We start from the raw sequence: 135,691 nt of genomic DNA on the forward strand, positions 1-135,691 counted from the left end.
GGCCCGGCCTGTTGGACCCGGTGTCATTGCGTGTGCGCCAGTCACCCAGGGACCGGCTGAGGCCTTTCCGACGGCGGCGGTAGTGCAGGGCCTCTCGGGCGGATATGAGTGGTGGACAGCGAGTGACCTTTAGTGTCGGCGCGCGCGTCTGCCGACTGCCACCCTGGACCAGCTCTGATCCCGCCGTCACGACCGGCCCGGACCGGACCGGACCGGACCGGACCGAACCGGACCGGACCGGACCGGACCGGACCGAACCGGACCGGACCGGACCTCCCACGCTGCGTGTGGAAGTACACATACACCCCTGCCAGGAGTCTCTACAGAGACGGGCGCAGTGGGCCTGCCAGCCGACTCACGTATAGCTGTACCGATGTCTGTCAGACATCGGCACCTCAAAGGAATCGGCGAGGCATTTTGACATGCACTGAAAACCATTTAACCCGCGGCCGGCGAGTAAACCGGTGCATCGCGTATACCCCTTTCCACAACTATTTTTAACCACCCTCCCAGGAGTAACGTTAGGCGCCATCACAGGGTAGTCGTACCCGCCCTCAATGGACGTAGGTACCCGTTCTCAGCGGCCATGTCCGGTGAGAGCGGGTACGACTATCCATGGGCCTCACGCTATCCCTGGGAGGGTGGTTAAAAATGGTTGGGGATGGGGGTATACGCGAGCCACCGGTTTACTCGCCGGCCGCGGGTTAAATGGTTTTCAGCGTGGGCTTCGTGCAACGCCGCGAGATTGAGTGTGAGACGCTGCGCAGAATCTTCAGCACCCCCCCCCCCCCCCCATCATCACGATTGCGGGGACGCATCTGTTCCGCCGATGTTTGTAGTGTGCATCATCTGCTCAATCGATAGGACTAATCGCTCCCCCTTTTAGATTGGCCAGGGGCTCCTCTGAGCCCAGCCAGGGGCGCCTCTGAGCCTATAGCCACTAGCCAGGGGCGCCTCTGAGCCGGCGAGGTCAGCCAGCTCAAAGCCAGGTCAGCGCACGCCAGGCTCACGTTGGCGTATGCGGCGTATGTATGTATGTACAGCCCTCAGCAGACTGCGTGGTAGGTATTCTTTTTCCGACAAAACTGATAATAATTCAAAAGTCATGTTATCAGTCGGTCGAAACTCACTGCAAATAGATGCGCCATGCTCCACTCCTTCGATAGGGCCTATCAATAAACAAAGCATACGCCTTGTGTGGCAACAAAATGTAAAAGTTCGTTTTGGGGGCAAATATAAACTTTTGGGTTTTGTTGGCAAACTGGATGGAAAATGCATACGATGATAATGCCAAACTAAGCTGCGGAGTCTGGCGCATATTGCTGTTACGATTTCCGAGTGCCCGATAGCATAGTGTTCGCGTTATTCTCGGTTTTGTCGAAAAAAGAATACCTACCACGCAGTCTGCAGAGGGCTGTACATTCCGCGGTGTGTGTTTGGGGAGATGTGAGCAGCTCCGCGGCGATTCTGCCGTCGGCGTCACCAGCCCGTACCCGTCCCGGCAAAAACCAAAAGAACGCGGCGAATTCCGGACAGATAGCGGGGCTGTTTGGCACGGGGGGGGGGGGTATACCGGGCGGGCACGGGTCGACTGGTTTCTGAAAACCGGTGACGGGCGAGGGCGGCAGGCTCTCCCGTTCTCTGACCCATACCCTGCATCACAGAGCCGCCGCGAGTGTTCCGGAGGGCTGCTGGTGTTGTTATGAGTGAGCTGCAGGCTGCAGCCGGCGTCGGAGTCGCCGCACAGTGCGCAGTGTACCTATAGTTACTGCCCACCGGTCTCTGAGCCACTGCTCAACGGGCGTAACTCAACTACCGATCAGTGGGCGTAACTCAGCTACTGGTCACTGCGAGTAACTTAGCTAACACTCACTGGCCGCAACTCTACTACTGCTCACTGGGCGCAACTCTACTACTGGTCACCGGTCGTAACTCTACTACTGGTCACCGGTCGTAACTCTAGTTAGGTAGTGCGAGGGATGCGCTCACTGGTGGTAGACAGTCGGGTCAGCCGCCCCTCGCTGCGCCCCTGGTATGTACGCACGGCGAACGTTCGTGTTGAGGGGAATACGGACGCGCGAACGGTGAGGGGGCTGGGCGGGGAGGGGCGGGGCGAAGGGAGAACGGAGGCGGCGTGGGGCGTGGGCCGACGCGACGGTGACGTTACCCACGCCCGGGAGTCCCTGGGCCACCAGCAACTCCTCTGCCCGGGAGTCCTTGGGCCACCAGCAGCTCCCCTGCCCGGGAGTCCCTGGGCCACCTGCAGCTCCCCTGCCCGGGAGTCCCTGGGCCACCTGCAGCTCCCCTGCCCGGGAGGCCACCAGCAGCTCCTCTGCCCGGGCGGCCGCAGCGCTGATATCAGTATTCGGTCGGCGCTGGGCACACGGCCTGTTCGCGGCTATACCGACCGCGCATCGCCCGCATAGCGGCGGCTCGCCAAACGTCCGCGGTACGTCGGGGTGCCGGCTCCGGGTGGGCTGCGGGTACGTCGGGGTACCGACTGCGGTGCGGGAGGGCCGTGTATGGTACGACAGAGTACCGGCCGCGGGGTGGGACACAGCCCGAGGGTACGGCGGAGTACTGGCTCTGCACTGAACAGCAGCTGCACAAGGGCTTCGGCTGAACTCTTTGTTTGCAGCTTGTTTCACTGCAAGGTGAAATAGGAATTACGAGTAGATAGTTCTTCGAATAAATACTGAACAAGGTAAGATCCAGCACACTAAACATGAAAAATCATGAAATCATGCCTACCATTGTTAATTTCGTTGCGAGGCATAGTGCCCACTGCGCACCCACCAGTATATCATGAGAAATTTTAAGAACTGCAGTGGGTGCCCGTGAGTGCGACACAGTTCCTAAGGCACGATTTGTTGCCAAACTTGAACGGGTGGAGCAGCGGCGGAATTTCCGTGGCTGGCGACGGACAACTGCACTCGTGCAAGTGCACGCCTGACCGGCGCCGAACCGGCCGGCAGACAGGTGCAGCTGGTGTGCTGTGTCCCCGCGCGCACCAACCGCTCTCCGCCGCGAGCACCACTCCGCGCGCACCGACCGCTCCGCGAGCACGCAAAATGGCCTGTGCCGGCGAGGGTTAACCCACGCCCCACTGGGGGGAGGGGGCTATTCATAGGGGGCTATTCTCCCGTTTTTCTGCAAATAACTTCGAAACCGCTTCACGTATCAACGCCAAACTTTCAGTACCTACGGCTGCATTAATTTGACACCTTGTGTCAACATTTGAACTTCGTACCTACCATAGGTCGGCCAAAAATGACGTCAGAGTGACGTCATGTTCGGCCGATTTCGACGCAAAACATTGAACTGACGGCAATCGCTCCCAAGAGCTCAGTTTTTTTAAAAGCTAGATCCAATTTCTTTGCATGAGAGGACTCAAAATAGACTGCGCTATAATTTTACGTCTCGGTCACTTAAGTTCAGGTCAACAGGTCACAAAAACCGGTACGTGGTCAAAATGGCACTAGACTAGTCTAGCCCCTTTTTCCATGAAAGGTAGAGTTGCTCATGATTTGATTCAAACTGGCAAGATATGCTATATATAGCTCACCGAGTGCCATCACACGCATTCCGTTTTTTTATTTTAATTATTTGGGTGACCTGAGGTCATCTAAAGTAGAAGTCATAACAATGCCTAAGGAAATTCGCCCGGATGGCTCCAATTATAAAAATATGAGGGATGCATGCTCCATTTTCACGTTTTTGTGTTTAACTACCTTCGTTTACATCTAATTCGTGTTTGCATGCTGCAGGAGCACTAGGGTCGGGTCAACTGAGGTCATCTAAGGTCAAAATAGGTTTTTGCTAATAACACGACACACAATGAGTCTAGGGCTTCACAAATGTTGTCAGCGTGTTCCGTGATCAGCCGAGTCGAATGATATGATATGCATTTTGATTAAGTTATGCGCTTATGAACTTGATTAATTAATACAAGTTTACTTAATTCTTAATAAAATTTAACGTTCACTTAAACTGGTAAGAAACCAGTATAGCGCCTTTTGGGGCGACTAACGGAGCGAGCGAGGGGGTGAGTCTTGCACGTGCGAAATTTCGAGGGGTACCTCCAACTGACTTGTGCACGGCACCCTACTGACCGGTCTCTAGCGATGTGCCAAATTTGAGCACAATCGGCCCAGCCGTTCTCGAGATCTGGAAGCGGCACCCTGCACGTGCGCACGTGCAAAATGGGTCCCAGCTGACTTGTGCACGGCACCCTACTAACTGGTCCCTAACCGTGTACCAAATTTGAGCGGCATCGGTCCAGCCGTTCTCGAGATCTGGAAACGACCCCTGCACGTGCGCACGTGCAGCAGCACCCCAACTCTGGCACATGGATATGCAGTGCCTAGTAGGTGCCTACCTACATGCCAACTTTCAGCGCAATCGGCCAAGTAGTTACCGAGATATTGCAACAATTACTAAACTGGCACCTCTTCGTTTTGCACGTGGCACGTGCATAAGGGGTCACCCACATGCATCGAGGATAGTCTAATACTTGGTAGAAGGAATGAAGCTACCCTACAAAAATTACCGCATGTAAATCGGTCAAGTGGTTGCTGAGATATAAGCCTCGCAAAAGCGTCCGCACGGCCGGCCGGCCGGCCGGCCGCTCATACATACTCAGAAATTTCCGTTATTCTACGCAAGACTCCGCTCGCTTCGCTCGCTCCGTAACCATACCAGTATAGCGCCTTTTGGGGCGACTAACGGAGCGAGCGAGGGGGTGAGTCTTGCACGTGCGAAATTTCGAGGGGTACCTCCAACTGACTTGTGCACGGCACCCTACTGACCGGTCTCTAGCGATGTGCCAAATTTGAGCACAATCGGCCCAGCCGTTCTCGAGATCTGGAAGCGGCACCCTGCACGTGCGCACGTGCAAAATGGGTCCCAGCTGACTTGTGCACGGCACCCTACTAACTGGTCCCTAACCGTGTACCAAATTTGAGCGGCATCGGTCCAGCCGTTCTCGAGATCTGGAAACGACCCCTGCACGTGCGCACGTGCAGCAGCACCCCAACTCTGGCACATGGATATGCAGTGCCTAGTAGGTGCCTACCTACATGCCAACTTTCAGCGCAATCGGCCAAGTAGTTACCGAGATATTGCAACAATTACTAAACTGGCACCTCTTCGTTTTGCACGTGGCACGTGCATAAGGGGTCACCCACATGCATCGGGAATAGTCCAATACTTGGTAGAAGGAATGAAGCTACCCTACAAAAATTACCGCATGTAAATCGGTCAAGTGGTTGCTGAGATATAAGCCTCGCAAAAGCGTCCGCACGGCCGGCCGGCCGGCCGGCCGCTCATACTCAGAAATTTCCGTTAATCTAAGGAAAGACTCCGCCAGTGGCGGCGGAAGGTAATTTGGGATGGGGGGGGCACCGCTGGCGGATCCAGGGCTTGGGCGCGGGAGGGGGCTACGGAGACAAACATAGGGTACCCCCAAATCCTGTTTTCTCATCGGATTTAGGCCACTTACTTTTCGTCACAGCCCTGATACGATATTTTTTTAAATATATATTTTTTTTCAATAAATGGTAGGCCACCTGACACCACTGGCGGATCCAGGGGGGGGGGGCATTTGGGGCAACTACCCCCGCGTCGCCCGAAATCCAGGATATTTTGAGGCTTTTCGAGAATATAGCGAAAGCTAAACTTTTATTCGCCAGAGACCAGACAAACGTGTATCACATACACCCATGCACTGCATCACATACACTAAAGTGACGCGGAGCAGCCATCAACTACCATGCCCCGAACACTGGCACTCTTTTCTGGGGATGGTTGCGCACGAACTCTGATAGGATGAGCTCAGGGTCCAGACCTTTCGCTATATCCTCATGGAGGCTTAGAAGCATGAGGCTGCACAGTCGCTTCTGGCCGATTGTGGAGCGCAAGTCGGTTTTGATTCTGCGCAAAGTTGAGAACGATCTTTCAGCTGTCGCTGCGGACATCGGCACAGTCATGATGAGTTGCGCTAGTTTAAGTACCTCGCTGACCATCCCCTTCACCACCTCACCCTTTCCAAAGAAAGTCTCACATAGTTCGGCAACCGAACCAGTCTCATTGCGGAGAAGTCCACTAGCGTGAGCACACCTCAGCTGGGCCACTAGCAGGTCAGCGTCGATATCCGCGGTCTTGTCCACTCCGGTTTTCTCGCCAAATACACCGAGCGCTGACCTAGCGCTCTCCGGTGTGATGGCCACATCGCTCATGAGTTTTTCCAGGTCTTCAAGTTTCTTCAGATCTGGCTGATCAAAGCGCCGTTCAAGCTCGTTGGCGACGATATCCACAGTCTCAAAATACTGTCGACGCAGCGAAGACTTGGCATCTAACGCGGCTCCACGCGCGGCATCAGAGCACTGCTCCAATCGTTTCGGTGGACGGGTCACCCGAGGAGCTCTCGGCCGGTCGATGTCAGTTTTCATACTCGCCACGCGAGCCTCCGTAGCTTCGTATAGCTCAGCGAAGGACTCGTCCGTCCTCAGGTGCTGTATCTTCCTCAGAAGTAGTGTGTATCCCTGTAGCACTTCGCCGGCTGAAATGCCGGGCTTCTGCAGAGTTTTGGCAAAGAGCTCAGTGGGAGTGAAAACAGTTTCACAAACGCCCATGCCAAAGACAGTTTCAAAGCGCTTGAGGTGGCTTATTTGTCCCCTTGCCTTGCTTGCGGAGTCCGGAGGCACGCCTCTGTCCTCTGACACATCATACAGCGCGTCCACGACACAGTCATAGAGTTCCAGGAAGCGTGTAAAAGCCGCAGTTCGTACGGTCCAGCGCGTGGGGCACAGCGCCAGGAGTGTGCGCACAGGACCACGAGTGCCGGCCGCCGAGTCCGAGACAGACTGGGAGCTATGGGTGCCGGGATCGCCTGTAGTGCTTTCACGGCTTTCGAGCACGTACTGTTTCAAAACGTTTTTACGTTTAGCAGTGTTCAGGGCACTGGACACATCACGAACAAGATTCATGACATCTGCTACGAGAGGCACGTGTTTGGCTAGCTCGACTAGAACAAGGTCAAGCGAATGGTTCGCACAGTGCACGTACAGGGACTTAGGCTGCACTTCAGCGACACGCGCACGGACACCAGATACACGCCCGGACATATTACTTGCGCCATCGAAACAGTGGCCACGAAGCTTATCGACACTGCCGATGAGCCTCTGTATAACGTCCAGGGTCACTTTGAAAAGCACTTCAGCTCCAGAGCTTGGAGCGTCATAGAGACCTAGACACACTTCTCGGGGCCTCAGATCGTCATCGACATACCTCATACACATCGACACTTGTTCACAAGCCGCGACGTCCGTTGTACCGTCGACGATGATGGAGAAGAACGGCGCTTTCTTGATCTCTTCCACGAGCTGGTGCTGAATCATCCTTGCCATTATGTCCAGCAGCTCATCTTGGCAGTCATGATGCAGGAAGTTCGTCTTCTTTTTTATCCAACGGCGCATGTCCTCGTCCGTGGCAGCGCTCTCATCCAAAAGAATCGACAAGTTCCCATCGGAGCTGCTGTGGCCACGGAATGCCACGCCACATCGACCGAGACCACGCAGCAGGCATATGATCTTCTTATATAAGGCTCTGTTTTTCTCCTGCTCTCTTTTTTGTGCATCACAGGCAACGGCGTCAACAGGCACGCTACGAGACAAAACCAACTTTTCTGCTGCCTTCAGATGTGCCTCAGATTTTGCGTGAGCTGCAAACCTGTCTAGAGCCTTCTTCCAGTTCCTAAAACCGTTGAGGAATGCCACCTCTCGGAAGTCAGACTTGCGCATCAGGTCCTTCCCCACAGCAGAACAACAGCTCCGACAGGTTACACACCCCCGATCACCATGATACTCCAGAAAGGGGTATTTACTCATCCATTTTGAACGGAATTGTCTGCCACCGGACAACCTACTTGAGGGCATGACTGATGGGGTGTCACAAGCAACACTGGGTTCAGTGGGAGAGTCACTGGTATGACGTGCAGGGTCACTGCTGCCGGCCAGCCCGGCGGACACAGGAGTAGGAGCGGCAGCTGCCCGGCTGGTGCTTGGTTCGACGGCATGGCGTGCAGGGTCACTGCTGCCGGCCAGCCCGGCGGACACAGGAGTAGGAGCGGCAGCTGCCCGGCTGGTGCTTGGTTCGACGGCATGGCGTGCAGGGTCACTGCTGCCGGCCAGCCCGGCGGACACAGGAGTAGGAGCGGCAGCTGCCCGGCTGGTGCTTGGTTCGACGGCATGGCGTGCAGGGTCACTGCTGCCGGCCAGCCCGGCGGACACAGGAGTAGGAGCGGCAGCTGCCCGGCTGGTGCTTGGTTCGACGGCATGGCGTGCAGGGTCACTGCTGCCGGCCAGCCCGGCGGACACAGGAGTAGGAGCGGCAGCTGCCCGGCTGGTGCTTGGTTCGACGGCATGGCGTTCAGGGTCACTGCTGCCGGCCAGCTCGGCGGAGACAGGAGTATGGGTGGCACCTATAAAGGATTTAGCCGTATAAGTGTGGTACAAGAATAAAATGGCTGAGAAAAAACTCAACTGGACAGATTCTGTCATTGGACTCCAATGATACCGGCACAATACAGTGCAAATACAAGATGTGTGCCTAAAATAATCCACAAACGGGATGTTGGAAAGTGAGCTTGAATTAGTCAAATGAGCGGAAGGTACCCTACTTTGATAACTGATTAAACAACTCTGCTTTTGCCATTGGATAAAAATCAGCCAGCGCAAACAAGCACCCCAAGCTGTTGAAGAAAGATCGACTCATCAAGCACATCCCATTGGCATACACAGAATGCACACCACTGACCTATATTGAAATAGACCAACAAGGCTGGTCAGGGTCAACAAGCTCATCTGGGCAAAAACTGATTTGATGCACATCACAGAATACAAGATGAAGCAGCATCTGAAATACTACTTCAATATTTGATTGTGATATATTCTTAACGGGGACACATGCTGACACAGTGAGACCATGTTCAATCCAGTTGGAGAGGTACATATGAGTATATGAGGACAGTATTATATGATAACCTAAAACACTTAAACTTGTATGAAATGTATTAATCATTGACAGATTGCTATTGATCTTCACAAAACCACATTGATTTTTCACAGGCAGTCTGGGGTGTGTAATTTAATTAGGACTAGCATACCTGTCTGGTTAGGAGCAAGGTCAGGAAGCCCAGTGTTGCCATCTCTGCTGGAACCAGGCTCAGGATCTTGGTGGCTAAGGCAGTTGAAAATATTGTGTGTTAGCGAAGTAAAGCAAGCATCCCAGACATGAGACACTTCAATGAAGTGAAATTAATTCTAATTACAAGCTATTGGCTGAACCTTGTCTTGCAGGAAAATAAAGTTAATTTATTTATCATTTCTAAAAGCATATACATCAAGATGAGTCATTGAAACTTGACAGCAACTGCATGAACAGTGTTCTAATTGGATTAATAACTATGTGGAAGTACTGATCACTAGGGTTTCTGCAATAAGCCATCCACTCACCTCCGCTTCCTTTTGAAAAAGCCCAACAGTGAGCTCTGACGCTTCATAACTTATCAGTTCTCACAACTAAATATAATAAACTTAGTATCAAGCTGTGGAAACCAACAGTAATCAGGTCGGTTGGCAGCTGAACATAGTTTTACAAACTCCTGTAATTACAGAAAACCACAATCATTAGGGGAGAGTGGGGCAAGACGCCCCCTCGGGTAAGACGCCCACTACCCCTTAGCTGCAACAACAACAGTTGTAAAGTATTTTTTATAGTTTTTGTTTGAAGCAGAAGCCAGGATTGTTTACTCCCAAAAAAAATCGTGCCGCTCCGCTGGAATTCACGTCGTGGGTGAGCATTATTGCATTTTATGCTGTTTTTTTAGATTAAATGTGCCTTTGAAAAACGGCAATTATTTCCATAATTCCGCGAGTACGTGAAATTTGTTATTTTCCGGCGAAATTTAGTACATTTCGCTCATAAAAAAACACTGCAAAACAGTGCGTCATGATCGCCGGATTTTTTAGTCGGATCATTTGCGCCACCGGAAGCTGGTGTGTAAGATGCCCATAATGGGTGCGGGGAAAGAGGCTCCCGGGGCGTCTTACCCCAATGCAGGTGGGCATCTTACCCCTTCAAAGAAATTGTCGTTTCGTCATTGCTAATATCGTATTCTGACTTTAATTACAGGCTCCTTACTATGAGGACTAGGAAAAGGACAACTGCGCGAGCCTCGTATGGGCAGGTGTCACTCAGAAATGCGCTGAGAGCCGTTCAATCAGGAATGACGCTGTACATACAAGGCATCAAAGGAATGGGGCGTGCCCAGAAAGACTCTGCGACGCCACCGGGACGGCAAAGTTCAAATCCCTGGGCACCTTGGGAGGGGTACGGATATACCTCTGTCCCTCGAAAATGTCCTGGTAGGGAAGATAAAGGAAATGGAGAGGCTCCTGTTCGGCCTGACGGCAGAGAATGTCCGGATGATCGCGTATGAGTTCGCAAAGAAGATGGGCCTGAAGACACGCTTTTCCAAAGACTCACGTATGGCTGGCAAGGACTGGCTGCAGGGTTTTTTGAAGAGACACCCTGATCTTTCTATCAGGAGTCCGGAGGCCACAAGTATGGCCAGGGCCGTCGGTTTTAATCGGCCTCAAGTTGAGCGGTTCTTCACCATCTACAAGGAAGTTCTCGACGCGGATAACTACGGTCCGGCGAAGGTGTGGAACATGGATGAAACGGGAATATCCACAGTGCAGACACCTGGAAAGATCGTAGCCTCGAAGGGAGTGAAGCGGGTGGGCAAGATCACGAGTGCAGAGCGGGGGAAGTTGGTCACAGTGCTGTGCGCGGCAAACGCCGCGGGAGGCTACCTGCCCCCTCTCCTTGTCTTCGGCCGAACGAGGATGGTCGGAAGTCTCATGAACGGGGCACCACCGGGCTCCGTTGGAACCTGCACCAAATCAGGCTGGACAGATCGAGAAGTGTTCCTCCAGTGGTTCCAGCACTTCTTGAAGTCAGTGAAACCACGGGTTGAGGAAAAGCACATCCTCATTTTAGACGGCCACCATAGCCACAAATCTATCGAGGTGATCGACCTGGCGCGAGAGCACGGCGTGACGATCATAACGCTCCCACCACATTCATCGCACAGTATGCAGCCATTGGATGTGGGGGTGTTCAAAGCTATTAAGAGCAGCTATAACAGCGCCGCCGACAGCTGGATGAGGGCCCATCCCGGCAGACGCGTGACGGAGTACGAGGTCGCACAGATCTTTGGCACCGCCTACACCAGGGCAGCGACGATGGAGCGAGCTATCAATGGCTTCAGAGCGTCTGGTATCTGGCCGTGCGAAATGCTCTTCACAGAAGAGGATTTCGCACCAGCGGGTCTCACAGAGGAAGAGCCAGATGAAAATCCAATGGTGGATGGCTTCAGGCCCCGCGGGGAGCGCACGACAGTGCCGCCCGAGCGCGATGGAGGAGCCGGTCCCAGCGGCGTGGCGGTGCCGTCCGCTGACGGTAGAGGAGCCGGTCCCAGCGGCGTGGCAGCGCCGCGCACTGACGGTAGAGGAGCCGGTCCCAGCGGCGTGGCAGCGCCACGCACTGATGGTGGAGGAGCCGGTCCCAGCGGCGTGGCGGCGCCGCCTCCTGATGGTGGAGGAGCCGGGCCCAGCGGCGTGGCGGCGCCGCCCCCTGATGGTGGAGGAGCCGGGCCCAGCGGCGTGGCGGCGCCGTCCACTGATGGTGGAGGAGCCGGACCCAGCGGCGTGGCGGCGCCGCCCGCTGGTGGTGGAGGAGCCGGGCCCAGCGGCGTGGCGGCGCCGCCCCCTGATGGTGGAGGAGCCGGGCCCAGCGGCGTGGCGGCGCCGTCCACTGATGGTGGAGGAGCCGGGCCCAGCGGCGTGGCGGCGCCGCGCACTGATGGTGGAGGAGCCGGACCCAGCGGCGTGGCGGCGCCGCCCGCTGGTGGTGGAGGAGCCGGGCCCAGCGGCGTGGCGGCGCCGCGCACTGATGGTGGAGGAGCTGGTCCCAGCGGCGTGGCGGCGCCGCCCGCTGGTGGTGGAGGAGCCGGGCCCAGCGGCGTGGCGGCGCCGCGCACTGATGGTGGAGGAGCCGGACCCAGCGGCGTGGCGGCGCCGCCCGCTGATGGTGAAGGAGTCGGGCCCAGCGGCGTGGCGGCGCCGCCCGCTGATGGTGAGGCCGCTGCCGCTGCCGGTGTATGCGCCGGTAGCACGCTGAACTTGCTATGCCCAACTCCTCACGGGCCGAAAAGGAAGAGGTCGCGAAGGGCGGAGCGGGCAGCCGTTTTAACTTCTTCGCCACTGAAAAGGATGCTCGAGTGCACACAAAGAAAAACGGCCAGAAAGGGGAAGAACACAGGGCGACTAAAGGCTAAGAAAGAAGCAAACTCCGGAAGCATGGCTGCAGATAAAGACAGTGATGTCAACTGTATCATCTGTGGGATGCGTTTTGTAAGGTCGTGTGAGGAATGGATTCAGTGCGGGAGGTGCTCAGGATGGGCGTGTGTGCCCTGCACAGATGCAAATGACGTGAGGGAAAGTTACACGTGTGACTTCTGCCGCAACTGAGCGGCGCGACTACGGGTATCGGATCGTGACGCGAACCGGTCACAAAACCGGGGCTTGCCCCATTATAGTTGCAGCTTTGATGCCTCAGTCTGGCATGTCATATGGAGTTTCTTACGCTGAAGACATGGGCTTATGTTCAGCAGGGAGGTCCGGTACTTGACTCAAACGCAGTTTGTTTTTACATTTGTTCAATACAAGAACGATGTTTATAAAACTATCTATTGCGAGATCGTCCGATGTATCAGCGCCATATGCAGATATATTGCCTATAAGCTGATTTAATATGTCATTTCAGTCGTTGGTAAATGATCAAAGTCCTGCCAAATTGCGTACTTCACACAGTAGCAATACGTTTTCCTGCCCCAGCACATCAAAACATAAATTTCACCACTGTGGGTTAAGACGCCCTCATTATGTGCATCTTACCCCTATAGAGTGGGCATCTTACCCGCCCACGGGGTAAGATGCTCGAAATGACTTGTTCGAGAAAAACGTTAATTGCTTAACACATTTAGAATAGACTGGACTTATGTGCGATGCATTAAGTGGTAAATTGAATGTGCTTCCAGAAAATCTTTTACTTAGAGATCTGTGCCTTCATACTTATCCGTGAAAACAGTTTTTCCTTAACGGGGGCGACTTGCCCCACTCTCCCCTACAAACAAAAAACAAAGTTACTATGAAAGTTTGAGCAGGCATATTGGCCACGAATTTATCCCTGGAATAGCCTGACAGATAATGCAACTCTGGATTAACAAATTAATTCAAGAAATGATTGGACAGACATTAGAAACACAAAATGTTAACTATGAATTGAAACTCAGAATTTAACTGATGAATAAGTCAATTGAGTGGGAAACCCAAACACTTTCTGAACCTATCTTTTCCCCAATTCTAGCATATCCAGTACCAGAGAGGCATAAGCATGAGAGAACTTTAGACACATACGAAAAGATAAAAAAAACAAAGGAGTTGGACTAAAGACCACCTGTGGGCATGCCCACAAAATGAGAATTAAAATCGCACAATAGGTATTGCTCTTGATCCATGTAAAACCTAAAAGTAAAATTGGGGGAAAGCAAACCACGCACGAACAACATTATGAAACACCATAGACATGTGAATTCCACTTTTGGCCTCAGGTTTAAAAAGTTTTCCTTGAACCTTTGAAGAAAATAGTGTTGGACTTCATTCAAACCATTAAAGGAAGACCATGAAACAACGTTTGCACCCTACTACTTCAAACATCATGGGCGTAGGAACATCACGAGAAGTGGGGGGGGAGGGGCAGCGAAACTTTGATATCACTTTGTGGGAGCCCCAATACCCCTATGAAGAAATTCTGGTAGTCGTAAAGCAGGCGTCACACTTCTTTTTGCAACCAAGGAGAGGCGCTATACCCAGAGATGCTTTCTAATCGAACCAAACCAAATCAAACCGAAGTCCTAACCAAACCTGACCTAACCTTAACTACAACCTACAACCTAAAACTTACCACCTAAAACCTACAACCTAACCTACAGCGCCTCTTCTTGGTTGCAAAAAGAAGTGTGACGCCTGCTTTACTGCTACCGAAATTCTTTGCATTGTTGTGCTCATCTAACCTTGCTGAACCATTTCCTGCTCTTAGTTTTGGATTTAAATAAAAAATAAAGATTTTACTTAGAAAAAATGGCTGAAAAGTGTGGGGCCATGGCCCCCCGCCCCCCCTGTTCCTACGCCTATGTCAAACATTGTCCTTACGGCCTACACCCTAGCTCCTAACGGGCAACTGCACCCAAGATTCCTTTACTACTCACTGCACCTGCGGCGCAAACCTGCTGCTGCCATATCATACAGCCTTGATGTGTGGTCATAGCATATTATGGAATTGTAGAGCAATACAGGCATGACCTTACAATACCTACATTCCGATGCCCTAAATCACAATATTTCACAATGCACAGCCCACTGACCACTCCATCCCACTAGGCATACAGGTACATCGGGGGCGCTATCCCCGCGATTTTTCGATTGCCACAATTGCCGCATCCACATTCGAAGGCAGAACAACTTGTTTCCTTTGAACCAATGACGTCATTCGAGTTAGCCAATTACTGCAAACCTTCTTGGTTGGTAGCACTCCCGTTGCAAAATGCTAGCCAATCAAATCAAAATGTTTACTATGACATTGGGCCTGGCAACAATATAAATCTAAATTACTCGCACTATCAACTTATTAAAAACGTACTCAGCCAAACTGGCATACGTTCATGACGTAGTATCGAAGCATTGTGGTATTTTATCGAAAACAATTTTGCGGGGGCAAAAAGATATGTTTGCCCCCCCACCCTGGGAGATGGGGGGGCGCCGTGCCCCCGCTGCCCCCCCCGCTTCCGCCGCCACTGGACTCCGCTCGCTTCGCTCGCTCCGTAACCATTCGATGCGCGCGGAATTCGTGAGTTCACTGAATTTTTTCTCTATCGTTGAAATATATCAAAAAATATAAGCGATTTTTTACGTGTTTTCGCGAAATGTTTAGACCTGTACCCCCCCCTAAATATTGACCTAGTCACCAAATCTGCACAGGATCGAGATTTCCTATGGTCTATCTACCCTGTAAATTTGGTGTTTTTAAGTGTCATACGAGCCAATCGCCAGTACCAACCTTCCCCCTCGCCGTCCGTGTTATGAAATAGGCCCTCGCCTGGCGAGGGTCAAATATCATTCAACGGATTGAGACGTACCCACTGCAATGGACACATAGCCCGCGCCCCGTAGGGCTACCGGCGGACCCTACCACCCGTAGGGGGGGGGCCGTTTCGGCCCCCCCCCCTAAGATCTCGGAAAGTTACCGGCCGATTTTCAAAATTCAAACGGCGTTTGATAGCCCTACCCGGGAACTACCTTGTGACCAAATTTCATTGACCTAGGTCAAACCGATGACGTCACAGGTCAGGTCAAAGGTCAGATTTTCACCGTTCACAGGCAATTCAAGAAATGTGCTGTGAAATCGAGTAAATTGGTAATTTATTGAAAACCATCGATGGTATATTGTTCGTCAAACACATACTTTGCTATCTGAGGTCACTGATACCAGGTCAGGTCACAGCGAGGTCAGGTCACCGGGGGTCACAATATGAATGTGTCGTGTGATACATGTTTTATGGTCCATTTTACATGACAAATGCGATTATGTGGGTTAGGCAGCCTTTGGGGCCAGCCTAGGTCACGTTTTGGTGAAGGTCAGGTCAAGGTCAGGTCAAATTAGGTCAAATTTCAAAGTTGATATTTTTGCATAAAATGGGTATCCATTCGATGCAGCTCGTCACGGGGAGTCTAATGGTGGTCTTTGTTTTGCTCTACGAAATCTAGAATTGCCAAAAATTGAGTTTGAAAATTTGACGTCATCATTTTTGAACAGTTTTTTCGCTATAACTTGGCCAAAAAACGAGGTATCGATCTGAAATTTGGTATGTAGATAGAAGACGGTAGGTACTATCACATATATGCCGGTTTTTTCGAAACTCAAAAAACTTTTTTGGATTTTTTGGCTAATATATCCAAAAAAATGCTTTTTTGATTTTTGGGGATCAAAACTCAAAAATTTCAAAAATCCGAGATAGCAGTTTTGTAGCCCTGTCAATTCTACACCTTTTATGTCCAATCATTTTTCTGTATCTTCAAAGCTGTAGGCCTGACAGGTCTTCTCGCGAAGGTCTTTTTTCGGTCGAAAATGACAGAACATGACGTCACTCTGACGTCATTTGTGGCCAACCTATCACAGCCTCTTGAAAAAAATTTTGGTCACAATGTGTAAAATTGATGCCTGGAGGGGTCCTGAAAGTTTGGTGGCGATATCTCCAGCCGTTTAGGAGATATCGACCGAAAAGGACAGGGGGGGCCGTTTCGGACCCCCCTACGGGGCGCGGGTTTTAAAGCGGAAATGGAACGCCAGGTGTATAGTCGACTACAGAATGATGTTCCACTCCTCAGAAGCTATCAGTTGACCGCGGAGCGCTGAGTTATGCCGTTTATCACGCAATTAAGCGTGTCGATTGTGAGCATTGGGACAAAGCTATAATTTATAAACTCAGCCCGTGTGATGCGGCACAACCTACTCCAGGCAAATTATTGCCTGTGAGAAGTGGAACTATACATGCTTACCTGTAGTCGACTATACATGCTTACAGGCAATCTCAGAGAACACCTTTCCTCAGGCCTTTGACACGCTCCGTCCTTTGTCCATCTTTGACGCCTTCCTAGGCAAAATAGACTCTAAAATATGTTGTTTCTCCCACAAATGTTATATTCCTCTGTTGTTAAAAAATATAATTCTAAGCACATCACTGCAGCTTTGCTCAAAATAAGTGGGTGTGTGGGTATGGATTGCATTAACTATGAATCCATTTGCATACTTTTCGGAGAATATGATTGCGTATAGGTATATCTATCGAAATCCGGCATACAAAAAGATATGATAGTGTCCATGAATGTACCTATACTGTAATAATGTGTTTGCAGCCAAGGAAACTGGGCCACATTATCTAGTTTTTATGGTTTGGACCCAAGCCCATTCCATAAAAGGAGGAAGATGGGCCGAATTGCCGCCAATGCAAGCACCACCAGGAAATAATCCATAAAAGTGGATCTGCAAAAGTGCTGGGCCGCCGCCCCTGCGCCCAACCTCAAACCAGAAAATCGTCCATTCCGATTGTGTGATAGCGTATCGACGGTGATATTTTGGTCGCGTCGCACTGTTCTTTTTCTCTCGGTGCGATAGCGGTCGCGCTGTCGGCGCCATGCCGGAGGCCGGCTCGCGGTGCCGAGAACACTTCTGAGGGACGCTCGCTCTCTCGGGCGGACACTGATCGCCAGTGTCCGCCGCTCCAACACTGACAGAGCTGTCCCCACGGCGGGGCGCAGCACGACCCAGGAAACGACACTTCCGAGCCGGCAGCGCGGCTGGCGTGGGGCTGGCGTGTTTGTTTCCGCCCCGCCCTCTCACCGACTCTCACTTTTCGCAGAAACCGAGGAAAACCAGGCGAAAAAGTATCTGTCCGGCGAGCGATGCCAATCGGCGGGCGCGGGGCGTGCCCCTCAGTGTGAGATAGGTCACGCGTGTGTGGCGGGCCGGCGTCGGACGGACGCCCGGCGCCGGGTCTCCGGTGCTGCCGGCCCTCGTCGGTCAGGGGGCGGCGGGCCGACTAATTGCCGAGCGCGCGGCGCGCCCGCCACTTCCCGGAGCGCACTCCGACAGCGGCGGCACTTTACCGGCGCGGCGATCAGATGGCGCCGGTGGGAACTTTCCGGGGTGCACGGCGCGGTGCTGGCCGGCGCAGCGGCCGCCGTCTCGCCGCGCTGGGAACAGGTTTGGCCGCGCCGTGCCGAACGCGCCGCGCTCCCCGCCAGCGCCACTCGCGCTGCCGGTGCCCGATCGGTGAGCGGCCCAGCCTCGGCGCCGCGCACACCTCCAGCCGCCGCGGCCGACACGAGCGCGTCGTTGGCGACGTTGCGTGTGTGTTTGTGTGGTGTCTGTGTGTGCGGGCTGCCGGGTGTGGACGGGGCACTGCGGAGCGCGCCGGCCGCACGCAGCAGCCACGGTGGAGGGTGAGCCCGTGAGCCGGGTGCCGGCCGCCGCCGGCTGGCCGCCGTCGCACCACCACCAGCTGGCTGACCTGGAGCTGGACACCACCGACGGCCCCGAGGGCAAGGTCGCCACCCCGGAAAAACGGTAAGTGTGCCCGGCTGGCGGGGTGCGCCGCCCCGCCCCCCGCCCCCGCCGCCGCCCCGACCCCCGCCCCGCCCCGCTGCCGGTCTGGCCGTGTTTGCCGACCGCAGAGATTCACCTGTCCTGACCGGTCAGAAGACACACCTGTCCTGACCGGTCAGAGGACACACCTGCCCTGACCGGTCAGAGGACACACCTGCCCTGACCGGTCAGAGGACACACCTGTCCTGACCAGTCAGCCGGTCAGAGGACACACCTGTCGCTGTCCTGAACCACGGCAGAATGCAGGCGGTCCAGGACAGGTGGCGTCTAATATGTTGTATTTGTTTGTTGGCCTATTAGGACCATTTGAGGCCTGTGGGGTGGGATGGGGAAAAGGCGGAAACATTGAGCTAATGCGACCATCTGGAGCGCAGCAGCGGTTGGGCTGGTCTCTTCGGACCGAGTGGGTCCTGATGCGACAGGCCGCGAGAGCTGCTCAAACCAAAGGACAGGCTCCTATACTGGAACTACCACCCAACTGCTCAAACTGAAGGACAGGCTCCCATTGGAAATGCCCTCCGTAGTTGCTGGTTGGGCTGACTATACCAACTCCGCGATGATTGTATAATGTATGAAGTGCATCCGCCTTTATCATCAAAGGCTATCATCTTAGCCTTTGAAATAATAGTGTTAAATTATCTTCATTTTTACTGTGAGTGACAGATTGCTGCTGTTTTTTTTTTTTTTTTAGCTCTGTCGGTTCAAGCGTAGGCTTTAAAGTAGTACGATGCTGGTCTGGCCTGAAATGAAGCGAAACGCTCGCGTGTGTGCCACGCACCCATCTTCATTGTTTACACGGGTGACAATACTATAGGGCATCGCCAGAGACCAAAGCTTTGCTGCTTTCACTCATAAATGCGGAAAAAGAAAAGAGAGCAAGATGCCAAAAATGAGAAATTGAAATACGAAATAAAACTGAGAAATGAAGAAAGGAAATAAAGAGACGGAATATGCATACAAAAAAATATAAGCTGTTTGGGAATTAATACGCGACCTATCAATTACAATAGCAATACTTAGCACACAGTCAGCTTTTTTAGTTACTTAGTTGTGATGCAAGTAGCCCTGTCCTGGCTTGGACATGTGTCTTTGCAGTCCCCCCCCCTCCCCCTCTCCCCCCATACACACACGACCGTCATCTAATTTCATCAGAATGAAGCGACGATGATAAACATCGAACCGTGCAAGGTCAAAAATGGCCTAGGAAATAGCATACAATAGGTATTGCGTTTCCTCATATTCCGTCTATAAAAACTCTCGCCTGCGGAAAGGTCGTTGCGTATTTATTCTTCAACTAAAAACAATATGCGATTCGTTAAAGGACCTGGCGTATACTGTTAATATATGCTTTTCTCGCTGGGCGAGCATCATTCCCTGCTGGCCATAACCTGCATTAGGCCGACACCGACTCGGCGTATGTACCTGAGGAGTCCGCTATCGCAGACACATAACCAACTAATAGGGAAGTGCAGATCTAGGTAACCATAAATCGTCGACCACAACGAACTGTGGGCTGTCTTTATGGCTGCCTGAGACGCACAATTAGCAGCGGCATTCGACAATCGGTGACCACAAGACACAGACGTACGTTAGAGCTGGTATGCGATATTCAGTATGGTTGCATTACGGCAGCAATATGGGTCGTTAAGAATGCTTGCAGTAGAGTCGATTGTCTTACCATTACTTAGCCACAGTCATGTACTCGTATCCAAGGCAGGGGCACCAACTTGGGGCGGGGGGGGGGGGGTCGCGGAGGTCTGGACTAGAGATGTAAATCGGATACCAACTTTTTGCTATACCGATACCAAACCGATACCGACTTGGCAATCTATTGTGCTTGGTATTTTGTTGGTATTAGCCGTTTTCACGACGGGATATCCGGCAAGTGCACCTAATTTGACCAAATATGCACCTAATCTCTTTTACAGCAACTATCTTTATTTTATGAATTTATTTCAGTGTTTTAATCGATGATGCTCTCTGATAATAAAACAAAGCATGCATATAAGCAATTAGTACAACCCTAGCTGATAGCTACTAAGAGACACTGGACCTAATTTGACCAAATCTGCATCTAATCTGCACCAGATGTGCACCGAATGTGTATCAGATGGCCGTCGTGAAAACGGCTTTTATGAATCATCGCTAATGTATGTAGGCATATGGCTGCTAATGTATGGATTTGGTAAACAGTTGTGGATTTGGTAAAAAGTTGATATCTCCCTCACATTCACTAGTTGGCTCGATTTCGATATTTTGCGATGGTTTTGTTTGGCATTTGGTTTGGTATCGGTATTCCGTTTTTTTCTGTAACTGACATCACTGGTCTGGACACCCCATAATAATGTCATTTCCGTAACGCCACCCCTGGTGTAAGGTGATGCATTTTTGGGTCTGATATTTTGACGCGAATCAAACATTTGAGGTATATGATGATAGGTACCTATATGATGCTTATCAATCACTGCCTGGCTAAATATGAACATTGCGGTTTCTTACGTGCTGAAAGTCACTTTTACGTAATAAAATATCTATCATAGTAAACCGGTACAATTTGGCATTTTTTACCTTCCTGTGACGTCATAGGTCCAATAAAATGGCCAAGGAGGTTTCTGTGGCTGTACAATTACATGCATGACATGTCTTCACAAAGACTTAAGATTCACTCACAATTCAGCATGCCGTCCATACGATTCACGCAAGGGTCTTCTGATTGGTCGAGGCTGAACTCTCTTGTCGGGTCACAGGCAGGGATGCGGAGCCGGAGCCGGAGCCGGAGCCGGAGCCGCCGGAGCCGGCATATTTTGCCCGGAGCCGGAGCCGGAGCCGGAGCCGTGAAACAATATAGCCCGGAGCCGGAGCCGGAGCCGGAGCCGTCAAAAAAGGGGGCGACTCCGGCTCCTTTTCTTAAGAGGAAACAATTATTTACCTAGTTCGGTTTGACAGTACAAGGCGTAAAACAATGTGGTATTCAAAACAGCCTTGTTATACAAATACAGAAGCAACGTGTACCAATCGGCCATCGCCTTTTTTCTTCCACCCGTATTAGGGGATGTACTGAGTAGAAGCCGGAGTCGGAGCCGCCGGAGCCGGAGCCGCCGGAGCCGGATCATTTTACTCGGAGCCGGAGCCGGAGCCGGAGCCGCCATGACATTTCACCCGGAGCCGGAGCCGGAGCTGGAGCCGATTTTTTTTCTCCGGAGCCGGAGCCGGAGCCGGAGCCGTCTGAAATTTCCACGGCTCCGCATCCCTGGTCACAGGTCATCATCCGTTCAGATGACTATCCACATGTCAGGTCTATGACATACAATATACATCATATCCACACCCATTTTAGACACATATATTTCTTTTTTATGACCGGCTTGTCCTTTTAAATTGGACAGATTTGACCTTGTTTGACCATCCTGTGACGACAATGGTCAAATGTCGAGGGCACCGATATCGTATCTTATGCATCTTGATGAGTTCTTTCGAATGCTGTTTGATTGTTTCGGGTCCGACTGTTTGTTTCGGAGATACGATGGGGACCTTTGCCCCCACCCCCACCCCTCCTCCACCCCGCACCCCCAACAGGACCTGGAACCTGCCAGACCTCAACTGGGTGCGGGTCAAGATAAATTTTTCACTTTTTATTTTACCGACAAAAGCATTTGCGTGGATGGCTGCTTAATATCTTACATTTTTCACCTTCGTATAGAAATTGATGCTACTGAATATAGATTTTTTCGCCCTTTTTTATCTGATCGACGATTTTCCACTCTCATCACCCTTTTTTAGATATTTTCCTTCCGACACCCAAGCCAAAAATATATTATGGAGCACTGCAAGACCTTTGTAAGAAACAATTGCTACAAAAGCTGAAAACCTATTGTAAAACAACTATGCGCCTACTTCTTCTTCTAGGTTTAGGCCTAGTTGCGCCTAAGTTGACCAGGATTCGCCAAATTTGTCAAGCGTGCGCCAGTTAGGTAAACGTCGTGAAAACGGCTAATCAAACTTATTTCATTGATCAAAATTGTTCGAAGTTTAATTGAAAATAAAGACCTGTGATCATCTGTGATCATGGGCACCTGTAATCCGGATCAGTAAAATGGATTAGCCAACCCAAGGTATATAGGTAATTAGATCATGGATGAGATGCTATATGAAAATGCAAATAAGGGATTAAGTGATTGTGTAAAGCTAATGCTCATCAAGGTTTAGCTTGTAACGAACAGCTTGATATAAATGATAAGATTTGAATTGGGTAATCCTGGTCACGTACAAGTCACGAGTGCCCATGTTTTCGTGATCATATTTGATAATTTGATAAATCAGGTAAATAAGCAAAAATTGATACCAAAGACGAAAAACTGAGCCTACTTAAAAACAACTGCAGCCCTTCTCATGATGGAACATTGGAAACCCATTTGATCAGCCCTTTTCATGACGGAACATGGGTGTCCAATTTGACTGAACTGAAAAGGAAAGAAGCAAGCAAAGCGAACACTCAGAGAAATATTTACCCTAAAAATATGGGTATTTCACGAGTACCAAATCGGTACTATATTTACGGGTCCTTTAACGCCGAGAAAACGTTTATATCTACTCAGTCAGTGTTAGACTACCTAAACTGATTGTATCACATGACCTGCTTTATTGTATACATACCAGTTATTCTTAGCTATCTTTACCTAAAAAATCCGGGTTTTTCACGAGTACCAAATCGGTACTAGTTTTACGGGTTATCCTACCTCCAGAAAACGAGTATCAATACCCTTCATTGTTTCGCATGAACTATTATTACGTACAAATACCAGTGATTCTAGGGTATTACTAGCCACAAAATCCGGGTATTTTTGGAGTACCAAATCGGTACTACATTTACGGGTTATCCTACGCCGAGAAAACAGGTAGCTAACCTTTTTGCGTCAAAATACCGAATTTATTTGTGTCACATGATCTTCTCACACGTATACGTACCGAATTTGTTTGTGTCACATAACCTGCTCACACGTATACGTACCAGTGATTCTTTGGTATTGTTACCTTTAAAGCCTTAAACTTATCCGAAAGTTATAAGGTACTTTAACACCATGCTTTATTTGTGCTACACTTGTCGCAGTTTGCTATAAATAGAACAAAACAATGATATGTAAAACGGAGTTCGCTTGTTTATTGGGTTCCAACGAGATGGACAGAACCGGATGAAGTTCATCGATTTAATTAGGAAACATGTCATGACAAACAAATAATCAGATTTTTCGCACGATGTGGACGCAGTCCCTTCCCGCCTACGGCTGTCGTCAGCTGGCGGTCAACCGACCGGTGAGCATTGCCCCGTCCCGTAATGCAAGGTCTATACTCCCATTCGTACCTGTAACACCGCGTACGACACTCCACTTTTATGGCGCAATGCGCGATATCCGACGGCCCTGGCAGTTAGCTTGTTCGGTCGTCGATCCCCATGTTTGTCGGCCGGTTCAGGTTGTCCTGACGCTGGCCGACACTCAGCGTTGCAGTCAGCCAGGATCTGGCCTGGCCTCTGGATCCCAGTGCTGTTCCTTGACCGCGTTTCTTGACATCCCAGCCCAGTGCTGTTTCTTGTTGGCTTGAAGGCTTGGTGCCCTTGCACAACACGATCCACCACCACACTCGCCCGGGAAAGAAAGTCACGTAGCTCACTTCCACAATAAACCACGTGAAACGCGAATAGCACTCGCCGTGCGGCTCCCAGCCTCTACACACACCCACCACGCCGGCGACGGCGGTTCAAACTGGCTCATACTGAAAGCGTGCGCGCCAAATACAAAACGCGGAACGATGATTGGTGGAGAGGAACACCCTTCTGCGCATGCGCGACCTAGGCCACGCCCCCTGTTAAAATAACTCACAAAAGGTAAATCTACCTTTAAAAAATAAGGAGTCAGAAAACCACATTTAAGTACTTACATATACACCCTTACGAGTTGATGCATGTTACAGATACCTGTTTTTCAATAACAAGTAGTAGAAAAACATGCTGGTAGAGTAGCCCTACACCACCGATTCTGGTTTGTTAGGTAGAGGTACCCTCTCTTGCGGGTAATGGTACCCGAATCTGAATGGTACTATAAACCCATATCAGGTATAGGGGAGAGTGGGGCAATGGCGACACCATAAGCATTTTGCTCAATAGCTTAGCTATTTGAAGCTATTTTATGGTGATTTTGACTGTGGTTATAGCCAAAGGAATAGGCTTTCAGATAACACCCAGTTTTAGTATCTCAGATCACTGATGACAGATTCAGAGCCTACGCGAAAATGTGGTGAAAAATGGAGGTGCAAAAAAGCGAGGGGTAATGCCGGCCACTAAGTGCAATAGCACAAAAAGTCGAAATATCGTCACTGGTATTCATCCTTAAACCGTTCTTTCGATGGAAATTTAAGTGAGGATTAAGAAACGACAACTGTTACTGAAAAGTTAACAGTGCACTGCACTGCAACACAACATTGCACTCGCTGCAACACAACAGCGCGGCGCCAACAGAGCAGCAAACTAACACAACCGTAAACAGCAAGCAAACTAACACAGCCGTAAACACAGCAACCCGAAACGTTGAGCTTTAACGACAAAAGTCGCAAACAAAACCGTGTGGAGTCATTCCGGACACGTGTCCGGTATTACCCCCGAGGTCAGCTTTATTTTAAGAAAGCAGGCAGCAGTCAAAGGCATTGCGTCGCTGACGCCTCACATCCAGCAGTCGCCTAAGAAAGGCTTAATTGAAGGTCATTGCAAAGCAGCACTTCTGAAAATGCGTTAACACATTTCACAGTCAGCAAATAGATGCAACAAAAATTAAAAATCAGATACGAAAAACACATTTAACGCTATAAAAATGAAAATAATGGAGCTACCGTGACAAACTTGCACCACGTGCTAGAATGTCGCTCAACTGAAATGTAAACAACATCAGCTGATTAGTGATGGACAAAGTACCCACTAGAGATGGGTGGCCGGCATTACCCACCGTCCGCCATTGCCCCGCTCTCCCCTATACATTTGCTACAATGTGTGTAAAAAGAACCATAGGTGTACGGGGACCCAAAATAAATGGTGTATAATTATTTCTGTCCGAGTTTTAATATCCGGAGAAATCGGGATACCGGTACCCATAAGTGTAAAATTACCCGTAGAGGAGTAAATTTTTCTCTGTGTGAACGACATTTTATTCGAAACTTCAGAACCCTATCAGCAAGCAGCTAGTAAAATGTATCATGTCCCAAAGGAACCAAAGGGATCAAGAAATAGTTACAGTTGCGAAATGTAGTTCATAGTTGACCAATGACCCGTCGTGAAAATGGCTACGGTTTACCCACATTGTCTTTGTGTATCTATTCGGGGTGTTCGATAGGCGGTTAGTTATCCAGCACGTTTGTCTGTTTACAACTGGTCATCGAGCCGAGCCGATCGCCGACGATCAGTCGGTGCTGGGATTATCGGGCTGGTCTCCGGGCCGCCGCCGGCCGGATGTGGACACTGGACAGTCGTCTGGTCAAACGCGACTGACTCGCCAATAACGGGCCGCGCTGGGTCTCACGTTGTTTGCCGCCCGTCCGCCTCGCTGCACCCAGTCCTAATCTTTATGCCTGGCGTCCAAATCAATATCTGGCCGCCGGCAGTGTGTTGCCAGCATGCAAGATGCTAGTGACTGTCCGGCGCCAATCTGGGCGCAGCACGCCATCGCCGCAGCCTTGAATGATTTGCGTTCGCCTAATGTCTTTACGCCGATTCCTGGCGTGGTCCAGCGATGCCGGCCACTTTTACTGCAGCGCAGCTTCATTCGCATAAATGCATTCGTGCCGCTCGCATGCCTTCTCTGTTTGTTATCGGCTGTTATGTATGCCAATCGGAGGGTCGGGCCGCCATTCACCGCGTCCGGCCTTGGCGCTGGCCGCCGGACCGGACCACCCGACCACCGGACCGAGTCAGCGGACCGAGTCACCGGACCGGACCACCGGACCGGACCACCGGACCGAGTCACCGGTCCGAGTCACCGGACCGAGTCACCAGACTGGGTCGGGTCGGGTCGGGGTGGTCCTTGCCACGACTGATGAGCAGCCTGCTCTGGCGGGAGGCCGTTTCCCGTTATCCCACCAGCTATCCCTCCGACCTGACCAGCACCGCTGCGGAAGCACTGGTCCTCCTGTGGGGGTGCCGGCGCCCCCGGCAGCTGATGGGGCTCCCGGTCCTACGCGGCGCGTTCCCGGCTGATGCTGGGGCTCCTCGGTCCTCCTATAAAGGCGCCGCGCAGGGCGCGTCCGGCTGCTGACCCGCCCTCATACATATGTACGGCCACAAGTGCAGCTGAAACGGGGGAGGCCGCCGAGTCAGAGCACAAATGCAAAGTATCGCAACTATTCGTCGAGCATCAGAGCGCGCAGCGTGCTTGACATAGGTGGGCTGGCGCTGTTTTCGGCCGCGCGCAGCTGGACGGGGATGTCGGCGCGCGGTTGGCATTGTCTGCCCGGCAGAGACCGGCCGGCGCTCCGGCAGCGCCAGCGGGAATCGGCCGGCCGCCCCAGATGCCTTCTGTGATACCTACCCCACATGCCAGCTGAACATTATGTAAGTCCCATTTCTGTCATTACTTTGTGAAGCTACCTATGTACATATATGAGCTAGCTACTTATGCACTTATGTTTCCATTTGAACAATAAAGCACTTCATGTCTTTTGTCGATTCTTAAACTGCGACCCGCTGGGAGAGGGGGCGGGGGTAGAATCTGCATCCCTCCCCCAGTCCAGTGTTTCGCCAATATCTTCTAAACGTTTTAAGGACCTCAGCTCGGAACTAGGACTGTAATATCCCTGACTAGAGTGGTGGAGTGGTAGAGAGGTGCTGTACAGCCTTCTTGGTGTTATTATATAGTAGTTATATACGGCATGCACCATCGTCACATCATTTCTCCTTGTGTGTTGTGCATCCCATATTACCTGCACCATGCTGGTGTACCAGTAGTCAGTACCGATCACCAGTGAGTCCATAGTTGACCAGTCACAGCGGCGCCGCGCAGGCAGCTGGTGCAGGGAGACCAGCTGCAGCCCGTCGGCTCCCGGTACTCAGCCCGCCCCGGTACTCCGCCCGCCCCGGTACTAAGCCCGCCCCGGTACTCCGCCCGTCCGGTACTCCGCCCGCCCCGGTACCCAGCCCGCCAGGCGGTACCCAGCTCAGCCCGCCCCGGTACCCAGCCCGCCCCGGTACTCAGCCCGCCCCGGTAGGTACTCACTCAGCCCGCCCCGGTACTCAGTCCGCCCCGGTACCCAGCCCGCCCCGGTACTAAGCCCGTCCCGGTACTCAGCCCTCCCCGCCCCCCGGTACTCAGCCCGCCCCGGTACCCAGCTCGCCCCGGTACCCAGCCCGCCCCGGTACCCAGCCCGCCCCCAGCCCGCCCCGGTACTCAGCCCGCCCCCAGCCCGCCCCGGTACCCAGCCCGCCCCGGTACTCAGTCCGCCCCGGTACTCACTACTCAGCCCGCCCCGGTATACTCAGCCCGCCCCGGTATAATTACTCAGCCCGCCCCGGTATACTCAGCCCGCCCCGGTACTCAGCCCAACTCCCGGTACTCAGCTCAGCCCGCCCCGGTACTCAGCCCGCCCCGGTACTCAGCCCGGAGCGGGTACTCAGTCCGGAGGGGGTACTCAGTCCGCCCCGGTACTCACCCGCCCCGGTACTCCGCCCGCCCCGGTACTCAGCCCGCCCCGGTACTCAGCAGCCCGCCCCGGTACTCAGTCCAACTCCCGGTGGACGGTAAAATGTTTTGGACATTTGCATTGTGGCGGCTGCAGCGAATTATTGCGCTGGGCCTGATTCCGGGAAGGTGCAATTCCGCATTGCTTCACAACCGGCAGATAATAGGACAACACAGCTCAGCATCGCCGACCTTCATTCACACAACGGTTCCCCATATTATTTCGAAAAAAAATGTCTTCTGCATTGTACGTACGGTTGCATCCGTCATGTAGGCCATCGCCTTGACAATGGCGTATGGCTGCTTGCAAAAGCCGTAAATGACTGAGCCCTGCACTGCCCATGTCAGCGCCGTCTGTCTGTGTGATATTGCACTGGAGCATATGGCGCCACCGGCCACAGCCAAGGATAGGGTGGCGGGTCAGCCGTCGCGCTCTACGTAGAGCGCGGCGAGATCCTTGTGCCCCTGCCGCCCGCCGAGAACTCCGAGGGCCGATCAGTGACCTCTCCACCCTGCACTCGAACCATCTTTCCAATAACCGTAAATGCGTGAGACTTTGTAGACTCTCTGTGGCTGAGGCTAAACTTGGCTTCGAAAAACCGCCGCCTAGTGCAAAATGCTATGCACACGCAACTTTGTCTACATAATCTTTACGCTCTCAGCCAGCAGAGCTGCACTGCATGAGCGGCTGAGCGGCTCGGCCTGCCGTCCGCCTCTGTGGTTTATAGGGCCGTCCGCCTGTGTGGCGGTCCGTGTTGACCTCGCGCTGCCGTCGGGCTGCCGTCCGCCTGTGTGTTGACCTCGCGCTGCCGTCCGCCTCTGTGTGGCGGTCCGTGTTGACCTCGCCGGCCGTCGGGCTGCCGTCCGCCTGTGTGTTGACCTCGCGCTGCCGTCCGCCTCTGTGTGGCGGTCCGTGTTGACCTCGCCTGCTGCCGTCGGCGGCCGGACGCTGCGCCACGGCCGCGCCGCGTTTGGGACGCTGCGAGCGGTGCGCCGTTTTTGCCGCGCAGCTATGCGGCGTGCCGGTGACGAGCCGTCAGTCTGTCGGCGGCAGCAGCGGCGCGGTGGCGACGGCGGCGCACCAAAAACAGGCGCGCCGCGCGCACATGCACAATATGTGTGTGTGTGTGTGTGTGGTGGTGGAGGGGGTGGGGGGGGGGGGGGGTCAGCATACTCGTAGAACTGCACCCGCCACCGCCGGTCGGTGGCTGCTGACGAACCAAGGCCCGGGCGGGATTCAGGCCGACCGACCGCTCGGCTAGCTGAGAATTAATGCATGCAAATTAATTGATGTCACACCAACGGTCTATAGAGCTGATCATGTCATTTCGCAGCTGCCATATTGCCTTTGGCAGCAGTTCTTTGCCTTCACTCGTCTCCTGCGTCAATGCGCACGGCTGACCTGTGGGCCCGCGGAGGCGGCCGGGCCGCGCGGCTGACCTGTGTGCCCGCGGGGGCGGCCGGGCCGCACGGCTGACCTGTGGGCCCGCGGAGGCGGCCGGGCCGCGCGGCTGACCTGTGCACGGCCGGCGCGGCGGGCGGGCCGCACGGCGGGCGGCTCCTTCAGCCGCCTCCGCGCCACAGGCAGACATCGGCTGCCGCTGACATACGGGCCTCTCTGACGACAAAGTCAATGCGCCGGGAGCTCAGCCGCCGGGAGCTCGGCCGGCTCCCACTGCACTCCCCGGCCGCCGGGAGCTCGGCCTGCTCCCACTGCACTCCCCGCCGGGAGCTCGGTCTGCTCCCACTCCCGGCCGCCGGGAGTGGGAGCAGGCTCCCACTGCCCGCCGCCGGGAGCTCGGCCGGCACCCACTGCCCTTCTCCGGGAGCTCGGCCGGCTCCCACTGCACTCCCGACCGTCGGGAGCTCGGCCGGCCCACACTGTTGACCGCCGGGAACTCGGCCTGCTCCCACTGCACTCCCTGCCGGGAGCTCGGCCGGCCCCACTCCCGGCCGTCTGACAGCGCACTAACCGTCAGCGTTTATTGGGCGGATCTCGAATGAAGGCGACGGTGGGTCCATTCATAGCGCGGGCCGCGGGCGGCAGACGCTGCCGTCAGAGGGCCAGTACGGAGGGTCGGAGGAGACACGGTCCCGCTGGGGTCAGGGGAGACACGGTTCCCCGGCTGGGATCAGGGGAGACACGGGTCCCGCTGGGTCAGGGGAGACACGGTTCCCCGGCTGGGATCAGGGGAGATTGAGTGGCCAGAGGAGAATCCCGGTAGAGCCCTGTCGTACGGGGGAGACACAGTTCCTCAGATGGGACGCCGGTTGGTGGGTCACGTGACTCGCCCCGGGAAGTCGGGGGAGACAGTTGCTCAGGTGGGACGCCGGTTGGTGGGTCACGTGACTCGCCCCGGGAAGTCGTCTCGCGTCTCGTCTGAGGGCGTCGGTGGCCCGTATCAAACGGTATGCAAATGTAGGTATAAGGGTGATTCGACAGATCGCGGTAATGTCGGAACAAAATTGAGACATTTGGGAGCTATCAGGTAGCCTATGCGTGGAGAGACATCTTCTATGCCAGCAAATAACACTTGAAGTCATCAGAACTATCGATTTTATGTAATGCGGTCATAAATATAGTGAGCGAAGATTGCTAGTCAAAGGCCACATAGCTATCGAAATGGCAAGACGCCGCAATCCCGTGCGTTCTATTGCACCTATTCATGACGTCAGATGTTGGACAGTGGTTTTATGACGTCATTTGTCGAGTCGGAGTGTGCAGCTGGCTGTGTCGAGCCCTGTTTCATCCCCGGAGCGTGAGCGGCGCGGGCTCGGTGGCGCCGTGGGGTGTCCGTCGGCCGGCGGCTTCCGACCAGAGAGCGGCGTCACCCCGCAGCCGCCGCGCCGAAATACATCAGCACGGACTAAAGGTGCGGCAGCGGCGGCGGTGCTGCCGCGGATGCTCCGTTCGGCCGGCGCGTGTCGCGCAGCGCGGTGGCTCGCCGTCAGGAGGCCCACTGCCGCGCGGCGGTGGACGCCGCTCGTAAAGAACGAGCTGCGAGCGGGCGCCACTCCCGAGCGGGCGCCACTCCCGAGCCGGCGATCGAGACGCCGAGACAGCTGCGGTGCGGTGGAGCGGCGGCACTCCCGGGGCTGAGCGGCGGCACTCCCGGGGCTGAGCGGCGGCACTCCTGTGCGCGGGTGGTGTTCAGCTGCAGGGAGAGACGGGGGCGCCCCCCCCCCCGACTCCAGCGCGCGGCCGCGTCACTGCACCGCACTATGGTTGGAAACGGCCTCACGGATGGCCGGGGGTCAACGCGAAAAAATGTTTTGCCCATAACTTGTTAATGCGTAGACCGACTGCGATGAAACTTTGCATAGGTATACCAGTGTCTTTCGTGCATCATACAGTAACTCAGAAATGACGAGGTCACGTCACGTCACGCGTGTGTGACGTCATCATTGCAAGTATGTCATAAGTCGCCTATGTCTTTCGTTATGTTATCGATATCGTGAGGCATTTTGAACATGTTTTGAATACTGCTATTACTGAATGGATATTGTTGTTATGCTTTAGGGCGAGAAATATCAACGTAGTGACGCACAGTGTCTTACTATTGGTCATAAAGGGTCACAAATTTGGAGAAAGAGTATTTATGATTTTTTTTAGATTAGGCAAAAAAGTAAGAAATAAAATGACGATCAAATGACAAAACATGCGTCAGATTAACCCGGCAGTTGCTGGGGTATTTCCCCATCCGCCGTTTGCCGGGGGGGGGGGGGCGTTCAACGCCCCCAGCCGATAACTCGCGAACAAATAGGCGCAGCGAAACGCACGAGGCGCGGCAAACGAAAGAAGAACGCGACGAGACGATTCACATGAATACTTTAAAGCTGAATTTCGAGGTCACAGGTCGGGTCAAGGTCAGGTCAAACACTTGAAATCGGGCTTTCAGTAGCATGGACTTTAGAACCTCGCAATCGGTGCCTCGCGTTTCGCGTTTCGATTATATCGTCATCAGTTGGTCCTAAATAAATTCAGTCATCAGTTGGTCCTAAACAATCTGTCACAACTGTCACAACTGTCACAACCCTTCATATAAGTGCTAAAAGAGTGTCAGATCAATGTAGGGGTCAGTCAAGCATAGGCCACTGGCCAGGGTCAAAGTCAGGTCAATCAGGTAAGCACATAACCCCGAAAATTAAAACTGGTACCTATCCGCAGCCCATGCATGACACATGTTTTATGGGTACTTTTGGGCGTAGAACACGATGGTGACATTCATTTTATCATACGAGTACGTGGCTGGTTGAAAAAAGATCAATTTCAGAAATGCATGCGTCATGGTCGTGAAGTAGTCACGAGAAATTGCCAACATTCAGTTCAAGATTTTGGAAACTGTAGAACGATGATCAAAAACCATAGATAGCCATTTGATTTGCCATGGTATTGCCAGTGTAATGGAGTTTACAGCATGTCTGTATGTCTGTTCTGTCAGTGGATATCCATATCCATACTCCAGGATATCCATACACGTTTGCACGATATTCATACTCCAGGTGCAGGGGCGAGCAGTTACTTCTTACGAGGGGTGCGGAGTCGAAGTCAGAGTCGGAGTCGGAGTCGGAGTCGGAGTCAGAGTCGCCCAGAGTCGTGGCAACGAGCCAGGAGTCGGAGTCGGAGTCGGGGTCGGTCAGGAGCCCGCAGTGGAAGTCGGAGTCGGTCCGAATCGGAACAGCTCCATCGCGACTCCGAAACACTGGCAGGGGTCCGGAGTCGGAGACAGAGTCGGCCGGAGTCATGGCAACGAGTCAGGAGTCGGAGTCGTAGTCGGAGTCGGATTTGGCGCCACCACGACTCCGCAACCCTGCTTCTTACCATCATTTATAAGGATAAGCGATTGCAAGACTGACGAGCCGACCTGGTGCTAACGAAGCGACGGGTAGGTACGCCTCGGGAGATGACGCTTCACGGACGATTTTGCGCACAAGTGCGCAGTCTGCTTTTACGTTCCCCTTACGCAGAATTGAACAGCGATTTATTCTGCCAAAAAGCTCAATGGAGGTCGATGGAGAACTTTTTGTATGTCCAATGAAACATAAACGCAATTTTGCAAATATTGCTGTGGTGACACTGCAAACAGAATGCAATGCCGTTCCTGATTTTGAACACGCATGGGAAAAAGAGTCACTCCACTCGATAGCCAACATAACAAGGATTATTTTGATATATAATAATCCAGTTTTACAACGTCATGGAGGTACTCCACATGCTATCACCAGCGCGGTTGTTTAAACCTTTGACGGCGCACCAAAAAAGTCACTGTCAGAAACTCCCGATTCCACGTACAATAATGGAGACTAAATGCGCAACTAAATAATTTTTTCTGCCCAATTCAAAACATTTCATCAATTTCCAACAGAATGACACCCCAAATATACATATATTCCGAAATTGCCCACGGCCATCCGTGAGGCCGTTTCCAACCATAGTGCACCGGCGCGGCCGCGCGCTGCCCGGGCGGGCCGCGGCGGCTCTATGGGCTCGCGGCGCGGTCGTCTGTATTGGCCGCAGCTGTGCAGCTGGTGACGAGAAGCTGTGCAGCTGGTGACGAGAAGCTGTGCAGCTGGTGACGAGAAGCTGTGTGCAGCTGGTGACGAGAAGCTGTGCAGCTGTTGACGAGAAGCTGTGCAGCTGGTGACGAGAAGCTGTGCAGCTGGTGACGAGAAGCTATGCAGCTGGTGACGAGAAGCTGTGCAGCTGGTGACGAGAAGCTGTGCAGCTGGTGACGAGAAGCTGTGCAGCTGGTGACGAGAAGCTGTGCAGCTGGTGACGAGAAGCTGTGCAGCTGGTGACGAGAAGCTGTGCAGCTGGTGACGAGAAGCTGTGCAGCTGGCGACGAGAAGCTGTGCAGCTGGTGACGAGAAGCTGTGTGCAGCTGGTGACGAGAAGCTGTGTGCAGCTGGTGACGAGAAGCTGTGCAGCTGGTGACGAGAAGCTGTGCAGCTGGTGACGAGAAGCTGTGCAGCTGGTGACGAGAAGCTGTGCAGCTGGTGACGAGAAGCTGTGCAGCTGGTGACGAGAAGCTGTGTGCAGCTGGTGACGAGAAGCTGTGTGCAGCTGGTGACGAGAAGCTGTGTGCAGCTGGTGACGAGAAGCTGTGCAGCTGGTGACGAGAAGCTGTGCAGCTGGTGACGAGAAGCTGTGCAGCTGGTGACGAGAAGCTGTGTGCAGCTGGTGACGAGAAGCTGTGCAGCTGGTGACGAGAAGCTGTGCAGCTGGTGACGAGAAGCTGTGCAGCTGGTGACGAGAAGCTGTGCAGCTGGTGACGAGAAGCTGTGTGCAGCTGGTGACGAGAAGCTGTGTGCAGCTGGTGACGAGAAGCTGTGCAGCTGGTGACGAGAAGCTGTGCAGCTGGTGACGAGAAGCTGTGCAGCTGGTGACGAGAAGCTGTGCAGCTGGTGACGAGGTCCATCTCCATACGAACCGGAGCGTTTATAACCCCGGCCCACCCCGGCCCACCGTTTATAACCCCGGCCCACCGGGACATGCACGGGCGCTCTGCAGAAGGTGGCATGTGTATGGCCGCAGACGTCATTACACCGGTCTCGGGGTCCTGCAGAGCCGGCCGTCGCTGGAGGATCGTCACCAGACTCCATCAGTTGTTTTCGCCGCTGACTGGGTCAGGGGAAGTGATGGCGTGTCTTGGGAAGACAGAGGCGCTGTTTTTACCAGTGCTATGATTCGCCGCTCAGAAATTTAACCCATTTATGCCCAGGAATATTGACCATCATGAAAATCGATGAAATCAAGATATGTTACGCTTCTACCAGGGCCTTGCATGGAATCGAAAATAATTTTTGCCGGCAGCAAAAGTTTTTCGAGAAAAACGTAAAAAACGTGCGTTGCGAAATCGCAACGAAGGGCACACCGGGCGCCATCAGCGTTGCGAAAACGCAACGACGGGCACATCAGATGGACATAAAGTACACTAAACCGCCGTATATGCTAGTTTGTTTTAACATATAATTCACCAACTGTTGACAAATATTGCTGGAGAATGCGGAACCCACATCCCTCATGCTTTATTACCCACCTAAGAGCCTGAATGAGGGAGCATAACTTAAGGGTTCGCGAACGGGTAGATGGCAACAAACGGTCATTATCAACAACAATTGTCCATTTAAAGTACCTAGTGGTTGGCACGTACCCTGGGCGGTGCTTTCTTTTTGGAAGCTAGACAGAGCCATTAGCCCATTACCCTCTCATATGAGAACCCCAAACAGAAAATAATTTAACCGAGGATTGGGAGTGAACCTGTGCCTCGCCTAAGCGCCTATCCGCAATACCATTGTTAACCACCTTCCTAGGAGTAAAGTTAAATTCAAATGCAGGGTAGTCATGCCTACTCTTAGCAAAAAATGAACCTATCCGGCTTTCACAAATTACCCGCGTAAGGCGTAGCGCGTCATAACAACTCGGCTGAAAGTGTCTCCCAGGACCCATTTTATCACTTTTACACCTAATACAAAATTGTCATTGTCCCACTCTCAGCGACCTTCACTTGTAACCTCTCTCTCGAGACAATGCCAGGGCAGACCAGTGATTCGACGCAGTTCACACTTTCCAAGTGTTCCGTTAATCCGTCCTTTCCATCTTCAGGATAGTAGAATCCTTCTCCTCCATGCCTCAACCCCTCTTTCGAGCTGGACGGGCAACTATATCGCATTCGAGCAGCTCCCATAGGAGCACAGGTCTGTAGCCGGATGCAGTAAGTGCTTGGGAAGGGGGGTGGGGCTGGTTCATGGGTGGCCTGGATGGATGGGCTCAGCCTCGACGATTCACCATGTCCGCTCAGACCAATGTTTTCCCTAATTCCAATAATGCTTCTAGCTCTAAAATGGTCTGATTAGACAGGCCTACCCTCAGTAAACAAACAAACAATGCTTCACATCAACCACCTTATCAATCCGTGCAAACCATGAATTCTAAAAATAAACTATTATTTTCCCAGACGCCCTCATCACCCCTGCCGAAGGGGTCTGTTGCCCCCCCCCCCCCCGAGGGGGCCTATCCCACATTTGCCGACTCTGGGAGTTATCTTTTCTAACGTAAGGGTCAGCGGATTGTATCCAGAGAATGACAATGCCTATCTGTCGTCTGATACCAGACTACGTCCCCATTATTTAGTACATAATAGATCCAATTTTCAAAGTACCTCGCTATCTCTCAGCTCCGTTAGCATCGCCGACCGTTTGATGCAGGTCCTTTTCCTACCATGCGATTTTCAGATGCTCGAAAACCCATTGCAGTTAGTGAACAGCCCGATAATCTGCGAGAGAAAAAGAAATGAGTGTTTGATAGCTGTTTAAGTGAGTTAATGTGAAACGTGTCGCAACATTCACGTGCAAATGCACCTTGCACTTTACATACCTACACGTCCCTCACGACTACAAAACGAGAGAGAGAGAGAGAGAGAGGGGGAGGGAGGGAGAGAGGGAGGGAAGGAGAGAGAGAGTTGGGGAAGCGTGGAAGAGAGGGAGGAAGATTGGGCAGAGAAGGAAAGAACCCACAGCGTACCACAAGTGAAGTCTATTTGATGTTCCTATACTTCCGCTGCACTGCCAATTTGCCCCTCGTTGCGTTTTCGCAACACCCCTGTCTTTCCGATGTGCCCAACGTTGCGTTACCGCAACACGACTGTAGTCATATTTGAAAATAGTCACAAACCCTATTTGCAGCATAATTTGTTAATAAAATGCATATTCTAGCTATTGTAGGGACTCTGCAGAATATGTTCACACATTATTCATTACGATATGATTAATCACTTAATCTACTTGTTTTGGTTTTCGTGACGTCATCACTGACGGGACCTTCGACTTCCCTCTGGGAGCTCTGGACGGTAAGTTACCGGCCGCACAGACTTGTAACTGCGTAGCATCATGCGCACAACCATGCTAAACGCGCTGAAACTTGTCTCATCGGTGAGACGCCATTACACACTTCTCAAGATTTGATCACGTCGACGCTTGCTTGTGTTGCGAAAACGCAACGAAGGGCGTAAATGGGTTAATGAACTCACGTAATGTGCTTGGTATACGTGAGGTCGTATATCGATGTAGCTCTTAAGATAAGCTCCTGCAACGCCAGGCTTCAGGAAATATGCAAGGTGTGGAGAGACATCCGTTCAGAAATGTGTTTAATATATTGTTATAGACAAATTGGAGACGTTTAGAAAAAGGCAGGATGCCACCGCCTGTCGATTCAGTACAAAAGGAAAGGAAAAGAAAGGCGCCATATGGCGTAGCATCGTGCATGGATTCTGCGGCAGCTATGCATTTGCACGACGAGTCCCGAATCAGTCGGTGCAGGCAGTGACGGAATGTCCATTTTTACGGCGGGCCAATGTTTGTTACAGGTGGTGACGGGTAGCGCGACTGGTGTATCTCCACGGATCTGGTGTACCTAGTCCTCCCGGTGTACCAGATCTCTATATACCGTGCCGTTACCTGTCGGCCACAGGGAAAATGGCTGACGCTGCCCCCGCGGGGGCGCCGGCAGTCGCGCCTCCCAAACCGGCTATCTGCTGCCGGTCCCGGGAGGCCCGCTGCCTACTACACCGATAACTCCTGGCGTCAGTTACTGCTCATCCGTACATTTCAGTGTCTATAGGTTAGGTACTGCCTGATCTGTGCATTTCACTGTGTATAGGTACATACTGCCTGATCTGGAGCTGAGGGATTGCTCGCGGCGAGTCGACCTAAGTGATTGCAACTTATTCCTGATAAACAAGTGACGATCCTAATGTGATAAGGGAAATTATACATGATCCCAGCGTGATGAGGGAAATTCTACATGATCCCAGCGTGATGAGGGACATTATACCTACATGATCCCAGCGTGATGAGGGACATTCTACATGGAGTGCAAATGAAACCGTCGGTGCAGTCAAAAAGCATAATGATAAAAAACTTTATATTTCAATAAATATAGAATCAATGGCTATTTTACAAACTGGTATCCAGCCGTTCTAAGCAGGTCTTCACGTATCATATACAGGGCAGCGGCTGGCCAGTCATTCACTGGCAACTAAGAGCTGCAGTATTGAGCCATATTTGTGGCTCATTATCAGTAACAACTAACATGTCATAAAACGCTCGGAATGACGTCCAACAATGTCCCGATTTGACGCGCGCCCGCTGTCGTTGGTAGCCTGTTGGGGTCAGTGCAGCGCCGCGCTGGTCCCAGCTCGCCTTGGGGTCAGTGCAGCGCCGCGCTGGTCCCAGCTCGCCGCCAGGGAGGCACCGGTTCTGACGTCACACGAAAATATCAGTCGGCTGGTTGTGGCACTGCCCCCTGCCGGCGCGACTGTGCTGCCACCTAGCTAAGCCTAGTCAGCCTAGGACGGGACGGTTTTATTTGTTCTCGTCTAGTGGTGCAGCTTGCGACGACACTCGGTCGACATAGCTGTGCTGCAACATACCCCAGGTTCGGAGTCTCTCGGACGGCCAATCCTGTTCCATAACCACAGCTAAATCCCCGCTGACCTTAACCAGGATTGGCCGGACGACGTTAAATCTTCGTAGTTCGAGAGGCACCGAACCCGGGGATAGTCTATCGAAGCCTTGGCGGCTGAAGAAAGGCTAGACATATCTCACTTGATTTTGGCGTGGCCAGCCTCACTTCTGTAGTTTTGCTTCACAGAATTCTGCGTCCTATTGAGTTTCCGGTTACGTAGTACACGACCACGTTCAGGAACTCGATGTTTTTTAGATACATCACGTAATGATAAACTTTTGGCAGCATTTGCATTGGTTGCCTGCATATTTTGGTGAGGAAAAATCGCTATCGCAGTAGTACAGTCAAGACATACCACAAAGGATCAGAGCTAAAGCAGCATTATTAACCAAAAGTGTATTGCATTGATCACCAGCATGTTCGTAAAATAAAATACATCAGGAATAAAGATGACAACCAAGCCGCATGGACACTTATAACAAACATGAACGATAAAGTGGCAACACAAATGAAAGAGAGAAGATGAATCTGCCCTTCGCAATCGTCAACTTAAAATAAAACTTCAAATATACAACAACAGACCTCTGTGCATTAAAAGAACACGAATACACTCGCTTTGTCGTCGACACATAATGGGAACATCCTGGCGGCCCAGCCAAACAGCGCGCCCGCCTTCGAGTAGGAAATAGCAGCGGCCGCAGAAGTGGCCAACAGATAACTACCACATTGTTCGTCACGCCACCTGCACTGAAACGTAACAGCTATTTAATCGTGAAATGTAGCTATCCATCCAAAAATGCTGCACTACACCAGCACCACCGCACAGTTAGCAGATAGGTACAGAACGCAGGTCCTGGTCTCTGTCTCTTCCGAGTAGCGTCTCCGGACCGGTCACCAGCGCCACCATCTCCGCGCGGTAGCTAAAGCACAGCTCTCCGGCCGGGGCCCGCAGTTCCTCGGCCTCTTCGTCCAGCCTTGTCCTTGTTTTGACGTGAGTGAATGTGCAAATGTTTTGAATGATTAGATCAGCAGCCGCGGATACGGATTCTGAGCAGTAATCGCCACGCACTTTGTATGTGGATCGCTCTTAAATGTAAATACAAATACAAATACAAATACAAATACAGCCAGACCAGCACGGCTCCCGCCCAGCACCTGAAGACTCCGCCCTCCGCAGATCCGTCCGTCCAAAGCCGGACAGCACACAGGGGCAGGAACGCGAGGTGCAGCGTAGCCACGCTTTCCCTTTCCGCCGCCGTGGCCCCAGCCCGGATCGGGCACACGTCCAACCGGAAAGTGACGCCAGCCTTCTGTTGACACGGTGGGATTCTCGCTCTCGCCCAGGCCTGGCGGCCTCGCAATCTCCAGCCTCGGACCGAAGACAGGCGCGCCGGTGCCGAGGCCTTGGCGGTCGCGCGCAGGGGGTCCCCTGATGGCAGAGCCAGCGCCCTCCCCAGCAGCCTGGCAGCCAGCGTCCAGCTTCTCTCCTCCATCGGAGAAAGTCGGGCTTCCGCCATTAGTGCGTGGCACGGTGTTGAGCGCGGACACAGGTGATGATGCGGCCGCCTCTCGCAGTCCTCGCTCCAGAAGATTCACGTGCGAGGGGGCGGCCGCCGGCAGCCACGCGACGGCAGCGTGTTCGAGCGCCCCTCGGACGTAACCGATTGGCCACCGTACTAAGGGCACCCTCGTCCAGGCCCCAGCTATTCAACCAGGTCGACGGCGCCGTAGCCGTCACTCGAGCCACGCCACAGAGCTCACGCCTCAAAGCGGTTTGCTCTCCGGTCCTCGGCATCCGGCATCCGCAGTGATTTGGCGTAGCCAGGACAGGTGAGATGCCGGCCTCAGTCATAACCGGAAAGCCTGTAAAAAAGCAATATGTGATTGACAAATGGAAATATATTGTAAGCATAGAGTTGAGAAATCATGACGCACACTGCATTGTGACAGTAGATACTTAAGTGCGAGTGGCAGAGGAGGGACTTATTGTAAGAAAACAATGAGCAATTGAGGCATTGATTTGGTAATTGGTTCTGTAGGTAGCTCTGCCGTGCAAAGGCAAAAACCCTTATGTCGGGTCAGAGGCCATTACCTCAGGTCAAAGGTCACCCGAACATAATGGGTTTTGCCTTTATACGGCAGAGCTACCTACCCTTCACATATGAATGTGGATGATTTGTACCATTAAGAAAAACCATAGGCGTAGGAGCGGAGGGGGGGGGGCATGCCCCCACTTTTCAGCTATGCTAATTTTTAAAGTAAAATATTTATTTTTCATTTAAATTCAAAACTAAGAGCAAGAAATGGTTCGGCAAGGTGAGATGAGCACGAAACTGCAAAGAATTTGTTCATAGGGGTATTACGGTTCCCACAAAGTGACATTGAAGTTCTCTGCCCCCCCCCAAACTTTACGTGAGGTTCCTAATTCCTATGCCCATGGAAAAAACACATTGCATTATGTGCATCAACACTTAACCCTTGCACGAGGGCCACAAAGCCCACTATAAAGCCCACAAGACACCATCTGAAATCAAAGCATGACAAATGATAGCATGTAGGCACCTGACGGCTGACCTACTACATATAGGTAACCTACTGGACAAAACATACCACATATATCAATATGTATGTGCAGATAAAGTATGAATGCTAGGTTGATACCAAGGCTGTTTAGTAGGTTGTAGGTATGCTGAAAGGATGAAAGATGGGCATTTTTTTTTTTCAAAAAAAAATATCTGATCTACAGTTCATATGAACATGCAACATGGGGTTAGGTAAGGTTTGATTTTTGTTTTGTACCAGACTGGAAATAATACACGTTATGCCTAATATGTCCGGCATAGTGGCGGGATTGCGCCGAAAATTTCTGCGCATGTCAGGCGTAGGTAGGTAACTTTGCATGCGCCGAATTCGACGCATGGCGGCAAACACCATAGCCTTGATCGGTAGATGTGCACATGTGCTTTATATAAAAAGGGTTTAAATTTTGCACAAATAGGTATACCTAATTTTTGGCGCAAATTACACAGAAATTTCAGTGTCTGGGTACCCACCTTCCTGTCAAGTTGATACTTGACACACCATCCTGCTATCTGAGGCGGCCCAGGAACCAGCTCAGGCAATTACAATGAAAGTCAACAGTCGTGCGGGAATCACACCACTCCCCATTAAAATCTGATATCAAGTAATTAGTTAATGACGATAATCCCGCCACCACAAATCTTATGAAACACATCAACATTGACCTTTGATATTCCGAAAAGAAATACCCATCATGATTTAAAGCGAACGTGTTCTTACGCAGCTGTGACATAAGCTGCGCATACGAAAAACACCAGCTAGACCAATTGATGGCGAATAAACCTGTTGATGAAGAAATACTTGTCTCCCATTGGTCTGTGAACACAATCTGCAGAAAACGCAGCTTAAACTACAGTAAAATTTTGCAGGAAATTCTGCAGAAAGTAAGAAAAATGCAATTTAAACATATTTAGCCAATGAGTCTGGCCAATCTGTTGATATATTCCGATAGATATTGAGCACGATCAGTCATTTTGAAAGAATTACGGTCCGACTCTCTTTATTTTTAAAGCAATGACGCATAATATGATTATTGAAAAATTGACAAATATATTTTCTTGGAGGGAAAATTGGGACTAGCGTTAAGTTAAAAATCAAAATTAATACACTGATCGAGACCTCGCTTTCAAAAGTATATCAGTGCATTTTCGCATCGAATCTCTCTCAATCATGAACAAACTTGGGCAAAAACAGCAAGATTGCCTGTTTTGTCAATTCACACATTTTCATATTTGGGGGCAATTTTAAAGTTGATGGCCAATGTTTTCAAAGTCAACATTTCCACAGGAAAAAATACAGCTATTTTTCTTACAAATTCATTCATTTGTAGAGTCCGACTCTCTCTTGTTTTCTCGCAGTTTCCGTTGTGATTTGAGAGAAACGATCATGTGTATCATAAGCGTTTGGCTCACTTCAAGACGGCAGAATTTGCACTTGCATTTTCTGCCGTGTGGAAGACCAGAGGGAGTCAACTAATTTATGACAGAATGTGCTTAAAAAATGACTGGTGAATAATATCTTTTGTCAGTGCCTGACAAATATTTATATTTTAAATCACGCTCTTCAGCTGTCAAGTGAGCTCCAAATGGCCTAAATTGTCAGCTGTTTATCATCCTAGGTCAGCTCAAGGTCACAGACGTCAGCTGAAGAAAGTGGTGACCATTGGCCCTGTGTTGAGCGGACAAACCGGTGTTACCTAGTATTCTATGTACCGTGCTCGCCGCCTGGCTCTGGAAAGCCCACGCCGTCCGCTGTCTGTCTCTCCAGTCGCTGTATCTGCGCACCCCAGGACTGGCGATGCGGCGGCCGATATAGGCGCGGTACTCGGTCGGACCGCCGAGGGACCCCGGTCGGACCGCCGAGGGACCCCGGTCGCACCGCCGCGCCGAGGTACCCGGCCTACCGAAGGACCCCGGTCGCACTACTGCTGAGGTACCCGGCCCGCGGAAGTACCCTGATCGGACGGCCGAGGAGGTACCCAGGTCGGCCGGCCCGCAGAAGTACCCGGCCCTGGACGGCCGCGCGGCCCGGAGACGCCCCCCCCCCCGATGTTGGTGCCGGCAACAGGCCCTGTTCATAAAATGTGGAAAGGAGCCCAGGAACCGACATGAGTGGCGTGACGTCGACTGGACAATCACGCCAGAATCTTGGCTCGAATAATAGGATGTAGATTGTGGAGTGATATTTCGATTTCTTTTGGTTGTGAAAAACCTAATGACACTGTTCGTCGAATATAAATGGCCTTTTGGCTCTTTAAACAGAATGAGAGACCTGTATGTAGGTGTACAGTCTGTCTTAAAAGTACCGCGCAAAGTGACGGTGGATCCATCGAGCCTGACTGAGCAAGGGTCTGCTAAATTTGGGTCACTGAAGCAACTGACATCCTTATCCATTCCCTAGGTCAATTGGTCGGTGACTTTTAAATTAAAACAGGCCCTTTCTCGGTCAGGCTTGATGGATCCACCGCCACTTTGCGCGGTACTTTTAAGACAGACTGTACGTGTAAGTATCGTTTCCGAAGTGGGGTGCTAGCCGACCGGACCATGTGGCCAGGAGTGTCTGATGGGCGGTCGTTGCCATACCGCTGCGTATTTTTGCTCGTCGCCCCCGAACAGCTGCCGGCTGAGCGTTACTGCACCGTTCGCGCTCCACTTTCCTGGCTGAGGTCACTGTTGTTACATGAGCCGGCGCCGGCCAGTCACAGTGCGCTATCGGCTTCCGCGCGACTCGGCCCTCCGCGACACCTTGTCAGCCTGCTACCGTGTGCTCACCGGGCTCTGTCGACCCGAGCGGCCGGCTCTGGGCGCGCCGGGCCGGGCCGACCGGCCGCTTACGGACGCGATCTCAATCTGCATTGTCTGCTGCGCTAATCCGCTCCGTATAACAGCTGGACGCTTGGGTTTCAGGTGCGAAATCGTACGTCACATCTAAGCACGCAGCACACCTAATGCGGTGCCCAAACAGACAGTGTCCCGGTGCCGCGGTGAGGTTCCAGTCAAACTGACCCTCTGACCCGCGCGGCATCTCTTTTGAGCAGCGCGGTGTCTCAATTGAACAGGTGTAGTGTAAATCTCAGACGATGTGGCGTCCCAAGTGAGCCGATGTGGTGTCTCGTTTGAGCAGGAGCTGCACTCAAAACTTTTTTACTACCTCCTGGAGAGTTCATTTTCATCAAACCCGTAAGATAATAGTATATTGAAAGGGTAACTCGCTGCTACCATTATGTGCATAGTAACGGTACGTGGTTAATATGAACTTATTCGCCAGCGAAGAGTATTATTACCATGTAAATATCAATATTACTCTCGCGATCCAGAACATCACGAAAACTCTTTCCTCCTGGGTATCGTGACTCGGGTACAGATAGTCGTTTCACGCGTGGATCTTGTTTACCCTCGTGAAGATGATATTTGAAATGAAAACAATCAGCCAATCAGAAACGAGATCGGCCGTTTGCGGTTTGAAGGCCGCGCGCATCTGTCAGTTTTCGGCCGTTGGTCTCCGAGAGCGGATGTGAGCAGTGTCGGTGCCGCGCGGCGTGGCCGTTGGTGATTGTGCTTGTGTGTTGTTCATCGCCTATAGAGCCTCTGTGGACATTTTATTGTAAGTACCGATGTGCTAGAGCATTGCGTGCCGTTGAGTGGTGCTAATTTGACCTGGTTAACAGGACACCGTGCACGGCCACGTGGCCTAGTGTTGTGAGTACGTACATTAATTTTGTTGTGATGCTACAAGTTTATGCATTTTGTTGGTGACTTTGAAAAAGCCTTGCACTGTAGTGATCCAGTCTCATTATCTCACGCAGACGGGTGACCACCCAGGAACGCCGTCGCTCACTTCAAATATTGTGCGCTCTGCCTAATCCAATATGAGGGCGCTGAATGTCTTGTATTCATATTCAAATTGCATTCATGTTGTATCGTGGTGTTTATTTACCGCTTGTGCATTGCTGAACGCTTTCTATAAATTTGTATGAATAAGTGAAGAGTCTCACAATGTTCATGGTTGGTGTGCCCCTCGTATTGTTTGTACGGAAGCCAAATATACCTACATTGTTGCTCTTGAAACATTTTTTTTTTAGTTGGTGAGCTCCGGTTAACAGAAGCTTCGTGAAGCTTCTGAAGGAAGCGTCTGTGGGTCTGTTACCATCCTCTGGGGGGTTTACACTAAAGGAAAGAGTAAACATTACCATGTGACAAAGGGTAGGCCATAAGAATATACTCTCTGTAGGAGGGTAAAGCACAGAGTAGATGATGCGTTACTCCCTAAAAAAGGGTTCCGTTAAAGATTTACCCTTTCAAAGAGTGTAACCCAAAAAATGTTACACTCTAGACAAGAGTAAATCAAAAGAGTTTACCATTCAGAAGATGGTAAAAAAACGTCTGTGTGTCATGTTACCCCTCCCTGGCGAGTTTACTCTTCATGAAAGAGTAAAATTTACCATCTGGAAGGTGGTAAAAAACGTCTGTGTGTCAAGCTACCATGCTATGGCGGGTTTACCCTTCAGGAAATGGTAAAAAAGTTTTCAGTGTGCAGCTTGTGTTTCTCTGAGCCGGTGTGGCGTCTCGTTTGAGCTGGTTTGGTGTTCCCCTGAGCCGATATCGGCTGCGTGGCGTCCCTCTGAGCCGTTGTCGGCCTCTGAGCCGGTGTGGCGTCCCTCTGAGCTGGTTTGGAGTTCCCTCTGATCCGGTGTGGCGTCCCTCTGAGCCGGTGTGGCGTCCCTCTGAGCCGGTGCGGTGCCCCTCTGAGCCGGTGTGGTGTCCCTCTGAGCCGGTGTCGGCCCTGTGGTGTCCCTCTGAGCCGGTGTGGCGTCCCTCTGAGCCGGTGTGGTGTCCCTCTGAGCCGGTGTGGTGTCACTCTGAGCCGGTGTCGGCCTCTGAGCCGCCGCCGTCACGACAGCCGCTGCGCTGAGTGAGCCGGCCGCCACTATCACGCCCCCGATCGCAGCCGCGCGGCCGATGTGCCGGCGCCGGCGGCTATTTTTACAGACGACCTGCTGCAGTGTCTGCTTCCGGAGCGTGTCAGTGGGCGCGCCGTGATTACAGCTAAATTAGCGAGCGGACCGTAACAAGTGTCGAGCAGGTGGCCGCGGCTGCAGGGCATCGCCCGCCGAGTCAGGACTTCAGGCAGGTACGCTGCACGACTGACGACCGTCGGAGATGGCTGGCTGTCTCTGGATTTACCGGATGGGTCTATTCGCCTATACAGCTCACCCTGGAGTCTAGCCCGCGCAATTCGGTTTTCTGTCGACTGGTGGGCCACGTTTAGTAAGTACCTTGTGAGTGTGCACGCAGCTGAGCTGCACTCCCTCGAGCCGGAAGTTGACAGCGCGCCAGGGTACTTCGGTCCCAGTGGCCCGGACACCGCATTTTAGCCTTGTTTGACAAACGATCATCGGGTACCAAGTACTGCTTAGCTGCAACATGGTTAGCAGCGTGGGGCGTGGGCTGAGCTAGCCGGTCACACGGCAGACAGGGACCCGGTCAGACCAGGTCACACGGTGTGCCGGGACCCGGTCAGCCCGGGTCAGGCGGTAGGCAGGCGGTCCTGCCGGGACCCGGTCAGCCCGGGTCAGCCCGGGTCGGGCGGTGTGCCGCGGCCCGGTCAGCCCAGGTCAGGCGGTCCTGCCGGGACCCGGTCAGCCCAGGTCAGGCGGTGTGCCGAGGCCCGGTCCGGCAGCCCGGGTCAGGCGGTAGGCAGGCGGTCCTGCCGGGACCCGGTCAGCCCGGGTCAGGCGGTCCTGCCGGGACCCGGTCAGCCCGGGTCAGACGGTAGGCAGACGGTGTGCCGCGGCCCGGTCAGCCCAGGTCAGGCGGTCCTGCCGGGACCCGGTCAGCCCAGGTCAGACGGTGTGCCGCGGCCCGGTCAGCCCGGGTCGGGCGGCTCGCGGCAGACGCTCGGCGCGGCCGGCCGCTGCCCGAGTGGCGTGTAGCCGTCCGGCCGCCGCGGCTCTGGCGCCGTTTTTCGCTGTCGCTATTTGTACCGCTGGCTGCGCACCGTGTTAACAAATGGCGCGTGACCGCTGGCCGTGTCGGGCCAGACAGCGACATCTCATTAGATGTCCGGACGTTTTTGGACAGGCGCTCTGTGCCGTTTGTGACCGGCTGTGACACGCAGGCTGTGCCAACACCGAGCGAGCAACACAACTGGCTACACGGGACAAACGAGCGCTCGGCGGGTCCGCCGCCGCCGCCGCCGCCGCCCGCCGCCGCGGTCATCAGCCTGGGCCGGGCGGCTCGGTCCGCCGACGAGCGCCCGCGCGCGGTGCTGCCACCTAGCGCCGGCGGCGGGAGACGCTGCCGCAGGGGCCCGGCCGTCCCCCGATGGCCAGTGGGCAATGGGCAGGGCCACAGCTCGGCGCGGCCGGCGCGGCGGGACCCGGGCCATTTGTCGACCCGATCACGACACGATGTTGGCATGTGGTCGCCGCGCTCACATACACACGGTCGGCGCCCGCAGCCCGCTGCACCGAGCCGACACGAACCGGCACAGGCACCGGCCCCTTTGTTCTGGCAGAAACACGAAACGGATGACCCATGCTGGACAAGCCTGGACTGGTGGTAACGGTGCGCCATGCGCTGTCCACTATAAAGGACGGGTGCACACGCCACCAGTGATCTGCTGCAGCTGACCCGGGGCGGACAGCTGCGCATAGAACGCTAACACAGTTATCTCACATGGACAAAAATCAGAACGTTAGACTTGGGACGCTTAACCTTTCCGCCATTGTACGGTAAAGCCAGCAACTATATGGTTATTACAACTGTAACATCAGAGTTAAGTTACAAATGCTCGAAAATCCTCTTAGGTACGTACCGCTTATTTGTTTTATGGTACTGAATAATAACCAGTCTGTTGTGATAATTTAATATGATTGATTATTTACTTGGAGATGGACAAATAAGCCACCATTAGCTAAATAGGCTACGACGTACGGCATGTGTTCAATGGAATCCTTCGCTTCCCCAACCACCCGTAACCTGCGCCCCGGGGCAGATTCTAGGAGCTTGTAATTCTGCCACATAAAATGTCAATATTGCCACTAAATCTGGAAAAATTTGATTGATGTAGGTCATGTAGTTAGGAAATGGGTGATGTTCAAAACCGTGACTTTTTTAACATTCTGTATGTTGACAAATTGGCCCAAAGTTCCCTTAAAGAGTCATGGAATAGGTACATCAGCATCAGCACCATGAAACAAAAAATTAATAACAAACGATGGTGCTCAAACAAAATGTGACCTTTGTACCGCGTCTACTCCCGCAAATTGAACATGAAAGACACCACGTGCTTGTTCGGTGTTTCTCGTTGCCCTTGGCGCGATAAATAGAGGGAAATGGTAAATGGAGTAAGGGTAAACGAGTATGATTTCTATAAAATTTGGCAACAAACATAATGTCATATTGTCGACGTCTATTCTCTAGACATGCAACGCGATATATGGGTTAGAGCAGGCTATCTTGCCCCACCATACGACTAAATCCACATAATTAAACTCACAATAAAACGATTGGCTTCTACAGGCCGCTCAGGGCTCAAAACTAAAGGATATGTGTAAGGTGCCCAACTAGAAAAACGGCAGCCTGGTTTGCTTTGTGTAAGGGGCAGGAAGGAATTGCCAATTTTGACAATTTACTTTCACGAGCTAAAAAACTTGTTCGTTCCCAGTCATGAATGGTTACAACTTATACCGATAACAACCAGATTTGCCACGAACCATGAAGGCTTGGAGCACTCACATCCACTTGCATGGCAAAAATGGTATAAACTTATGTCATCGAAGCCGAGAAATCGGCGTGGATCATGATACCTCACAGCTCAAATTCCCTAACTTTTCTCTACAATGGCGCCGCAGTGATACATTTAAGCCGCACGGGCCAGGCCACTCACTATTCACCAAAACAAACACAAACAAAACAAACCGGTGAAACACCCGCACCTTCTCCCAAAATTCATGAGGATGGGTGCCGTTTTACATGCAGTGCCATTGAGTGAGTGGCAATTATGTCACCGCTGAGTGTAAGATTACCCAACTGCACGGCCCTAATCACGTTTTATTGAGTGGTTCCCATACAAGTCGTGTGGGAACGGCACGTATGCCCTCACGTATGTGCACCATTGCAAGACTGTATGCAATCTCCGGGTGGCGTCATCCCGTGGAGACGGTCGGCTCCCAATTGGACTGCGACAGCCGCGCGACTCTGAGCCCGGCTGTCGGCTCCCATTTGGACTGCGACAGCCGCGCGACTCTGAGCCGATCGTGAGCCGGTCGCAGCCGGTCGACCCAGGTAGCTCGGCGCGGCCCGTCGCCCGGCACTGGACGCGGACCGGCCCACCGGACACCCACCGCCGCGGACACCCACCGGACACCCACCGGACACCCACCGGACACCCACCGGACACCCACCGGACACCCACCGGACACCCACCCCACCGAGTGCTGAGCGTAGGCTTCTGCTGTGTCAATCCGTCCATGCCAACATTCGAGCTAAATTTATTTATAAAAAGAAAAAAAAATAGTCATATCCCCCAAATCCAACAAGCCGACAATTAAAAAGAAACCACACACACACAAACACACCTACACACCCCCTCCCCCCCCACACACACAATTGACACAAACACAACGCTCACGAACTTTAATCACGCCCGAAAACTCTCACAGGAGTCATGAGTTTCCGTCTTTGGTTCTGAATCTGACCCTAGCTAGCCGTTGTTTGCTCATTCCATGAAGTCCTCGACAGTGCTATATCATTTGTCCCCAGTCCCACCATTATCCCTCCCACCCCTTCATCCCACTCTCTTTATACTCCCCGTTCTCCTACAGCTCTGGCACAGACTCCCCAGCAACTCTCAGCAACTCCAAACAACTCTCAGCCACTCCCAGCCACTCCTAGCCACCAAGGTCCCCTCCAACGACTGAAGACTAGCGTCAGCCACTCCCTGTAATGACTCTCCTGCTATACTCGGATAAGAGTAAGCCGGCTGCGTGGCCCGGAGCTCACCTAACGGTGCCTTGCGTGGCACGGTCCACCGACGATTAGCGTTATGGACAGCGGTAAGCGGCTTATCTTTTTGGACCGGCCGGCCGCTACGTACAAACTCGTCTCGCTAATTGCTTCCTAATCCCCCGTGCCTCTACCGAATCCCTCCTACGGCTGTCAGCCTTACAGCTGAGGGCCGCAACGGTGATCGACGGCACCCAATCAGTCAGTCTGTGTGTCTGTACGTCTGTGTGTGTGTCTGTGTGTGTGTCTGTCTGTCTGTCTGTCTGTCTGTCTGTCTGTCTGTCTGTCTGTCTGTCTGTCTGTCTGTCTGTCTGTCTGTCTGTCTGTCTGTCTGTCTGTCTGTTCACCCGGCAGGCGCCCCCCCCCCCCGCTCGTCCTCGGCCCCCTCTCCGGTAGGAATGTTGTTCTGCCGCGACAGTCGTGGACCGTTATCCCGCCTTTGACGGGTGACAGGCGCGGCGGCAGCGGTGGAGCACCAGTTCAGGCCACACACTGTAACAAAAACTTACAAGCCCCTCGTAGAGGAATTCTCAGCGCAAAAATAACATTGCAGGAGCGTGTAAATTTGGCTAATTTTAGGCTAGTTGCCGAGTAACAAGCTTGTTCGACAAGGCTGTGCCTCGTATGCATACGACCACCGTGCTCCACCTAGTCTGACAACACGCACGTAAATAGCGTGGGTAGTGCGTCTACTAGGTGTCATAATAGCCCCTGCCTGGTAAGGTAACTAGCCACTGCCTACTAATCCATACCCAGTAATTGTACTAGCCCCCAAGGCTAGTAGTGGTACTAGCTCAAGGCCAGTAGTGGCACTAGTTAACTAGTACCACTACTGGCCTTCGGGGTCTAGGCACTGGGTCGACGGAATTCCGTCGATCTCTCGAATTGTACTAGCCCCCAAGGCTAGTAGTGGTACTAGCTCAAGGCCAGTAGTGGCACTAGTTAACTAGTACCACTACTGGCCTTCGGGGTCTAGGCACTGGGTCGACGGAATTCCGTCGACGGAATTCCGTCAACCAGTGCCTCCGACTCTCGACCGCCACCCGCAAGTAAACAGACTGAGTAGCGCTGCAGCACATTTATTGGGGCACGAGAACGAGAACGAGAACATAACAACGCCAGGACAATAACTATAACTTTAACAACAACAACAACAACAACAACAACAACAACAACAACAACAACTAACTGAATAATTTGCAATCAGGTCTCTTAAATAACCACCATCAAACATTTGTGATTTTTCATTAGCTCTGCACCGGCGGCAGTCGCGGGGTGAAAGTAGGCCAGGACATATCATGGCCCCATTCTTTACCAGAGAAGTCTGCAATGGGTGAAAAAACGAATATCAACATTATTATTATCATAAGGCATACCAATCTGGAAAATGATTAAATTAAAGTTGAAGAAAGTGATATACATATACTCCTGCCACAAGCTAGCTTAAGTCCCAAACATATAGCCAGTGGCGCGGGAACTTCTTCCAGACTGGGGCTGAACCATAATAGAAATCAACCTAGGGTACCCCCAAATCTAGTTCTCTCACCGGTTTTAGGCCACTTATTTTTCAGACCTTGGCCTTTTCAACAACAAAAAAAAAAACGAAAATAATTTCAAAAAGTGAGGTATTCCGTCTCAGCTGAGTGAAGAAACTACCGTTTTGGCAACCTGTAGTAAAGGTTTTAATCTTCCAAATGAGTTGCCGAGCCAGTGAAATAGGTGGATTTTTCACTTACATGCTTTCTTCCTTTGTGACCCACAACCCCTAATTTTGGGGAGGACAAGCTGCCCGACGGTTCCTGGCCTCATGAAACGTTGTGGGGCACCGCCCCCACGGCCGCAGAGTTGTGGGGGCAAGCTTCCCCCACTGCCCCCTCCCCCGGTTCCCACGCCTATGTATGAATCTATGAAATTATGTTGGTAGATTTCCGATTTCGATTCCTCCAGCTGGGGGGGGGGGGGGCTCAAATACATTACGAGCCCCCCCCCCCAGCCGAAAAGCTGGGGGGCTCAGCCCCCCCTAGCCCCCCCGGTTCCCGCGCCACTGCATATAGCTATTCTGACTTGGATAGACGATAACGGCGCACTTCTGCCAACGACGGGCAACATTATGCGATACTATACATCTTCTAAGAAGCTCAACAACATAATAACTTTTGCTTACAAATGGACAACCTTTTTGTTGAGCAACAGCAAATGATACAAGATGCATCACCTTAAATCAAGCCAAAGAGCAGTTGGGCAGACACACACAGTAATGGCGACGCAACACAAAATGGACGCCGGCTCCCGGAAGCGGGGGGGGGGGGGACTCCTTCTGAAAGCAGCCACAGACTCCTAGGTTGTAACATGCGACGAGGATAGCTATGAGGCACATCCTCATAGCCATCCGAAGCCGCTAACCACGCAAGCTTACCAGCACGTTTACCAGCTGCAGGCGTTCGTGACAACAAGCGGGGTTGCACGCAAGGTTATCCGTTTAGTAGGTGCCAGCCGGGGCCTCGTCAGCTGATCTAATAGCAAAATGACCTAATTGAGGGACACGCCAAAAACTGGCCGAGAACAAGCCAACGGCGGGTAACACTGTGAGGCTGTGCGTAGTTCATTAACACTGCGCAAAATTAGGTTCCTGAACATGCTCTCGCTCGTAGGCATTTGTTCCACAAAGGGCATTGTTAACGTGCATGGCTCTGACTACTAATGTCCATATATGTTGTAACGAGGTGCAAGGGAGGCACTCGTAAAAAATGCCTAATTTCAAAATTAGCTAGTGAATTTTTTTTACAGTGCAGATACAGCTGCTCAGACACAGCTCAGACACAGCTTAGACCACAGATACATCTCAGACACAGCTCAGACACAGCTCAAACTGCAGACACAGCTCAGACTGCATACACAGTTCAGACACAGCCCAGACCAGGCGCGGATACAAGGGGGGGGGCCATGGGGACCATGGCCCCCCCCTTGGCCGATTTTTTTCTCAAAAATAAAATAAAAAGTTAAAAAGCTGAAAAGGGGGCCTCCTGAAAATTAAAGTGGCCGAAATCCGATGATTTTTTTTTTAACCTACCCACTTAGTTATTTCTTAGAAGACTAGCTGAGAAGACTTCTTTGTTAGAAGATTGGTAAAGGTTTTCATAACTTGGAGGTCTCTTATATTCACAGAGATGACCACTTTTACAGGGCCTCCTAACCTGCACAGAGGGCCTCCAAGCCTGCACAGATGTCCTAACAAACACAAAATCTCTTAGCCTACACAGAGGCCTCCACTCGCATCCGAACAAAGGGCCTCCTAGCCAACACAGAGGGCCTCCTAACTCACACAGAAGGTCTCCTAAGTCCTATCCTGCACAGAGGGACTCCAAGCCTGCACAGATATCCTCTTCGCCAACACAGGACCTCTTAATCTCCACAGAGGGCCTCCACTCGCATCCACACAAAGGGTCTCCAAGTCTGTACTGAGGGCCTGCGCTCGCATCTGCACAGAGGGCCTCCTAGCTATCACAGAGGGCTTCCTAGTTCACAAACAAGGCCTCCTAGCAGGGGCGGATCCAGGGGGGCGATAGGGACTATAGCGCCCCCCGGGCGACTTTCTCATTTTCTTTTTTTTTTTGCAAAAAAAGCATGATAGGGGGCCCCCAAAAATAAAGTGGACGAAATCCAGGCTTAAACTTTTGGGGGTAGGTAGGGCCCCCATCGATGGGGGGCCCCCGATTCGGAATAGCCCCTCCCTTGGCAAAATGCTGGATCCGCCCCTGGCCCAGACACAGCCCAGACTGCATACACAGTTCAGACACAGCCCTGACACAGCCCAGACACAGCTCAGATACAGCCATAAGACACAGTTCAGACTGGCAAACACAGCTTATAATACAAACATAGCTCAGACTGCAACAGCTTAGACTGTAAACACAGCTCAGACGCAACTCAGACTGCATACACAGTTCAGACTACAGACACAGCTCAGACACAGCTCCGTGTTCAGACTGCAGAAAAAAAAACAGCTCAGACACAGCTCAGACAGCCGAGACACAGCTCAAACACAGCTCAAACTGCAGACACAGCTCTCTGAGCCCGAGCTGAGCCCTCGTCACATTCACTGAGCCCGATACCTTTCCGTGCTTCTATCCTCAGGATACTGAAATCCTTCTCCTCCACGCCGCAACCCCATCCGGGCTGGACAGGCAACTTTATCTCATGCGGGCTGCTCCCTTGGAGCGGCACCGATGCTCCCCAGGGAATGCACCCCGTAGCCGGGTGCAGTGAGTATCTTGGGGCTGGGTGGCCTGTCCTCTGGACGGGCTCAGCCCCGGTGACTCACCAGGGCGTGCCCAGACCAATGTCTCCCTCTATATCCTATCATCCTCCCGGCTCTGAAATGGTCTCATTGAACCGAAAGGTCCTAACCCCCCCAAAAAAAAAACTGAGCCCGAGCTGAGCCCTCGTTACATTCCCTGAGCCCGATCTGAGCCCTCGTCACATTCCCTGAGCCCGAGCTGAGCCCTCGTCACATTCCCTGAGCCCCAGCTGAGCCCTCGTTACATTTCCTGAGCCCCAGCTGAGCCCTCGTTACATTCCCTGAGCCCCAGCTGAGCCCTCGTTACATTTCCTGAGCCCCAGCTGAGCCCTCGTTACATTTCCTGAGCCCCAGCTGAGCCCTCGTTACATTTCCTGAGCCCCAGCTGAGCCCTCCTTACATTCCCTGAGCCCGAGCTGAGCCCTCGTCACATTCCCTTGCTGTGGCCCACTGCTGAGCCCTCGTCACACTCACATTCCCTTGCTGCTGCCCACTGCTGAGCCCTCGTCACATTCCCTGAACCCGAGCTGAGCCCTCGTCACATTCCCTGAGCCCACTGCTGAGCCCTCCTCACATTCCGTTGCTGCTGCCCACTGCTCACGACGCAGAACACCCAGACCTATCTGGTTTAGGGGAGAGCGGGGTCAAATGTAACACGGGGCAATTGTAACAGTGTTAATAATTCATAAACTTACCAATAGAATGAGCTGATGTTAAGACCGAAAATGCGTAATTCTATACTGCCTTTGCCAACGGAGTTTGAAGCGAGAGTGCCGGGTATATCGATGGCCTAATAACGACTTTGGAGCTACATAATATTTCAGATTACATTACGTGAAATCGCATCTTCCTCGGAGGTTTTCGGCAGTAATTCCTGATCAAAGTGAGTTAGCGAGTAGGGAAAGTTACCAATGGACTTCAAAAGACCTGCCGAATCGAATGATGTCCAATATGACCTCCTTCAACCAGCTGCATGACATAAGTCCAATCGCAGATCTGCGACATTGTCTGGTGAAGCTTTTCGCCAAAAACAAACAAACAAACAAACAAACAAACAAACAAACAAACAAACAAACAAACAAACAAACAAACAAACAAATAAACTTCTACCTTGGGGCACTGACTTGACTTCACTGGCCTCCAGTTGACCCTGCAGATCCTAAAATCGGGTACCAGTCGCTGCGTCTCGTAGTGGCGCAAAAGGCTCGTCCTCTTATACGGCCCTGGGCTCGTCTTCCCGCGAGCCCTAGCTCATTTACGTATGAAGAAAACTGATAGGCCTAGCGATGGTTAACGAGACGAAACAACATTTTATAATCTAGCTGAATACTGCGGACGTCTAAACGACAGCCTCAGTCAGTCAGCCATCAGTCCATCTGTAACCACGAGCACAATGCGCCCGAAAAAGTCTCCAGTTACTGGTGACGTGCGGCAGGGCAACAGCTGATGGCCGTTAATAGCTCAGCTCCGGCTGACCGGTATCGAGTGTGTGTGTGTTTTTGTGAGGCGCTGCAGTCGGCCAACTGAGGACCGCTGCAGATATCGACCAGATATCAATAAGCGGACTGGATATCGATAAAATGACGCCGCACACCGACACGTAGATGTTTCCTGCTGATAACGCCAAAGTCGTGTAAACCCCCGAGAAGACCGGCCTGCGAGCCGCGCCAGTCCGTTTAAGGCGGCATGCTCGCTGCTCCTCGACATTCAGGCGCGTTGAAGTGACGAATTTGAGCAGATGATTGGTATCTATTCGCTCCTTTGTCTTCACGTGCAATGGGGAAGTTTAAACTGAAATGCCATTGACAAGGTACATTTTCGAAAGACTCAGTTCAACTGAATTGATACACAGTAACCGTTTTCACGACGGGTTATCTGGCAAATGCTCCAAACTTGACCAAATATTAACAAGTCTCTTTGACAATAAATATCTTCATAACATGGCATTGTTTCAAATCTTTAATAGAAAATAATGTCGGATGTTTTGATGAATCAGATATATCAACAGCCATAGCCTTTGTTTCGATGGTTCATTTGGTCATAGTTGGTGCATTTTGGTCAGATTAGGTTCATAGTTGTTTGTGAGTAACTTAGTTTGGTAGAAATTGTTGTTTATATATACATGATGTTTAAAGTATCACACGCTATTTTATATCTAAGCTTTGAAATGACCTCATGATATATGGATAAAGGGATTTGGCTAGATTTTGTAAAGTGGTAAAGTGTTGTGCATACGCCAGATAATCCGTCGTGAAAACGGCTAATTACAACCAAAGCTGAAAACCTAAGACCGTCGTGAAAATGGCTATTGGCTACATGAGTCGTGTTAATTTTTTATCTAGTGGCTAAGAAGTACGCAAAACATTATCAGAGATTTATTACGAGCGAGCGAGCGAAGCGAGCGAAGCGAAGTCTTTTCAATATAACGTGAAAATGTCAGCATGAGCGGCCCAATCCGGCCCGACCCGGCCTGCCACGCTTTTGAGAGGCTTATTACGGAGCGAGCGAAGCGAGCGGAGTCTTTCCTTAGATTAACGGAAATTTCTGAGTATGAGCGGCCGGCCGGCCGGCCGGCCGGCCGTGGGGACGCTCTTCAAAAGCTAATATCTTAGGAACGGGACATCCGATTGACAAGCGGTCTTCTTTACTGAATGTCACTTGGACGTAAAAGTTCTGTGGTGTGATGGCCACCATGCGTTCTTGCCAACCACCGCACGTGGCGCGTGGTAAAGTTGGACATTTTTTAAGAACCCCCAAAATTGCAACCTCAATAACGGCACAACGGTTGGGCCGATTGAATTGAAACTCGGTACCCAGTTAGGTCTCCATCAGATGATTCATCTGCATGTGTTAAGGTTGGGGTGCTGCTGCACGTGCGCACGTGCAGGGGTCGTTTCCAGATCTCGAGAACGGCTGGACCGATGGCGCTCAAATTTGGTACACGGTTAGGGACCAGTTAGTAGGGTGCCGTGCAGTTGGGACCCATTTTGCACGTGCGCACGTGCAGGGTGCCGCTTCCAGATCTCGAGAACGGCTGGGCCGATTGTGCTCAAATTTGGCACATCGCTAGAGACCGGTTAGTAAGGTGCCGTGCACAAGTCAGTTGGAGGTACCCCCTCGAAATTTCGCACGTGCAAGGCCCACCCTCTCGCTCGCTCCGTTAGTCGCCCCATAAGGCGTTATACTGGTAATATTTCAGCAACCGCTGGGCCGATTGGCCTGCGGTAATTTTATATGTAGTAGATACATTCCTTTTACCAAGTACTAAACTATTACCCATGCACGTGGGTGACCCCTTATGCACGGGCCACATGCAAAACGAAGAGGTGTCAGTTTTGCAACATTCGCAATATCTCGGTAATTACTAGGCCGATTGCGCTGATACTTGGCATGCAGGTAGGCACCCACCAGGCAATGCATTTCCATGCGTCACGGTTGGGTTGCTGCTGCACGTGCGCACGTGCAGGGCCCAGGGGTCGCTTCAAGATCTCAGGAACGGCTGAACCGATATGCTCAAATTTGGTACATGGCTAGGGACCGGTCAGTAGGGTGCCGTGCAAAAGTCAGTTGGGACCCAGTTTGCACGTGCGCACGTGCGGGGTGCCGCTTCCAGATCTCGAGAACGGTTGGGCCGATTGCGCTCAAAGTTCGCTCATTGCTAGAGACCGGTAAGTAGGGTGCCGTGCATAAGTCATTTGGAAGTACCCTCTCGCAATCCCGCACGTGCAATGCTCACCCTCTCGCTCGCTCGTTTGTCGAACCAAAAGTTGTTTTACTGGTTTAGAAGAGTTTAGAGTACTTGTTTACTCAAAACATATAATCAGTTTAATAGTTATATAGGATATCAGAAGCTGAAATTCATGTGTGGGAAGTGATCAGTGTCCACAGTCCACACTCCACCGCGGGCACTGGACGAGTGGCTGGTCACATTATATGGAGGCCCGCTGGGGGCAGTGTCCGCGGGCCGGCTGGGTAGTATTTCTCCCCTCCTGCCAGTGCTCCCCAGCGCGCGCGGCGCGGGCTTCCGGGGCCCTCGGCAGACGGAGGTGAGGCGCGTGGTGGCGTGTTCCCGAGTCGGGGGCCGAGGCCGGCAGCAGGCAGGGGGCGACAGAGACCCCGCAAGTGCCCCGGCGCCGGGCAGCCGGTAGCGAGCGCGGGCGCCGGGCAGAGGTCGGCGCCCGGGCGCGCCCAGCCGAACGGCGCGGCGGGCCGCCCGTAGAACACCGCCACCAGCCAGCACACACGGACACTCAGGAAGATATGCAGCGTATTGATTTGGCTGGGAGAAGAAGCGTTGTGCTTTTCGTAGATTTTAGTTGCCTTGTTAGATGCATAAACGAGCATCATCAAAGACTTTACACCAACAGAGGCGTAGATACGTGTGACATTACCTTAACCCTCGCCCGCACATGGGGGGGGGGTGGTTGCCACCCCCCCAGGCAGTCTTTCTGCTCTGCACTCAACATTTTTAGAGCTAGAAGGCTGATTTTTCGTATAGCTGCTCGTCTATCCTTTCTTGATGACCACTGAAAATTTCAAGTTTCTGTGATTTTTGATTTCGGAGATATGACCTTGTTTTTCAGGTCATGTCATGACCCAAATGGCCAATTCTCAGCATCTTGCGTTTGCCATGGGCCTTGTGAGCTTTTGACACCCTGATTTCGGCCTTTTTTTGCCAGTCTTACCTCCCACCTATCATGGAACATGTTGTTCGACGATGTACAGGGGTCAAGGTCAGGGTCAAGGTCAACCTAGGTCATCTAAGATAATTGCGTTTTAGGCAAGCTGAATTTACTTTTTGTGAAGTTTTTTGACTGCATTTTTGGTAAAAGCTTCTCAGATCATGATTTCATGTGATATGGACCCAAAAACAATCGGTGCACACATCAGTATACACACAGACACACACAGACATACAAACACATATAATTGACCTTGACCTAACTTGACCTGAAATGACCTCAGCAGCAAAATTCTGGTCGGATAGTGTGACAAAGAGGTTCTAGCTGGCTTGGCACCAGAAAACAGCATCGTCATCGGTATTTGATAAGCAGCGCACTTGATATCCAACGGTGACCCAAAACAGCAACATTTTTTAGTTTGACCTGACCTGGAAGGTCAATGACTGACCTGAGAAGGTAAAACTGGGTATCATTGGATTCGTCTCTTCCCAAAGAATCTTTTTGGTCCTTACTGCTAAGCTCTATCTCCAACAGGAACGAAATGGCGCGGGGGGGGGGTGGCAACCACCCCCCCCCCCATGTGCGTTCTAGGATGGGAAAATGGCATGTGCGGGCGAGGGTTAAACTAACCTGTGGGGCGTTCCACGACAAATCGACAAGTGCCCTGCACCCTCATATTTTATTTTTTGCTTAAAATTGGTCAAATGGGTTGTGATGGGCGGGGAAGCCAGCTGTGGCAAGGATTTTTTTCTTCGAACAACGGTTTCCGAGATATAGCCTCGGGCAATTCCTGGATGTCGCGCTGCAGCCCTATGTTTGGCGGCCTATAACTAAAAAACTATTGGTTTTCTACGATATAAACTTTATATGGTTCAACTCACAATCAACCAACAAACATTTTGGCTATCTCGAATTTTCAATTTTTGAAAATTTTGATCACGTGACCTTTTGACCTATTTTTAGAAGAGTGACCTTGATATTTTCCCCACTGAAAGCTGCAATTTTGTCTGATGACGATTAAAGTCTTATTAATTGTCATTCATATGCGAAAATAAAAAAGTGGATATCGCCCTGAGTTGACCTCAGGTCAGGTCATTTTTATGACCTGTCCATTATTACGAGCGGGAGCGACAGCGAGATCTCGAGAATAAAGCAAAATAGCGACAAACGGTAAACGGTGCAGGGTACAAATGGATAAGGTCTATAATTTTTACTGAGGTCATTTTCAGGTCAGGTCAAAGATGACGTCACAGGAGCAAAAAGGACGTCAAAATTGCGGCACTACATATATATGTTTTTCTCGAATAACTTTCAAGGTATCCCAGCTAGGAACAAACTAATAGCACCATCGTGATCCTCTCGTCGATCCGCATCGAAACATATGTATGTTGACCTCGAAAGGTCGAAAGGTCAAAAGTTAACCTTAGGTCACGTGACCTAAGGTCAACTTTTGACCTTTCGACCTTTCGAGGTTAACATACATATGTTTCGATGCGGGTCGACGAGAGGATCACGATGGTGCTATTAGTTTGTTCCTAGCTGGGATACCTTGAAAGTTATTCGAGAAAAACTTCATATATTTAGTGCCGCAATTTTGACTTCCTTTTTGCTCCTGTGACGTCATCTTTGACCTGACCTGAAAATGACCTTTGTAAAAATTATAGACCTTATCCGTGTGTACCCTGCACCGTTTACCGCTTGTCGCTAGCTTGCTTTATTCTCGAGATCTCGCTGTCGCTCCCGCTCGTCACGTGACCTAAGGTCAACTTTTGACCTTTCGACGTTTCGAGGTCAACATACATATATTTCGATGCGGATGGACGAGAGGATCACGATGTTGCTATTAGTTTGTTCCTAGCTGGGATACCTTGAAAGTTATTCGAGAAAAACTCGATTACATATATCTGGCCACTCAGATATATGTAATCGACTACATATAATTCGAGGTATATGTAGTGCCGCAATTTTGACTTCCTTTTTGCTTCTGTGACGTCATCTTTGACCTGACCTGAAAATGACCTCAGTAAAAATTATAGACCTTACCCATTTGTACCCTGCAATGTTTACCGCTTGTCGCTATCTTGCTTTGTTCTCGAGATCTCTCTGTCACTCCCGCTCGTAATAATGGACAGGTCATAAAAATGACCTGACCTGAGGTCAACGCAGGGCGATATCCACTTTTTTATTTTCGCATATGAATGAAAATTGATAAGGCTTTAATCGTCATCAGACAAAATTGCAACTTTCAGTGGGGAAAATATCAAGGTCACTCTTCGAAAAATAGGTCAAAAGGTCACGTGATCAAAATTTTCAAAAATTGAAAATCCGAGATAGCCAAATTGTTTGTTGGCTGATTGTGAGTTGAACCATTTAAGGTTTTTATCGTAAAAAACCAATAGTTTCTGAGTTATAGGTCACCAAACATAGGGCTGCAGCGCGACCTGCTGGAATTGCCCGAGGCTATATCTCGGAAACCGTTGTTCGAAGAAAAAAATCCTTGCCACAGCTGGCTTCCCCGCCCATCAAAACCCCTTACACCGGTTTTCAACGAAAAATAAAAGATGAGGGTGCAAATTTAATTTTTTATTTGTCGATTTGTCGTGGAATTTGTCTGTTTGTGTCGATTCTAGCATATCACGATCGATCCGGAGATGCGCTTGGCTCCGTTCTGAAATACATGTGCGAGACTGTCTGTGGACACTGCTGAGTGGCCAGATGAGGCACCGCTGAGTGGCCAGATGAGGCACCGCTGAGTGGCCAGATGAGGCACCGCTGAGTGGTCACATGAGGCACTGCTGAGTGGCCAGATGAGGCACCGCTGAGTGGCCAGATGAGGCACTGCTGAGTGGCTAGGTGAGGCGCTGCTGAGTGGCCAGATGAGGCACTGCTGAGGGACCAGATGAGGAACTGCTGAGTGGCCAGATGACGCCCAGGCCCAGCATTGCTGAGTGGCCAGATGAGGCACCGCTGAGTGGCCAGATGAGGCACTGCTGAGTGGCCAGATGGGGCACCGCTGAATGGCTAGGTGAGGCGCTGCTGAGTGGCTAGGTGAGGCGCTGCTGAGTGGCTGGGTGAGTCACTGCTGAGTGGCCAGATGAGGCACCGCTGAGTGGCTAGGTGAGGCACCGCTGAGTGGTCAGATGAGGCACTGCTGAGTGGCCAGATGGGGCACCGCTGAGTGGCCAGATGAGGCACTGCTGAGTGGCCAGATGGGGCACCGCTGAATGGCTAGGTGAGGCGCTGCTGAGTGGCTAGGTGAGGCGCTGCTGAGTGGCTAGGTGAGGCGCTGCTGAGTGGCTAGGTGAGGCACCGCTGAGGGACCAGATTACACCGCCCGGTGGCCCCGGTCCGGTCTTCAGTGGTGGCATGTCATCATGAGGCCCCGATGTGTCGATACGGAGATGACCTTCGGATACCAGCGAGCTTTACCTATCTGCGCCGTTTCCTTGAAACTATCCATCACCCAGGCTCTAGCGGACGCCAATGTCACAGGCGTACGAAATTAATTATTGGTGCATTGGCGGCCGATGTATATAGTTTTGCTAACGATGCCAGGCCTGGTCGCAGCACACCGGGCATCTGGTTAGCGCACCACCGTTGCAGGTCGGGTGGAGTGGCGAGTGAGCCCACACCGTGGGGTGCCCCGTGTGATTTTGTAAAACTATATGATTCGCAAAATACTGAAAACGCAGCACATCCAACACGAAATGCTGGCAAAACCAGGCCACCGAATGGGGGCCCTCTGAGCCCAGCTAGAGCTGGCCGGCGCGCTGTGTCGCTGCGCGGTGGGGCGGGTCCGAACGGTCCGACCCCATACATCACCAGCCGCTCCCCAGACAAAGAGCCGTCCCCGTCCGGTACACGGAGCACGCGGCCCAGCGGCCGGCCGTACCAATAATTCAGACAAATCCTCCTTAGCCGCAGTTGCATGCGGACGTGGTGGCGGCTTAGCGGTGCCCGGTAATGATTAAAAGCCGGCCGAAAGGATCTCGCTCGTCGCCGGCCGGCCGCCGCAATGCTGGCGCTCTCACTGTGTTTCCGCTGCATGTTGATGGGCGGCCCGTGACAGATTGGGACGCGTCGCCGGAGCACCATTGGACCATCTATCTTAGAGGGCACCGTTTGGCCATCGATCTCCGGTGGTGCAGCTGGCCGGCGCACGCGCCACCCATACGGCCGCCTGCGTGCAGCTATCGGCCGATCTGGGCCGGGCCGCGCCGGCATCTGGGGACTCGTCATCAGGCCATTTCCTTTGTAAACTTGACGACACATCAATATCGCGGCCTGTTGTCGCCAGACTAAGACATTTTTCAGCAAAAGACGTGCTTCAAATGCAAAAGGCTGCCTTTTTATCCAGCATATCTGTCTTAATGCCGCGATAAAATATTGAGTATTCTACGACAACGTAGTCTTCCCCGTCTGTTTGTACATTATAGAGATGTCTGCCGAGAAATGTATTCACCATTGAGTGCTGATGCTGTGACCCACTACCTACATACAGCATTATGTCATGAGGAACTGATCGAATTTGACCACACTTGATTATGACTAAAAAATATGGAAGGTAACAAGACAAGACCCGGAAAATAAAACAATATAAATAGCTCTCAACAAATAGAATAGTTATATTAGATCTTTCAGGATTTTATGAGCCAATTGCAGACCAGATCATCGCTGAGTTCACTGAAGGCTATCAAAGATAAAATATCACAAAAAAAGTCTGTCGATGTTGACATTTTTAACTAATCTGTGTGCAACATGGCAACCTAAAGGTTAGATAGTCGCAGATTAGCACATTCATTAGCTCTTTTAACCCGCGCCCCGCTGGGGGGGGGGCAGAATCTGCCCCTCCCTCCCGTTTTTCGCCAATAACTTTTAAACGCGTTACGCTAGCGACGTCAAACTTTGCGAACCTTATTATACATTAATTTGGCACGTTCCCAGAAAATTTGAGCGAAATCCGTCGGAAATTTTTTGAGAAATTGACGTTTTAGTGACGTCATGTTCGCCATTTTCGCCTCAAAAACGGCAAAATTTCAAACGCCGCTAACATCTTCATTTTTAAAGGAATCAAGACGTAACAAAAAAGGTTATACGTAATTCTACTTTGTCTATCAAATGGTTGTCTCGGTTTTTCGAAAATGTTGGATTTTGGCCATTTTTTTCTTCAAAAAACTGATTTTTTGGGGAAAATAATTATAAAATCCAAAATTTTGAGTGTATCGAAAAAACCTAAAAATATGTCACATAAGTGGTCTATGTGCACCTAAATACCAATTTTTAGAAGAATCGGTTCAAAAATGTGGGAGCTATTCAAAATTTTATGACGTCACGACAAAATGATTTTTTGGAAGCTTTGGACCTCGTACGGAAACAAAAATAGCACCATTCGATTCGCCGTGAAAAACTGCATCAGATAAACACCTTTTTAGGCCTTAACAACTAACTTCAAATTTTGACCTCACTTGACCTGACCTTGACCTGACCTCGACCTGAAATTCATCCAGAGGTGGTCCATATCACTCATTGAGTGTGCCTATTGAATTCTATGAGTAAAATGACCCATAAAACATGTGTCGCACATGCCCTTTTCTATATTTTGTTTTTGGTGACCTGACCTGACCTGACCTGACCTTGATCTTGACCTTTGAATGACATTGTATGCAACGAATATTGTCTTGGTAGTCTAAGAACACGTTTTGGGCAATCAGTCTCAGTCCATTCTTCGGCAACTACGGTGCAAGGCCGATACTGTAGAAACTTGCATTTTGTACACTTGACCTGACCTTGACCTGACCTCTGACCTACTTAAGCAAAAAAAATTGGGCTCTTAAGATCCGCCTTGTTGAGAGCTTTCGATTGCCGTTTTCCCCGTCTTTCTACGACCATCGGTTCGGAAGTTAGACAGGGGGGCAGAGTTTGCCCCCCCCCCCCCAGCAGGGATGCGAAATGGATATATGATAAGCTACACTAGGTTTCGCGGCGCTGCGGGCCGCTGTTTTCTTTACACACCCGAAAAAAAAACTGGAGAGTGTGGCTAAAAGCGACCCCCATCCGGTCGAATGTTAGCCAATACCTTGCGACATGATGGGAACCGGTAGGTACGTAAAAACAAGTACCTAAATTTCGAAACACGCCACCATTTATGAAATACCTTAGCAGTTATCGCGCATGTTTGGCGCATAAGTTGTAAACATGTAATTGTAGGCCAAGACAGCGCAGTCCAGGCTGCTGCCTGCTGCACGTCACACAATGCGATCTCGACACCTCTCCCTAAAAGAAAACTAAACGCTGGCATTTTAACCACACCAACCAAACGATTGCTATAAAGCTGTCAATGTTTGGCCGGCTGGCCTGATGTTGGAAACGAGTCAGCGATTGCTATTTATTTTTGCGACGCCATGTCAGTGAGTGTCCAGTCATTTTCACAGACCCGCTAGCCCGTCCGGTCGGCCTGCTGCAGTTGATTTCTGAGCTCCTGGAGCGAGCTCACCTGCGCTCTAGTCCAAAGCCGTTTGTCTCTGGATTCCCACTGGTTTCTCGTCTTAAGTGATACGTACTATGTGATCCGCTGGTTGGAATGGGCCTCTGTCGGGGTGTTTTACTTGCTGCACGTTAGCCTCGCGGATGGCACCACAGACCGTGTGGGGATCGGACCACAGACCGAGTGGGGATCGGACCACAGACCGTGGGGGGGGGGGGAGCGGACCATGGACTCGAGCCCAGGTGAGAGTGTCCTGACGCACAGTATTCCTACTCGGACGTCTCTATGGCTCGACGTCGAGCGCAGCGCTGTGGCCGGTATCCGAGGGCTCAGCGCGGCGCTGTGGCCGGTATCCGAGGGCTCAGAGGCCGCAGGTGGTGGCGGTGCCCACAGCTGAGCCGGCCCGGCCCGGCTGCAGGCTGCACAGATAAATCAGCGCCGGCCGCCGCTAAGACGCTGCTCACGGGCCGCCGCCGCCGCCGCCGCCGCCGCCGGCCGTGTCCCGCTCGTCCCCGCCGCCGGTGTATCGCTCGTGCCGGTGGTCGTTAGCGGCTGCTCCGACCGTCCGAGATCCTCTTACCTGGGGATGATCCGCCAGCGGCGGCCGCCGGCTTCCTGTGCTGATTGACGGACTTGGAGGGGTGTTTGGCTGTTACACACCCGCCGGGGGGGGGCACAACTGGCATACACCCCCCGGGGATGGGGAGGGGGACGGAGCAGGTGCTGCCCGCGCCGCCCCGGGCCGGGGTGCGGCCCGGTGCCGTGAGAAGGCCGGCCGAGGCGCCGGGCCGGGACCTGCCGGCCACCAGGAAGGTACTGGCCAGGCGAACCGGTGCCCAGGGAGCGCGCCCGGAAAGCCGCCGTCTGCCAGTCTCATCGAACGGGAATTGTTTGTCCGGTTTTAAATTCTGACGGGAAAATTGCTTAGCCGGCTGTCTGGCAAGGCCGTTTCTGGGTTCAACCTGGAAAACGGCAAGCGAGGTCGTGGTCCACTTACCTGGTGTGTCGTCTCTGTACCCGTAGGTACTGGGGAAGGGGTGATACAGCCTCATCTGTACATAGGCTGCCGTGTCTGTATCTTCATTGTCTGGTGTCTATCTTTACTGCCGGTGTCTGTGTCTATAAATTGAAATGCTGCGTCTGTGGGCGCTGCCCGGCCACCGCCGCGTATTTGCCCTCAGCGTATCGCCCACACAACACTTCCGCTAATGAGGGGGCACGGTCCCCTGAACGGCTAATTCCTCCCAAAGCCGGCTGGTAAACGCTGGCTTAGGCCGGGCTCCGGCCGACGGAAGCGTCCGGCCATAGTTGGTCACGCTCTGGCGACTCGGCCGCTCTGATTCGCTGCTCGGCCGGCCGGAGAGCCAATGGGAGCAGCCGGCGGCGGCCGGGGGGCGGGGCGCGCTGGTCAGCTGCCCCGCCCCGCCGCCGCCGCATGGTATTGAGCAGCCGAGAGCAGTTCAGTGCTAATACGGTCTTAGGCGGTTTTAGTAGGCTTTAGCGGTGCCCTAACAGGCTTAGCCGGTCTTCATCCGCACCCTGCATTCATCGCGTCCCGGTGAGTAAACATCTGCCACCGAATGTGGCCCCCTTCCTGAGACAAAATCACCGCCCCGCCCCGGTGGCGCCGAGCCCACTCATCTCCGTGCCACTGACTATTGAGAGGGAGTCAGCCGATCGCCTCAGGGCGAGAACGCGCCACACGTGCCACGGGCCCGCCGGGGACCTCTCCGTTGCCGGCATGGCGAGCCGCCGTTCGTTGTGGCGTTTTCTGTGGTGTTTGCTGTGGTGTTTGCTGCGGTGCTGTTTCTGTGGTTTGCCGTCCTTCACTCACAACGGTAAGAATTCCGCAGGTGTGTGCACTTAAGTGATGTCAAATAGAGAAAATATTTGAAACCGAAACCAGCTCAAATATTGACAAAGTACGGGAAACCAGACCAACTTGTAAATTTGATTGAAATAGCAACTGTTTACGAAATTTAGAGCATCTTAGGCATACACCAGGGATGCTTCATAGTAACAAAAAAGTACCGAATGCATTAGTTTTCAAACACCAAACGCCAAGTTGGTGGTTTACGAAAACAAACGGCGTCCGATTGTCACCTCTCACGCACGTATCTGTGCTCAGGTTCTGTGTCCTTGTACTTTTTGTAGGACTCCTGGCACTGTTTGCACCCCTCAGGGGAGAGTCGCCCCTCAGGGGAGAGTCACCCCTCAGGGGAGAGTCGCCCCTCAGGGGAGAGTCGCCCCTCAGGAGAGAGTCGCCCCTCAGGGGAGAGTCGCCCCTCAGGGGAGAGTCGCCCCTGGGAAGGGTGTCCGGATCGGGCATAAGATCGGACGTTGCCGGTGTCCTGGGCCGTCCGGTGGCAGGTGCGTCCAAGGCAGAGGTCTCAAGGCTGAAGCCGCCTCCGATAGCTTGGTTGATGGTCGATAAAAGATCGTCTTGTTCTCATAGGATTGAACTAGTTGACTTGCTTGCTCCGCGGCGCAAATAATAGAGTAGAAAATTTGGGTTGGAAAATTTACTTTTTTGATCAAATTGATCGGACGTCTAGAGGCTAGGATATCTGCGAAAAACTTGTTGTGCTTGCCAATGTACTTGCTACTTGCTCATGCGCTCGCATAGCATCGCGTTGGGCATAAAATGATTAGACGTAAAATTTGGGATCGATTGATGTTTGTCTCGTGTCGATTGGACATCGAGAAGCTGAGATATTCGCGAAAAACTACCTAAGAAGTCGGTACGTGCGTAAGTACTTGGTACTTGTTAGAGTACTTCTTACTTGCAAAAGTACTTGGGCACTTGTTTATCTTTTGCAAGTACCCAAGTTTAGTTTAGTTTAGTTTAGTTTAGTTTATTCCATCAATCATCCCAATGACGGATGAAGTCTTAATATAAAACAATATTTAACTTTGCAAGTAACTTTGCAAGTATAAAAGACCTGAAAAAGCACCTGGTACTTGCTTGTTGACACTACAAATTGCAAGCCAAAACATTCCATTTTCACATACGTATCTGTTAATTACGAAGGTTCTAACAATTGACAGCGTTGATGGTTGATTCATTACGGCTGCTTTAAAAAACTCGTGTTGTTCGTATAGGATTGAAGAATTTTAGCACGCTGAGGTCGTTTGAATAATGTGTGGTGATGCAGCTGACAACGAGTTGCATTGAGTTGCACATTTATTTCGCGAAAAAAATTGAAGCAAAGAAAATGTGAAAGCAAATAGATTGGAATTTTTTCTAAAATGTCAAAGAAAAACAGATAGGAAAAAGTTTTGTGATAGCTATTGAGGCGTACGGTGTTCGGCATTACAATCAAACTGACACACAGAGGGTATGCCTATCTCTGGACTCGGGCCGTCATTCGCGTTCCTAGGGACGTGTGGAACTGTCACCTCCGTGAACACTGAACAGTCAGACACAATAGCTGTCACCTTGGCTGGTGGAACGGCCTCACACAAACTGCCATTTTTGGCATTCCTGTTATAATGTGTGTTTTTGTATCGCAGCAGACTTCCGGGCTGCTTGTTGAGGAAAAGTGTAGTAGTCGTACCGAAAACAAAACTGGGTGGGACGAGACTGGGACAAAACAGGAAGTAGGACCAGGAAGGAGTACGTGACTTATCCGCTCTATAGGAAACTGTCCGCTTCCTGGTCATGTCTTCAACCATCCGATCAGGCGCTGTATACATCTCAGTCATTTCTTCTTCTTTTTCATTTTTAATGCATTGGTGGTTTGATGTTGATGTCAACATCCTATGTTTATTCCAATTCTGGAATTTCATGGTGCCTCCTCGACTGGAAATGGATTTTCAAAATGTCATTTCATCCGATTTTCGGTTTTAGTTGCCTTTATTTGAAATGCTTTCGATCTGCTCTACTTTTTAAGGCAACCGTGCAGGTCTGCACGCGATGTTCGGATGTCATGGACCAGTCACTAAAGGCTCACGGCGCCACGGTGCTGCTGTGCGCGGCCCGTCAGCGAACCAGTCGGTCGGCGCTCGGACAGGTCCAGGTCCAGCACCATCTGATTAATTGCGACCAACTCCACGTGTGAATGTAGCTCGTTTATGCTCGTCGGGGTGAAAAAGTGGAGGCGGAAGGTGACTGGGTGGCCGCCGGCGACCTCCAGGTGAGGGCGCGGGCCGGCCGGGCCGGACGGCGCGCCCCTCGGTTCCCATGGGGCCAGCTACTCACATCCTCATTGGCCGCCCGCTGAGTCAGCCGGCCGACCGGTCAGTGGTGACAGAGCGGCTCACACCCGGCGCCGCCGAGTAGCGCGCCCGGAAAATCACGCACCGCGCCGCGCGCGGAAACATTCGGCCGCGCCGACAGCAAAAACCACCAGCCCCAAAGAAAAACTCCGGCCACCAACAAACAAAAGCGCGCTCAGGTGCGGCGCGGCGCGGCGCGCTATCAGATGGGGCCGCCGAGTACAGAGGCTCAGGCGACGCCGCCGCTGCCGGGACCGTGTCAAGATGCCCCGATTGGGGACGGTGGCCGGCATGAAGCGGCGCTGTCGGCGCCGACGGGCGGCGGCGTGACGCCGGCGGCACGCCAGCCGGCGGCTCAAAGGGCGCCGCCGCCCGCTCACCGCCGGCCGGCGGCGGCGCCCGGTGCGGCGCCCGGTGACCGGTCAGGGCGCCCTGTAGCCGGTCAGGGCGCCCGGTGACCGGTCAGGGCGCCCGGTGACCGGTCAGGGCGCCCTGTGACCGGTCAGGGCGCCCTGTGACCGGTCAGGGCGCACCCGGGGCGCCGGTAAACGCACCTCCGGACTGTGCAGCGTCCATCGAACTACAACAGACGGTGGTGCTGGTGGCTGCCAGTGGAAGTCTGTCCTTTCGTTGACGGCCTGCTCTGTCGCGTGTTCTGTTCTGTTGGTAGGTGTTGGTCCGGTGCGCCGGTGATTGTAAGAGCCCAGTTTGAGCCCAGTCCAGTGACCGGCTTGTTTACCCCTTCCGCCGGCTCACGGTCATAACGCTGCCCGCAGTCTGTGGTGGACCTCATAACGCTGCCCGCAGTCTGTGGTGGACCTCATAACGCTGCCCGCAGTCTGTGGTGGACCTCATAACGCTGCCCGCAGTCTGTGGTGGACCTCATAACGCTGCCCGCTCTGTGGTGGACCTCATAACGCTGCCCGCTCTGTGGTGGACCTCATAACGCTGCCCGCAGTCTGTGGTGGACCTCGCTGAACCATGAAAATCGAGTGGGCTTAAAATCCTGCTTTTGAATACTCTGCTCCTAGCGTATCCTGATTTCGAATACAAAAAGGACGTGAGGTTTGTTTTGGTTAAATTTCTCAAACTTGTTAGCCGGGGTAGCGGTGATCATAGCATATCACCTTATAAGCAGTCATCAAATTACCTTAATTAGGTACGTAGGAGCGTCTGGTTTCATAAGGCCTTTCAAAGTAGCCCGAATGCAAAAACCGGGCTTATCTGGATTAAAGCGGCCACTTTTCCATCGGAGCTACATTTTGATTTCGTTCAGCGCGTATTTCGCGGCTGTCGTGCGGTGGCTGCTTTTTTGGCGCCGCCGCAGTGTGTGTGTGCTGTGTGGAGCGGGCGGACCGGCGGCACTTCACACGGGGCGCCGCCATGTTGGTATGACCCACAGCCACTCCGTGGCACTTCACACGGGGCGCCGCCATGATAGTATGACCCACACCCGCGGCCTTTGGCTCGTTCTCACGTTTCGCCTTCATTGGCCAATGCCGCCCAGCCGGCATACATCCGATGGTCAAACACCCTGTGCAAAATGCCAAAATGGAAGCCGTCCATCCAAGGTAACCGCTCATCGAGGGAAATCTTTCAGCCCTCAATTGAGTCCACACTCACTCACTGACTCCACAGGCAGCAACACAAGTTTCGTGCAGATACATGATAGCTCACCAGAGGTCTAAAAATGTGCTCAGATCTTATGCACAAGGAAGTAATGCATTTCCAGAGTAGCTTTCAATGGTCTAGTTACCTGTGCTAAAGAAGCTTTTAAAAGGGAAGGTTTAATTAAGAGAGGTATTAAAGTTGAGTTTATGACTCTCGTCAGAGCAGTGCGTTTGCTTTAGATGCCATCGGTTTCCAAGTTGGCGTTAACAAAGAGTTGCCGTGTTGTGTTTCCAACAAAACACTTTCCTTTTAATTTAGCCCTTGCCGGCCGACGGGGGCGGGTGCCCCCCCCCCCCAAAAAAAAAGTTTTATCACGATAGCTCCGTACACGCCAGCGATAGAGAGCTGAAACTTGACATACCTGACCCTTGATTCAAGCCAGAGCTTGTGACACCAACCGAATTTTCAGGTCAGGTCAGGTCACTGACCTATGGCGTCATAAGTAAACCTGCACGGTCCTCAGATATCGCAACTTCGCAACGCTCTCAGTGCCAGAGCAACTTTCACAGGGAGATTGTACTTAGAACGCAGTATCCTCCAGAGGTCTCACAGCTTGCATATCTCAGATTTTTCCTTTGGGTCACATGAGGTCAGGCCGGTCACGTGACCTTACGGAACCCATGCCTTGGGCCACTTGACCTGACCTCAGAGGTCACCAGTTGACCTGAGACCTTAAAATCGGGTGGCAAACGCTGTGTCTCGTAACGGCGCACACGCTCGTTTTTCGGGACTCCATTAGGGGCGAAACGGCTAAGGGGGTCGTACTAACCCCCCACCCCCACCCCCCGGCCGGCGCATATGTAGAAAACCAGTAGGTCCGGTGAGGGAAAGCAGCATGTATGTAGTTTAAAAGAGCGCTATGCTGTTGATTTGACACGCAGTTGGCGCGGGCCGGACTCGCTGTGCCTGCCGCGCCGCGCCCGCCGCCCACTGCGGTGGTAGGCTGCGCCGCACTGCACCTGTCCCGAGCCGGAGACTGCCTCTCAGCATCAGAACACATCTCCGAGAGCCCCGCCCACTGCGGGGGTAGACTGCGCCGCACTGCACCTGTCCCGAGCCGGAGACTGCCTCTCAGCAGCAGAGCACATCTCCGAGGGCCAGCATACCCTGGCCCTACACCTGTCCCGAGCCGGAGACTGCCTCTCAGCAGCAGAGCACATCTCCCAGAGCCAACATACCCTGGCCCTACACCTGTCGCGAGCCGGAGACTGCCTCTCAGCAGCAGAACACATCTCCGAGGGCCAGCATACCCTGGCCCTACACCTGTCCCGAGCCGGAGACTGCCTCTCAGCAGCACAACACATCTCCGAGGGCCAGCATACCCTGGCCCTACACCTGTCCCGAGCCGGAGACTGCCTCTCAGCAGCACAACACATCTCCGAGGGCCAGCATACCCTGGCCCTACACCTGTCCCGAGCCGGAGACTGCCTCTCAGCAGCAGAACACATCTTCGAGGGCCAGCATACCCTGGCCCTACACCTGTCCCGAGCCGGATACTGCCTCTCAGCAGCAGAACACATATCCCAGAGCCAGCATACCCTGGCCCTACACCTGTCCCGAGCCGGAGACTGCCTCTCAGCAGCACAACACATCTCCGAGGGCCAGCATACCCTGGCCCTACACCTGTCCCGAGCCGGAGACTGCCTCTCAGCAGCAGAGCACATCTTCGAGGGCCAGCATACCCTGGCTCGGCTTCCGGAACCGGCGATGCAGCATCTCTGAATGGCGTCGGCGTCTTTGTTATACTATAATGCCAGGTATACATTTAAATATCCTTTTTAAGGGAGTAAGATGATTAGGGGCTGGGTTGGTAAGATACCGCATGTTCGTATATATTTATTATATGCTTACATTTAAAATTGTATCAGTCCCTCAGGGGATAGAAAGCGAAATGCTTACGAAGTCTGGTTAGCGCCATTATCATTGGGTCGATTTGATAGCCAAAAGTACGATTTTCTGCGATTTTTTAAATAAGTCCGTCATAATGGCGACCCTGACTTGTCCATTTGTCACATGGCTCTGAGGCTCTTTTGTAAATAAAACTAGCTAGCTCCTCACCAAGATCAGTGCGAATTGGGTGTTCCACTGCTCCACGTTTATCAATTTATCTTGCCGCATAATATTACCGTAAGGTTCCCGAGGCACTTCGATCCGAGAGCTGGTTTCTAAGGCGCCCATGCCTTTTTACATGCTTAGCTGTTTCATTTTATAGGCGAGACTTTATTGTCATGAGTTGGTTGGAATAAATGGATGACAAAACATCGGAGTTGGTCAATATTTCTCGATGCTTCCATTTTTCGTGTTAGACAATTCGCTTGCCAATACTGAAGCATTGCCTTGTTTTTGAAACGGCACTGCATCTAACATATGCATTCTCCTAGGGTCATCATGCTCATGACCTAAATAGGGGGGGGGGAATGCCCCCCCACGCGCGGAAGGTTGCCGCGAGGCCCTCCGCCTGCCGGGTTAATGGTAGAGCAGTGCCGCAGAAAACAGGATATTTAATACACATTCTATGCAAGCGTTATCAATTATTCAAACTTTTTTAATGCCGACTCGTAGCCGGGGAACCAATAGAGCTACAGCGCTGATGAAAAACGCATTCGTTAGCTCTTTTAGCGCTATTTCCGAACCGCCCCCCCTCACATTTGTCTCAGGTCAACTTTAAAGCCTGAAACAGACTCTTTCCGCAGTCAGGAAATCGCATGCGAGAGCCTATTCAAATACATGGGAGCACGCTCGCATCAACCGCACGCACCTCCCGGATGCGATTGCTGCGAGAAGAACTATAATGTATTTGAATAGGCTGTCGCATGCGACTTCCTGAATGCGGAAAGAGTCTGTTTAAGCCTTAACCCTCGCCCGCACATGGGGGGGGGGGGGGTTGCCACCCCCCTAGGTAGTCTTTCTGCTCTGCACTCCACATTTTTAGAGTTAGAAGGCTGATTTTTCGTATAGCTGCTCCTCTATCCTTTCTTGATGTCCACTGAAAATTTCAAGTTTCTGTGATTTTTGGTTTCGGAGATATGACCTTGTTTTTCAGGTCATGTCATGACCCAAATGGCCAATTCTCAACATCTTGCGTTTGCCATGGGCCTTATGAGCTTTTGACACCCTGATTTCGGCCTTTTTTGCCAGTCTTACCTCCTACCTATCATGGAACATGTTGTTCGACGATGTACAGGGGTCAAGGTCAGGGTCAAGGTCAACCTAGGTCACCTAAGATAATTGCGTTTTAGGCAAGCTGAATTTACTTTTTTTGAAGTTTTTGACTGCATTTTTGGTAAAAGCTTCTCAGATCATGATTTCATGTAATATGGACCCAAAAACAATCGGTGCACACATCAGTATACACACAGACACACACAGACATACAAACACATATAATTGACCTTGACCTAACTTGACCTGAAATGACCTCAGCAGCAAAATTCTGGTCGGGTAGTGTGACAAAGAGGTTGTAGCTGGCTTGGCACCAGAAAACAGCATCGTCATCGGTATTTGATAAGCAGCACACTTGATATCCAACTGTAATCACATGTTTGCTATATTAGGCAAAACATAACTCAAAACAGGCACAAGCCCGGCCGGCCACCGCTCTGCCGACTCTCTCCTCTGAGCTCTGGTCAGCTGTCGCGGCCCAAGCGGGAAGCGGGGCGGCGTTGCCCTAGCAACAGTTGCTAGGAGACGGCCGACGGCCTCCTCCCGCGGACGGATGCGGGTGGCGAAACTCAGCCGTCTATACAACGGTGACCCAAAACAGCAACATTTTTTAGTTTGACCTGACCTGGAAGGTCAATGACTGACCTGAGAAGGTAAAACTGGGTATCATTGGATTTGTCTCTTCCCAAAGAATCTTTTTGGTCTTTACTGCTAAGCTCTATCTCCAACAGGAACGAAATGGCGCGGGGGGGTGGCAACCACCCCCCCATGTGCGTTCTACGATGGGAAAATGGCATGTGCGGGCGAGGGTTAAGCCACCGTCCACTGGTTAGGCGCGCATTTTGTGCGTAACCGTCGTCCAGTGCCCACAGAGCGCTGAGAACTTGAAGGTATTTCAAGTCGTCAGGAGTCGTAAAGTAATCTTTAGTCGTCAGCACGTGATTCGGCGCCCAACAGCGGCCAAATAATCAGGTAACTGCGATTAATCGCGCATTCGGCGCTGAACCGCATTCGGCGCGCAGCCCATAGACTTCCATGTTCAATTCAGCACGTACTAAAGCAGTGGACGGCGGCCTGGACTGGGGTGACTGGAGATCTGCCACGACAGTCCGGACTGGGGTGACTGGAGATCTGCCACGACAGTCCGGACTGGGACGTACGGGTGACTGGAGATCTGCCACGACAGTCCGGACTGGGATGGACTGGAGATCTGCCACGACAGTCCGGACTGGGACGGACTGGAGATCTGCCACGACAGTCCGGACTGGGACGGACGGGTGACTGGAGATATGCCACGACAGTCCGGACTGGGGCGGACTGGAGATCTACCACGACAGTCCGGACTGGGACGGACGGGTGACTGGAGATCTGCCACGACAGTCCGGACTGGGACGGACTGGAGATCTGCCACGACAGTCCGGACTGGGACGGACTGGAGATCTGCCACGACAGTCCGGACTGGGACGGACGGGTGACTGGAGATATGCCACGACAGTCCGGACTGAGGCGGACTGGAGATCTGCCACGACAGTCCGGACTGGGACGGACGGGTGACTGGAGATATGCCACGACAGTCCGGACTGGGACGGACGGGTGACTGGAGATCTGCCACGACAGTCCGGACTGGGACGGACTGGAGATCTGCCACGACAGTCCGGACTGGGACGGACGGGTGACTGGAGATCTGCCACGACAGTCCGGACTGGGGCGGACTGGAGATCTGCCACGACAGTCCGGACTGGGACGGACTGGAGATCTGCCACGACAGTCCGGACTGGGACGGACTGGAGATCTGCCACGACAGTCCGGACTGCAACGGGTGGCTGGAGATCTACCACGACAGTCCGGACTGGGACGGACTGGAGATCTGCCACGACAGTCCGGACTGGGACTGACGGGTGACTGGAGATCTGCTTCGACAGTCCGGACTGGGACGGACGGGTGACTGGAGATCTACCACGACAGTCCGGACTGGGACGGACGGGTGACTGGAGATCTGCCACGACAGTCCGGACTGGGACGGACTGAAGATCTGCCACGACAATCCGGACTGGGACGGACGGGTGACTGGAGATCGTCACCTCCCGAGCGATCCCTAGCCCAGGCCCGACCTCGACAGCTGTGTCTCCACCTGGCTACCTACTCGCAGTCCGGCAGCCATTCGGTGATGAGGTGACGCGCTGGTGTCACCATGCTGCGTTGTATAACGTGTTGCCGCACCTGCGCCACTGACTGTCACCCCGGCCGCTGCTGTGACCTCGGGTGTATGTGTGGTGGTGATGGCAGCTGGCGGGTGGCACAATCTGTCACCAGCCGCCGCCGCAGTGAACGCAGAGCACCGTCTTAAAAACCCATAAACCATCTCAGCCACCCGTGGGGTGCATTTGACGGGCCCCTCGGGGACAGAGTGACGGGCCCCTCGGGGACAGAGTGCGCCGCCCGCCGGCCGCCGGTCGGCCGGCGCCGCCACCTGGCCGCGCCGAGGGACAGCCGCCAGAGGCCATCACCTCCCGCCGGCGCGCGCACCAGCTGCGCCCGACAGTCCACAGCGCCGAGAGCGGAGCACCGCAGGCGTCTGCTGCAGGCTGCCAATAGCTGCACACCGCCGGACGCTGCAGGCGGGGTGTTGGTTTGGATCACGCCTCGTATGACACGTAGCGAGTCGGTCGGCTGCCCGGTGACTGGCGCACGGCGTCCGTCCCGGCCGGTGACATACCACTCAGCCGCGCGGGGGGCGGCCGGGGCAGCGGCCGGTGACATCCCACTCAGCCGCGCGGGGGGACGCTCCGCCGTCCCAGCAGCCGCCGATCCCCGCTCCAACTCCGAGCGTGGGGCCTCCGGCGTCAGTGACGGCGACGTCAGCCGAGCCCGGCGACGTCAGCGCCGAGCCGGACGGACCTCTCGGAAATGACAGCGGCCCGCCACGGAAGCCGGTGTGGGCTTTGAGCGGGCGATGCAAAGGGCGCCGCGCTGTCGCCGTCCGGACACGCCAGACTCGGCCCTGGCACCGTCAGAGCCCCCTCCCCCCCACGGGACACGGCACGGAACAGCCGGTGAGGTCAGCGCGCGCTGACGGACGGGGACAACGGACGGCGGCCAGGCACTCGGTGTGGCCCGAGCTGCTCAGCCCACTGCGCCGCTGAGACCTGTTGGTGGACCCGCTGTCACGCAGCCGCCCGAGGTGTATGTTTCTGGATATTCTGTGAATCTCGGGGCACCGGCACGCTGCCTGGCGGAGACTGGGACAGGACCAATGAACAACCACTCGGTAAAGAGGCGCTGCCGCCAGTGGCACTGAGACGGCCCGACACTGCCCGCCGGGCCGGGCGCGGAACGTGCAGTCGGTCGTCGGCCGGCGCTGACCCGCCGCGCGCCAATTGAACCGGGTGGCGGCCGAGGACCGCCGGCGCGGCGGCGGCCAAGGACCACGGGTCGACTCAGTCCCGGGCGTCTGACGGAGCTCGGCAGCCGACACCTCGTCACCGCGCGCGTGCCGCCGCTGAGCTTGCCGCTCGTGTCGCGGCACCTGCAGTGTGGGTGGATCCGCTCCGGGCCAGGGCGCCGAGCCCGCTGACCGCCACAGACTCCGGCCGCTCCAGAAAACCCCTGGAAAAGAAATCGGAGCAGCTGATCGGCTCAGCTGCCGCGCGCCCTGACTCACCGCGTATTTAGCCTCCTGCTGTCCCGGCTAATCGCTGTGGCTCGAATACATACAAATGCGCGTGGGAGCGCCGCTCTGGGAGGGCTCAGCCGCGCTCACTATATCACGATGTCCAAACAGCGCTTTTTACCTGTACTGGGAGATTTCCGTGCTGGCAATGGACATGTGGCTTAGCTACTGGTACCTGGGCTTACGAATGCTGTGGATGGGAATATTTTCAAAGGTATCTAAGCTGGGCATCATGCAGCTAATGGTGTTATATTTAGTTCGCGCTCGGACGATTGCTCTGGACTCATCCACAGAAATCCCTTACAGCATCAATTATTTGCAAGTACCTATAGCTGTTGTTTATGCTTAAAAAGACTTATTTGCTAGCAATTATGCCACTTTAATAAAATAAAGGCAACATAAATTGTTGTTATTTTGTGTTAAGTCGAATACTAGAAAAACACCAATAATTACTTTCTTTGGAACAAAAGGGGCGAATCGAAGAAAGGCCCAGAGCTATGGTCTCAAAGATTTCGCGTCACGCTTTGAGCGAAAACGTTGCGTCAGCACTTACACAACTAGTGGGAATCGGCCCCCCTCCCCTGTGGTGACGCTAATGGGCTGCTGCCTCACGAAATAGTGAATAGGTCTATGAATTGTTTGGTGGGTTGATCAAGTATACCTATTTTCCAGTAGCCTTGAACTTGAAACTCGAATAAAATAATAACTTGTAGTAGGTATTTTCATCCAATGGATCTCTACACTGAACAGCATTTTTATACAGATATGATACAACATATATGCAAAAAAATAGCGCGCATTAAACAATGTTACGTGTATGGGGATTATTCCAGCCTCATCGCTTCAGGTACGCCAATCTCCTAGCTGAGTTTGCATGCTGGCTCATTTTTGCATGTTCAACATTAGCACACAAGTAATCACACACAGGCCACAGCACGATAGGGCATCTATGAACCTCAGCCTGTGCCTGAGACACGTATTCTGAGTGCTAGAGTAATCCGATCACGTGTACGATCGTGTCAGGAACACAGTGTCTCGTGACCGCAACCAAAGATCGCGCGGCTCGATGAGTCACCACCGAGAGCATCAGACGAAACTCTTCACACTTTGCACAAGTCCACTCAGCTCAGGGATCAGATCCACTCAGCCAACCCCCCCCCCCCCTCTCTCTCTCTCTCTCTCTCTCTCCTCTCTCTCGCTCGCTCTCTTTCTCTCTCTCTCTGTCTCTCTCTGTCTCTCTCTGTCTCTCTCTCTCTCTCTCTCTCTCTCTCTCTCTCTCTCTCTCTCTCTCTCTCTCTCTCTCTCTCTCTCTCTCTCTCTCTCTCTCTCTCTCTCTCTCTCTCTCTCCTCTCTCTCTCTCTCTCTCTCTCTCTCTCTCTCTCTCTCTCTCTCTCTCTCTCTCTCTCTCTCTCTCTCTCTCTCTCTCTCTCTCTCTCTCTCTCTCTCTCTCTCTCTCTCTCTCTCTCTCTCTCTCTCTCTCTCTCTCTCTCTCTCTCTCTCTCTCTCTCTCTCTCTCTCTCTCTCTCTCTCTTGTTCTCTGGCTATGTCTGTCTCTCACTCCCCCTTTTACTCTTTGTGCCCGCCTTACTTAACCTTTCCTAGCCTTACCTAAATCATACACAAAATCCTATTCATATCATAAATCGTATTGAAGTTATGCAGCATACTCGTACCTTGTAGTAGAAATGAACTTGTAATATACAATGAAATGGCCCTTGGTGCAATAACCAGAGATGTTTTATGCATGAACAATGTCATTGGGATGGACTGCATTCATTTATGTCCACCTCTTATTCCAAGTCACCTCCCAAACAAAGAAGGCCTCAATCATTCATTTCCACTTGACTCACGCACCGCCCGATGGCATATGCGCCGACAAATCATACTCGACCGTCAATCTCCTGCATAACTCTTTTCACCTGCTGGGTACTTGAGCTCGGATCGGTGCGGCCCGGCCGGCAGCTGCTGCAGCTATCAGACGGCACGGGGCGCCGGTTGCCGTCCCTGCTCGTCACTGACACCGCAGACCACGCTGTCAGCTGTCAGCGGTCAGGTGACATGGCAGCTGTCACCGCTGTCCGAGCTGTCAGCTCTGTCAGCGCAGACCGAGCTGTCCGAGCTGTCCTAGACTGTATGATCTGTCCTAGGCTGCGGAGAGCTGAGGGGTGGATAGTCGCGGGATGCAGACAGCTGAGGGGTGGCTAGTCGCGGGATGCAGACAGCTGAGGGTGGCTAGTCGCGGGATGCAGACAGCTGAGGGGTGGCTAGTCGCGGGATGCAGACAGCTGAGGGGTGGCTAGTCGCGGGATGCAGACAGCTGAGGGGTGGATAGTCGCGGGATGCAGACAGCTGAGGGGTGGATAGTCGCGGGATGCAGACAGCTGAGGGGTGGATAGTCGCGGGATGCAGACAGCTGAGGGGTGGCTAGTCGCGGGATGCAGACAGCTGAGGGGTGGATAGTCGCGGGATGCAGACAGCTGAGGGGTGGATAGTCGCGGGATGCAGACAGCCGAATTACGGGGGCAGACACGGGGCACGGGGCGGCGGCGGACCCCCGGCCAGCTCAGCCTGACGCGGCCAGCTCGGCCTGACGCGGCCAGCTGCCGGGTCCGCTGCTCAGCGCTGACGCCTGCGGTGAGACACACGGCGGGCAGAGAGAGAGAGAGAGAGAGAGAGAGAGAGAGAGAGAGAGAGAGAGAGAGAGAGAGAGAGAGAGAGAGAGAGAGAGAGAGAGAGAGAGAGAGGGAGAGAGAGAGAGAGGGAGGGAGAGAGAGAGAGGAGACCTGCCGCGGCGCCGACAGGCGTGGGCAGCTGCTGCCGGCCCCTGACAAACAATGCCGCCCGGCGGTGTAAGTGACAGCCTTATCAGACGAAAGGTGTCTGGAACAGGCCGTCCGGAATCTCATTACGTCCTGTTGTCTAGTATTGCATCAATGTGACAAATAGTATACTGTAGACACCTTTGAACAATGACAAAAGAAATTTCAGTGGAACTTGTTCAAACAAAGGCGCCTGTTACATGCAAATGACGAATGGGCTTCATTCATCATGGCTATCAAGATTCGCCACAACGAAAAACTGGGAGATTGTACGGAGCATGGCGACTCGCTTCCTTTGCGTTGTCACATGTGATATCGCCTTGATTTGTTGCAGAGTGCATTCACAATAAACGTAAAAGGCAATTAGTTCAAAGTTCATGCTTTCCGGCTGTAAAACTGCGCGCGATTACGAGCCCTGCTTTCCAGCTAGGTCGTCACCGCGTGGTCGGCGACACAAGGGCGGCCCGCTCGCGTGTCAGTGACTGTGCCGCGTTGTCTGCTCTGTTTTTACCGACCCGGCCGGCCGCGGCCGGCGCCGCAGTGTGCACTGCAGTACCACAGCAGCGTGCACTGTGCAGTGTGCGGTGTGTACTCCGCGGTACACACCGCACACAGTGCACACTGTCCTGGAGCGGCGGCCTCACCCCAGTGTCAGACTCCGCCCGTCCGGCCGACTGAGACTGGGCCGACTCAGTCACACAGTCCGTCCGACTGGACCGACTCAGTCACACAGTCCGCCCGTCAGGCCGACTGAGACTGGGCCGACTCAGTCACACAGTCCGCCCGTCAGGCCGACTGAGACTGGGCCGACTCAGTCACACAGTCCGCCCGTCAGGCCGACTGAGACTGGGCCGACTCAGTCACACAGTCCGCCCGTCAGGCCGACTGAGACTGGGCCGACTCAGTCACACAGTCCGCCCGTCCGGCCGCAGACTGAGACTGAGACTGGTCCGACTTAGTCACGCCGCCCGGCGCCCGGTCGGCCGGCGGGGCAGCAGGGCCGGTACCGTCTGTACCCGGCCGGTGCCGCCTGTACCCGGCCGGTACCGTCTGTACCCGGCCGGTGCCGTCTGTACCCGGCCAGTACCGGCTGTACCCGGCCGGTGCCGTCTGTAGTTACCCGGCCGGGGCGGTCTCATGTCATCAGTCCTGACATGCTCATCTGGCCGGTGCCGGCTCCTCAGCGGCGCGTGAAATCCGCATCCCGGCCCAAGCCGCCTCTGCACGGGGCCCGGAAAACCCCGCGCTGACCGCCACACCGGACGGCTCCGTCCCGGCCCGCGACCCTGGCCACTGCATCCGGAACAAGTGGGACCGGATCCGGAGCACACGACCGGATCCGGGACCGGCAGTGGGTCCGCAGTCTGAAACCTCAGCGGTGGAAACGCTATCAAAAACATAACCATGACACGTAATGAGAGCGGACGAATTCCGGACGCAGTTGAATCTGGCAACCTGACAGACCATGTTTTGACAATCTGACAGTCTTACCGTCTGTAGTATCAGTCTGACGGTGATAATCTGACATAGGTATATGCTACATAACAGTCAGATGGCCCGCTAACCACCTTATGTACACCGAACTCTTGGTAGAGAATGTTTGACTATTTGGCAGACTGGGGGAGGGACCGGGAGACTGGGGGCTCTGGGGCAGGGGCTGGGGGACTGGGAACGCGGGCAGGGGCCGGGGAGAGGGACGCCTCTCCTCTCGGGCAGCCGTCCGCGCTCCGAGAGCACTGGGAATGCCGTCAGCGGCCCGAGAGCCGGTCTCGGTGACCGCAGCCGGGCCGCAGAATCCGCATTCAGGCACGGCAGGCGGCGCGGCGCGGCCGTCCGGCTCGCCGCCGAGGGCCGCACGCACCGGCCGCGCCGTGCAGAGGCCGGTGCGCTCCCACGGGTGGCGTGGCTGCCGCGCCCCGCCGCAGGACTCGCACGGCGACACGTCTGAAATGTAGAGACGCGGCGGCGCGGACCTCAGCCCGTCCAGTCCCAGCGCGGGCAGCGAGGCACCTGCAGACGGCGCCGCACGGCGACAATCGCGCCATGGGCCGGCGTGCCGCGGCTCTATCGGCCATCTAATCTCGCTGCCCATTTTGTCCGTGTATCTATATCTATATGTGTCGGAAAACCGCGCTGCGGCCAGCGCGGCGTGTTGACGGGTGCCGGCCGTGTGATCGGGGCCGGTGTCGGGCCGCCTGCCGTGTGATCGGGGCCGCCGCCACACGGCCAGCCGCTGGAACCGGCGCCGGCGCGGCTCGCTCGGCTCCGCGCAGCTGGCCAGCTGCTGTGCGGCCGTCTCCGCGCACCCTGGGCGACAGCCTCTGTCGGCAGCGTCCGAGGCCGGAGCGGCGAGCTGTGGGCGCACAGCGCTGCAGCACCGCGATGATGTAAACTGACAGGCGCCGGCCGGGCCGCCGCCTTATCTGGCGATCCGGTCGGCCCGGCGCCGATTGCGCCGCGACCGGTCGCGGCCGGCAGATGAGCCGGCGCGCTGTCAGGGCGCGTTACCACTCTGAGCAGCCGACCGCGCCGCGCCGCGGGCGTCACCGCCGCGCCACCGTCGGTCCCGCTGATGGGCGCTGTGTAGCGGACGCGTTCCCGGCGAAAAATGGCCGCTCCGGTGGGCGCTATCGCTGATCGCGGTCGATACCTCCCTGTCAGTAGTGGATACAGTTCAGAGTCGAACCGGCGACGGGCGAACGGGCCTGGGCGCCGGGTCCCGCACCCAGGGAGGGCTCAGAGAAGATTGGCTTCGGACTCCCCCAACTGCTGCTTTACCCGGCAGTGTCACCACTGCAGTACCCTGTTGACTGTGGAGTGTTATGCTCCAAGTTGACTTTTCCCTCTTTTACAATGTATGTAATTGGAAGAGTGGAATTCCTACCAAATTCCTACCGCCATTTCACGTGCAGAGGTAAGAGCGATGTCGGAATTCACTATTACCAGCTCGGAGGGCATTATCTGAATCCTGTGATGCGCTCGACTGACCCTGTCCGCCCATCCCGCAGATTAGCGCGCTCCATCCGCCGGCCGGTCAGCTTTGCAAGGCTAACCAGATGGCGATCCGTCCAAAAACCCCGCCGGCGCGCCTAATGAGATCACGACCATTACACCAGATCCGGGCCGACCGGCACGGCGCAAATTTGGCGCGGCCAGCCATGGTGCGCTCTGGACACCAAGGCCACACACTGCCAGAGAGTCGCACCGGAGCGCAGCAGGTCCCGCACCCGGCGTCACCGGCGCCCAGCTCAAAGGCGCCGCGACTGAGCGCGTCCCGACCCGTCCGCGCGGCGTCCGGGCGGCGATATCGGCGGCAGCGCCGGCCGCTCTCGCGTGAGCGCAAAGCGGCCGCCGGCGCCGCGACAGCCAGCTCGGGCGGCGGAGAAAGCTGCAGCAGGGGCGGGAGACGGTGCCGCGGCGGGGAGCGGCAGCAGGGGCGGGAGCCGGTGCCGCTCGGCGGGGAGCGGCTGAGCGGCTGACGGATATACCGGGTCGGAGTCCGGCGGTACCTCCCACTCGCCGGCCTTCCTCCCACATCACTCGTCCCACCCGTACATAGTGACACCAGGCGTCACCGACACCATGCTGTGCGGCGTCACAGAGCGGGGTCCCGTCAGACGATGCGACACTCGCTGACGGCTCAGAGAGTAGGTCCACTAGTTGCAGGGGTCGATTCGCCGCCGGGGCCCAACTCCAAACTCCTACCCAGCAACAGGAACACTAGCCATCAAACCAAACTTAACTAAATGACCAGTCTGTCAGTGAAAAGAATCTCTCAAGTTTAATGTCGTTTTAGAACACACTCATTGCATATGCAACACTCAAGGATAAGTACGTAACAACATTGGAACATTCGGATAATTGGGATTAGGTGTCATGTCACTCGAGGACCCTGACCATCTCCAAATAGAATTCCGTTCGAATTGGCCGCGATCATATCTCTAATCTCTTGCAAGTATTGCACCAAGGAATGTGACAAAAGACGTATACACGACGTGTCACCAGCATCGACAGCCGATAAGGCGTCGGTCGGCGGTCCGCCCCCCTGACCATCAATCAGTGGCAGCTGTCAGGTGTCCGCCATTGTGTCAAATTTGGGACCGGGCGCCACCGTCCCCGGGCCTCCCGGGGCGTCCGCCAGCCGCAGCCGGTGACACTCGGTGCCCGGGCGGTGGCGGTGACCCACCGACCTCACACCGCTGGGGCCCGCACCGACCCCGCGGGGGCGCACACCGACCCCGGTTCAGCCCACACCGACACCGCTGGGGCCCACACCGACCCCAGTTCAGCCCACACCGACCCCGGTTCAGCCCACACCGACCCCGGTTCAGCCCACACCGACCCCGGTTCAGCCCACACCGGCCCCGGTTCAGCCCACACCGACCCCGGTTCAGCCCACACCGGCCCCGGTTCAGCCCACACCGACCCCGGTCCCACACCGGCCCCGGTGGGGCGCACCCCGGCCCCGCTGGGACCCACACCGGCCCCGCTGGGGCGCACACCGACCCCGCTGGGGCCCACACCGACCCCGGCTCAGCCCACACCGACCCCGCTGGGGCCCACACCGACCCCGCTGGGGCCCACACCGACCCCGCTGGGGCCCACACCGACCCCGGTTCCGCCCACACCGGCCCCGCTGGGGCGCACACCGGCCCCACTGGGGCGCACCCCGGCAGGCGGATAATGCGCGGCAGTGCCGGCTGACGGGCCGGGATGTCCGTCGTTCGATGTGTCGGCTGGGTGACGGCTGCCGCGCTCTGCGCTCGGTCCGGGCGGCTCATTACGGCGGACGCGCTGGGAGCGGCGCCGGCTTCCGGCTCCGGCAGTACTCTGCCCGGGTGGCAGAGAGCTGCGGTCGCCCATTAGCGGGCCCGGCCGCCATCGGTGCCGCAGCGACTGAGCACAGGTCCCCTCCCCCCGGCCGCGGTCCGCTGCGGACCGTGACGGACCGTGACGGCGGGGTGGGGACCAGGGTCCCGGCTGTCCGGGTGCCTGCCCACGGGGACACGCGGCGCTGAGGGAGGGATGGGCAGGTTCCTCCTTCCCCCGGCGGGCACACGATCAGGCACACCAGCAGGCTAGCAAACACTGGTAGGCAAGTGCGGCGCAGCCTGCCGGAACAAATTCGCGACGACAGCGTCAGCGTGCGTGCCTCAAACTACAAATAGCGGCACGACTACAGATAAAATATTTTCGAGTCAAATAGCTACGCTTTGCACAATGCATTTAACATAGAGCATGTTTATACCTAGGTACCTAGCCATTTTTGTAAAAGGTAGATATTAATCAATTTCTTTCTATGATAAAGTATAATATTTGTTATAACCTTTTCCTCGAATTAAGGAAGGTAAAAAAGTCGAAAGTGATTGTGTCTCTCTGTTTGTTCACATAGTTTGTATTCTAGCCTTGTCGCGTAGGGTCGGCGTCGGGTCATAAGTGGTCATAAATGGAGGTCTATGGCCACACATGTGCGCGGCAGCAGGGACACGCCGGCCCGTATATCGGGCGGCCCGGCTGGACATTGGGAGACGGGCGGGCAGTGGAGAGCAGGGCGGGAGAGAGAGAGGACGGGTCGGTGTGCGCGTTGAGATGTCTGAAGGGTGAAGAAATACAGTCTACGATAGACGCAAAGTTTGAATGCCACAAGCTATTTCGGCATTTTTCTGACAAGTGGTGAGAAGATGCCGAGTGTCGAGGAGGAGACCAGTGACACCGCGGGAAGAGCGGTGATGGAGGTGACTCCGGCGTTCGACGCCAGGACTATTCCGGAGTTCGACGGAACTGGAAACGTAGTGGAGTGGCTGGAGCAGGCTGCTCTCCTGTGCGAGCTGCGATCAGTGTCCTTGATGGCTGTGTTGCCGACTCGCCTGCGCGGCGGTGCTTTCGCGGTGTGGTCCCGAATGCCCGCAGCGACTCGTCATCAGCTGCCCAGCGTGAAGGCTAAGCTGCTGAGGGCCTTCGCCATGGACCCGTTCACAGCGCAGGCGGAAATGGCTCGGCGTCGCCTTCATCCCGGAGAGACGGCGGATGTGTACTTAGCGGCGCTGCAGCAGCTCGCTGAGTTGATGGGAGGTCTGCCGGAGAGAGCTATCGCCATCACCTTCGTCAATGGGCTGCCGGAGGCTGCGCAAGCTGCGGTTCGGGACGGGCTCGGAGACGAGTTCACTCTCGAGTACGCCCTGGACCGAGCGAGAGCCGTACTGTCCAGGACAGCAGTCAAGGCAGCGCCACCGGCGGCGGCAGCGGCGGCGGCGGCGGCGGCGGCGGCGGGGGCGGCGGCGGCGGCGGCGAGTGGGCCATCACGTGACATTTCAAGGTCAAGTCGCCGGCCGGCTCCGATCAGATGATGTGCGTGAAGTTGGCGTCGGATTCGGATTCGTATTCAACGTCGAGTACCGAATCACTTGAAAACGTCATATCTGGTCAATTCGGGGACGGGGAGCACGAATATGACATTAATTTTGCCCTAGCAGGTATCCCTTATCCCTTAATCGTCCCTTAAATGACGGGGCGCGCCAAAAGTGCCTCAGGGGCTCTTCCGATCACGAAAATAATGGTCCCAGGCGATTCCCCGGGTCGATATCTAGCCGCACCACCACTAACTTCACACGTGCCTCATATCCCTTATCCCTTAATCGTCCCTTAAATGACGGGGCGCGCCAAAAGTGCCTCAGGGGTTCTTCCGATCGCGAAAAGAATGGTCCCAGGCAATTCCCCGGGTCGATATCTAGCCGCACCACCACTAACTTCACACGTGCCTCACATCCCTCATCCCTTAATCGTCCCTTAAACGACGGGGCGCGTCAAAAGTGCCTCAGGGGTTCTTCTGATCGCGAAAATAATGGTCCCAGGCGATTCCCCGGGTCGATATCTAGCCGCACCACCACTAACTTCACACGTGCCTCATATCCCTCATCCCTTAATCGTCCCTTAAATGACGGGGCGCGCCAAAAGTGCCTCAGGGGTTCTTCCGATCGCGAAAATAATGGTCCCAGGCGATTCCCCGGGTCGATATCTAGCCGCACCACCACTAACTTCACACGTGCCTCATATCCCTTATCCCTTAATCGTCCCTTAAATGACGGGGCGCGCCAAAAGTGCCTCAGGGGTTCTTCCGATCGCGAAAATAATGGTCCCAGGCGATTCCCCGGGTCGATATCTAGCCGCACCACCACTAACTTCACACGTGCCTCACATCCCTCATCCCTTAATCGTCCCTTAAATTACGGGGCGCGCCAAAAGTGCCTCAGGGGTTCTTCCGATCGCGATGCTTTTCCATCTAAACTAGTGATATCAATCGGTTACCAAGGATTTGGTATACCAAGAAAATACCAATACCAATACCGTCATTTAAGGGACGATTAAGGGATAAGGGATATGAGGCACGTGTGAAGTTAGTGGTGGTGCGGCTAGATATCGACCCGGGGAATCGCCTGGGACCATTATTTTCGCGATCGGAAGAGCCCCTGAGGCACTTTTGGCGCGCCCCGTCATTTAAGGGACGATTAAGGGATAAGGGATATGAGGCACGTGTGAAGTTAGTGGTGGTGCGGCTAGATATCGACCCGGGGAATCGCCTGGGACCATTATTTTCGCGATCGGAAGAGCCCCTGAGGCACTTTTGGCGCGCCCCGTCATTTAAGGGACGATTAAGGGATAAGGGATATGAGGCACGTGTGAAGTTAGTGGTGGTGCGGCTAGATATCGACCCGGGGAATCGCCTGGGACCATTATTTTCGCGATCGGAAGAACCCCTGAGGCACTTTTGGCGCGCCCCGTCATTTAAGGGACGATTAAGGGATAAGGGATATGAGGCACGTGTGAAGTTAGTGGTGGTGCGGCAAGATATCGACCCGGGGAATCGCCTGGGACCATTATTTTCGCGATCGGAAGAGCCCCTGAGGCACTTTTGGCGCGCCCCGTCATTTAAGGGACGATTAAGGGATAAGGGATATGAGGCACGTGTGAAGTTAGTGGTGGTGCGGCTAGATATCGACCCGGGGAATCGCCTGGGACCATTATTTTCGCGATCGGAAGAGCCCCTGAGGCACTTTTGGCGCGCCCCGTCATTTAAGGGACGATTAAGGGATAAGGGATATGAGGCACGTGTGAAGTTAGTGGTGGTGCGGCTAGATATCGACCCGGGGAATCGCCTGGGACCATTCTTTTCGCGATCAGAAGAACCCCTGAGGCACTTTTGGCGCGCCCCGTCATTTAAGGGACGATTAAGGGATAAGGGATATGAGGCACGTGTGAAGTTAGTGGTGGTGCGGCTAGATATCGACCCGGGGAATCGCCTGGGACCATTCTTTTCGCGATCGGAAGAACCCCTGAGGCACTTTTGGCGCGCCCCGTCGTTTAAGGGACGATTAAGGGATGAGGGATGTGAGGCACGTGTGAAGTTAGTGGTGGTGCGGCTAGATATCGACCCGGGGAATCGCCTGGGACCATTATTTTCGCGATCAGAAGAACCCCTGAGGCACTTTTGGCGCGCCCCGTCGTTTAAGGGACGATTAAGGGATGAGGGATGTGAGGCACGTGTGAAGTTAGTGGTGGTGCGGCTAGATATCGACCCGGGGAATTGCCTGGGACCATTATTTTCGCGATCGGAAGAACCCCTGAGGCACTTTTGGCGCGCCCCGTCGTTTAAGGGACGATTAAGGGATAAGGGATATGAGGCACGTGTGAAGTTAGTGGTGGTGCGGCTAGATATCGACCCGGGGAATCGCCTGGGACCATTATTTTCGCGATCAGAAGAACCCCTGAGGCACTTTTGGCGCGCGCCGTCGTTTAAGGGACGATTAAGGGATGAGGGATGTGAGGCACGTGTGAAGTTAGTGGTGGTGCGGCTAGATATCGACCCGGGGAATTGCCTGGGACCATTATTTTCGCGATCAGAAGAACCCCTGAGGCACTTTTGGCGCGCCCCGTCATTTAAGGGACGATTAAGGGATAAGGGATATGAGGCACGTGTGAAGTTAGTGGTGGTGCGGCTAGATATCGACCCGGGGAATCGCCTGGGACCATTATTTTCGCGATCGGAAGAGCCCCTGAGGCACTTTTGGCGCGCCCCGTCATTTAAGGGACGATTAAGGGATAAGGGATATGAGGCACGTGTGAAGTTAGTGGTGGTGCGGCTAGATATCGACCCGGGGAATCGCCTGGGACCATTATTTTCGCGATCGGAAGAGCCCCTGAGGCACTTTTGGCGCGCCCCGTCATTTAAGGGACGATTAAGGGATAAGGGATATGAGGCACGTGTGAAGTTAGTGGTGGTGCGGCTAGATATCGACCCGGGGAATCGCCTGGGACCATTCTTTTCGCGATCGGAAGAACCCCTGAGGCACTTTTGGCGCGCCCCGTCATTTAAGGGACGATTAAGGGATAAGGGATATGAGGCACGTGTGAAGTTAGTGGTGGTGCGGCTAGATATCGACCCGGGGAATCGCCTGGGACCATTCTTTTCGCGATCGGAAGAACCCCTGAGGCACTTTTGGCGCGCCCCGTCATTTAAGGGACGATTAAGGGATAAGGGATATGAGGCACGTGTGAAGTTAGTGGTGGTGCGGCTAGATATCGACCCGGGGAATCGCCTGGGACCATTATTTTCGCGATCGGAAGAACCCCTGAGGCACTTTTGGCGCGCCCCGTCATTTAAGGGACGATTAAGGGATAAGGGATATGAGGCACGTGTGAAGTTAGTGGTGGTGCGGCTAGATATCGACCCGGGGAATCGCCTGGGACCATTATTTTCGCGATCGGAAGAACCCCTGAGGCACTTTTGGCGCGCCCCGTCATTTAAGGGACGATTAAGGGATAAGGGATATGAGGCACGTGTGAAGTTAGTGGTGGTGCGGCTAGATATCGACCCGGGGAATCGCCTGGGACCATTCTTTTCGCGATCGGAAGAACCCCTGAGGCACTTTTGGCGCGCCCCGTCGTTTAAGGGACGATTAAGGGATGAGGGATGTGAGGCACGTGTGAAGTTAGTGGTGGTGCGGCTAGATATCGACCCGGGGAATCGCCTGGGACCATTATTTTCGCGATCAGAAGAACCCCTGAGGCACTTTTGGCGCGCCCCGTCGTTTAAGGGACGATTAAGGGATGAGGGATGTGAGGCACGTGTGAAGTTAGTGGTGGTGCGGCTAGATATCGACCCGGGGAATTGCCTGGGACCATTATTTTCGCGATCGGAAGAACCCCTGAGGCACTTTTGGCGCGCCCCGTCGTTTAAGGGACGATTAAGGGATAAGGGATATGAGGCACGTGTGAAGTTAGTGGTGGTGCGGCTAGATATCGACCCGGGGAATCGCCTGGGACCATTATTTTCGCGATCAGAAGAACCCCTGAGGCACTTTTGGCGCGCCCCGTCGTTTAAGGGACGATTAAGGGATGAGGGATGTGAGGCACGTGTGAAGTTAGTGGTGGTGCGGCTAGATATCGACCCGGGGAATTGCCTGGGACCATTATTTTCGCGATCAGAAGAACCCCTGAGGCACTTTTGGCGCGCCCCGTCATTTAAGGGACGATTAAGGGATAAGGGATATGAGGCACGTGTGAAGTTAGTGTTGGTGCGGCTAGATATCGACCCGGGGAATCGCCTGGGACCATTATTTTCGTGATCGGAAGAGCCCCTGAGGCACTTTTGGCGCGCCCCGTCATTTAAGGGACGATTAAGGGATAAGGGATATGAGGCACGTGTGAAGTTAGTGGTGGTGCGGCTAGATATCGACCCGGGGAATCGCCTGGGACCATTATTTTCGCGATCGGAAGAACCCCTGAGGCACTTTTGGCGCGCCCCGTCATTTAAGGGACGATTAAGGGATAAGGGATATGAGGCACGTGTGAAGTTAGTGGTGGTGCGGCAAGATATCGACCCGGGGAATCGCCTGGGACCATTATTTTCGCGATCGGAAGAGCCCCTGAGGCACTTTTGGCGCGCCCCGTCATTTAAGGGACGATTAAGGGATAAGGGATATGAGGCACGTGTGAAGTTAGTGGTGGTGCGGCTAGATATCGACCCGGGGAATCGCCTGGGACCATTATTTTCGCGATCGGAAGAGCCCCTGAGGCACTTTTGGCGCGCCCCGTCATTTAAGGGACGATTAAGGGATAAGGGATATGAGGCACGTGTGAAGTTAGTGGTGGTGCGGCTAGATATCGACCCGGGGAATCGCCTGGGACCATTCTTTTCGCGATCGGAAGAACCCCTGAGGCACTTTTGGCGCGCCCCGTCATTTAAGGGACGATTAAGGGATAAGGGATATGAGGCACGTGTGAAGTTAGTGGTGGTGCGGCTAGATATCGACCCGGGGAATCGCCTGGGACCATTATTTTCGCGATCGGAAGAGCCCCTGAGGCACTTTTGGCGCGCCCCGTCATTTAAGGGACGATTAAGGGATAAGGGATATGAGGCACGTGTGAAGTTAGTGGTGGTGCGGCTAGATATCGACCCGGGGAATCGCCTGGGACCATTATTTTCGCGATCGGAAGAACCCCTGAGGCACTTTTTGCGCGCCCCGTCATTTAAGGGACGATTAAGGGATAAGGGATATGAGGCACGTGTGAAGTTAGTGGTGGTGCGGCAAGATATCGACCCGGGGAATCGCCTGGGACCATTATTTTCGCGATCGGAAGAGCCCCTGAGGCACTTTTGGCGCGCCCCGTCATTTCAGGGACGATTAAGGGATAAGGGATATGAGGCACGTGTGAAGTTAGTGGTGGTGCGGCTAGATATCGACCCGGGGAATCGCCTGGGACCATTATTTTCGCGATCAGAAGAACCCCTGAGGCACTTTTGGCGCGCCCCGTCGTTTAAGGGACGATTAAGGGATGAGGGATGTGAGGCACGTGTGAAGTTAGTGGTGGTGCGGCTAGATATCGACCCGGGGAATTGCCTGGGACCATTATTTTCGCGATCGGAAGAACCCCTGAGGCACTTTTGGCGCGCCCCGTCGTTTAAGGGACGATTAAGGGATAAGGGATATGAGGCACGTGTGAAGTTAGTGGTGGTGCGGCTAGATATCGACCCGGGGAATCGCCTGGGACCATTATTTTCGCGATCAGAAGAACCCCTGAGGCACTTTTGGCGCGCCCCGTCGTTTAAGGGACGATTAAGGGATGAGGGATGTGAGGCACGTGTGAAGTTAGTGGTGGTGCGGCTAGATATCGACCCGGGGAATTGCCTGGGACCATTATTTTCGCGATCAGAAGAACCCCTGAGGCACTTTTGGCGCGCCCCGTCATTTAAGGGACGATTAAGGGATAAGGGATATGAGGCACGTGTGAAGTTAGTGGTGGTGCGGCTAGATATCGACCCGGGGAATCGCCTGGGACCATTATTTTCGTGATCGGAAGAGCCCCTGAGGCACTTTTGGCGCGCCCCGTCATTTAAGGGACGATTAAGGGATAAGGGATATGAGGCACGTGTGAAGTTAGTGGTGGTGCGGCTAGATATCGACCCGGGGAATCGCCTGGGACCATTATTTTCGCGATCGGAAGAACCCCTGAGGCACTTTTGGCGCGCCCCGTCATTTAAGGGACGATTAAGGGATAAGGGATATGAGGCACGTGTGAAGTTAGTGGTGGTGCGGCAAGATATCGACCCGGGGAATCGCCTGGGACCATTATTTTCGCGATCGGAAGAGCCCCTGAGGCACTTTTGGCGCGCCCCGTCATTTAAGGGACGATTAAGGGATAAGGGATATGAGGCACGTGTGAAGTTAGTGGTGGTGCGGCTAGATATCGACCCGGGGAATCGCCTGGGACCATTATTTTCGCGATCGGAAGAGCCCCTGAGGCACTTTTGGCGCGCCCCGTCATTTAAGGGACGATTAAGGGATAAGGGATATGAGGCACGTGTGAAGTTAGTGGTGGTGCGGCTAGATATCGACCCGGGGAATCGCCTGGGACCATTCTTTTCGCGATCGGAAGAACCCCTGAGGCACTTTTGGCGCGCCCCGTCATTTAAGGGACGATTAAGGGATAAGGGATATGAGGCACGTGTGAAGTTAGTGGTGGTGCGGCTAGATATCGACCCGGGGAATCGCCTGGGACCATTATTTTCGCGATCGGAAGAGCCCCTGAGGCACTTTTGGCGCGCCCCGTCATTTAAGGGACGATTAAGGGATAAGGGATATGAGGCACGTGTGAAGTTAGTGGTGGTGCGGCTAGATATCGACCCGGGGAATCGCCTGGGACCATTATTTTCGCGATCGGAAGAACCCCTGAGGCACTTTTGGCGCGCCCCGTCATTTAAGGGACGATTAAGGGATAAGGGATATGAGGCACGTGTGAAGTTAGTGGTGGTGCGGCAAGATATCGACCCGGGGAATCGCCTGGGACCATTCTTTTCGCGATCGGAAGAACCCCTGAGGCACTTTTGGCGCGCCCCGTCATTTAAGGGACGATTAAGGGATAAGGGATATGAGGCACGTGTGAAGTTAGTGGTGGTGCGGCTAGATATCGACCCGGGGAATCGCCTGGGACCATTATTTTCGTGATCGGAAGAGCCCCTGAGGCACTTTTGGCGCGCCCCGTCATTTAAGGGACGATTAAGGGATAAGGGATACCTGCTAGGGCAAAATTAATGTCATATTCGTGCTCCCCGTCCCCGAATTGACCAGATATGACGTTTTCAAGTGATTCGGTACTCGACGCTGAATACGAATCCGAATCCGACGCCAACTTCACGCACATGATCAGATGCTGGATATGTGGTCGCCCAGGTCATATCGCCCGGATGTGCCCAAACGGCTGCGGCGGGGGAGCTGCATCAGCGCCAGCACCTCCTCCGCCGTCCACCGAGCCGGCAGCAGAGCGCCGGTAATCCAGATGCTGCTCGACGGGCGACCGTGTCACGCGCTGGTGGACACGGGCTGCGAGGAGACCGTGGTGTTCGCGGGTTGTGTCGATAAATGGGATCGATGTGAGACAAACTTGACCGCGGTGAATGGGAGTGTCGTGCGATGCAGCGGGAGTGCAGAGGTGCTGCTGGAGGCACAAGGACGGCGGGCGGTGGTCCGTGCTGTGGTAGTGGCGGAAAGGTTGTTGGGTGTTGACGTGCTGTTGGGCATGACCGGGTTAGAGGCGCTGGGTGGTGTGTTTGTTAGTGGTGGAGAGGTGCGTTTTGGTGGTAAAGTGGTGACGGGGGAGCGTTCGGGGTGCGCCGGTGTAAAGGCAGAATCGAGCGGTATGTCGGCAGCGGTGTCTCAGGGGCGTGGTCCAGTGGACAGACAGATCGAGACGGCTGATTTTGTGGCTAAGTTCAGCGACGGAAAGTGGACAGTTTGGTGGAAGTGGGCCGACGGAAAGGAGCCAAAACAACTCAAGAATACTGTGCCGCAATATCGCGTGCCGGCAGAGTCGCAGGAGCGGTTCGACGCAGAGTTACGGCTGTGGATCGAGGAAGGGTGGCTGCAACCGTACAATGAGCAGGAACACGGGCCGGTGCGTGGCCTAATTCCGCTCATGGCGGTCACCCAGGAAGCCAAGGACAAGGTCAGGCCGGTGCTCGACTACCGTGAACTGAATGAGCACCTGGTGGCTCATACGGCTGAAGCTGATGTGTGCCGCGACCAGCTCCGCAAGTGGCGGCAACACGGCGACGATGTGGCCGTCATCGACCTGAAGAAGGCGTTTCTGCAGCTGCACGTGGCCCAGGAGCTGTGGCCGTTTCAGACGGTAATCGTGGACGGCCAGCGACATTGTCTGACAAGGGTCGGATTTGGTCTCAGCGTTGCAAGCGGCATCATGCGAGCGGTAGTGCGGGAAGTTTTGGATCAAAGTTCAGAGATCGCAAAAGCAGTGCTCCCGTACGCTGACGACCTGCTCGTCAACGAAACGCTCATCTCGGCTGAGCGGGTGGCCGAACATTTTTCCGCATACGGGCTCTCGTGTAAGCCACCGGAACGGGTAGCGGATGAGGCCGGAGCTCGGATGCTGGGGCTCCGAGTGAGACGGCAGTCTGGCGGTGACGGCACACTGAGATGGTCTCGGGACGGCGTGACACCAGCTGAGCCACCCGGGGTGCTGACCAGGCGGTCAATCTTCGCCTGGGCGGGTCAGCTAACCTCACACGTGCCCGTCGCCGGGTGGCTGCGGCCGGCCGCTGCCTGGCTGAAAAGGGCGGCGAACAAGGTCACCAAAGATTGGGACTCACCGATCACCGACGATGACCTGCGCAAACAAGTTAGTGATGTGGCCCGGCAGCTGGCAGAGTGTGACCCGGCACGAGGACAGTGGTGTGTCTCAGGAGACTCGGTGACGGTGTGGACTGATGCCAGCTCCATCGCCCGCGGCGTAGTGCTAAGTGACCCCACCACGGGTGAGGTTATCGAAGACGCCGCGTGGCTCCGATCTGACAGTGACTCAGACATGCACATAAACCTATCGGAGCTGGATGCCGCGCTGAACGGTATGAATATGGCGGTGGCGTGGGGATTCAAGCGTGTGATCCTCCGCACAGACTCTGTCACTGTTCAGCGCTGGCTGACCGACGCTCTGACAGGCCGTGCCCGACTGAGAACAAAGGCACAGTCGGAAATGCTGGTTCGGCGGCGGGTGGCCGTTTTCAAGCAGCTCTCCAGCGAGTACGACCTCGTCGTGACAGTGGAGCTCGTGCCGTCGGCTGCCAACCGTGCAGACGAGCTCACGAGAGTACCAAAAGAGTGGATCAGAACCGGAAGCGAGCAGGCGACAGGTGTGGTGGCGGCCGTTAGGACAGCTCGACCGGAGGACATAATGGCGGTGCATGAAAGTGTGGGACACCAGGGATTGCGGCGGACGTGGTGGTATGCGCGCCGAGAGCTGGGAAAGAGCGTGACGAAGTCGGCCGTTCGTCAGATCGTTAGATCGTGCCAGGTGTGTGCGTCGATCGACCCAGCCCCGTCGCGCTGGAAGCATGGTGCCTTGGCGGTCGAGCGCAACTGGGAGCGGCTGGCAATGGACGTAACCCATTTCCGCGGAAAACACTATCTCACCGTGATTGACTGTGGGCCGTCGCGATACGCCATGTGGCGTGAGATCCGCCGCTCTGACGGGAGCGAGATCGTCAGACAACTCGAGGCTCTGTTTTTGGAGCGAGGAGCACCGGCCGAGCTTCTAATGGATAATGCGACCGAATTCAAGGGTCGAGAGCTGAAGGCGTTCGCGGTGCGGTGGGACGTCGAGCTGAGGTATCGCGCGGCCTATGAACCTGGTGGGAATGGCATCATCGAGCGCCACCACCGCACCATCAAAGTGATGGCCGCCCGTCAGGGATGCACCGTACCAGAAGCCGTGCACCGATATAATGTCACGCCCAAGGACGGGCGTGATATTACCACGGCCCCGATACATGGTGCCTACCGTCAGGCTGGCAGAGACTTGTGCGTGCAGTCACAGGGAAACACAGCTGCTCCTCCTCAGATGGCCGGCCAGCCTGGTGTGTATCAGCCCGGTGATGCGGTGTGGGTCCGAAAACGGGGCGATCGGTGCACCGCCGTGTCAAAGGAGGGCACTGTCACCAAAGTCGTATCCGCTCAGACGATTGAAGTGGATGGAGTCCCATGGCACGTGCGGAACATTCGTCATCGTCTTGCCAACAACGGTGACGACGCAATGGCTGCTTCGACGGATGATGAGCAGGAAGAGGAGATCGCCTGTCCGGTTCCGACCGCCCATGTGCCTGGACAGCTGGCCATTGAGGCGCCGGCGGCGGTGGAGCCGTCAGAGCTGACCCCAGCTGTCGCGCCGACCGAGCAGACCGAGCCGGTCCCTCGAGCAGCAGCTGAGGCGGATGGCGGTGCCGGAACAGAGGAGCGGATCCATACAGTGAAAGTTGTAAAAACAGAAACTGAGGGATTGTCAAACGACCGTGTGAACGAAGGTAGAGCGCCAGCGGAAAGTGTAGATAATATCGATAGTTATAGTGACGTGCTAAGAAGGGGTTTGCGCTGCAGGCGTGCGCCGCAACTCTTCGGCGCTCCCATCCCCCATTAGTTAAACTGTAGTTAGATGTGTTCTTTAGGAACAGGGGGGAATGTGTCTCTCTGTTTGTTCACATAGTTTGTATTCTAGCCTTGTCGCGTAGGGTCGGCGTCGGGTCATAAGTGGTCATAAATGGAGGTCTATGGCCACACATGTGCGCGGCAGCAGGGACACGCCGGCCCGTATATCGGGCGGCCCGGCTGGACATTGGGAGACGGGCGGGCAGTGGAGAGCAGGGCGGGAGAGAGAGAGGACGGGTCGGTGTGCGCGTTGAGATGTCTGAAGGGTGAAGAAATACAGTCTACGATAGACGCAAAGTTTGAATGCCACAGTGATGTATTCTAATGGGTACCTATTCTAACGACTTTTTTACATTTCTTAATTCGAGAAAAAGGTCATAACAAATACTATACTTTATCATAACAAGATGTTCCTCGCGAGAGCACTCAACAACATATCAATTTCTTTCTATTTTCAGTCAACGCACAATGAATCCATACGGTATGTGAGAAATCAATTCGGCATCCACACTATGAATCCATACGGCCAGCCAGCCAGCTGCAGCCCGGTGCAAGCATTGCTGCCCCATATTCAGAGGAGCACAATGCACGGGACACTACAGCACCTGGGGGCGCCGCCGTGGCACAGGCCCTGACCGCATACCGCCCCGGTTCGCCGGCTCCCGCATCTGGGGCGCAGCGGCACCTGCTGTTCCCGCTCGGAGGACCTTCTCTGTATGGGTGGGCTTTGTTTGCGCTCAGCTCGGCGCTGGAGCTCGGGAGGCGCTCGGCGCCCATCACCGCTCCGTGCTGACACCGCGGGTGTAGGGCGGTGAGTGCCCCCGCGTGCCGCCCCTGGCCGCCGGCCGCCATTTTGCTGGCATCCCTCTCTGGTGGGACGGTGTGGGCCGCGGGTCAGAGCCGCCGGCCGGCGCCACCTCCACTGCTCTGGATCGCTCAGCGGGGCCGGCGCGGCGGCCCCTACTGGCCGGTGGGTGCGCTCCGCCCTCCGCCGGCGGCCGGCGGCCGGCCGCGGACCGGTCCCGGCCGGCGGCGGCGGGCCCGGGCGGGCCGAGCGCCGCGCGGAGTGGACCGCCGTCAGACGCCACAATGAGCCCGAGCGGAGTGGAGAGCGCCGCGCTGCCGGCCTCGCTGGCCGGACACTACGAGCGCGCCAGGAAGGAGGAGCTCGCCTCTGTGACCAGGTGAGGGCGGCTCGGGTCGCGCGGCGCCGCAGCTGACACACCAACAAAAAGAGGATCACCCTCCGTGATGAATTCGTAATGGTGTTGTTAATCGTTAAGTACCTAATAATCCTCGGCGATCCTTCATTGCAATCCGAGGATTTCAGCTGCTGCCAGCTGTCGTTGTAATCCCAATGCTAAACATTGCGATGGATGGGAATTAGGCGAGGAGTGAGAAGATCATCAGCTCGCCGCTATTGTCGACAGCGTGTACTGCTCCCGTGCTAATCTCCGGAGGAGAAGCGCCTCCGCGATTCGGGCAGCGGGCGCTCAGATTCTGGTCCAGCTTCTTAGCAGGCTCCTCTCACTGCTCAGTAACAAGTGCCTTGCTCTATGAAGTTAAAAGCCGTGCCGGGAGCTCTTGCCTGCCGTGAGGTCCTCCAATCCCCACTGCGCCGTGGGTGGCCCAAGTCGCCACAAGGTTTGTTGCTGGCTGACACTGAGTTGAACTGCAGGAGCAGCCATGCAGATATAAAACTATGTCCCATTCTATGAATCTTTTTCTGCACTGCACTGCACTGTGCACAGGCTGGATGCAGGCCCTGTACAGGCCATGTATTAGCATGGCCTGCAATTTGGGTTTTGGTTTTCCACATTGTATGGGGTGTCGGAGCAGCTGTCGGAGACAGTTGGACTCCTGACGCTCCCGAGTTGGACTCCTGACGCTCCCGAGTTGGACTCCTGACGCTCCCGAGTTGGACTCCTGACGCTCCCGAGTTGGACTCCTGACGCTCCCGAGTTGGACTCCTGACGGAGCTCTCTGTCGGCATGCGCGGCAGTGCATTGCAGGGAGGCGGAGAGGTCCGTCCACTTCTGACCAGTGACCCCACTGCACCCCGGCCCCCACCTGCGCCAGGTCCCGGCTCGCCGGCTGAGCGCCTGCAGGTCCCGGGTTTCTGGCTCCTGAGCGCCCGCAGGTCCCGGTTACCTGTCTCCTGAGCGACCACAGGTCCCGGGTGTTGTGTCTCCAGAGCGCCCGCAGGTCCCGGGTCTTTGTCTCCTGAGCGACCACAGGTGCCGGTTACCTGTCTCCTGAGCGCCCGAGCGCAGCAGCCGGGCGGCCCGCGGGCGTTTCTGCTTTAGTTTGTGGGCATTTTGGTCTGGACGCTAGCTCTGCCACAAACGCGATCGTTTGTCCCGACGATTGTCCATCGCCAAATTCCAGCGTTAGCAGTCGAACTGTCTCCGACTGAGCTCATGTGTCGAGGGCTGCGACCCTGACATCGGTTCAAAGGTGCACAGTCTGCTGGCAACCTGCGGCCATCTCTCCGGCTATGAGCGGCGACTAAGGGTGCACGGTGCGGGCCGGCGCCCAGGCTCGGCTGTTTGTTTTCCTGGCAGATAAGCGCCGCAGAGCACGCCCCCCCCCCCCGGACCAGTGTGTGCGCGGAACAGGCGCCTCCCCGTGGCCGTGCGCGCCGACTCGGGAGCACTGGGACCGCGGCCGGATATCCGCCACGGGTGACCCGGACTGACGGCCGCAGGGGCGCCGCCGAGACGGCTGCTGCCCTGGCGCCCGGGGCCGACTGCCGGCGCCCGGGGCCGGGGCCGGGGCCGGGGCCGGGGCCGGGGCCGGGGCCGGGGGAGCCGACTGCGGTCACCGCCGCCCGGTCACCAGTGACCACACGCTGTTGCAACTCGCTGCAGGCGCAGGTGCCGCCGTGCTGCATTGCCGGCAAAAATGCCCGTCTCGTGCTATCGCGGGCTGGCCGTTCCCGGAATCGGGCCCGCGCCAGTTCTTGGGACACCTTGGCCGCGGAGGCTGCGCTATCGGTCATCTGCGGCGGCCGCCCGGCGTCGGAGCTGAGCTCGCAATGGTGCGGGCCGCGCAGGTGGGACAGCCGGACGGACGGCTCAGTTCGGCCGCAGACGGGACATTTTATTTACCGCGGTGTACCAGAGTTCGGTACAGGTGGACCGGGCGGATGTTTTAATTATCACAATGCTAGTTTGACATAGTTGGATCGTTTGGAGCTCTCCATTCGACCATAGAGTATAGATACTTTAACACGGCGCTGAAGGCTAGAAGAATTTGACTGGGCCTAACAATTCTGGTTGAAGGCGAGATATATAACTTGACTTACACACTTCACTACTCGCTTCGGTTGTGGCTGACGAAACGGAGGTTATGTTTCGCACGCCCACACGCAGCTAATGTACCGAAAGCAGCTGGAATTGCAGAGTTTCCCGTCTCGGCCGACTGGCCGCTGGCGTGTCGCCGTCCGCTCCATCAGATGACGTGGTGCGGAACAGGCGCGCCCTCGGCGCAGTCGGAAGGACCGCGATGCGTCAGCGGCACATCCGCTTCCGACGATCGGCACCCGAGCTGCATTCTTGTCACGTGACAACGTCCACTGGGTCTTAGACTGGGGGTTCGTGAAGGACAGTTTGACTGCTAGCTTGGCATTTACTACGTTCTCCATTACTTTGTACGAAGTTGTCAATGGTGCTTGCACTGTTGCCACGCTGACTCTGTGGAATGGGAGGGCCGTCGCCGTTCTACACTTCTCGTTCACTGACGCACTCGACCCTTCCTCGGGGACAGCGGCACTGACTCCCACCGCTCTGCTGCCCGCCCCGAGTACCCCCTCTGACGGCGGCCTCTGTACGTTTCAGCCCGATGGCCCCGAGTACCTACCCGTTCTGACGGCGGCCTCTGTGCGTTTCAGCCCGATGGCGTTCCCGTCGTTCGGAGCGTCGCCGCACGGCGCCGGAGGCATGCTGCCCGGATACCCGGTGGCCCGGCCCAGCTACCCCGTCATGATGCCCGAGGGATTCCCCTCCGGAGTGCCCTACGGACCCGGTGAGTGCCCCCGCGGACCCCGTGAGTACCCTACGGACCCGGTGAGTGCCCCACGGAGCCCGTGAGTGTCCTACGGACCCGGTGAGTGCCCCACGGATCCCGTGAATGCCCTACGGACCCGGTGAGTGCCCCACGGATCCCGTGAATGCCCTACGGACCCGGTGAGTGCTCCACGGATCCCGTGAATGCCCCACGGACAAATTGAGTGTCCTACGGCCTACGGGCCTGGTGAGTGCCCCGCGGTCCCGGTGAGTGTCCCATGGACCCCGTGGAGTGCCCCGCGGACTGCGGGAGTACCCTACGGACCCAGTGAGTGTCCTGCAGACCCGGTGAGTGCCCTACACGCCTGGTGAGTGCCGTCAGCCCAGGTGAGTGTCCCATGGAACCTTTGAGTGTCCCGCGGATCAGGCGAGTGGCCCACAACCCGTAGGTTCCGATACTGTGGCAGCTGCAACGTTGCTATAACAGATCTCTTTACAATGCGTTTCATAATTTACACTTGTTTGCAACAAAAAAATATTGCCAATCCACTTTTTTGCCGGATCTCATTCAAAAATCTTCTACGTTTTTTAAGTCTAAGCAGAAGTGCCATTCTATAAAAGAAGCGAAAGCGCAACTGTAGGTACAGTATATATTTATGTCTTCCCACGTATAGGTAGGGAGGCGAGTGATTTTCTCTGTTGATAATTTAGCAGACATGTCTTCCTAACACTATCAACATTCAACATCAGTCGTCACCTGTCTATAACAGGTGTATAGGGTTAGCATCTGCGGGCTTCAGACTCGAGTTGAAGCTGAGCACGGGAAAAGTGAGGACGTTCAACGTTCCCTTCCCCAAATAGTCACGCGTCAATGCATACGCGAAACAAAAACACCGAGTGATCAATAGCCCCCGAGTCACCATGTGTACTGCTCCGTTACACGACCCTCCGCCTCTTCCCCCCCCCCCGATACCCTCGATATGCTCTCCCCGCCGCCGTCCCCGACCGTGTCCTGTCCACGGAGACGGAGCCGCGCGTGAGCTATCCTCGGTCAGCCTCCGCTGCGCTGAGCGGCTTCCCTGCGGCGGGCAGGGGGCGGGGGAAGCCTTAGAGCGGTCGCGCTGGGCCGACAGCGTGACCGGACCGGGACCGATGGATCGATGACGTCAAATGATCGGCCGAACGTGTGCTGTCCTGCCGGCCGCGGCAGCTCCCGTTTGCGGCGGAGGTCCGTCTGACTGTGCCGGCAACTGTGTGTGTCCGTTTCCGTCTGGTATGGCTGCTAACTGTGTGTCCGTTTCCATCTGGTATGGCTGCTTACTGTGTGTGTCCGCTTCCATCTGGTATGGCTGCTAACTGTGTGTCCGTTTCCATCTGGTATGGCTGTTAACTGTGTGTGTCCGTTTCCATCTGGTATGGCTGCTAACTGTGTGTGTCCGTTTCCATCTGGTATGGCTGCTAACTGTGTGTGTCCGTTTCCATCTGGTATGGCTGCTAACTGTGTGTTTACGTTTCCATCTGGTATGGCTGCTAGCTGTGTGTGTCTGTTTCCATCTGGTATGGCTGCTAACTGTGTGCGTCCGTTTCCGTCTGGTATGGCTGCTAACTGTGTGTGTGTCCGTTTCCAGCTGGCGGTAACGGTAACGGCCGGAAGCAGCGGCGCGAGCGGACCACGTTCACGCGCCAGCAGCTGGATGTGCTGGAAGACCTGTTCCGCAAGACGCGCTACCCGGACATCTTCATGAGGGAGGAGGTGGCCATCAAAATCAACCTGCCCGAGTCCCGAGTCCAGGTGAGTGACACGCGGTCGGCCATTGTGGGCACGGTGTCTCGCAGGCACGGCCGGGGCTGCAGCCGTTATCCTCGGATAAAGCCGCCGGCCGCCGTACTACTATGATCCGGCCACTTCATTGATACATCTGTCTGAGCCGATCAGCAGCAGCCCGTTTCAATCCCTGCATAGCCTTAAAAACGGCTATAAGTCATGAATGGGCTCGTGCAAGCCAAAGCGGCTCAGTGGAGGTATTGACGGCCGGGTATACTGGTGCTGATCTGGCCGGCCGGCGCGCGCAGTCCGATCTCGGTGAGTCAGCAGTCACTGAGCGGCCTTCCACCGTGTGAACGCGCCGGCGCGCCGCGCCGTCCTGTCCTGTCCGAGGGCGCCGCGCCGCCGCAGATTACACTGGGGAGCTGCGGCCGGGCCGGGCCTGGGAACCGTGCCGGCAGCACCGCACCGGACAGCACTGCACCGGACAGCACTGCACCGGACAGCACTGCACCGGACAGCACTGCACCGGACAGCACTGCACCGGACAGCACTGCACCGGACAGTACTGCACCGTAGGAGACACCGGGTCCGGGACACGGGAGGGGCACGGGACACAGGAGTCCGAGACATAGGGGGTCTGGGACACAGAGTCTGGAACACGGGGGTCTGGAAGACAGGGGTCTGCGCCGAGGGCCTCACCCCCAGGTCTGCGCCGAGGGCCTCCCCCAGCCGCGGCCGAGCCGACCCGCGCCTTGCGTGTGTTGGCGAGGTTGTGTGGTGAGCGTGCGTGCTGCGGTCCCGTCGTCCGCTGTGTCAGGCTTAGAGCCGGTGAGGTTAGAGGGGCCTCCGGCTGATCCTCTCCAGGGAGGGCGTGCGGCCCGCTCAGCGGCGGCTGTAGGTCTCGGCTGACACTGAACGACTCCCTGATCCGGGCCGGTGAAACGTCGGCAGACATCTGGTGTGGCCGGCTGCCGTGCACGCGATCTGACCTGTCCCCGGTCGTTGACTCCAGCGCTCGCTGGCCCGGTGGCTGTAGGAGCGGGCCGTGGCCAGCTCAGACGGGTGGGGCAGAATAGCTGCCAGGCCTGGCGTCCGGCGCAGGTCCGTGATATCGTGCCGGAATATTGTATTTTTGTTGGAGTGTGCCCACACATGTGGCTGGGAAGACCGCGAAATAAAATGCCAGTCTAGTCGGCCTTATCTAGACCGGACTTGGCCACGAACGGTCGGCCGCTGCTCAAATTCCCACCCGCTGGTTGGAGCCAATTGGAGTGAGGGCAGCCGGCGGTCTGCGGCGGCGGCGGAGGCGGCGCGGTGACTCAGCCGGGCAGGGGCGCCTCTCACCCTCTCTCTTCCCTCGCCAGGTGTGGTTCAAGAACAGACGCGCCAAGATCCGACAGCAGGCCAAGCAGACCAACTCGGCCGGCGCCACGCCCAACCCGCCGCCCGAGGCCAAGCCCAAGCCCAAGCCGCGCACGCGCACTCCGCCGGCGGCCGCCACGCCGTCGAGCACGGCCGGCGACCCGAGCACGCCGGGCGTAGCCCCGGGCACACCGTCGCCGCCGGTCGTGCAGCGCGACTCGCCGTACTCGCCGCCCATCACGTGCTCATCGTCTGTGCCGCCGCCTCCAGTCAGCTCTCCTGGCGCCGCGCCCAGCCAGGTCAGTTCCCCGCGCCCCGCCAGGTCAGTTCCCCGCGCCCCGCCAGGTCAGTTCCCCGCGCCGCGCCAGGTCAGTTCCCCGCGCCCCGCCAGGTCAGTTCCCCGCGCCCCGCCAGGTCAGTTCCCCGCGCCCAGCCAGGTCAGTTCCCCGCGCCAAGCCAGGTCAGTTCCCCGCGCCCCTCCAGGTCAGCTCCCGCGCCCCGCCAAACCAGCTCAGAGACTGGCACAGATGGACAATTAGCTGAGCGGGGTAGGTGGGGAAGCCGGGTGTCGGAAAAGAGCGAAGATGTTTGACACTGTTTCGCTGCTTCCGTTGTAGATGATGCGCGACCGGAACAATCGTTGTGCACAAACGCCGTTTAAAAATACTGGTTAGTTTAGAAAAGTGTTGAATCCCACAGATAGGAAATAGAACTTTCCTTTGCCCATCTACTTGCTCAAGGACAAAGCCCTTCCTCTTTCAGAATTTTCCCTCTTGATGGTTCGGTTTTCGAAAGCGCTATGACGCAGTAGCACTGCTATCGCATATTTGCGAGCTGCCCGGCGACACCTGTAGAGAGTGTTTGTCGCTGTTGCTGGACGCGCGGCCACTCAAAAATGGCCTGCACAGTGGACGGCGCTCCGGGTGCAGCGGCCGTCTGTCACCGACAGACCGCCTCCTCCGACAGCTGCCGACAGCACTTTTCTCCCCGAGCAGCATTCCGCCGCGAGCCGGCTCGTTTGTCCCGTCCCCGCCCGTCTGACCGGCCGCCGGCGCTCCTCCGCAGAGCTACGCGTACAACACCATCTGGAACCCGATGGGCGACCTGGTGTCGAGCCCGCCGGCGATGGAGCGCCAGTACTCGAGCGGCAGCCAGCCGGGCGGCGCCTACCCGCAGTACGGCGCCTACTACGGCAACATGGAGTACCACCTGAACCAGCACGCCGCCAACATCAGCGCACCGGTGAGTGACGGCGACGGGCGCGCGCGCTCTGCCGCTCGCCTCTCCGGCAGAGGTCGGCCCTCGGCGGCCGCAGGAAGATCGCCCGCTGATTACGGCCATTGTGGTTTGTTCCACAGAGAAAAACGGCTATCGTTTACCTGAATCATGAAGTCGGTGTTCGGTGTCTATTTTTGCGTTATTATCCTTTAGACGATCAAACTAGCGTTAAGACTGCCTAGATGATAATCGTGAAGTTGTAAACCTTTCTTCCTGATGACACGAGGTTGATGCACAAAATAAGCGCTGGTAAATTTTAAGCACTTCTTTTTGTCTTGCATCCATGAGCGTGCAACGCGTGCGTGCTGGTGTCAATGGCTTCGAAGAGTCGCTGTGACCCTTTTCCATTCCCTGTCAGTCCTGCGTGAGAAAGTTGCCAGTTCCTCGCGTGTGACCGCTGACCGTTGTGCACGGCAGGTGACCAGCCACGTGAGCCCGATGCCGCCGACCCAGCCGAGTCCGGCTCCCGTGTCGCGGCACAGCGTCACCACCGAAATGGACTACCGCTACCAGAACTTCCAGGTGTTGTAGGCCGGCGGCACGCTGCCGAGGCGCCAGCGACAGGCCGGTGTCGGCGGAGGCGGAGGAACCCGTGGCGGCGGCCGGTGCCGGGGGTGAGCCGCCGCCGCCGACCGGTGCCGGGGGTCTCCCTCAGCTCAGCCGCCGCCGCCCCAAAACGTGCAGCGCTGCCTGCCTCACGCGCTGGTCGGAACCCCAGAAACAAGACCCTAGAGCGGAGGCAAGGCCCAGATTTTTTGACGCTCGTCAGGATCAGACAGCCTGCGGAGCGCAGCTTGACGACAATCCTGCTTGGGGTAGCATCTTCATAAAGACCACACTCTTTTTAACGTCAGCCTTTCACCGAAACGGTAAAGTTATTGGTGGAAGAGGATCGGTTCAGTGCGTCACTGCTGTGGAAGAGGAGCGGTTCAGTGCGTCACTGCTGTTGAAGAGGAGCGCTTCAGTGCGTCACTGCTGTGGAAGAGGAGCGGTTCAGTGCGTCACTGCTGTGGAAGAGGAGCGGTTCAGTGCGTCACTGCTGTTGAAGAGGAGCGGTTCAGTGCGTCACTGCTGTTGAAGAGGAGCGCTTCAGTGCGTCACTGCTGTTGAAGAGGAGCGGTTCAGTGCGTCACTGCTGTGGAAGAGGAGCGGTTCAGTGAGTCACTGCTGTGGAAGAGGAGCCGCAGTGCAAACGGGTTCTATGAAGAAAGACTAAGAGAACTTGTAATCACTGACTTTTGTTATATGACGTCATTTATGACCATGACTTTTGCTTAGGCGGCTTGTGTGTAACTGTATAGTCTGTGTGAGGGCGTCGGTTGTGGGGCAATATCGGGACTCGCGAGCAACACGAGCCGTCTGCAGAGCGGCGTGAAGGGCGCACATTCCAGTCACACGCGTCAACACTGACACCGACACGGCTGCACAGTCACACATACGCATCTACCCGCACCCGACCACACACACACCCACACCCACCTACACACACACACACACACACAAGAGAGACACACACTACGCATACATCCAGCTCGACTACACGGAACATACGGACACAAGCGTTTACTGTGATAGGGCCGGCCCGGCCCTAGATGGGTGGCGAGTGGCGGCCGGGAGTGGGGCGCTGTCTCTGCGGTGCTGCCCTGCCTGTCACTGTGGCACACGGCTGCCGGCGCGTGTGTTGCGTCTGCTGCCGGCGTGTGTGTTGCGTCTGCTGCCGGCGCGTTTGTTGTGTCTGCTGCCGGCGCGTGTGTTGCGTCTGTTGCCGGCGCGTGTGTTGAGTCTGTTGCCGGCGCGTGTGTTGCGTCTGTTGCCGGCCCGAGTGATGGGCTCCGTCCCGCCGTGTCATCGTGCCTCTCTGTGGAATAGCCGCCGGCGGCGGCGGCGGCGGCTCCGTGCCGCACTGGCTCCGCGCCGCCCCCGTCCGCAGCTCCGTCCGCAGCTCTGGCCGCAGCTCCGTCCGCAGCTCCGTCCGCAGCTCCGGCCGCAGCGCCGCCCCCGTCCGCAGCGCCGTCCGCAGCTCCGGCCGCAGCGCCGCCCCCGTCCGCAGCTCCGGCCTCTGCCCGAGGTTGTTGATCAAGTACAATGTGCGGAGGTGTTTGGCCGGCGGTGGTCTCGGCGCGATGGCCGGCACCTGAGGGTGGGCGGCTCCCGCCAGTGGCCACTGACGGCACCGGGCCCGGACCGACCGCACTGCACCGCACGCCGCCCCAGCAGCGTCGCGTTCCGACTGCTTCTAGATGGCTATGTGTTCGATGCGTATATGTATCGACTGATATGCTGCTTGACGTCATTTTTCGGACATAATAATACAATGACGAAATATGTCTTTGCTATCTTGCTTCGTCAAATGTTCAGCTGTTTGCAATGGCGGTGCTGACTTGAGACAAGTCAACACGTCGCCTTTAATGTTTTTTCCGTCTGGCGGCTGTGATCGTCCCTGAAAGCCCAGCGAGACAATCGTTGCTACACCACCGCAAGGTAGTTGCACCACTGCGGACGAGCCAGCCGCCATGTCGAAACGGCGCGCTGGCAGGCACCTGTATGTGTTGGGCGACTTTTTGTGGCGCAGCGCGCGGCCGGAGAGCAGGCGCGTCTCTCGCCGCCGGCCGCCGGCCCCCGCCGCCGCGGCCTTGGCCCGACCGGTGGTGCAAGCCTGGTCGGGCTCGTTAGGACGCGCCGGTATACCGGTATCGGCCCAGTCGGCCACTCTCGCCGGCACGGCTGACGTCACGGGGGGGATTAGTGCCGCGTCGGTCCGAGACGAGAGGCGCGCCGCCGCGGCAAAAACCGGCGGCCGGTGCGGCGCTCGGTCTCGGTCCTGCAGTCCGCCACGGCCGTAGGTGAGGTCCGTACATCTGGCGGCGAGGAACCGCCGCGGCGGTTCCAAGGTCCGCGGCCGGTCGGCAGGCGCTTACCTCATGTCGCGGTCAGGGAATCCGACGGCTGTCCGACGGTCTCAAACAGGGCCAGGCCAGCAGCGCCGCTCAGCGACTAAATGTGTAGTCGGCCGACTCGTCGGCGGCGGTGTGGTGTGACCCAACGATTTCCAGCGCATCTTGGGTGAATTTCACTTGACGAGAGTTAAAGAGAGAGATTGCTTAAGATGTCAATGTATTTGAAAACATAAGGTAAGCGTGCGCGTGGCTTGGACAACCCAAACACGTACAAATAGGTTCGCATCACATCTCACACATTGCATCTAACGAGCACATTTCAGACGCGTTGCGTCCCAGTAAAGAAGGCGCACCGCATGTTTAGTGCCTACATGCGTAAGTACCTATTTTGCGCTGAGGATGGCTAGACGACAGACTTTGCTTTTCTTCTCATTGAGTCCACTTTTTTATAACACAATTTTAGCACACACACAAAATAGTAAAATGGTGTAAATAAATAGGATGTTAAATTGCGCCCCGCTGTCGGTGCAGAATTTGCCTCCCGCGTATTTCGCCAATAGCTTCTAAACGCGCTGAGCCAGCGAAGTCAAGTTCTTGATATATTATCATGCCTCAATTTGACATGTTCCCTGAACATTTGAGCAAAATCAGTCCAAAGGTTGTGAGAAAATTACGTTTTAGTGCTTCAGTACTTCATGCCACGCCTTTTCGCTTAAAAAATGACAAAACTTGAGACGCTTCCAAAATATTTAGCATTTAATGTATCAAGACGTAACAAAAGATGTTCAGGTATCCACGTAAATTAACTTCATCAATTTTTTTTTAAAGAAATTCTAGGTTGACTATTTACTAATTGAAGTGCCCTTAGCAATGATAGGTATCTGCACGTGCATGCATTTTTAATTGCCAACACATGCGCCGATGCTTTGTCTTTCCACTGATGCAGACAAGATGTCTTTAGCTACATTCTGCTCTGAGCTATCACCGTCTTTCCAAGAGGCCACCTAAACCTCGCACCATAGAAGGAGCCATCAGGCATCAAGAAAGCTTCTTGATGACCAAAATCGCGCGTCATCGCCAGGTTATCAGAACTCAGCAGCTCATTGTCATATCTAACAAAGCTCAGATCTCATTGGCATATCCCGTAAGCCTAAAAGCCTATCGCATGCGATCATTTTCCCCACTTGGTCTGGCGCATGCGCCATACGCACTCTCCAGGGTGCCCCCGGACCCTGCCTGTCCACGATGTCGGCACCCCTCCCCTTTTGAAATCGATGACACCACCAACATATCGTCTGTAGAGAGGCCACAGTCGCTCCATAAACTTTCAAAAGAAATGTCCTATCTCGGCAGAACTTATTCCTACCACAAACTGACCTCTGAGGACCTCGCGCCGCGCCGGCACGCGCTTTTCTCCATTTCCGGGTTCCTTTTTATGGTACGCCACAGGTTAAGGTGGTCTCTTAGAAAAACGGTGATCATGATAGCTCAGAGCAGAGTGAAGCTAAAGACATCGGGTCTTGACCATTGAAGAGAAAAAACATCAATGTATGTGATGACACTAAACAAATGCGTGCACGTGCAAATACCTATCATTGCTAGGAGCACTACCATTATTTGAAAGTCAACCATAGTATATTTTAGTTTTGAAATTCGACACAATGTAACTGACTTTTTTAGAAGGGCATGATAAAATCCAAAACTTTGAGTTTATCGTATAAAAACAAAATAGGTATATGTTAAAGTGACCATCCCACCTTAAAGGAAATAGTTCACTTTCACGAAATTATTTTTTTTTGCAACGATTTATGATTTTTTATGTTCAAAATAATCAGCAAAGAAAATAAAACCTTTTTATAACAAAAGATTTTTTTTCTATATTTTGATATAGGAAGAACTTTCCAGTTTCTGTAAGGCACAAGCGATCCAGTATGAAAAGAGCATGGGTCCCGAAAATTCTTCAGAAACAGAGAAATTATCGCAGCCACCGGCATTTGGGCGATCTGCTCGATCTGATAATGTTCCCCTGAATGTCCTAATTGATCAGTACGAGAATTTCTCTAGAGTTCTCGTAGATAATTTCTCTAGTTTCTGAAGAATTTTCGGGACCCATGCTCTTTTCATACTGGATGGAAATATATGCAAGGCACACATCCTCACCGCAAGACACCTTTTTCGGGACGAGAAATAGAATATCTTTGCCTAGGGTGATCGTTGGGCTGTAAAAGCTCCTGATTTATGCTCGTCTCAGCCCAAGCTACGGAACTGCTATTCCAGTTCAAAACCCATGTTAAAAAGTGAACTATTTCCTTTAACATTAGTTTTTATTTGAGATAGCCAAAATGGGGTTCCTGGCTTGCACTTAGTACCGGTTTGAGCACTCACAACATCGAGAAGTGCTTCAAATCGAAAATATGTGATTTCAAAGTTGCAGCACTTGGATTCAGAGGGGCTAATGCATTAGAATACCCCCTCTGAATGTGTGACGTCAGCGCAGATCTAACGATTTTAAATCTTTTGCTAAAACGTTTGATAGCACGCGGTGGTATATGCTGCTTTGCGCGCAACAAGTGCCGCACTTTCAACTAAAGTCGCTGGGAACGGCGGAGATCCCAAAAAGTGAACAAAAGTAAAAGTCGAATATCTTGAAAACCGGTGAATATTTTTCGATGAAATTTGGTAGATATTCGTTTTCGCTCTTTCTGAACCGAGCGACATCACTTTCATGCCAATTAATTTACTTTTTTGAAGGTGGGAGGGTCCCTTTAAAGAAGCAAATACATTCCAATTTTCAGAAATAAAGAGGAGACGCTGGCAGAAGAGGGCTTCGGGCCTCGGAAGAGGGCGCGGAAGGGGGCTTCCGCTGCCCCCGGCAGTGGAAGGCAGGATAAATAATTTATCTATTCTAATGCACACAAATCTCAATGGCGGACGCAACTATCCGGAGAGTGTTTGCATTTTCCCTTTTCCTTTGCATTTTGTCTTACCCTCACTCACCTCTAAGCATCTGTGCAGCCCAAACTGATAATTTTCCAGAAACACACTGAACCTAATTTGACCAAATATGCACCAAATTTGCAACTAATCTGCACCAAATGTGTACCAGATGGCCGTCGTGAAAACGGCTAATATGAATCTGACTATACGGGGTCGGCTAAGGCAAGCACAACATGACTTTTAGCTTGAGCGCTTATTTTGACAATTGCTAAACGCAGCTGTAAAATGCGATTAGCACGTTAGCAGCACTCATCTGTCCTTGGTAGAACGAAATGTTATCAACACTTGGTTTAGAGACCTACATCTCCAAGCATACATTTGATGACAACATTTTCGAAGCAACGATGTTGGACAAAGGAGACTTGTATTCGTTCCATAGATATGACGAGTAGTTACTGGGCAAGATCCGTTGCAGTTTCGTAATCCTTGGCTAGATACACACGAGCGATGGTGTCATGTCTGTTCGGCTGAGGCCTGCGCAGGCGGCGGTGTGAAATGCGACACGACAGGGACCGTCTGACTGAGGAGAGGAACATGATCCGGTCAGCCAGCCGTGCACGGTCCGTCCGCCGGCCGAGACACTGCCGCACCAATGAGTCCAGGCACAGAGAGTGAGTCAGAGCTCAGCCCGCTGCCGCTCCATCCTCGCAGAGCACCTACAACTGACCTATGATTACCACCAGTACCACTACCATGCATAATCAATGTTTTTAGGAGGCAAACGAAAACTCTGCACCTAGGCGTCAGCCCACTTGACATCTCTATCAGCCCTTGGTGCAAATTTTGTCCATTTAAACAATTTTGGAAACTGCCAAGCGATATCTAATTCGGAAACCAATAGAGCTACAGCGCCGCGGAAAAGCGCTTTTCGATAGACTTTTTACCGATTTTTTTTACCATCGTTCTCAGATTTGACCTCAGGTCGACGGTTTAGCCTCCAGAGGACAAAAACTCTAAAAATAGCCATTTTTGCGAAAAATGTTTTTGATAATAACTCTTGACTCAGGAAAGTCACGCTATTAACTTTACCAGCATCGTGTTCCTCTCGTCGAGCCGCGTCGAATGAACTATAATTTGACCTTGAAAGGTCATTTTGAAAAGTTGACCTCAGGCCAAGGTCATGACCTGACCGGAAGTCTTACATGCGGAAGACTTATATGCTGCACGTAATGCCCCCCCCCCCCATCAGACCGCGTTGCTCGGCAGACCCCATCAGGGTGCGGGTTAACCTGGGTCTGAACTTTTAGCAACATGTGCGGAACAAATGTATGAGGAGGTGTACCGAAAACGGCGGCGTTGCGCGCCGCCGTTTTTTTAAAGATATTTGCGAAAACCTTAGGGGGCGTGAAAACGCCCCCCCCCCCCCCCTCCTCTCTCCCCAGCACGGCGCGGGTAAAATTGGGATAGTCATGTGCTTTTACATTTTACCGTCGCCATTTATTCATTCAAACAATCTTTAAATGCAGTCTTCAGCACGTTTTTACTTTAGACAAACAACAAATAGCCCCGTCGTGTTTCTGATCTCAAGCTCTACATGTATTCGAAAGTTACCTTTTTGTCCAAAAATTTTAGCAAAAAAAAATGACTTGTTTGCCTGATCGTGAACTGACATTTACTTTAATCGGCCAAAAATGGCTTCAGATGGCACAGACCGAAGACGACAGCATTGTTGAATTATCTGGTAAAATTGCAGGCCATAAAACATGCATCGCATGACAAGCGTGTCTTAATTAACCGTCGCCGGACCCATGGTTTTCTACATGCGCCCCGGTCAAGGGGGTAAGGGGGTACGATCCCTCTCGCCGTTTTGCCCCTGGTGGAGCTAGCGCGTCGCGGAAAAAACGAGCGTGTGCGCCGTTTACGAGACGCAGAGACTGATATCCAATCCTAAAGTCCTAGGTCAACTGGTGACCTCTGAGGCCAAGTCAAGTGCCCCAAGGTGCGGTTCAGTTGTTGGTGAATAACTTCGCAAAAAAAAACAGCCGCAGAGCCGCGATTTTGGCAGCATCGTGTTCGTTTCGTTCAGGCGCGTCGAATGATATAGGTACTCTTTGTTTGGCTGAGGTCAACTTAGGATGTTGACCTCGGATCATGGCATTGGTCATGTCAGCGCCCCCAGGTCACGAAGTTGGTTGAAGGAAGTCATGTTGCATATCATTCGTTTCGGCGGGTCTTTTTTATTCCATTGGTGGCCCTCCCGACTCGCTAGCTCAATGTGATCGGGAGTTATTGACGAAAAACTAATATGAACCTAAAGACGTCATAAATGACGTCACACAAGGTCAACATAGCAAAGCTGACGCATCGGACCTTACAAGGAGTGCATGAAATCACCATTCTGTCTGCTTGAGATAGTTGGAGATCGTTCCCGACGCCAGAATAGCAATTTTCATTTTTACCCCATTGACTTATAATGGTGAGGTCACGAAAATGACCTGACCTCAAATGAACTTAAGGAAAAATCCGATATATACAAGTTGTGAGACTCCTAATGGATACTAGGTCATGAAAGTTTCATCTCCCTGTGAAAGCTCCTCTGGCAGTGAGGCGTTGCGAAGTTGCGACATCTGAAGACCGTGGTGCAGAGGTTCACTTATGACGTCATAGGCTAGGGACATGACCTGACCCAAAAATTATGTTGCTGTCAGAAGATTCGGCTTGAATCAAAGGTCAGGTAGGTATGCCTCAGGTAGGTATGGTAAGTTTCAGCTATATCGACGGCGTGTTAGGAGCTATCGCAAAAAACTATGGGGGCGCCCCCCCCCCCTCGGCCGGCAAGGGTTAAAACGTCCATCACTTTTGTAACCTGGCGTGGCCTGGCTTTGACATGAAACATGTCAAGTACATGCTAGGTACCCTTCGTGTATCTTCAGTTTGCATTTGTGAATTGTGAGTGTGCCGAAACCAAAAATGAGCTGGAGATAGTTCTATTGCGTGGCTTTAAATGCCGTTGAATTTTGAAAAAAAAAACAGTCGGTAAATCTCAGGGATCTCGGGGGGGGGGAAGAAACGCCCCCCCCCCCACCGGCCTCAATGAATGGCAGCGTCCGGGAATAGCCAACGGAGTGGGGGAAACGGCATTGCTGTAATCATTTTTTCTCAACCTGTGGCCAAGTTCATCATCTTTATTAGTCGTTTTCACGACGAGCTATGTGGTGAATGCACCTAATTTGACCCAATCTGCACCACATCTATTTTACAATCTTCGTACCATAGACTTGCTTTAGTGTTTCAATCGAAAATAATGTCTGATTTATTTGACATATGAGGTCTGTGCAGCAGAAACTGCTAACTTTTAAGAAACACACCACTAAGCCTAATTGGACCAAATATGCACCTAATGCGCATCAAATGTGTACCAGATAGCCGTGGTATCATTTAAAACGGCTATTGTTCCCAAATTTCTCGCACAGCCTTCTTCTCTTGGCTGCAAACTTTTCGATGCTCTTTTTCGACATCATGCCGCGTTTGCTGGCTAATTGATCAGGGTAACTAAGATGAAGATGTGTGTCAATATTTGTGACAGTAGGCACGTGACAAGGATATGATTCAATCAGCCTCAGGTGGCGACCGCTCGGGCTCCCGCGGGGCGGCCCCGCCGAGCGGCGGGAGCGCGGCGGCCCGCTCGGGCTCCCGCGGGGGGGGGGGGGCGGCCCCGCCGAGCGGCGGGAGCGCGGCGACCCGCTCGGGCTCCCGCGGGGGGAAGGGGGCCGCCGAGCGGCGGGAGCGCGACCCGCTCGGGCTCCCGCGGGGGGGGGGGTGCGGGGCGGCCCCGCCGAGCGGCGGGAGCGCGGCGGCCCGCCCGGGCTCCCGCGGGGGGGGGGCCGCCGAGCGGCGGGAGCGCGGCGACCCGCCCAGATGCCGCCGACAGCACGTGTAGGATCCAACCGGTGCCGAGCGGACTCCGCCTCCGAAATTCGGCGCATTTTATTGTGGGATCATCAACGGCCTCTGGCCAGCGTCTGATCGAGTCATGCTGCATTAACATAATTGGCGGTATTGGCATTTATTGACAGCATTGCTGACTAGCACGTTAAGCATAATTAAGTGATGTCATAGCCAGTACTAATTCGCGTCATCATAATAAAATATGTATTATTTAACCCTATTCCTGGCGGGCTCCGCCGGGACAAGAAACTGGCGGGGGGGGGCCGATTCGGCCCCCCCCCCCCTGAGATCTCGAGAACGAAGCAAGATAGCGACAAGCGGTAAACGGCATTGGATACGCACGGCCAAGATCTACAATTTTTACTAAGGTCATTTTCAGGTCAGGTCAAAGATGACGTCACAGGGGTCGAAAAAGTCAAAATGGCGGCACTAGATATGGAGAGTTTTTCTCGAATAACTTTCGAATTAGTCAAGATAGGAACAAACTAAGGGCATCATCGTGATCCTCTCGTCAATCCGCATCGAATGATATATATGTTGACCTCGAAAGGTCAAGGTCAAAGGTTGACCTCAGGTCACGTGACCTCGAGGTCATCATGTATATCATTCGATGCGTCTTGACGAGCTGAACACAATGAGACCATCCACGCGTCTGTATCTTGTTCCTGTACGGAGTTATTGGCCAAAAACCTTTGGTGACCTTTGATGACGTCACATGACCTCACAGCTGCCCAACAGCAAAACAGACCTCAAGGTAGTGAAGGTTGATCGTATATGAAGTCATGTATGGTATATGGGGCCATTCCGACCCGTTTTAGTGGTAAAAACAGGGAGTTGATTTTTCCCCCATTGACTTATAATGGGGAGGTCGCGAAATTGACCTGACCTTAGGTCACCGATATCAAAATTCCGAGATAAACAAATTGCACATACTGGTACCCTAACTAAACCCTGAAGAGAAGAAATTGATCGGTCAAAAACTCTAGCTCTGGCGTGATTGCAAACTTTTCTGAGGTAGCGTCACCAAACCGCCTCTGGTGACCTGACCTGAGGTCAGATCAACTCAAAATTTTCAGACATGTTGCGTAGAAGCCTTTTAGGAAAAGTCAGAAAATTTTAGCTTCCTAGCTCAACGCGTTTGGGAGATATAACCAAAAAACCTCAGGGGGGGGGGGCTCCTGAGGCCCCCCCCCCGCCAGGAATAGGGTTAAAGTTAAGAATAGATGTAAAATATAATATTCAGAGCAATAACGTTCTGTAGTTCACAATGGAGGTATGCACCGGTCGGCTCCAGTCACGCCTGGCTACATCCCCACGGCTATGGGGGGGGGGGGGGGATTGAAGGTGTTCTGCCGCTACTACCGTGGCCTTGGTGAGTTAGGTGCAGTATGAAAAATCGGAATAGATGAATAGTGTTTTTGCATCTGTTCAACAGTGTGTTAACCCTCGCCCTGGCAGGGGGGGGGTCGATGCGACCCCCCCCCCCTAAGGTTTTTCAAAGATAGCGTAAAAACGGCGGCGCGCAGCGCCGCCAAATTTGGCACAGCCTATGGGGCAACCTTTTTACATATGACCTGAAAATTTCAGGTCCGGGTGACCTTGGGTCAGGTCACCAGGTCAGAAAAACCGGTACAAGGTCATGGTCAAATTTCAATTTTCTTTTTGCACCTGTCCAACTCACAGTTTTGCACTGATTTCCTTCAAACTTTCAGGATGTGCTAAGTTCACCGAGTTGTATAACATATAGTTCGGGTTTTTTGAGGTCACTGACCTGAGGTCAGTTAGAGGTCATTACGTCGTAATGTTAAGCCTATGGGAAAATACTAAATTCGGAAAATACTGGAGATATCCGCTTCGTTTTATCACTTTTGTGCTTTGAAACCACAGTACTTAACAGCAGGTCACTTGGTGCTTCTTTGTTTGGTGTACTTATCCATGGGTCAGGTCAAATGAGGTCAACTGAGGTCAAATGACGTTTTTGCCAATAACTTGGCACATAATGACGCTAGAGCTTCAAAAATGGTATCATTGTGTTCCTGGTGATCAGCCGAATCGAATGATATGCGATATGATGCAATTTGGTCAACTTTAACTTAATTTATTAATTTAAGTTTACTTAAAATTTAAGAAAAACTTTAAGTACACTTAAGCAAGCTAAAAAGTATATCATTCGACGCGCCTTGACGTGCTGAGTTCACTGGTGCTTTTCTTTTTGCTGTATCTTAATTAGATCAAAAGTTATAAGCGAAAAACTTTTGACCTGTTTTTAGCGAAATTTTTACATTTATACCCCCCAAAACCCCCCTAAATATTGACCTAGAGCAACCAAATTTGCACAGGGGCGAGAACTCCAGGGGGCCCACCTACCTACCAAATTTGGTGTTTCTAGGTGCCATAGGAGCCAATCGCGAGGGGGGGGGGTCGCATCGACCCCCCCCCCTGCCAGGCCGTGTTATGAAAAATGCCCTGCCAGGGCGAGGGTTAATGCCTTGCATATCAAATGAGTTTGATATTTACTTGATCAGTAGGTAGGTTCAAGCTTGGCATGTCACAACGCAGAAAATAATGTGAGGTAATAGAGCTGGCTCCAACCTGAGCGGTGTTCGGTTTGGAAAGCTCTAAAGGGTCTTCCGTCTTAGAGCCACTCAAACCTTTGCACCTTCGGCACAGATTCAACAAAAGCCCTTGGGCCTTGGCACACTCGTGGGCGTGTGCAGGGGGAGATCCACAATGGTCAGCAGGACAGCAGCATGAGATGCCGAGCTGTCCTGCAAGCCTGACATTCATACCCGAATTAATAAGAGAGACTTTGGCTGTAATAACGCCCTGCCCGACCAGGGTGTATGTACAGGGTGATCGAAAAAAAGTGTCACCCCTAATTTAAAAGCCATATAACTCGCGCTTGGTTGGCCGTACGACTTTGCGCCAGGCAGCATTGGAAAGAGCATACGATTTCCTTTCGAATGGATGTAAATATGCATGGTTTATGCCGTAAACGAAGATGTAGCTATTCAAAAAGTATGTTGAGGACGCAATTTGGCGTGTTCAAAAGTTTGGTTGTGCACATTTGTACTTTTGACAGAGTTTTTGATCTGACAGCTCATGTGACAGCTCACGTGAGCATTTTTCTTAGCTGTTCCATGGTTACCGCTGCATCAAATTGATAATCCGGTAGTGCAGGTTCACTGAAAACCAAAACGATTCTCTATTCCCTTTGATCATGGTGTGTCATGCTCCTTTAACTCTGCCGTTCTCCTGGCGGAATGCCCTTAAGATACTCAAATGATTCCTCAAATGATTCCTTTTAAGCATATCAGGGGTTTTGGTCTAAAACAACACCCAGATCATTTTCTTCGAACATACCCAAACTATACCCTCATTCTTTAAATTCCTCCCTTGAATTCTTCTAATATACCCTAGTGTACAGTCTCTGCCGCTACTGTCAGATACCGTACGTACCTGTGCCGCTCGGCGCCTCCGGCGGTGACCGGTCGGCGGGCCGGGACTGGCCGGCCGGGCGGGCGAGGAGGACGGGCAGTCGCTCCCTGGACGTGTTGCTGACCACTAACCCGCGCCCCGCTGGGCTATTCAGCCATACGCGCCCTGCTGGGGATAGAACCTTAACCCTCGTTTTGGATGTGTTACGATATATAAAGGGAAATCGGACGAGGGAGCTGAGAGTAATGAGACAGTTTCTGAGCAAGTTCTACGACGAATATACCTAGGGGATTATTATTTTCCCTTCTGGGTTTATGTGGGGTCTAATGCAAGAATACATTGAGATCAGTGATGGAAATCACAGAATAATACGGGAGTGTTACGTGGTATAATGCGAGTATAGTTTGCAAAATATTCCCCTTATACGCTTAGAAGGAATACTAGAGGTTTCGATGTAAGGGTATTTTGGTAGGTTAAAAGGAGTGTACTTGGGTATCGCAGGGAATAGAACAGGAATCATATTCCTTTCCTCTTCGGTACTTACTAGGGTATATTAGAAGAATTCAAGGGAGCTATTTAAAGAACAAGGGTATAGTTTGGGTATATTCGAAGAAACGATCAGGGTGTTGTTTGAGACCAAAACCCCTAATATGCTCAAAAGGAATCAAAAAGGTTCTCAGTGTAGGGTATATTAGAAGAATTTCAGAGTGATATTCAAAGAAAGTGTATTTGGGGTATATTCGGAGAAATGATCAGGGTGTTGTTTTAGACCAATTCCCCTAATATGCTTAAAAGGAATCAAAACAGCTCTCAGTGTTGTCGCAATGTTTCGCTAGTTACTGTTACCGGCGATTTTGTGAATAATGAGGCCGCATGTTTGCAAGGAAGATCTGATAAGGTCTTCCTTGTCTAAGGTCAGCTGAGAAACGAGTCTAAGGTCAGCTGAGAAACAGTCTGCAGTGAACAACATACACTCCATGTGTAATGTGTAAGGTGTGTGTCATGTTGAGTTACGATACTCATTGTTCTCGTTCAGCGGTGTCCGATCCCGTTCAGTGAATTTCGTTTCACGTGAAAGCCGCACATTGACTGGTTTTTGAGCCCATGGGGACATGATTTGGAATAGAAAACAATCATGAATACATTCAATTGAAAAGAAATTGCCTGCTCTTTTCGATGCTGCCTGGCGCGAAGTCATCCGACCTACCAGTCGCGAGTTATGTAGATTTTAAATTAGGGGTGACACTTTTTTTCGATCACCCTGTATATGTATTACCTATCAGATTTGTGGCATGCGTCAATAATTACACGTTGATAGATGACCAGCCAGAGCCATTGCTCTTAACCATGTCAACTTAAATTGGAATTTTCAGGTGTGTACTGTGTAAGAATTCTGTCTCTTACCATCGTGTAGATAAAACATTAGCCTAAAAGTCCGGTAACTACTTACTTTGGGGTTTTTAGTCGGCCGATCCCCCCCCCCCTGTCAAAAATCCGTGGCGACGCCCCTGTCTAATGTCTAGTTGAGCATTATTTCAGGACCAATCTTTTCCTTGTTCATAAGTCCATCAATCATGAGTCATGACGTTTTTAGGGTGAAACCATTAGTTTTCAGGAGGTCCAAGTGGTTTTCGTGAGAAAGGTACCTACCAAAAACGGTGTCATTTTTGATCCTTTATACAGGACCCTATGGGAGGCAGTGCTGTCACAGGATCATAGCGCTCCAATTTTAACTTATTTCCCTAGTATGTCACCTACTGATCGTGTGTAGCGAAGTCTTCTTTAGGCCCAGACACTGGCCGCGACGCCACACCGATCTTTTTGGGCTCTGTTTAACAGAACCTGCCACCTTATGAATGGTCTCATCTGTTCCCATGTTGCAGTTTCTACCGTTTTGTCTCCTGGTTAAAATGCCTTCCTTCCTTAACTTTTTCCACCCAACCTCTAACATATATTTTTGCCGGCGCTAAATCAACCCTACGATGGTCAAAAACAAACTTTTTAACCCGCGCCCCGTTGGGCTCTGCCGAGCAACGCGCCCCGTTGGGGGGGGGGGGCATTTTGGCCCCCCCTAAGATCTCGAGAACCACGCAACCTAGCGACAAGCGGCAAACGGTGTTGGATAGCCCTATAAGGGCTATACCTTGTGACCCAATTTTATTGACCCAGGTCAAACCGATGACGTCACAGGTCAGGTCAAAGGTCCAATTTTCAACGTTTACAGGCATTTCAAGAAATGCGAAATGCGGGAGTTCAATGGTGGTCTTTGTTTTGCCCTACGTGGTCTAGAATCGCTAAAAATTGAGTTCAAAAATTTGACGTCATCATTTTTGAACAGTTTTTTCGCTATAACTTGGCCAAAAAACGAGATATCGATCTGAAATTTGGTATGCATATAGAACAGCGCAGGGACTATCACATATATTCCGTTTTTTTCGAAAATCGGAAAAAATTTGGTTTTTTTTTAGTTTTTCCAAAAAAATCAATTTTTTGATTTTTTTTTGGTCAAAAACCCAAAATTTTGAAAATCCGAGATAGCAGTTTTGTAGCGCCGCTTTTTGTCTACTAGACCATATAAAGAACTTTGAAATTGCTTGATAACTGTAGATTTGGTGAGCGTTTCAAGATTGCATGTTTTTTGCTCATTTTTGCTCGAACATGACCTCAGTTTGACCTCAATAACTCCTGACCTAAGGTGACCTAAGACTTGAAATTTTGTGTGAAGGTGTCAAATTGATGCCCGGGGAGGTACTGAAAATTTGGCGGCGCTGCGCGCCGTCGTTTTCTTTCTATTCAGGAAAAACCACAGGGGGGCCAAAATGCCCCCCCCCCCCCAACGGGGCGAGGGTTAAGGAACAGTCGCTGAGCCTTGTAGGATTTTGTTACAATATATGCTCCTCATGCAGCGAACGCCTTTTGTACCGTCCGTTTACCTCCTAAGACAGTTATTTTATTATTTTCTGGTATACCATGCTGTTTTTTCAGCACGTGAAATTTCAACAATACAGCTCGTGCGATAAAAAATCACGAACATAAAACATGAGCACCATTTTAAAACGGACACCCGGTAGCTCCAGGTGTTCCACGTCAGTCTCAGTTTGGTCTCAGTCACCGCTAGAACGAGGATACATGAGGATACATGCATATGTTCCATCAGTAGGCGTTTTTCGTGTAGCCGGGGAACGACTCAACTTCACTGGTTTTCATCATACTGGCTGCTGTTAATTATTAGCGGCTTTCGGTGGCCGCAGGCGCCTGCTGACCTCTCACGCGGTGTCCATGTGAACCGCCTTCGTTTGTCTGCAGGCTGAATAGTCTTGTCAGTCTCGTTGGTGCTATCCTGTTATGGACTCAAGTACAGCCCACCGCTAAAGTAATGTAGGGTTTTACCAATCTCAACGGTTGGCTTTGACTGGCGATTGTTTAATGCGGAGTGATCGAAAAGAAGATGTCAATAGCTAAAGTTGCAGCTTTTTGTTTTTGTTTTGTTTTGTTGGGTTAGGCCCTTTCGGTCGACAAGACCATTGCAGAGCCGGAAGGATGATAGGAATTAGGGGGAGACATTGGTCTGGGCAGGCACCCTAGAGAGTCGCCGGGGCTGAGCCCGTCCAAATGGACAGGCCGACCAGCCCCCCAAGCACTCTCTGCACCCGGCTACGGGGTGCAGCTCTCTCGGGAGCAGCGGTGCCGCTCCAAGGGAGCAGCCCGCATGAGATAAAGTTGCCTGTCCAGCCCGGTAGGGGGTTGCGGCGTGGAGGAGAAGGATTTCTGTATCCTGAGGATAGAAGCACGGATAGGTGAAGTTGCAGCTGCAAGGGTGACGATACATATAAGCTATATTCAAAGTTTCATTGTAGTCTGGCTAATCGTTCCTAAGCTTCAGAAGCAGAACATACCAATGACTGAAACCCCACATTACTTCTGCTGTGGACTGTACGTTCCCTTTATCTATCTAAATGAAACTGTTTCAGAACAAAGAAGCTTAGACACGTGTTACTTGCTAATTACATATGCTAAAAAAGAAAGCTGAATTTAAAACGAAAATGCCGTCCTCGTCTGGTAAAATACCAATTGACCATCTCGACACCATAATTTCGCACCAGACACGGTCCGCTGCAGCGTTACGGCCGGCTGGGCGGCGGCGTCTCTGCTCCGCCCGGCAGGCTGGATGCTTTTCAGGGAGTTTGTGCTATACTCACAGCTATTATGAAACTCATAGCGACTGTCCGATCACTATGTCGGTTGCTGCTCTCTGTGGCCGGTGGCAGGTGAAATCTGGTTTGGAGAGCGCCTGAGCAAGTCTTGTGTACCTGCCATTGAGCATTCCTGTCACCGCAAAGTGTCTTCCGAACCTTGAACTCGGGGGTCGGAGCGCGGCGGCAGCCCGGTCGGGACCGAGCCGTCCGCAGCCGCTGCTCTGCCCCGACACGGCGAAAAAACTGTCCGATCCAGTACCGTGCACGAGCCGGCCGACCGCAGCGGTGGGCCGCCGCTCTCCGACAGACCAGCCGGACAGACTCTCACACAGACGGACTAGCCGGACAGACTCTCACACAGAGACAGACCAGCCGGACAGACTCTCACACAGAGACAGACCAGCCGGACAGACTCTCACACAGACGGACTAGCCGGACAGACTCTCACACAGACGGACTAGCCGGACAGACTCTCACACAGACGGACTAGCCGCACAGACTCTCACACAGACGGACTAGCCGGACAGACTCTCACACAGACGGACTAGCCGGACAGACTCTCACACAGACGGACTAGCCGGACAGACTCTCACACAGACGGACTAGCCGGACAGACTCTCACACAGACGGACTAGCCGGACAGACTCTCACACAGACGGACTAGCCGGACAGACTCTCACACAGACGGACTAGCCGGACAGACTCTCACACAGACGGACTAGCCGGACAGACTCTTACACAGACGGACTAGCCGGACAGACACACGGACTAGCCGGACAGACTCACACACGGACGGACCAGCCGGACAGACACACAGACTAGCCGGACAGACTCACACAGACGGACTAGCCGGACAGACACACACAGAGACTTACCTGACAGACTCTCACACAGACGGACTAGCCGGACAGACTCTCACACAGACGGACTAGCCGGACAGACTCTCACACAGACGGACTAGCCGGACAGATTCTCACACAGACGGACTAGCCGGACAGACTCTCACACAGACGGACTAGCCGGACAGACTCTCACACAGACGGACTAGCCGGACAGACTCTCACACAGACAGACTAGCCGGACAGACTCTCACACAGACGGACTAGCCGGACAGACTCTCACACAGAGAGACTAGCCGGACAGACTCACACAGACGGACCAGCCGGACAGACACAGACGGATTACCCGGACAGACTCTCACACAGACGGACTAGCCGGACAGACTCTCACACAGACGGACTAGCCGGACAGACTCTCACACATGGACGGACTAGCCGCACAGACTCTCACACAGACGGACTAGCCGGGCAGACTCTCACACAGACGGACTAGCCGGACAGACTCTCACACAGACGGACTAGCCGGACAGACTCTCACACAGACGGACTAGCCGGACAGACTCTCACACAGACGGACTAGCCGGACAGACTCTCACACATGGACGGACTAGCCGCACAGACTCTCACACAGACGGACTAGCCGGACACACTCTCACACAGACGGACTAGCCAGACAGACTCTCACACAGACGGACTTTCCGGACAGACACACGGACTAGCCGGACAGACTCACACACGGACGGACTAGCCGGACAGACTCTCACACAGACGGACTAGCCGGACAGACTCTCACACAGACAGACTAGCCGGACAGACTCTCACACAGACGGACTAGCCGGACAGACTCTCACACAGAGAGACTAGCCGGACAGACTCACACAGACGGACCAGCCGGACAGACACAGACGGATTACCCGGACAGACTCTCACACAGACGGACTAGCCGGACAGACTCTCACACAGACGGACTAGCCGGACAGACACACGGACTAGCCGGACAGACTCACACACGGACGGACTAGCCGGACAGACTCTCACAGACGGACTAGCCGGACAGACTCTCCCACAGACGGACTAGCCGGACGGACTAAGCAAGCATTGATCACTGACTGCAGAGTAGACCGGCGCCTATTCTGCGGCTGTCGGTGGGCAGCTGATTGGGCCCACATTCCGAAGATGCCTAGCTCGTGTACCGGCGATATCACCGGAGCGTGCCAATCATCAGTGTCGATGTCTGTCACCCCGCCACGTGACAGCCTACTCAGCGGTCTCTGAGGCCTCGCATAGAACCACTGGCAATGTAGTCGATGGCAGACGTGACAGCCTACTCAGCGGTCTCCGAGGCCTCGCATAGAACCACTGGCAAGGTAGTCGATGGCAGTGGGTGCTCTGGCCTCTGTTCTTAGGAATCCTTCCAGCAAAAGGTTCCGCCAAACTTTGTTGTTTGATTTAACCCCGCCCGTACTTACGGCTATCGGCGGACTCTACCACCGGTAGGGGGGTGGGGGCGGTCCCCCCTTAACACTCGCCCGGTGAGGGGGGTGATAGCAACCCCCCTTAAGGTTTTTCGCAAATAACGTAAAAACGGCCAAATTTGGCATACCCTCTGGGGCAACATTTTCGCACCTTTCCTGAAAATTTGAAGTCCCAGTCTTTTCAGGTCGTGTCACCGGGTCACAAAAACCGGTACAAGGTCAGGGTAAGATTGGACTAGCTTAGCGGCAACTGAATTCCAGAGTTCACTAAAATTGGAAACAAAGTATATCATTCGATGCGCACGGATGTTCTGAGTTCACTGGTGCTTTTATGTTTGCTCTATCTTTACTAGGTAAGAAGTTATAAGCGAAAAACTTTTAACATGTTTGAGCAAAATTGTTGCACTCATACCCCCCCCCCCCAAAAAACCCTCTAAATATTGACTTACAGTCACCAAAGTTTCACAGGCGCGAGATCTTCTATGGACACATCTACCCTGTAAATTTGGCGTTTCTAAGTGCCATAGGAGCCAATCGTGAGGGGGGGTCGTCCCAACCCCCCCCCCCCTCGCCGTCCGTGTTATGGAAAAGGCCCTCGCCTGGCGAGGGTTAAGATCTCAGAATGTTACCGGCCGATTTTCAAAATTCAAACGGCGTTCAATAGCTCCACCGGAGAGCTACCTTGTGTCCCAATTTCATTGACCTCGGTTCACCCGATGACGTCACAATCGGTAGAGAATTGCTCGTCAAACACATATTTTACTATTTGAAGTCACTGATACCAGGTCAGGTTACAGAGGTCAGGTTACTGAGGGTCACAATATGAAAGTGTCGTGTGATACATGTTTATGGTCCATTTTACATGACAAATGCGATTAAGCAGCCTTTGGGGCCAGTTTAAATTAAGTTCCGATGAAGGTCAGGTCAAAATCAAGTCAAATTAGGTCAAATTTCAAAGTTGATATTTTTGCATAAAATTGGTTTTGATTCGATGCAGCTGTTGTTGTTGTTGTTGTTTTCCCCTCCATCCGCGGCAAAGCCGCGGTGTAGCTTCAGCTCTGGAGGGCCCTGAAGGCGGCCACCAGGGCCGCCACCGTTCGATGCAGCTCGTCAAGGAGAGTCAAATCGTGGTCTTTGTTTTGCACTACGTGGTCTAGAATTGCTAAAAATTGAGTTGGAAAATTTGACATAATCAATTTTGAATAGTTTTTTTTTTTCGCTATAAATTGGCCAAGAAAACTTTTCGATCTCAACTTTGGTATGTGGAAACACGATGGCAGGCAAAATCATACATATTTCGTGTTTTTTTCTTTAATTAGAAATAACAACTTTTGAGATTTTTTGGCTATTATATAAAAATACTTTTTTGATTTTTGGGTCTTAAATACAACAATTTAAAAAAATCGAGACAGCATTTTATACCCCTGGGGCATTCCACGATAGATCGTACCAGGCCCGTCACCCTCATCTCTCAGATTTGAATGAAAATTGGTACTAGGGGTAATCATAGGCTCCAAAAACACCTGCCAAAATATCAGACTTCTCAGATGAAAACTTTTTGAGCTACATTGCATAATATTTTCTAAACTTCAGATTGTAAGGGTGAGTTTGATGAGCTATAACTCAAAAACGAGCTAAGCAAGCAACAAACGGTAAACAGCATTGAACTAACGATGAATCAAAAATTAATACAGCTTTTTTAAAATTGGAAAGGAAAACTTTACGAGTACATACTGAAAAAACTCGTAATATTTTTTTAAACTGTCTAAAACGGCCCCTTGACCACAATTTTTGCCATTTTTATTTCTTCAAAATAAATTTCAGGTCATTTAGAATCGACATGCAAAAAAATTAGAAAGGTGTTCTTTCTATAAGTTCCTCATTTTAATGCATACCAAATGGGTTTCCGGGGGGTCGGTACGACCCCAGCTCGCCGTTTCGCCTCTAATGGAGCTAGAACCTTGCGGAAAAAACCAGCATGTGCGCCGTTACAAGATGCATCGAATGATACCACATTTTAAGGTCTCGGATTCATTGGTGACCCCTGAGGTCATTTCAAGTGACCCAAATTACGGGTCCGGTTTTTGTTAGATAACTTCGCAACAAATGGTCGCAGAGCCGCGATTTTAGCATCTTTGTGTTTGCCTAGCTCCGGCGCGTCAAATGGTACCTATACTGCTTGTTCAGGTGAGGTCAGCTTAAGTCGCTGACCTCGGGTCAGCACACTGCCGTGTATTTGGCTCCGCTCCCCGACCGGGCGGCCCAGCCGGCAGCCAGCCCCCGGGCATCACGTGACCGCCCCGAGTCCGCGGCAAAGCCAACCAGCGCGGCGCTGGACAAACAGCACCGCCACAGAGATGGTTAGCAGTCGGGTCAGGCATCGAAGCTGGGTGAATGAGATCATATTGCACATCATTCGATTCGCAAGGTCTTCCCGAGTCCATTGGTAGCTTTCCCGTCTCTCTTGCTCAATTTGATCGAGAGTTATTGACGAAAAACTCTTATGACCCTAGTGACGGACGAATGACGTCACGCAAGGTCAACAATGCAAACGTGAGGCAAAAATGACTTCAATTGGACTTTCAGTAACCAGTGATGTCACTAGACAGCTCTACTACGCCATTTGTGGGCTCTCTTCCCGAAATCACAATTCGAGACCATTACGGTAACGCAAAATAAGTACATTTATAGAAAGAACACCTTCCTGATTTTTTGCTTACTACTTAATAATGATCCAAAAAATGTTTTTAAGTAAATAAAAATTGAAAAAAAATTCGGTCCCAAGTGCATAAAAATGCAAATGAAAGGAAACTCGATGTGTTATATATCAAAAATAGTTAATATTTCAAAATTTTAAAAATGCATATTATTCTTTGTTTCAATGCAAGTTCAATGCCGTATAGCATTTGGCATTTGGATTATCCGTCTTAGAGTTACAGCCCGCCAAACTTGGCGCTGCAACGCAAGATCCAAAACATGTTATACATTATAACGCAAAAAACTACTCATCTGATTAGCATGAAATTGTCACAGAAGGATTCAGAGCCCCTGATTACCCCTTAGACCAATTATCGTTAAAATCCGAGAGATGAGGGTGTCAAATTGGAAAAAGTGGTACGGTCTATCGTGGAATGCCCTATTAATTCTACACCTTTATTGTCCAGAAGACAGCTGTTCCCGCGAAACCTTTATCGGGTCGAAAATGGCAGAACATGACGTAATTCTGACGTCATTTGTGACCAATCTATCATAGCTTCTGAACAAATTTTTAGTCATACCTAACGTGTAAAATTGATGCCTGGAGGGCTCCTGAGAGTTTTGTGACGATATCTGCAGTCGTTTAGGAGATATCTACGGAAAAGGACTAGGGGACCGTTTCGGACCCCTCCCCCCCCACGGAGCACAGGTTAAAAATTCGAGATGGAGAGAGACAGATACATGAGACCACAGAGTCATCAAAGATAGAGACATTAGACACAGCACATACACAGTAGGACCCCGAGACACTCATCAGCCGAGAGAACCATCTTAGCCGCTGGATTATGTTTTATTCGTGAATAAACATTTTAAAAATAATCTATAACAATATGTTTACATTCGTACTGGGAGGGGGGGGGGGGGTGACGAAAGGAACGTGTGGAACAAAAAAAAAACGTGCAAACATACAAATACGCATAATAAGTATGCACCAGAGATAATCCTGAGGAGTGTTTTCAAACAAAGGCATCGGCTTCACGCACCGGTGCCCACCAGACCAGACACAAGACATCCGATCTGAAGGGGACGCATTGGGATAGCCGGCGGTCTGAGGGTGCCGCGCGGCCGGTCAGCGGACGCCCCTCTGAGGGTGACCAGTCGGTCAGCGGACGCCCCTCTGAGGGTGACCGGTCGGTCAGCGGAGGCCCCTCTGAGGGTGACCGGTCGGTCAGCGAAGGCCCCTCTGAGGGTGACCGGTCAGTGGACGCCCCTCTGAGGGTGACCGGTCGGTCAGCGGACGCCCCTCTGAGGGCGCTGCGCGGCCGGTCCATTGGCCCGCCGCGGCAGCTGCGTTTGCGGTCCAGTGGAAACACTCAGCCAAATCAGCTGCCCGCTGCCAGAACGCATCTGCAATGGCAGCGTAAGCCTCTCACAAAGGCCGTATTAAGTGGTAAGTAGCACGCTCTAGGATTATGTATACGTAAGCCTCAGTTTGCAGGCTATTAAAACAGCAGGTAGTACGCTCTTTGCAAATAAGCCCCTTTATTACGTCATGCGAGCGGTGGGGCGGCGGCCCGGCTGGCGGCGGCCGCGGAGCTAGCTCTCCACGGTCGGTCGCACACACCTCGCGTGCACGGCGGCCGCCTTCAGAGCGGCGCTGGCCGCTGTCCTCAAAGGCGCTTACAAAAACCAAAATTTAATTTAGCGAAAAATCCTGACTCTGCTGTATCCGGGAGATGATGGTGGCGGGCCGCTCTGCCGCGACAGCCGAGCACCACTGGGCGGCGGCGCCGCCGCATTCCGCGCCACGTGGGAACGTCGGCTTTCTGCTGAGAAGCGAGCACAAACTCATATCAATCCATCCAAAATTATCTATGTAGAGAAGCTTTCCAGTTCGCTGAGTCCAATGTTAATGTACGGGGTGGAAATCTGACGCCTACGCAAATGAATAATTGAGTAGATTCTGAAAAGAAGACAATTCAACTCCTTAAAATAAATAGAAATACATATATCAAAAATAAAGAAAAGAAGCAGACGGCCTTGTCACCCACCATAAACTATGGGACATTGGGACAAGCAACAAGTCAGCACGTTTCTCATAACAAAAAGTTTGGAAATACCTACATATGTCGTAGGCATCGGCTGAAACTTAACCTGCGACCCGCTGGGGAGGGGGGCAGAATCTGTCCCCCTCCCGTTTTTCGCCAATAGCTTATACAGGGTGTCCCATAAGTTCGTTCTCACATTATGTTTGCATGTGAAACAGAGTACATTGCGTTTTGGTATATTTATGACCCCTCAATGTGCTCCCCATTGAATAATTAATAGGCAAACACATGAATGCATGCTGCGGCATGCCAACCGTCATGTTTGGCTGCATAGCAGGCTTAAAGTTAACCCAGACTGACTTGACATGCGCCGTGAGCTCCTCGAGGCTGGAACAGCGCTACGCTTCGACGAGCCTCAACTTCAGCATAACCAACAAATTTTTATGAATTTTTGATCCGATGAGGTGCCTGGCAAGTGATCTTGCCACAAACGCCTGTCACAGTCTCCTTGCACCGCTTTTAAGCTTTGCTTGACCTGTGCACTGATGCACTGTCTTGCCTGAAGATGGGCCAACGACCTCCCGGATGCCATTTTCTCCTCTATAAATGTGTTCATACTCGCGGTTCGAGTTCAGCTTGAGGGCTGAAATTCCTCCTAGATGTTCTTGGAAAAGCATTCTGCTTCCCAAAACTGTTTCTGGGTTGCCACTTGTAACTTGATCAACTCCAGAACGCCTATAACCCCACAACACAGTGACCCTGGCCTTTTGCATAGGAAGATAACGGGACGAAATGAAGGCGCCTCCTTCGCCCTTATGGGGTTGTTTTCGGGTTTGGACGGGTGTTTCATCTCGAACGTGGACTAGTTAGTCCAGATGACCTGGTTGATGTCATCAGCCCTCTAGTTTTGTTTAGCCTCAGGCATAACGAAACTCATGTTTGGCCATTTTAAGACGTTTTTGACTGTTTTGTGCCCTCCGGTAAGCAAAGCTTAAGTCACCTTGAGTTATGTACCCCGAAAGAACACTCTTAGACAGCTGGTAATCCATCCTGAAAAGTCTGTTTACCAACTTTCTAACCCTTTGACCTTTTTGATGCCCACTTTGGCGCCACACAGTTTTGGCCACTTGGCTCATTCCTGAGGGCTGGCTAGAAAGAGGATAAACTTGCAGTGATTGACTCCCAACAAATCATCGGCGTCACTTGCTGACTGTGCGTCCAGTTAGCGATGGATATTGGCTACAGACTGGTAGGCCTCAATCACCCTCAATCGTTGCGAATGGTCACGTGCTGACTAAATACTGAGACGTACCCGTATCGGAGACCTCTATGTTGCGGCGTTAGCCGTCTCTGTAGGAAGCGGGCTCTCTAGCAAAAACTATTTTGTCTACAGAAATTAGCTACTGTGGAGCATATTTCTACCAGCCATGGCAACCATGTAAGCTCAGTTACGAACCAATTTCAGCGTGCCTTTAAGCAAGAAAGCCTAAAAACGTAAAATTTAGGTGAGAACGAACTTATGGGACAACCTGTAAATGCGTTAAGCCAGCGACGTCAAACTTTTAACAGTACCTTACCAGTATAACGCCTTTTGGGGCGACTAACGGAGCGAGCGAGAGGGTGGGCCTTGCACGTGCGAAATTTCGAGGGGGTACCTCCAACTGACTTGTGCACGGCACCTTACTAACCGGTCTCTAGCGATGTGCCAAATTTGAGCACAATCGGCCCAGCCGTTCTCGAGATCTGGAAGCCGCACCCTGCACGTGCGCACGTACAATATGGGTCCCAACTGACTTTTGCACGGCACCCTTCTCGCTGGTCTCTAATCGTGTACCAAATTTGAGCGCAATCGGTCCAGCTGCAGTCTCGAGATCTGGAAGCGACCCCTGCACGTGGGCACGTGCAATAGCACCCCAACCATGACATACGTGATACGGATATGCATTGCCCGGTGGGTGCCTACGCCCTACACGCATGCCAAGTTTCAGCGAAATCGCCCCAGTAGTTGCTGAGTTACTGTAATGGGAACAAATTGAACACCTCTTCTGTTTTTTGCACTTTGCACGTGCAGCGGGGTTCACTCACGTGCACCAAGAGTATCCAATGTTTGTTAGAAGGGATACAACTACTCTACAAAAGTTACCGCAAGTCAATCGCCCCAGTGGTTACTGAGATATAGGCCTCTCAAAATTGTTACTCCAGCAGAACGACTTGAACACCCAGACTTTTCACGTGCCACGTGCCACAACGGTCACCTGAATGCATCACGATAAGTGAATTTCGGGGCAGAAAGGATGGAGCTACCCAACAAAAAAGACCGCAGGCGAATCGGCCCAGCGGTTGCTGAGATATCAGCCTCTCAAAATACTGATTAAATATCCGTCATTAAAAATAAGAGGCCAAAGTGGCCTCTTATTTTTCGCGCCAAAAACGAGTGTCCAATCCAGGTAGTTCATGTTATCTATGCCTTGGTCTGCAATTTTCACAAGTGCAAAAAGGTGTGCCAAAAACGGCGGCGGGAGCGCCGCCGTTTTTTAGATATTCGCGTCGCGAAAAATCTCAGGGGAGGTGGGTGTTCAAACATTCCCCAGCAGGACGCGGGTCAAGGTGTTATGTGTTGACCACGGGTCAAGGTCAGGTCAGCACCACTCAGGTCATGAAGCTGGTCGAAGAAGGCTACATCAAATGTAGTTCGACTCAGCAGGCCTGCCCGAGTCCACTGGTAGCTCTCGCGACTTTCCGGCTCAACATTTATTTATTTATTTATTTATTTATTTATTTACTTCGTAGTGGCCGTCCCCTATATATGACCGAAGTCAAAGAGGCTATTCTTGGCACTGCACGATAGGACCGCGGTCGGAATTAGCGCGACATTGGTGGATTTGGCGACCTTTCCCAAATTGAGTTAAACTGTGTCACGTAGTTCAGAAATGTCCATGGACCACGAATCTGCAAATATTTTTCGTCCATAGTGTACAACGTCCGCGCCACATCAGCCCAAACACAAAGTTTTGTGCCAAGCATCGTAGACCCGTTTTCGTACGGAGAAAAATAGCAGCTAATGTAGGTAAAAAATATATCTATTAGACGGCTTTATCAATATTTTCGACGTCTAACCTGATAGTTTAGACCATGGGCTACACGATGGAAGAAAAAACTCATAGCGGAATATATAAATACGCTTCAAATGTTAAATTTTTTTGGTGCTTTAACCCGCGCGGGGCTGGGGGGGGGGGTAAATTTTACCCCCCCTCGCGAATTTTTGCGATATCTCAAAAACGGCGGCGCGCAGCGCCGCCAAACTTTCAGTACCTTTTCTTACAACAATTTGACACGTTCCCTGAAAATTTGAGCGAAATCCGTCGGAAAATTTTTGAGAAATTGACGTTTTAGTGACGTCATGTTCGCCATTTTCGCCTCAAAAACGGCAAAAGTTCAAACGCCGCTAACATCTTCATTTTTAAAGGAATCAAGACGTAACAAAAAAAGGTTATACGTAATTTTACTTTGTCTATCAAATGGCTATCTCGGTTTTTTGAAAATTTTGGATTTTGGCCTAAATTTTTTTCAAAAAACTGACTTTTTTGGGAAAATCATTATAAAATCCAAAATTTTGAGTCTATCGAAAAAACCGGAATATATGTCAGAGAAGTGTTCTATGTGCACCTACATACCAAATTTTAGACGAATCGGTTCAAAAATGTGGGAGTTATTCAAAATTTTATGACGTCACGACACACAAAATTTTTGAAAAATGACTTTTTTGGAAGTTCTAGACCTCATACTGAAACAAAAATAGCACCATTCGATTCGCCGTGAAAAACTGCATCAGATAGACACCTTTTTAGGCCTTAACAACCAACTTCAAAATTTGACCTCACTTGACCTGACCTTGACCTGACCTCGACCTGAAATTCATCCAGAGGTGGTCCATATCACTTATTGAGTGTGCTTATTGAATTCTATGAGTAAAATGACCCATAAAACATGTGTCGCACATGCCCTTTTCTATATTTTGTTTTTTGGTGACCTGACCTGACCTGACCTGACCTTGACCTTGACCTCTGAATGATATAGTATGCAACGAATATTGTCTTGGTAGCCTAAGAACACGTTTTGGGCGATCAGTCTCAGTCCATGACTCCATTCTTCGGCAACTACGGTGCAAGGCCGATACTGTAGAAACTTGCAATTTGTACCCTTGACCTGACCTTGACCTTGACCTCAAACTTTAAATTAAGTACATGTTTTTAGTAGTTCGTGATGAGAGCTTTCGATTGGCGTTTGAATTTTCCAAATCGGACCATTAGTTCGGGAGATAACAGGGGGGGGGGGTAAAATTTACCCCCCCCCCCCAGCCCCGCGCGTTCGGCTGGAGACCCCAGCCCCGCGCGGGTTAAAAATTGTGAGTTAATTTTACTGTTATAGATACTCTGGAATGCCGATATAAAAAGTCCCGCTAGGTCCCGCTGTTCTTTTATCAATATGGTGTTTACCAATCAATTGCCTTTCAGAAAATGTATAATTTAGCTGCGTCAGCCTGCGGCAGCGAAAATGAGGGGCATTTTTTTACTCCAGGTCGCCGCGGCCGGGAGCCGCGAGTAACAGAACCTCAGGAATCGAACAAGGTTGCCAAGTACCAACTATATTAAAGTTTTGTCCGGACATATCCGTACCTTCTATCGGAGTTTCTGATACA

The 135,691-nt window shown here is 53.2% G+C and overlaps 3 protein-coding genes across 5 annotated transcripts; all 3 read left to right on the top strand.

Moving 5' to 3' along the window:
• Nucleotides 1–10,311: 10,311 nt before the first annotated feature.
• On the top strand, nt 10,312–22,257 carry LOC122378496. Its single transcript, XM_043359607.1, has 4 exons — nt 10,312–11,748; nt 18,168–18,306; nt 21,922–21,949; nt 22,252–22,257. Exons 1-4 carry the CDS (start codon nt 10,443–10,445, stop codon nt 22,255–22,257), a joined length of 1,479 nt encoding a protein of 492 aa, XP_043215542.1. The 5' UTR covers nt 10,312–10,442.
• LOC122378472 (homeobox protein OTX2-like) lies at nt 17,995–108,844 on the top strand. 3 transcript variants are annotated; one of them, XM_043359565.1, is made up of 6 exons: nt 17,995–18,306; nt 101,995–102,128; nt 103,738–103,901; nt 105,242–105,538; nt 106,305–106,481; nt 106,935–108,844. In XM_043359565.1, exons 2-6 carry the CDS (start codon nt 101,999–102,001, stop codon nt 107,046–107,048), a joined length of 882 nt encoding a protein of 293 aa, XP_043215500.1. In that variant the 5' UTR covers nt 17,995–18,306; nt 101,995–101,998; the 3' UTR covers nt 107,049–108,844. The 3 variants fall into 3 exon arrangements, with proteins under 3 accessions (XP_043215500.1, XP_043215501.1, XP_043215499.1); XM_043359566.1 differs by lacking the exon at nt 17,995–18,306 and adding an exon at nt 67,015–67,132; XM_043359564.1 differs by lacking the exon at nt 17,995–18,306 and adding an exon at nt 99,085–99,286.
• Nucleotides 95,308–97,799, top strand: LOC122378497. The gene is made up of 2 exons (XM_043359608.1): nt 95,308–97,366; nt 97,789–97,799. Exons 1-2 carry the CDS (start codon nt 95,308–95,310, stop codon nt 97,797–97,799), a joined length of 2,070 nt encoding a protein of 689 aa, XP_043215543.1.
• Nucleotides 108,845–135,691: the final 26,847 nt, after the last annotated feature.

This window comes from Amphibalanus amphitrite, unplaced genomic scaffold (genome assembly GCF_019059575.1).
Source record: "Amphibalanus amphitrite isolate SeventyFive unplaced genomic scaffold, NRLGWU_Aamphi_draft 000060F_arrow, whole genome shotgun sequence".
Classification (NCBI taxonomy): domain Eukaryota; kingdom Metazoa; phylum Arthropoda; class Thecostraca; order Balanomorpha; family Balanidae; genus Amphibalanus; species Amphibalanus amphitrite.

Bases quoted from the DNA above. Each gene is read 5' to 3' on its own strand.
- LOC122378496 (XM_043359607.1), top strand. From the start codon at position 10,443: ATGGAGAGGCTCCTGTTCGGCCTGACGGCAGAGAATGTCCGGATGATC. The intron at 11,749-18,167 runs GTGGAGGAGCCG...GGCCGCACGCAG, and splicing joins GGCGGCGCCGTCCACTGATG to CAGCCACGGTGGAGGGTGAG. The intron at 18,307-21,921 runs GTAAGTGTGCCC...CACCCCCAACAG, and splicing joins GTCGCCACCCCGGAAAAACG to GACCTGGAACCTGCCAGACC.
- LOC122378497 (XM_043359608.1), top strand. From the start codon at position 95,308: ATGTCGGCAGCGGTGTCTCAGGGGCGTGGTCCAGTGGACAGACAGATC.
- LOC122378472 (XM_043359564.1), top strand. From the start codon at position 99,192: ATGAGCCCGAGCGGAGTGGAGAGCGCCGCGCTGCCGGCCTCGCTGGCC. The intron at 105,539-106,304 runs GTCAGTTCCCCG...GCTCCTCCGCAG, and splicing joins CTGGCGCCGCGCCCAGCCAG to AGCTACGCGTACAACACCAT. The intron at 106,482-106,934 runs GTGAGTGACGGC...TGTGCACGGCAG, and splicing joins CCGCCAACATCAGCGCACCG to GTGACCAGCCACGTGAGCCC.